The sequence below is a fragment of the Phocoena sinus genome, chromosome 16, assembly GCF_008692025.1.
Source record: "Phocoena sinus isolate mPhoSin1 chromosome 16, mPhoSin1.pri, whole genome shotgun sequence".
In the NCBI taxonomy this organism is placed as follows: Eukaryota; Metazoa; Chordata; class Mammalia; order Artiodactyla; family Phocoenidae; genus Phocoena; species Phocoena sinus.
Window position 1 is genome coordinate 57101201 of NC_045778.1, and position 144179 is coordinate 57245379.

Genomic DNA, 144179 nt, shown 5'->3' on the forward strand with positions numbered 1-144179 from the left:
CCGCCACTGCCAGGGTCCCGTGATCCAGGGACAACTTCCGCGGAAGAACACACGGCGCCTCAGGCTGGTGCAACGTCACGCTGGCCTCTGCCGCTGCAGGCCCGCCCCGCACTCCGTGCCCCTCCCTCCCCCGGCCTGAGTGAGCCAGAGCCCCCGAATCAGCGGCTCCTTTAACCCTGTCCTGTCTGAGCGAAGAACAGACGCCCTCAGGTGACCTACACGCAGAGGCAGGGCCAAATCCAAAGCTTTCTTGTGAACCCCAGGAGCTGTGCAAACAAAGACGAGAAAGGGAAATTTCTCCCAGCAGCCTCAGGGGCAGCGGATTAAAGCTCCACAATCAACTTGATGTACCCTGCATCTCTGGAATACCTGAATAGACAGCGAATCATCCCAAAATTGAGATGGTGGACTCTGGGAGCAACTGTAGACTTGGGGTTTGCTTCCTGCATCTAATTTGTTCCTGGCTTTAGGTTTATCTTCGTTTAGTATTTAGAGTTTATTATCATTGGTAGATTGGTTTATTGATTTAGTTGCTCTCTTCCTCCTTTCTTTATATATATATATTTTTTTTTTTCCTTTTTCTCTTTTTGTGAGTGTGTATGTTTATGCTTCTTTGTGTGATTTTGTCTGTATAGCTTTGCTTTTACCATTTGTCCTAGGGTTCTGTCTGTTGGTTTTTTTTTTTAGTATAGTTTTTAGCACTTGTTATCAGTGGTGGATTTGTTTTTTGGTTTTGTTGCTTTCTTCTTTCTTCTTTTGTCTTTTTTTATTACTTTTAAATTTTTCTATTTTTAATAATTATTTTTTATTTTAGTAACTTTATTTTTTCTTTCTTTCTTTCTTCTTCCCTCCCTCCCTCCCTCTCTCTCTCTTTCTCTCTTTCTCCCTTTCTTTCTTTCTTTCTTTCTTCTTCCCTCCCTCCCTCCCTCCCTCCCTCTCTCTCTCTCTCTCGGTCTCTTTCTCTTTCTCCCTTTCTTTCTTTCTCCCTTTTCTTCTGAGCCATGTGGCTGACAGGGTCTTGGTGCTCCAGCCAGGTGTCAGGCCTGTGCCTCTGAGGTAGGAGAGCCGAGTTCAGGACATTGGTCCACCAGAGACCTCCCGGCTCCACATAATATCAAACGGCAAAAGCTCTCCCAGAGATCTCCATCTCAACACTAAGACCCAGCTCCACTCAAAGACCAGCAAGCTACAGTGCTGGACACCCCATGCCAAACAACTAGCAAGACAAGAACACAACCCCACCCATTAGCAGAGAGGCTGCCTAAAATCATAATAAGGTCACAGACACCCCAAAACACACCACTAGACGTGGTCCTGCCCACCAGAAAGACAAGATCCAGCCTCATCCACCAGAACACAGGCACCAGTCCCCTCCACCAGGAAGCCTACACACCCACTGAAACAACCTTAGCCACTGGGGGCAGACACCATAAACAATGGGAACTACAAACCTGCAGCCTGCAAAAAGGAGACCCCAAACACAGTAAGTGAAGCAAAATGAGAAGACAGAGAAACACATAGCAGATGAAGGAGCAAGGTAAAAACCCACCAGACCAAACAAATGAAGAGGAAATAGGCAGTCTACCTGAAAAAGAATTTAGAATAATGATAGTAAAGATGATCCAAAATCTTGGAAATAGAATGGAGAAAATACAAGAAACATTTAACAAGGACCTAGAAGAACTAAAGAGCAAACAAACAATGATGAACAACACAATAAATGAAATTTAAAATTCTCTATAAGGAATCAATAGCAGAATAACTGAGGCAGAAGAACGGATAAGTGACCAGGAAGAAAAAATAGTGGAAATAACTACTGCAGAGCAGAATAAAGAAAAAAGAATGAAAAGAATTGAGGAGAGTCTTACAGACCTATGGGACAACGTTAAATGCACCAACATTCAAATTATAGGGGTCCAAGAAGAAGAAGAGAAAAAGAAAGGGGGGCTTCCCTGGTTGCGCAGTAGTTGAGAGTCCACCTGCCAATGCAGGGGATGTGGGTTTGTGCCCCGGTCCGGGAGGATACCACGTGCCGTGGAGCGGCTGGGCCCGTAAGCCATGACCACTGAGCCTGCGCATCCGGAGCCTGTGCTCCACAATGGGAGAGGCCACAACAGTGAGAGGCCCGCGTACTGCAGAAAAAAAAATAGGACTGAGAAAATATTTGAAGAGATTATAGTTGAAAACTTCCCTAATATGGGAAAAGAAGTCGTCAATCAAGTCCAGGTAGCTCAGAGAGTCCCATACAGGATAAATTCAAGAAGAAACATGCCAAGACACATATTAATCAAACTATCAAAAATTAAATACAAAGAAAAAATATTAAAAGCAGCAAGGGAAAAATAACATACAAGGGAATCCCGATAAGTAACAGCTGATCTTTCAGCAGAAGCTCTGCAAACCCGAAGGGAGTGGCAGGACATATTTAAAATGATGAAAGGGAAAAACCTACAACCAAGATTACTCTACCCAGAAAGGATCTCATTCAGACTCGACGGAGAAGTTAAAACCTTTGCAGACAAGCAAAAGCTAAGAGAATTCAGCACCACCAATCCAGCTTTACAACAAATGCTAAAGGATCTTCACTACACAGGAAACACAAGAGAAGGAAAAGACCTACAATAACAAACCCAAAACAATCAAGAAAATTGTAACAGGAACATACATATCAATAACTACCTTAAATGTAAATGGATTAAATGCTCCAACCAAAAGACATAGACTGGTTGAATGGATACAAAAACAAGACCTGTACATATGCTGTCTACAAGAGACCCACTTCAGACCTAGGGACACATACAGACTGAAAGTGAGGGGATGGAAAAAGATATTCCATGCAAATGGAATCAAAAGAAAGCTGGAGTAGCAATTCTCATATCAGACAAAATAGACTTTAAAATAACAACGACTATTGCAAGAGACAAAGAAGGACACTCACTACATAATGATCAAGGGATCAATCCAAGAAGACATAGCAATTGTAAATATTTATGCACCCAACATAGGAACACCTCAATACATAAGGCAAATGCAAACAGCCATAAAAGGAGAAATCGACAGTAACACAATCATAGTAGGGGACTTTAACACCCCACTTTCACCAATGGACAGATCATCCAAAATGAAAATAAATAAGGAAACACAAGCTTTAAATGATACATTAAACAAGATGGACTTAATTGATATTTATAGGACATTCCATCCTATAAGACAAACCCACAGCCAACATCATTCTCAATGGTGAAAAACTGAAACCATTTCCTCTAAGATCAGGAACAACACAAGGTTTTCCACTCTCACCACTAATATTCAACATAGTTTTGGAAGTTTTAGCCACAGCAATCAGAGAAGAAAAAGAAATAAAAGGAATCCAAATCAGAAAAGAAGAAGTAAAGCTGTCACTGTTTATAGATGACATGATACTATACATAGAGAACCCTAAAGATGCTACCAGAAAACTACTAGAGCTAATCAACAAATTTGGTAAAGTAGCACGATACAAAATTAATGCACAGAAATCTCTTGCATTCCTATACACTAATGATGAAAAATCTGAAAGAGAAATTAAGGAAACACTCCTATTTACCATTGTAACAAGAAGAATAAAATACCTAGGAATAAACTTACCCAAGGAGACAAAAGACCTGTATGCAGAAAACTGTAAGACACTGATGAAAGAAATTAAAGATGATACAAACAGACAGAGAGATATACCATGTCTTGGATTGGAAGAATCAACATTGTGAAAATGACTATACTACCCAAAGCAATCTACAGATTCAATGCAATCCCTATCAAATTACCAATGGCATTTTTCACAGAACTAGAACAAAATATTTCACAATTTGTATGGAAACACAAAAGACCCCGAATAGCCAAAGCAGTCTTGAGAAAGAAATACAGAGCTGGAGGAATCAGACTCCCTGACTTCAGACTATACTACAAAGCTACAGTAATCAAGGCAGTATGGTACTGGCACAAAAACAGAAATATAAATCAATGGAACAGTATAGAAAGCCCAGAGATAAACCCATGCATATATGGTCACTTTATTTTTGATAAAGGAGGCAAGAATATACAATGGAGAAAAGACAGCCTCTTCAATAAATGGTGCTGGGAAAACTGGACAGCTACATGTAAAAGAATGAAATTAGAACACTCCCTAACAGCATACACAAAAATAAACTGAAAATGGATTAAAGACCTAAATGTAAGGCCAGACACTATAAAACTCTGAAAGGAAAACAGGCAGAACACTCTATGACATAAATCACAGCAAGATCCTTTTTGACCCACCTCCTAGAGAAATGGAAATAAAAACAAAAATAAACAAATGGGACCTAATGAAACTTAAAAGCTTTTGCACAGCAAAGCAAACCATAAACAAGACGAAAAGACAACCCTCAGAATGGGAGAAAATATTTGCAAATGAAGCAACTGACAAAGGATTAATTTCCAAAATTTACAAGTAGCTCATGCAGTTCAATATCAAAAAAAACAACCCAATTCAAAAGTGGGCAGACGATCTAAGTGGACATTTCTCCAAAGAAAATATACAGATTGCCAACAAACACATAAAAGAATGCTCAACATCACTAATCATTAGAGAAATGCAAATCAAAACTACAATGAGGTATCACCTCACACCAGTCAGAATGGCCATCATCAAAAAATCTACAAACAATAAATGCTGGAGAGGGTGTGGAGAAAAGGGAACCCTCTTGCACTGTTGGTGGGAATGTAAATTGATACAGCCACTATGGAGAACAGTATGGAGGTTCCTTAAAAAACTACAAATAGGGGGCTTCCCTGGTGGCGCAGTGGTTGAGAGTCCGCCTGCCGATGCCGGGGACGCGGGTTCGTGCCCCGGTCTGGGAAGATCCCACATGCCGCCGAGTGGCTGGGCCTGTGAGCCATGGCCGCTGAGCCTGCGCGTCCGGAGCCTGTGCCCCGCAACGGGAGAGGCCACAACAGTGACAGGCCCGCGTACCGCAAAAAAAAAAAAAAAAAAAAAAAAAAAACTACAAATAGAACTACCATATGACCCAGCAATCCCACTACTGGGCATATACCCTGAGAAAACCAAAATTCGAAAAGAGTCATGTACCAAAATGTTCATTGCAGCTCTATTTACAATAGCCCAGAGATGGAAACAACCTAAGTGCCCATCATCAGATGAATGGATAAAGAAGATGTGGCACATATATACAATGGAATATTACTCAGCCATAAAAAGAAACAAAATTGAGCTATTTGTAATGAGGTGGATAGACCTAGAGTCTGTCATACAGAGTGAAGTCAGAAAGAAAAAGACAAATACCATATGCTAACACATATATATGGAATTTAAGGAAAAAAAATGTCATGAAGAACCTAGGGGTAAGACAGGAATAAAGACACAGACCTACTGGAGAACGGACTTGAGGATATGGGGAGGGGGAAGGGTGAGCTGTGACAGGGCAAGAGAGAGTCATGGACATATACACACTAACAAACGTAAGGTAGATAGCTAGTGGGAAGCAGCCGCATGGCACAGGGATATTGGCTCAGTGCTTTGTGACAGCCTGGAGGGGTGGGATAGGGAGGGTGGGAGGGTGGGAGACGCAAGAGGGAAGACATATGGGAACATATGTATATGTATAACTGATTCACTTTGTTATAAAGCAGAAACTAACACACCATTGTAAAGCAATTATACCCCAATAAAGATGTTAAAAAAAAAAAAAAGGGGCTTCCCTGGTGGCGCAGTGGTTGAGAGTCCGCCTGCCGATGCAAGGGACACGGGTTCGTGCCACGGTCTGGGAAGATCCCACATGCCGCGGAGCGGCTGGGCCCGTGAGCCACGGCCGCTGAGCCTGCGCGTCCGGAGCCTGTGCTCCGCAATGGGAGAGGCCGCAACAGTGAGAGGCCCGTGTACCGCAAAAAAAAAAAAAAAAAAAGAAGCAATGAAGACCCAACGCAGCCAAAAATAAATAATTAATTTTTAAAAATCTTATTTTATGGTGAAGCATTCAAAGTATTCCCTCCAATTTTATGAACAAGACTAAGGTTGCCACTATCATCACTTCTATTCGATATGGAACTAGAGGTCTTAGCTGACACAGAAAAACAAGAAACAGAAGGAAGAAACAGTCACTATTTTCAGATCATATGATGTGTTAACATAGAAAAGGCAAAAGAATATACCACAAAATATTAGAATTAAGGTGAATAATATTATGTTTCTGGATACAAAGCCAATGTAGAAAGATCAGTTGAATTTTTACACGTCAGCAACAATGTTAAAAAATGCAATTTAAAAATGATCTCACAGGGCTTCCCTGGTGGTGCAGTGGTTGAGAGTCCGCCTGCCGATGCAGGGGACACGGGTTCGTGCCCTGGCCCGGGAGGATCCCACGTGCCGCGGAGCGGCTGTGCCCGTGGGCCATGGCCGCTGGGCCTGCGCGTCCGGAGCCTGTTGCTCCGCAACGGGAGAGGCCACAGCGGTGAGAGGCCCGCGTACCGCAAAAACAAAAACAAAAACAAAAACAAAAAAAAAAAAAAAAAAAAAAAAAAAAAATGATCTCACAGTAGCATGAAAAATATGAAGTATTTAGGAATAAATTTAGCAAAATACACCTAAGACCTTGGAGGAGAATATTATTAAACTTCACTGAGTAACATTATAGAATAACTGAATAAATGGAGGGCTGTATCACAGTCATGGACTCAGTGCTGTGAAGATGCCAGTTCTCCCCAAATTAATCTGTAGATCTGATAAATTCCAATCAAAATCCTAAAAGTGTTGTGGGAAGAGGGGAAAATTGACAAGGTGGTTCTGAAGAACTAGATGGGAGGACTTGCCATACAAAATATAAATAATTATTATAAATCCCTAATAATTAAAATGTATCTTACTAACGTAGAGATAAAAAATGTAGCCAATGAAATAAAATAGCCCAGAAACAGACCCATGAATAAATGAAAACTTGACCTACAATAGAGCTGGTAAAAAGGAGCAGTGAAGAAAGGATAGATAGCTTTTTCTGATAAATGGTATTTTGTTATCCATATGAAAAGTAACTAAATTGAACCCCTACTTTACAAAAATCAATTCTTAGTGAATTCAGAATCTAAATGGCAAACTATAATATTTTTAGAACACAATATCAGAGATTATCTTTTTTTAATGATTAAAAATTTTTTATTTTATTGTTTTTTGGCTGTGTTGGGTCTTCGTTGCGGTGCGCAGGCTTTCTCTAGTTGTGGCGAACAGGGGCTAACCTTTGTTGTGGTGCGCGGGCTTCTCACTGTGGTGGCTTCTCTTGTTGCGGAGCATGGGCTCTAGAGCATGTGGGCTTCAGTAGATGCGGCACGTGGGCTCAGTAGTTGTGGCTCATAGGCTTAGTTGCTCCGCGGCATGTGGGATCTTCCCGGATCAGGGACTGAACCCGTGTCCCCTGCATCGGCAGGCGGATTCTTAACCACTGCACCACCAGGGAAGTCCCAGAGATTATCTTTATAACCTATGGGTAGGAAAGAATTCCTTAAACAAGACATAAAAGGTACAAGTTATTAATAATAACAACAACAACAACACTAAATTTCAGAGAATCTCAGATGCCAACAATTCTATGATGCACCACTACCTTAAGACAGGAAAAACATGCCAATTAAACTATAGGACAATGTTTTCTTACTAATTAGCGTTTTTAATCTTATACTATTATAAACTTACTTAAACACAGATTTCATGTTCATGCATAAGGAAGAAAATTTGAGAGAAATAACCTGATTAAAATATTCCTAAAATGTTTTCATATTCAGAGCCTGAATCTTACAAAGAGTTTTTGGCTTCATCCTTGACCTCCAACCCTATTGTCCGCACACTGCCATCAGGAACAAAGGTGATCAAAGCATTTCTTAAAGAGTATTCCATGTTATCAGTATATCTCCCAAGCCACTGGCATCCATTTTGCAAATTTTGATGTTAACATTTCCTTGAGTTATAAGAAAGGGTCAACAGAATATTTCAGACAATACCCAGGATTTATAGTCATTTTCCATATAGTTCTTAAATAGTCTATTGTTGGAAATGTCAAAGGATTGCAGCTGTCCAGTAATGAGATCAGGAATAACAACCAAGACCCTGTATTCAAAGGTAATAACTATATAATGACTTGTGGCCTGGCTGGCAGGGATTATAAAGTCTGTCAATTATAAGGCTGTATTAATTTCCTATGGCTGCTGTAACAAATTACCACAAACATGGTGCTTAAAACAACATGCATTTATCCTCTTATATTTCTGGAGGCTAGAAGTCTGAAATCAGTTTCAACGGGCCAAAACCAAAGCGTGGTCAGGGCCATGTTCCCTCCAGAGGTTCTAGGGGAGAACACATTTCCTTGCCTTTTCCATCTTCTAGAGCTGTATTCCCTAGCTCGTGGCCTTTTCCTTCATCTTCAAAGCCAACAGCATAGCATTTTCAAATTTCTCTCTACTTCTATTGTCACATTGCCTTCTCCCTTCTGTCACTGCAGTCAAACCTCCCTCTGCCTCTCTCTTATAAAGACACTTGCTAATTTAGGGCCCACCCAGATAACCCAGGGTAATCTCACCATCTTAAAATCCTTAATTTAATCACATTTGCAAAGTAACCTTAGTTCCAGGTTAGGACCTGTATATCTTTGCTGGGGAGTGGGGGGAGCACTATTCAGCCTACCACAGATGCAAAAATGTGAAAAATGTGCATCTAAGAATTGACAAAATAAGATAAAATTGATAATATTAATATAGCTAATTTATGGAACACTTTAATATGACAGGTACTGTTCTATGAGCTTCATATATATTTACTTATTTGTTAAATTCAACACATATAAAAGACTATCTTTACCACCTAGGGTTAGGGAAGAAGTTCTTAAATAAGATATAAAAGGCACAAGCCATTAGTGATGATGATAATAGTAATATGAATAAATTACTATCAGTAATAATACTAAGTTATATTTTATTAATTATATTATAATTAAGAATTTCTATTAATCAAAAGCTACTATAAAGAAAGAGAAATAAACATACCACAAACTTGGAGAAGGTATTGCTATGCATATAATTGAAAAAAGTTTAAAGTCCAATATATATAAAGAATTTATATATTTCATTAAAAGAGGAAAGACAAATAATCCAATAGAAAAAATAGGTGAAGGCTTGAAAGTACACATCATAAAGAGCCCAGTAGAGTATAAAATGCTAGTTGGAGTGTAAATTTTTATAATTGTTTTGGAAAACAATTTAACATCATCTTGGAAAGTGAAAGATGCACTAACCCTATGATCATGGAATTCCACTTTAGGTATATATTCTAAAGAAACCGCTGTGCACGTGTACCAAAAGACATGTATAAGAACATTCACAGCACCATTGTTATGGACTAGCAAAAGATCTGACACAATCCAAATACTATCAACAGTAACATGGATAAATTATAAACTATTTATACAATTAAATACTCTATCACAGTGAAAATAAATTCATTACAGCTATGCATAGCTGCATGGATAATCTCAGGAATGTAATATTGAGTGAAAAGAAAGCAAACTGAAGAAGAATATATACAGTTGATTTCACTAGTGTAAGTCCCAAAACACAAAACCAACATTGTTTAGGAATAAAACATGTGAATGGCAAAGGCATGCTAAAGAAAAAGATTCAAGGTATTATTTATTTCTGAAGGGGGAGTAAAGGAGATGAGATTGGGATGAGGTATAAAGTGTATTTCAAACATAATAGAATTATTCTATTACTTGTACTAAGCTACATAGGTGTGCAGTGTATCTTGTTTCTTTATTTTCAATGTATATTTATAAAATTTATTTTCAAATTAATTAATATCTAAAAGCAATTTTTAAAAGCTAGATATAATAGTTCATGTAAGACTTATACCTACTTTTCAAACACAAATGAAATAGTTATATATATTGAAAGAAAATCCCAAGGAGTTTCAAAAAGTAATGATTTATCCTAATCACAATGCAATAAAGTTAAAGACTAACAATTTTTTAAAAATAAATTTATTTATTTATTTTTGGCTGCGTTGTGTGGCACAGTGGTTAAGAATCCGCCTGCCAATGCAGGGCACATGGGTTCGAGCCCTGGTCCAGGAAGATCCTACATGCTGTGGAGCAGCTAAGCCCGTGCACCACAACTACTGAGCCTGCGCTCTAGAGCCCGCGAGCCACAACTACTGAGCCCGTGTGCCACAACTACTGAAGCCCGTGCACCTAGAGCCCGTGCTCCGCAACAAGAGAAGCCACTGCAATGAGAAGTCCCCGTGCACCGCACTAAAGAGCAGCCCCCACTCGCCGCAACTGAAGAAAGCCCATGCGCAGCAACAAAGACCCAACACAGCCAAAAATAATTAATTAATTAATTAAAAAACAAATAAATAAATTTATTAAATAAATCCAATTAAAGTAGATGAAATTAGTAAAGATAAAAGCCAAAATGAAATAGAAAATAAATGATGGGAAGAAGCAACTCATAGAATAACAATCTGAATAACTGGTGATCAATAAAATGCAAATTAAAATGTGATACCATTTCACATTCACTAGATTGAAAAAATTAAAAATGTGAAAATAACCTTCATAGACTCTAAAGAATCTTCTATTCAATAAAAAAAGAAAAAAAATGTGAAAATACCAAATGTGGATAAAGATGTGAAGAAACAAGAAACCTCATATTGCTTAAGGGAATATAAATTTGTATAAATACTGTGGAAGAATTTTTGGCAGAATCTGGCAAAGCTGAAGAGCACTTTTTTCGGGTACCAACAATTACATTTATAGTTACATATTTTATAGAAACTCTGATACAGGAGTTCCAGGAGACATGAATATCTGTGCCAGGAGTTCCAGGAGACATGAATATCTGTGTAAAAAATTCCTAAATGTTCACCAGGAAAGAATGGATAAAAAAAATTTGGTACATTCATGAAAGAAATGTTACACGGTGGTTTAAATGAAGAAACTAGGTTAAAACTAAAGATGAGGAAAACAAGGAAGATACAGAACAATACATGGCATATAATTGTATTTGTATAAATTTTGAAAACATTCAAAACAATGCTATATGTTATTTAAGAATACATATGTATGTAAAGTATAAAACATGCATGGGAATTGTAAGCACCAAATTCAGAATAATGATATGTGTGGGGAGAGAATGAAAGGAATAGAATTGGGAAGAAGAATGTTAGGGATTTCAAGTACATCTCTAATCCTTTATTTCTTTTTAAAAAATTAAGCAAGTAAAAAAAGGTTTGGATTTGATGGAGGTAGGATGGATACATATATTTGTTATGTTTTAGTTCTGAATGATATATTTTATAATATTTTTAATACTTTTAAATGACTCAAGAATATGTAGAAAACCTGAAGAGACTGATATTTACAAAAGAAATGGAAAAGTTCTACTCCTCAAAACAACAGCATCTGATTCAGATAATTTTGTCTGAGTCCTAACAAATCTCAAAGAAATGATCATTTTTATGCTATATAATTTGTATCAGCATTTAGAAAAGGACGAAACTCCTCCAGTTTGTTCCAAAAATCTAGCATAATCCTGCTACCAACACCAAACTAGGATGGCATTTGGTATCTAAAAAAAGGGGGGGAGGGTAGGCCAAATTTATGTATGCTCACAGATGAAATATCTGAAATGACATGTTAGCAAATTAATCCAGCAATACATCTTGAGCAGGAAACGTTCATCCCAGGAATCCATGAATGATTCTGAATTAGGAACTATGTTAATATAATTCACTACATTAACATATTAAAGGAGGAAGCTCCATCAGCTCAACAGATACCACCAAGATAACTGAATAAGGTCAAAACCCATCACAGATTTTTAAAAACTCAGCAGAAATATTAAGAAAATTTCTCAGTCTCACAAAGGATACTAATCTACAACAAAAATCATATTTAATGATGAAATATTAGCAGCGTTTCCACCTAAATAGGATAAGATAAGGATGACCACTAACAACATTTTATTCAAGTTTCAATGCAAGAACTAAGAAAAAGAATTGAGAAATATAAAAGGAAAACTAACTTGGTAGTATCTATCAAAAAACTAAGTATGTATATACACATTTTTAGATGGCTATGAACACACAGTTTTCCCCATCCCCTATTGGAACCACCTCCCGTTAAAATGATGACAGAGAAATAACATCCACATAAATAAAACTTAAGATGGTGAAAATAACGAGGGAGCCCATAAGCAAATGAAAGATTTCAACCAATATTTGGAAGTTAGAGAATGGATAAAGAAAGGGTAATGAATGAAGCCAGTAAGAGGAAGCTACTGCCCAGAGAACATGGTGAGTGATACAGCCGAGGGCACTAATCAAGTTCCTCAGAATACCGGAGAAGCTTTTAGCTGGGAAACGCCAGGTACAACAGAGGGAATAAGTGGGATGTGATGCTTATTAATTAAAAGTCTATTTACACAACAGACAAGTCATCAACTCCACTCTCCCTCCATCAGCCAAGCATCTATCTCTCTGGCAAATAAATAAAAGAGTTCTCAAAGTAAAAATAATGGCACAATGAGAAAGGGCTCATTATGAAAAATGCAGGCTCTAGAATCACAGAACTTTCCAACATCTGATGTGTGGGATTTGATCACCTAAGTAAAAGGGTCCAGAGAGTTAAATATGAGATTATACAACATCTGAATAAGAGTTCAAGGTTTGTTGGAGTCATGTGTAATAGGCTCAACTGTGATCCCTAAAAGATATTTTGAAGTCATAACCCCCAGTACCTCAGAATGTGACCCTATTTGGAAATAAGGTCATTGCCGACGTAATTAGTTAAGATGAGGTCATACTGGGGTAGAGTGGGCTCTTAATCTAATGGCTGGTGTCCTTATAAGAGGAAAAGAGACACAGAGACACAGGGAGAGCACCATAGGAGGACAGAGGCAGAGATTGGAGTGATGCGTCTACAAGCTATTACTGTATAGATTCCCTAAGTCATCTACTTTAGAAAGCATTTTGCTATCCCATGCTTCTCCTTTCTGCTCTCAGCATTCTTCCCCTTTTGAAAAAAGAATACACGGACTATTCAGGAGACACTGAGAAATGCAATTTGACAGAGGTACTATTTCCTCTCTGTCATTCTCTCTGTCGTCTAAATTCCCAGGGAAGGAAACCTGACTGGCTCAGCTGGGGTGAGTACCAACTTAGTTATGATCACTGTGGTGGAGGTGGAGGAAGGCTGCCACGTGGTACAAAAATCACTGCTGGAGGCCCCTCCGTTGGAAGTAAGACAATCCATAAAATCAGTCACTATGACCTAGGTAGACAGTCCAAAAGTTTTCTACTAAAACTATTATTTATAATAATTCAATAAATATCCTTGTAGATATATCCTGATAAACATTATCTGATTACTTCCTTATGATAAATTCCTAAAGGGGGAATTATTGGGTCAAGTGTATTAATATGATTAAAGTTTTAAATTCATGTTATCAAATTGCTTTCCAAAGCATTGCATTAATTCACACTCCTACCAGCAGTATATAAATGACCATTTGATAAAACAATCCCTTTGTCAATACTAGGTCTCATTTCTTTTAACCTTTGACAATGTGATAAATGAAGGTGATGTCTCATTTTTATCTGTCTTTTCTCTTATAATCAAGAAAGCTCAATATTTTAATCTGCTTTTTGGATATTTTTACTTCTGTGTTTTTGAAGAGTCTAATCATATGAATTAGCCAATTTTAAATAGGGCTTTTTTTTTTTCATCCTAATGGCTCATTATAGCTCTTTACATATATATGAAACTTACTTTTTAAGATCTATGTTGAAAATATTTCTATTTCTATTAGTATTTTTATTTTGCTTATAGAGTGGTTTTTTTTTTTTTTGGATGCCTGGTTAAGTCTAAGAAGATGCTTTTACCTAAATATGAATTGTCTGCATATCAACTTTAATAGTAGATTTTTAAAAAATACTATGGAGGAGAATAGATTAAATATTAACAAATGAATCTTGAATACTTAATGAGTATGAAGTACCAAACAATTATGCAATCATAGCAGCCTCTGTTATATTAATAGCGATATAATTCCATCCTCTTTTATTCACTACAATAGTTCAGCCCTTGTCTCTTCTCACCTGGATTTCTGTAACTGGCCCTAAACTGTCTCTGCCTCTAGTCTCATCAAAGCCATCTTTCATCACTGCCCCCAAATAATCCCTCTGATATACACATTTTATATCACACATCCGCTTAACCCCCTTTGATTGGTTCCAATTGCCTTCATGATAAAATCCAAACTCTTAGCACAAGGTCCTTCTTCACCTGCATCCTACCGAATTTCTCTGGCCTTCCTTCTATCTTCATGTCACATTCAATCCAGCCACAATGGACTAATTACAGTTCTCCAAATGTACCCTCTTGCTTCACAGATCTGTAATACCTTCTGTTATTCCATCTACATGGAACCCTCAGTCACTATTGATTAACTCTTATTCACTGTTTTAAGACTCAACCAAGTCTTTGTACGCTCTAGGAAGCCTTTCAGCCTCTCTCCCCTGTTCCTTTAGGTAGACGGCCTCTATGCTTCCACAGCATTCCATGCCTATCTCTCCCTTAAGCACTTTTGAGTGTTTGCTAGTCTGTTTCTCCCGGAAGACTATAAATGTAGTAACAGCCTCCTCTCTCACCATAATGCAGGGTCTTACCCAAAGCAAATATGCCACTGTCAAAAGTCTTAAACAGGGATTAAACAATATAGCAGAATGTCAGGACATTAATAGCAATCATTTTTAAAGGTGGTATCATTTAGAATATTCAGTACATTGCTTTTCTGCCCTATGCCTTAATTTCTACATCTTTAGGTCTAAAAGAATACTATCAAGCAAACATCTTCAGAAGATAAACTAGGATAGAAGAAGATTAAGAAATCTGGTTATAAAATGCTTTGATATATTAGATGCTGGTATAAAATTCCAGGAAACCTAAGAGCATCTTATTTTCAAATATCTATAAATTGAAAGTTATTCAATAATGTAATACAGTTCATTTTTAGAGGAATAATGTAAATGTAGTTCATTTTTACATGGGACCCTTGATTTGAGGAAACTAAGAGGAAACTCCCGACCTAGGATTTGGAGAAGATGGGAGGATATTAAGAAGGTTATATAAACTTCAAAGTTGCTAAGAGACCAAGATCTGTTCTCACAATAAAAAAGAAATAATAATTATGTGACATGATAAAAGTGTTAACTAACACTACAATGGCAACCATATTACAATGTATCAAATCAACACATTGTATACCTAAAACTAGCACAATGTTGTATGGCAATAATATTTCAATTGCAAAAAGATTATCAATAATTTAAGAACAAACACAAAAGTCCTGTGGAAATCATAACTTTATGTATAATCCTTTGTACCTCAGACATTGAGATAAATCTATTCTCCAGTATCAAAGTGATTAAAACAGCAATACTTAACTCCAAATTGAAATAAATTTAAAAGTTTCCAATTCCTTTGCTAGACTGAAAACAACCCAAATATTCAGCAAAGTGCTGACAGTTTATACACCTGATAATTTATACTATCACACTCTTAAAAGAAGAGAGAGATCTTTAGGCCCTAACATAGAAAGCAGTACAACATATTATTAAATGAGAAAAGCAACTTGCAAAATATAATCTATATAATCTCATTTTTGTGAAAAATGTTAATATACATATTTATATTCATATATGTATAGTTAAAAACCCAAAAGACCATCCAAAACTTAGTTGTTCTCCTGGAGTGGGGAGAAGGAGGTGGGTCATCAAGGGGACGTGAGCTCTCTACTTCATATATTTCTGTCATGTTTAAGTTTTCACAATGAGAAGGCATTAACCTTATACAAAACAATGAGGGTATTAAATCTTTCCTTTGTGGGAAAAAATTCTGAGGGCATGGGAAAGTGCATCAAGAAACTTGTTTTAAATTAGCTCTCCCTTTTCACAGAAAAATCACCCAAGTCTGTTCTATCTCCTACAAGTTTTCCATCCCGTCAGAATTCCCTAGTCAAGTAAATGGAGAGAACCCTGTCCTCATCTCAGGGAAGAAGTCAAGATTGAAATTCATGAGTCATCATGCCTTGGTTTCCTAGGACTTGACTCTGGGTCTTCAATAGACTCTGCAGCTCCCTTTCTGAATGACAAAAGAGAGAAGGACCTGCAAAGGGTACAAAGTTTCAGTTATAAGATGAACAAATTCTAATGTTGACTGTAATTAACAATACTGTATTGGACACTTGAAATTTGCTAAGAGAGTAGATCTTAAGTGTTCTCACCACACACACACACACACACACACACACACACCCCTTACCATGTGAGGTGATGAATGTATGAATTAACTTAATTGTGGTAATCATTTCACAATAGAGACATATATCAAACCGTCACATTGGACACCTTAAATATATACAATTTTCATTTGTTAATTACACCTCAAAGCTGAGGAGAAACAAAGAGTAAAGGACCTAAAGTTGTTTGTATGGGGGTCAAAACTGACTGAGCTCATCTCACACTTAGGAATCTCAAATAAAGATCTGGAAGATTCAAAATGGACAATAAGGTTAACGGTCAAAATATTCAAGTCAAGAGCCCTAAATCTTCTGGCCTGAATAATCCAGTAATGAATTAATCTAATAATTCTTTGTTTTCCAGTTCCCTTTACCAGTGTAGATCTGGCCAGAGAGGGTTCTGAAGCAAGAGAAATAAAGATAAAAGGAAGGAAATGAAGACAGACCATTGTCTCTGGGGAGCCCTGAGGAAAGGTGATGCAGATGCTAAAGCAGATGTGACCATGTGGAAGTATATTGGGGGCCCTTTGGGTTCCTGCATTGTGACTCAGGTGACCCTTCCTTCTTAGTAGAACAGAAGGGACAGCAGCTCCAAGATGTGAGAGCAAGAAACTTGGGCACCCTCCTGGCTTCACCGTAGGGAGGTGGCTGCCTATTGAAATTTCATCCCTTCTTCGAAGCTGAAATTCTACCTTCTTCAGAAAACCTTCCCCAAATAAGCCTATATGATTTATAGTCAGTTTGTAGCAATTCAATATCTTACTAAATTACATTCTTGTATTATCACCTTACTAGGTTGTAAATGTCTCTAGGGCAGAAATCCTGTTTTGGTTTTAAAAAATGTCCACAATGTCTAGTGTAGGGTTGAGAATGTAATAGGTGTTCAACAAGTAAGCGTTCAATGGAAAAGTTGAAAGGAAGAAACCATCAGGCTCCCTAAAGTTTCCTAAGCTTCTTTCTAACTTAAAGAATACTGGAGATGGTTGGGTCATATCCCTGCATTCTCAGGTTAGAGGGCTGAGGTTCACCCAGTACACGGTATATTTTTCTCTGAAGAAAGCTACCCTGAATGCAAATTAAGCCTCAAAGCCCTACAAAGGACAACCGGGAAAGCACAGTCCCTTCTAAATCCCCTTGGGGACCAGGCTTCCCTCTCGGTGTGTCTGTGTCTGTGGTGAGTGTGCATGGGTGAGGGAGCCTGGGGGTGGGGGTGAGGGCAGAGGCGGGAGGGAGGAGAGAGACTCCATGCAGTGATTATGTGGTGGGGATTTGCTATGTCTCTTTCTTCCTCCCCCCACCTTCTTTCTTTGTCCTCTTTCTCCGTGTTCCTCTCTTTGTCCCCTTTTCCTCGTCCCCTTCTTCTGCATTTGTCTGGGAGGATCCTGGAGTGTTCTTTTGATCGACTCAATCTTTCTCTGGCACTTGAGTTCTGATTGGCTGAAGGACTTAGAGCGGGGGGAAAAAAACTTTAATTAAGTAGATAATCTCTTCTTTGGAAGTTTGGCAGCTCCATTTCACCTCCCCTTAACTCTGTTTGGGATCGCTTACACACCAAGGAAGTTGGGGCTTGAGGAGAATTCCACCCCACTACCACTGAGGAGAATACTTCCCCATCTTACCTCTCTGTCTCCCAAGTTTTTAGAATTTTCTATCCTTGTCACTCCAGAGGATTATGTTGCTTACGAAGCCTTCTGTGTGCATCTTTCTTTTCACCTGTGTCCTCCAACTCAGCCACACCTGGTAAGTAACCTGGACTCTTACCTGGAACTGGGAATAGGTAAATGTATGTAATCTATTGGAGAGAGCTTATTTTCATTTCCAGAACTGTTGGAAGCCTTGGGATCTCTCCTAGAAAAAAAATTGTTCCGTGGAGTAGGGCTCTTCCTAAATTTATGGCCGGTTTTAGTAAATCTTTAGGACCCCAGGTAATAAAGGAATGGATGATCAGATGGGGGGAGGGGTTCCTACTTTTATAAGTTGCTGGACCACAAATATTCGAAGTCTTTTTGGGGGAAATGGACAGTACCCCTTTTTACCAAATCCTGATGTCCGCATCGTGGAGAAGAAGAAGGTGGTTCAAAGCAAGTTCTACCGTCTGCTGAATCTGATCTTTGAGGTGAAGGCTGGAGACAAAATTCAATTGGATCTTATTTTGCACTTTCTGACTTTAATTTTTTTCAGAATATTCTAAGTAACTGCTCATATTGACACTTCCTAGAGACTAAAAATTTGCTCGAGCTACCGAGTTGCTAGTGGGTTAATAAACGTGTTTGAAATAAACTGTTTTAGAAATCTAAACTTCTCTACAAATGTATTTAATTTATTCCATTTACACAAATTTCTAAATTGCTGAGAAAATGTGTGTGAAAGTGCTTTGTAAGCTATAAACCATTGTACAAATGATAGATGATATTATCATCATTTTCATTTAGCTCTTGGAAACCGTATAAGGATCTATATATGGAAATGTTAATAAGCAAGTATGCAATAACATACAGAAGTAAGACCTGGGAGATGCATGTTGCTAAGGTGTTTGGAATTTCTCTCCAATTAAGATATAAACTCAGTTTCTCTATCAGTTCTAATTTTGCCCGTCTGTGTAACCAAGATATAAATCCAATTGCTACATTAACTATTGAGAAAACAAGAATAGGAATTTCTTTGCTGAAATCAGCTTCTTATGCTAGTTAAGAATGTATTCTTGTCTCTAGTGAGTATAGCCATCTTTATTAGAGAGTCGAACAGAAGTATGCCAAATTAATACAGTTTGCAAGTTAACGCAATAATTTGCAACATCGCCGATTATAAACTGAACCACCGAATAACTGGTCGATTTTTAATTGGCATTTTAATTAAATATTTCGTGTTAAAAAAAATCTGTCTTCTCTCTCCTTCATGAGAACAAAAAGACAAAAGGGAGAGCAGACTATTTCAGAGCATTTCTACTGACGTTCATGGTATTCTTCAGCTGATTCAGTATCAGCAAAAGAGAAACACGAGATTCCTTTCCCCAGTCACCAGGGCAGTGTGAAGAATTGTTCCATAAAAAATACCTTTACTGTGTGTTCCTTCCCTGCTGGAGGGGGTCATGTTCATTTCATTCCGATACTGACACAGACACACTGAAAGGTGGCTGGGCTGCTTGTCTGTCCAAATTCAAGTGTCTTGATTCAAAAGGAGACAAGAAAAAAAGAGATGTGAAAGAAAGTTCTAATTTAAAAACAGGGTTTAAGAACCCCTTCTCTCCTTGCCTGACTTTGAGGAGAAAATGTACAAATCTCCTGTATAATGCAATTAGATTTTAATTGCTTTTTCCCTATAAGCCCCAATTTGAATGAAACATTTATACTTTGCCAAGAGTCTGGTTTGGGTAGCGTTTGCAAGTGATTTTTAAACTTCACATTAAGTCTTGGTTATTCTTATAATGGAACTATCAGGGTTTTGCATAAGGTCATCCTCCCCTTTGTGCCATGCAGAGAAATTTGACCAACCGCAGCCTTTCAGAGTTTCTCTTAATACTTCATTATCAACCTTTTATGTGAGGACCTCAAAAGCATTTAACAAATATAGAACCACAATTTCTGCTTGGCTGTTCAATTGTAGGCTTTCCTGAAATTACTGTCTAAAAGAGTCCATCAACAGAAATTCCTGGGCTTGAAAAGGAGAGAATAAAGATGACATTCACCTACAACATGCAGTTTTACTAGGTATCTCAGTACAAGATAATTGGGTGGGAGTTGGTAGGGGGGAAGAATTCTCCACAGTTTCTTCTTGTTGGGATACTTCTGAGGATAATTTCCTTTAGTAACTTGAGAAAAATCTTTCCTTTGAATTTGTTTTTCTTAATCCTAATGGCTCCAACAAACAAACAAAACAAACAACAACAACAAAAAAAACGAGAGAGAGAATGGGAACGCATGAATGCATGATACAGTCAAGCAGATGGAGACAGTTGTAATGGTGGCCAGAGATAAACCAATTTGACTTTTCACTTCCAATATACTTTCTTATCTGGCACGAACAGGCCTAGAACATGTTTTTCCTTAACTCTTACCTTTATTTTACTCCCAGTGATATCTCACAATGATACTGGGTCTTGCTCAGTTCTATCCATTTCTCTCTCTCTCTGCTCCACTCAATCACCAAATCAGAAAGATGCACTGGGACATAGAGGTTAACGCTGGCTCTGTCCTCATTCTTTAACAGAGATCACTGCCTCTCCTTATTTCCAAAGGAGTTAAATAGGGTCATTCTCTCTTCTGCAGTAGAGCAAGAATTTATCTGAAATCTCTGGGTTTTAAGGCAGCTTTTGATATACATAATTCCTTCGTTCTCTCCAGGTACATTTTTAGGGTAACCTTTCTATGGCTCTTGAAATTTCATCTGATAATGACATGCAGAACCCCTGATTAGCAAGCACTTCAATTACCATGTGTGTGTGGTGGCGGGGGTGGGGGGGGAATGAGTCCACGTTCTCACCAAGCATCATCTATAGTTTATTATTGTCTGCATATATGTGAAACTATTTTTCACACATATTATGAACAATAAAATACACACTCATTTAAAAATTATTGAATTCATGGTAATTTGTTGTTATATTAAGTTTTTGTTGAGTTCTTCCCACTGACAGATTAAAAAAAGAACAGGTGAGAATCCACTAAACATTGTCAGATTAAAAAGTGATTCTCATCCTCACAGAGGTTGGGAATCTGCAAAGTTGGGGAAATAAAAAGTAAGGTGTGTGAAATTGCTTTGAAATTAGGAAAATAATATGCCAATATAAAAGATTCACATACCTAATCGCTTCCCTTCTCAATAAAAAAAAGTTTATAGTCCGTAAAAAAAGGCTTGGTATTCGTGGAGTAACTCGGAGGTGGAGCAGGTTGGCAGCTGCACCGTAGGAAGTCCCTCTAAGGGCTTGAGACATGATCACTGAAATTTCTTTCCCATTTTGTCATTGATTTCTCAATAATGGAGCCCTGCATTTTTCCTTTCAGTGTCTCTATATCTCTTGCCATAGATAATAATATTAATACAATAATTATTATTATCATTTACAAAGGCTGTGAGGTCTGGGAGGAGACACTTCATTACAGTTTTTCTTACAAAACCAGTTTGTATAAACGATGAGGAGGACGCTCCGTGGTGCATCTTCATTTCTGTGTGCGTAGATGATAATATGACACAAAGAAAGATCTCCTTTTTGTGATATTATATAGAGAAAAATGGGGGTATTTTTTAAAAGGCTAGAAGAAAAGGAGTTTCATTCCAAATCCTCTCTCTTCCGTGGAAAGAATTTACTTCTTTTTTTTTTCTTTTTCTCAGCTGGGACAATTGGTTTAATGCTGCTCTATATTGGGTAATGCTAATTCTCTCTGGGACTATTAATAAAATCCCTTTTTCCTGAGCTCCATTTATTCTTTTCTTTTTTTATCCAATTGATATGATCAAATTCTCTTAATCTGCTGGCTGATTTTATTATTATTATTATTATAAATCAGGACATTTGCAAAGGATTTTATTTGCTCACATTTGGGTGAAATGGTTTTTTGGCTAAAAGAGTCCAAAGATTCCACCAGAACTTTGCCATCTGCTCATCCTTAAAGACTTAGTTCAGGTAGTCTCTCCTCCAGGAAGTCTTCCCAGGTTAAATTAGCTACCTCTGTTCTCTGCTCCCCTTTTTCACATTTTGTAGCTTAAAAGTAGAAAGTTGCCTGGTTTACTGAAGTCCTTACTGTTATATAGCTATAGACTCCTGAGAAAGGGTAAGTTATGATTAGCTTTGGCTCTGCCCCATATCCTGGGACACAATCTATACTCAGGAATAATAATATTGTGAACCAACATTTAGTGAGCGTTCACTATGTAACTTGGCCAAAGACACACAGCTTGTCAGTAGTGAGACAGGAATTTGACTCTACACCACTTGCTACTCTGAGCCACTAAACTATCCTGTGTCAGACAAGACTCTGGTTTGTTTCCTCTGCCCATGAGTTGTAGCTCAGTAGCCAGAATACTGGACCATGCTCCTTCATCCTGTGGCCGGACTTCTTTCTCTGTCTGGCACTCCAATTCTTCTGGGAGTTTTTAATGATATTAACAGTTTAATCTGACAAAGATGCAGAAGTCTGGCATTGAGAAACAAAAGCTTGTACCTGGCTAGTATTTTTATTTTTTAATGTATTTCTTCTGTTAGCTTATTTAAATAGTCTCTTATATTTATTTACCCATAGAATTTATTTTTATTTCACTCCTTTCATCCCACCAAAAACTATCTGCAGTCTCTTTGGTTTGGATTAGATGCGTGAAGTACTGGCTTTTGCCCTAAACCTCAAATTACTTGTTCTTTTCAACATAGTGGGTTTGTGTTTGTTTGGAGATCAGTTCAAAAACTTCTGTACTATCTGTACTGCCTCTGATGTCAAAAGTTTATGTATAGCATAAGGAAGCTAGCTCTGACTATATTTTCCTAAGAATAAAGACCTATATTTGCAGCATCTGTTAGGATTTCCAGGAGTTCAAGAATTATTGTGGGTGTCCCTCATTTCATCATTTTTAATTTCATTTCATTTCATAACAGCTTTTAAATAAACACTTGAAATCTTCAGAGCTCTTTCGCCTTTTGATTAGCAAAGTAACTAGCCAATGGTAAAAACAAATTTCCCAATATCCCTAATTCAAGCACATGATGGGGAGATGTGTAGAATAAATGTATAATGTTGATCATCATAAAAAAAAACGCAAACAGAAAAAAAACCTCTTTCCTGTTTCCATCAGAAAGGCAGAGGAGAATTCATAGGGCTTAGAGAGAGAGGTCAGTACAATTTTTCTTAGGATAAACCCTCATTTTTCAGAAAGCAGATTTTTCTTCCTAGGTAAAAGATCATGCTGGGTTAACAGTTGGGGGAACTCTGAGCTTGGTTCACATAAATAACGTTTCCCACTGCCTCCCATTTGAAATATACCCACACTCGGAGGGCCTCTTGAAAGAAACTACCATCCACTTTGGACAGACTCTCTAGCCTCATTATAAGCCAAACTTTTATGGTTTGTTTTTCTCAATCTTTATTGTCGGCTCTTGTTATTGATCATATCACTTCACTGCATGCTTCTAAGGTCAGAGTTTTCTCCAGGCCAAGAGAAATCAGACCATAGGGGTATCATTTAAACTTACCTTTATCTGACCAGTTCAAACTCACTCTTCTTAATAGGATGTTTTTCCAACTTCAGCATCCTGCAGTACCAGCACAGTACGAGGCTATGTGCCAGTAGTTTCAATAAGACCCTGTAAGTGAGCCAATAGTTCAATCTTTCTATGCAACTCCATAGATGAAATTCTTATGTTTACTAGGTCAAGCTTAAACCATCCTGCATGAGGAAAAATTCCCCTTCATTCAAGACTATAATTCTCTCTTGCTACCATAAATCACAGTCCTTTTGCTTTACTCAGGCTCTCCATATCAGACTTTGAAGGTTCCTTTCCATACTACCCAAGATAATAAATAGTGATAGTGAACCATTTTATCGTGTCTGGCATTTCTTCATGTGAATCCAAGGCATCTGGTAGAGCCTAGACTGCATAGATGATTGGCTTTGTTTGGATTATTCACTCTGTTGTTTAATTTTATATTATGAACATTTTCATTTTCTTACAAAGCTAGTGAGAACAGCATACATAATGAACCCCCATAGCTCAGCTTCAACAGTTATCAACTGCAAGCTCCTCTTGCTTCATCTATACTTTCTTGTAACATTGTCAACTGCATATATTTCTCTTTGTTTAAATCTTCCAAATACTACCATGGTTCAAAATAGGAAAAAGAATGATAGGAAAAGAAATCTTGTGTCTGAGAGATATTGAGCCAGTAATTAGAGTGAATCTTGGGGAACATCATACAGATATGACTGCCCTTGGGGGAAAAATCAAGAATACAAATGAGTAAAAAGAGAAAATTTATTCAAAAAATGTTTGAATTTATTTCTATTTGAGCTGTGGCTGGTTAGCAAAGGCAACAGAAATTGATAAATGGGTCAGATTGAGGAAAGAAAATTTTACCATCCATTTGGATTTTGTTCCATTAAGTAATGAAAATGGTACCAAAGTGCCAACGCCTGTCAATTTTCCTGCCTTGAACTGGTCACCTAGTTGTGTTGTAGGATAATTTTTATAGTTACCATGCGTACCTCCCTTCTTGATCCTGATATAAACTGATTGACTGATCCATCAATGCAACTGAGAACATGAATATTTTCTAAAGGCTGCACCACGGGGACCAACGTTACAAGATCATAAAACAAAACAAAATTCTTTGCCTTCATAACAATCCTGGAAGAGGTTCCTGAAATCCCAGGCTTTCTGGGAACAGTGGTTTGAGCTGTACCTTAGCAGCTTTCGCTTAGAGACCACAGAATGGAGAATGAGTACAGCTTATTCCCAGCTACAGTCCTCATTTACATGCTGAATGCTGAAGTGCTTTTTTGTATCTCAGTGTTTCTCAGCAGAGTTTGCTACAATACATAAAGAAGGAAGGAAATGAGGACAAGGAAAGAGAGCCTATCACTCTATAAAATATCCTGAAATACAAATGACTTTTCAGTTTCAAGGGAAAAGATTATCCCTTGAAAATCTGTGATTTGCTTGGGAAGAAACCTGAGATTGTTTTGCAGAGACCCATGATACACAGTTGTCTTTGGGCTATTATATTATCTTTGCCACTACTTAGTTGGCAAGGGCTAGATCTGAGATACTGTGGGATTTTAATATAAATATTAAGGACAACTGCTAAAACTGAGGCATCTGTTTAACTTTTCTTTCTTCCTTACTTTTTCTTTCTTTCTTTCTTCCTTCCTTCCTTCCTTCCTTTCCTCCTTGCCAAGTGGTTTACAAGACTTTTTTTTTCCCCTAATATTTTAGGGCACTGCATTATAATATAGAAAATTCACATTTATATAAAACAGTTTGAGAATTATTTACAGGGCTGAATTCCCCTTGAAAAAAGAGAGGGAGTTTAAATCCGTGAAATAGATATGGGGATATGGCCAAAACTACACATTTGTTAATTTTTCCTTTTATACATATCTTGAGAAAAACCTTCACTTGGCCCCAATCTTCACTGCAACATTTCTTTCTCTCTTTCCTTTCATTTCCGTACTCCTTCAATGAATCTATACTAGCTACTTTCATTTCATAACTGTTTACTCACTGTAATCTGGCCTCTGTTCTATTCAATCTACTGAAATACAAATTTTTAAGTAGGAGGAAACTTGCCTTTGAAATTCTGAATCCTTCTCTTCCCTTCAAGACTTCAGCTATCTTATGCCTTCTACTTCCTAATCCCTCCCCATAACTAAATAGGAAAGAGCCTGATTTCAATTATTTCTACTTTACAGTGGATAAGAATTAGTCATGCTGGTCACTCTTAGAAAAAGCTGCATTTTAAACTTAACTCTAATCGTACAGTGAATTATTTCTAGCTTAAATATCCTCAGGCATTGTCAGCAAAGGTAGTGAAAGTGTTTGGACCAATGAGATATTATGTCACAGTCACTAGTAAGGCTCACTTTCTATATACGTAATTGTGTATGTACGTACGTTTCTGTGTATGGGCTGGTGCGTGTGTGCTCTGTGGGACTGATGTTGTAGAGGCTAGAGTCACAATGAAGTTTGCTCAGAAACTGCTGTCTCTGGGCTTTCCACGGCCCAGTGCATCTCATGAGCTCTATGAGGTGAAAAACCTGGCCTTCAGACATTCATTCTAAGAGAAAGTTGTTTCACTGGGGCATCTTCTAGCAGCTTCCCTACTCTGGACCCTCCCCTTAACCTTTCCCCTGTACTCTCTCTGCCAAATCACCAGATGGAGATCTGTATCTACGTTCATTTACAACCACTTCTTCTTTTCCCTGGGCCATCACCCAAAGTTATTATAAACCGATGGTCTCTCCTGAAGTAGGCCAACTAGAGCTTCATGACCCAAAGACTTTCTATGAACCTCAAAGGGCAGGGAGAAACCAAACCTGTTATTCAAAGACTTGTGGGGAAAGTAAAAGGAGGCAGAAGAAAGGAGGGGATGAGAGATGAAAGTCCTTGGCATTGAGAGGAAAACACCAAATTCTGGAGAATTATAATTATATTTAGAACCTTTGCTTTTTAAAAACATGTGTGCAGAAGGGAAAAAGGGAATCCTAACTTCAATCAAAGCCATATCAACCACTGGGATTCAAATGTATCTGAGCACACTTGGGAAACTAGTGAGGCTGGCCTGCAAGGCTTCCTGCGTGAGACTGAGTTCTTTCCTGGGAGGGAACTCTCACACTGAGGGGAGAGGGAATCACGCGCACAGCCTTAGCCCAGTAACAACGTCCTGGACATGCAAAGGGAGAAGCGAGTCTGCAGATAGCGTAGTGCTGGGTGCTCCCGGTCCTGTGCCATGGAACTATACAGAACCAGGCATGTGTCCTCACCAGGGCGGCTGCACCACTCACGGTACAAGGTGATGTGCTACAGACTGCCTCATGGGCTACCCTAGTTTGGAGAAAGCCCGCAATAGGGAGAAATGGGTACAACTAATTGGATAATGGCTGCAACCGCCTGTTCACAATGAGACATAGCTAACAGAGAATGGGAACTTGTAATTTTCTAGAACTTCCTAAGGGGGTAAAATAAAGTAAATTCCTTCAAATGGTATCAGGTGAAGAGAGCTTTAAAAATTTGAGTGTATGGATCTATGGGTAACAAATGTTAGGTAAGAAAAGACAAACAAACAAAAGAAACTTGGAGACTTTCCAAGAGCTAAAAGAGAAGCTGTGGCATTTGTATTTGGGTTGATCTAAAGTCCCTCCCCTCCTGTCCCAGATCCCTGGGAAAATTTTTTGCTGGTGATCAGGTTGAGTATGGAATAGGCAATTCAGGAGGCCATATAGGCCACAAGAAAAGATATGTAATGTTGAAAGGTGTGGGTGTTTGTGCCCTAGATCAAAGAATTTTGAATTGTGGTTAGATTATGGCCAGATTGCAGCCACTGAGGTGCTGCAAGTTTAGAAGGTCCCTAGAGCAGAGAAGCAATGGGGAAATGACAGAAAGTCCACAGGGCTCTGCTTTAGCGGTTACCCACCACCTCAAAACTACTAATGCATCTGTATGTGTGGATGGCTGCTTAACAAGTGTTGAAAAGATACTTAGTAATGAAGAGAATAGCAAGGACTTAAAAGGAAGGGGAAGGAACTTGTTAATGTTGATATTAGAGAAGTCGTGGCAAAAGTAGTAAAGACAAGCAAAAGGACACAATTTGGCCAACCAGCCCAGATGGGAGCCAGTATCAGCAGAGGTTACTTTGAGTGAAACATTACTGTGGGAGCTCAGGATGACTGATGGAAAAAGAGAAAGAGAGAGAGAGATCTGATTGCTCTCTCAAATTCTTACTGTTGGTAAATTAACTTGGGAGAAGAATGAAATAGCATTAGAAGCTTGTAGGAAAAAGCATAGGCCAAAAAATGAGTAAAGACTCACTTCAAGGTTGAAGACAAGAGTGTGGAGGTCGTCTAAGAATATAAAATCATAGTCATGGCATTAAAGACTTCCATGAGTGAAACTAGTTAGCTTGTTTCTTAGAGGACAGAGGGCCCCTAGATAAAGATTCAGAATCCTTGTGAGCATATTCCATTCCCCCCAGATATTTTAGCCTTGGAATGTGGAAGGTGGGCATAAACAGGGCAGCTGTAATCACCAGGAAAACACCAATACCAAGAAAAAACGGCAGGGAAGGAATGAGATCCACGGTTTTAACACTCAGTGCAATCAGAGACTCAGCACCTCAAGGCAGTGACCAGTGAGAGCTTTGGGAACTACCGAAACCAGAAGGTGCTCCATCCAGACACAACAGAAGAGAATGTCCACCTATTTGTTACTGTTGCAGTTGGAGCAGCCATTTTCCAGAAGATTGAGGCAATAATTTGAGTCTCCCAGGCCCTCAAATTATACCCAGGTATCAGATGCTTGTAGGCACCTCCCTGTTCTCCCACTGACCAGTGCTTCTCAAAGTGGACTCTCAGGATCATCTGCAATACAACCGTCTCGGGAATGTGTACATGCAGATTCTGACCCACTCCCCCATCACCACCACCCAACAAGAGTCTCTGGAGCTGGGGGCCTTCATGTTTAAGAAACCCCAGAAGATTCTCATGCGCTCTACAAATAATACATCTGGATTGTTTTTCAAATGCCTGTAATGAAGTCCATTCTCCAGCACTCCAGATTATGTATACATGTATGGATGTTACATTCGTATTTTTACATAATTATAGATTTGCAGAAGTTTGCAAAGAAATGTGCAGGGAAGTCCTATGCACCCTTTCCCCAGCCTCCCCCAGTGTTAACATCTTACAACTGTAGTACAATATCCATAAAGCTCATTCAGACTTCACCAGTTTTACATACTCCAAGTCTGCACTTCACTGTCCTAGACTAATGGAACACCTCTAACAGAATGCCAAAGCAAGACAGATGGTAGGAGACAGGAGGTAGGGAAAGAATCCAGTCCTGTCCAGGCCAGGCACTATGGCCACCTGACAATTAAAGGGGATTGGTGGAGTGTGGTTGTTGTTGCTTACACCCTCCTCCACTGGGGAGATGCTGACACCAAAGTAACCCTCTTCAGGCATCTGGGGACAGGGGCAGGGCTAGAGCTTCAGTCAGAGTCTTACTGAGAAATTATCCTGCTTATCTGGTCAGACCCTAGTCTCCATGTGTTTGCTTTTGAGCCACTGGAACTGTAGCTTCCAAGGTAATAAAGAGTCTTTCCTAAAATCAGAAAGTTCACTGATGCTTATTCTTGAGAGTCATTATAGGAGTGGAAGAGGTCCAGGGTAGGTGAATCAATAATAGCCAGGGTGTCAAGACTAAGCACACTGCTCTTGGGTGGGCAAAGGTACTTTTTGCATGAGGTCCCTGAAAGCCGATCCCAAGAAAGGTATGAAGAGAACACTACAGAGTCTCTAGTTAATACTTTTTAAAATTGCTCATTTCCTTGCAAGGATGGCACCCTTTGAAAGGGCCACCTTTTGAAGGGGATCCAGCCTGGGTCCACCACTTGGATCCAGCATATATAGGCAGATCAGGAAAATTGGTAAGGCTCAGGCCCCAGAGGTTTATCTAAATGAGTGACTATGGAGTCTTCCCAGGAGAGGATTCTCTCTAAAGGAAGGGAATTGAGAAGATCCAGCTATAAAGCTTGTCACTGGAATTTGTTAGCAAGCCCCTCAGTTTCAGTTCAATGAAGGAGGTTGGAGGGTGACTAGGAGTCTCTTTCCCAGGGGTTGTTATAAGCAAAAACAAAAGAACTATTTTGCTAAAACCCTGTAAGAACTTATACACAAATGGCAGTTTTGATACTCAAGTGGAAAAGTAAAACTCTAAAAGGGGTTAAAAGACATTTGCCCCTACATTAAAAAAAATAGACTTTTTAAAGGAGAAGTTTTAGGTTTATAGAAAACTAGAGCAGAAAGTACAGAGTTCCCATATATCCCCTCCCCTTCTCCCCTGCACAGATTCCCCCCATTATTGACATCTCGCATTAGTGTGGTACATTTGTTTATCCCTACTTTTTTATGCGTTGAACCCAATGTGAGCAGCAACAGTACCCCCAAAATGTGCCCAGGGGATGTGGTGGTAGATAAAGCCGAGCCTGGCAGATATGGGTGCCTGGTAGGCATGAAGCAGAAGGAAGAGCTGGAGCAATGGAATAATAGAAAAGCAGCAGAGACAATGGGATAGTTAACTGAGCTTTTTCTGACTGTGTGCAAAACATCCCTGAGACCTCCAGGAAATACTTATCAAGAACTTTTTGGGATCAGGAGTCCTGGATTAGTATGTGGGAATAAGAGCAAGAGAAATATGGATTACAGAAAAGCACAGCAGTAAGGGAGTACATGCTCCAGAACCAGACTGACTAGGTTCCAACCCTGTCTTTACCATTTAACTAGCTGTGTGACGCTGGCTAACCACTCTATGTTTCAGTTTCTGTGTCTGTAAAATGGAAGACATACTAATTTCTACCTCATATAATTGTTGTAATAATTATGTGAGTTTAAAACATGTAAAGCAGTAAAAATAGTATTTTGTGTTCACAGAATAAACACTCAATAGGTAGCCCAGTACCTACCTCATGGGGTTGTTATAAAAACTGAAAACGATGTTACAGGTAAAGCACTCAGAGAGTTCCTTACATACTCGATAAACGTTAACTATTATTTGTGTGATAGAAATTAAATTTTATATGTTACCAGTGTATACACTGGAAAACTAACCAAAGGAGAGGAAACAATTATAAAATTTTTATTTGGCAGTGTAAAAGCAAAACTAACTACAGTGATTTATGTAAATTGCTTACTACTTATGCCTAATTACTGTGAAGCACAATAACAATTATATATCGCATTAAGAGTGTCAGATTGACTTTGCTACAAGTTTTGACTATAACACCAACCTCTGTATACATCTGCTCAGTGTTCATTGTTTGTTGCTCTTGCGGAATAATCTTCTGTGAATGTAGCAGGCTCATCTGCTCACAGTGCTAGAAAATTAGTGGGAACACAGGCTTGCCACAAACTTCGTTCTCATAGTCCCCCAAATCCTTTCTCAGTCCCTTTAATCCTGGAATTTTCTGTTGATTCTGACGACCCTCCGATTATTTTTTCAAAACCCTTTAATTTGCTTTTATAGAGTACTTGCTATGTTCAAGGAACTATGTTAGGAGCTGGAAGGGATACAATGATAATTAAGGCAGGCTCCATTTATAGTTGATTATAAGGGAATAAAGGAAAACCTTTATGTGAGGCAGAAAAATGATGCTGTGAGTCTTGAAAAATTCTGACTGTGGCTTTTGAGCTAGATACTAATTTAAGAATAAGTAAGGTGTTTAACGTATTTATAGAGATATAATTCATATATTATAAAATTTACCCTCTTAAAGTGTACAAATCAATGGGTTTTAGTATATTCACAAATTTGTGCAACCCTCACCACAATCAATTTTAGAACATTTTCATCACCCTAAAAAGAAACCCCTTATCCATTAGCAGTCACGTCCCATTCTTCCATCCCTCAGTCCCTGGCAACTGCTAATCTTCTTGCAGTTTCTATGGAATTGCTTGTTCTGGACACTTTGTATAAATGGAATCATATAATTTATGGCCTTTTGTGTCTGGCTTCTTTCACTTAGAATGATATTTTCAAGGTTCATCCATGTTGTAGCATTTGTCAGTACTTCATTACTTTTTAGAGCTGAATAATATTCCATTGTATGAGTAGACCACAATTTATTCATCTATTCATCATTTGATAGACATTTGGGTTGTTTTTACTTTTTGGCTATCATGAATAATGCTGCTATGAACACTCATGTACAAGTTTTTGTTGGACACATGTTTTTAATTCTCTTGAGTAAATACCTAGGAGTGGAATTGCTGGGTCATATGGTAACTCCTTGTTTAACCTTGTGAAGAATTGCCAGACTATTCTCCAAGTAGCTGCACCATTTTTTAATCCCACCAGCAATGTGTGAAGGTTCTGATTTCTCCACATCCTTGACAACACTTGTTATAGTCTTTTTAATTTTAGTTAAGTGGGTGAGAATTCTTGTTGTGTTTTTTATTTGTATTTCCATGATGACTAACAATGTTGAGCATCTTATCATGTACTTAGTGGCCATTTGTATATCTTCTTTGGAGAAATGTCTATCCAGATCCTTTGTCTGTTTTCAAATTGGGTTATTTGCCTTTTTACTCTTTAGTTGTAAGTGCTCTTTATATGTTCTGGATACAGGTGTCTAACCAGATATATGACTTGTAAACATTTTCTCCCGTTCTGTGGGTTGTCGTTTTACTTTCCTGACTGTGTCTTTTGAAGCATAAAAGATTTTAATTTTGATTCAGTCCAATTTATCTGTTTTCTTTGGTTATGTGTACTTTTGGTATATCTAAAAAAAATATTGCCTGACTCCAGGTCATGAAAAATTACACCTGTATTTTCTTCTAAGAGTTTTATAGTTTTAGCTCTTACATTTAGGTCTATGATCCATTTTTAGTTAATTTTTATATGGTGTGAGGTAGAGATCCAACCTCATTCTTTTGTATGTGGATATCCAGTTGTCTCAGCACTATTGGTTGAAAATACTAAGAATAGGTAAGATTTAACAGAACAGCATGAGCAAAGGTATAGAGGCATGAATGCATGGACTTCCACGAATAGCAACTGGTTCAGCTTGACTAGAGCACTGGAGAAGTAGGGTTATTTAATGGGAAATGAGGTTGGAAAGGTATGTAGGGTCAGATTATGGAGGGCCTTGAGTGTCCAGAGTTGGAGAACTACAAAAGATTCTTGAGTAGGATGACATCGGAATCAGGCTTTCAGAAGATTGATCTAGCTACAGACTCTACATTGAATTAAATGGGATAAAAAATGTTATGTAGAGAAGTCTTATTAGTGGAGCTTCTACAGTGGTCTAGGTCGGAGGCCACAACTAAGGCTGTGACAATGAGAGTCACCGAGGTAGCGAGAAAGAAAAGAGGGAACTGGTATGTGAAAAATATTACAAAGGTAAAATAGGGCTTCCCTGGTGGTGCAGTGGTTGAGAGTCCGCCTGCCAATGCAGGGAACATGGGTTTGTGCCCTGGTCCGGGAAGATCCCACATGCCGTGGAGCGGCTGGGTCCGTGAGCCATGGTCGCTGAGTCTGCACGTCCGCAGCCTGTGCTCTGCAACGGGAGAGGCCACAGCAGTGAGAGGCCCACGTACCGCAAAAAAAAAAAAAAAAAAAAAAAAGGTAAAATACACACAGGTTGTAATAACTGATTGGATGTTGAGAATGGATTGAGAGAGACTGGGGAAAAAAAACTAGTAAAGTCAGGAGAAGTGGCTAGTTTGGCAGGGAAGATGAGTTAACTTTTAAACATACTCTCTTCCATTGTTTACTGGCCATTTTTATTTCTTTTGGGATTTGTGTTGTTTGTGTCCTTTATTTTTTTTTAAAGTTCTGTGTTTGTTTTGTTCTTATTAATATGTAAGAGCTCTTCAAGTGTCATATATTGTAAGCATTTCCCCCAGTTTGTCATTTGTCCTATACAAGTATTATCTCATCTGACCCTCTCAACAACCCTCTGAGGTTACCACACCATCCCCACATTAGTTATGGTTGAGGTGACTGAGCACAGACTAGTCTCTTCCCAAGGTCACATAGCTAGTAGTGGCAGAGCTAGGGCACCGACCCTCTGGCTCTAGAACTTCCTCTCTCAGGTTTTCTGCCTCATAATAAGGCAAATTTAGTAATAGTTTCCTAGAAAATCATCTGTAGTTTTAAAAATTTTTAAAGAAAATAGAAGGATATATTGAAATCTATTTTCTTCTTAATATATTTATTTATTTATTTTTGGCTGCATTGGGTCTTCATTGCTGCGTGCGGGCTTTCTCTAGTTGTGGCGAGCGGGAGCTACTCTTGGTTGCAGTGCACGGGCTTCTCATTGCGGGGGCTTCTCTTGTTGTGGAGCATGGGCTCTAGGCACACAGGCTTCAGTAGTTGTGGCATGCAGGCTCAGTAGTTGTGGCTTGCGGCCTCTAGAGCGCAGGCTCAGTAGTTGTGGTGCACAGGCTTAGTTGCTCCGTGGCATGTGGGATCTTCCCAGACCAGGGCTCAAACCTGTGTCCCCTGCACTGGCAGGCAGATTCTTAACCTCTGCACCACCAGGGAAGTCCCTTGAAACCTTTTATAGTATTTTCTTTGCATAAATCAACTTAATTGTATGTATTTGTGTTTCTCTTTTTCTTGGTGACTCTAGCTAGAGATTTGCTGTTTTATTATCTTTCAAAGACAGCTCTATAAAACTACTGTTTTTCTGTCTTCTAATTCTTTAACTTTTGCTTTTACCTTTTTGATTACGTTACCTATTTTTCTTAGGTTCACTGTGCTGATTTCAAAAGAACACACAGTAAATTTTTTTTAATTCTTAAAAAAAAAGGAGAGTTTTTCTCTCAATATAACAGTGATTTTCAACCAGCATGAGAGTGGGGAGGGAGGCTAATTATAATCTCCAGGAAGACTTTTTCACAGATAATCTACTATTTTCTTGTCTCTTGCACCAATTGCCCACCCCACCCCAACCTTTGAGGATTATACTGTTATTGAGAGTGCTTTCTAATAGCTGTGTGTTTCCCCTGTAAGAAAAAAACTCAAGTTTTAACCATATCCCATAAGTGTTCATATCATATTATCATTGTTAATATTTTGGAATAGGCATTGGAGTTATTTGAAAAGTGTGTGTTTTAATATTAAATAGTTAAAATTAAAAAAAACAAACATACTGTCCTCACAATTTGATACATTCCCAGGAGAGAAGTCTAGCATTCATTTGGAAATGCAGCTCTGGATCTCAAGATGGAAGTCAGGGTTGGAGGTAAAGATTTGGGAGATATTGCATAATCATGGTGGTAAGACCTTGGGCACGAATGAAGGATTCTCTCCTTTCCCCCATCTCTCTAGATTGCTGTTTCTTCTGAGTTTCCTCAGATGATACTTCTTCCTGCTCCTACCCCTAAATGTGAGTTCCTTTGTTCTTTCATTCAACAAATACTTATTAAATGCTTACTATCCTCAGGCACTGTTCAAGGCACTGATAATACTTGGTGAACAAAACAGACCAAAAAAAAAAAAAAACCTGCCTAATGAAGCTTTACAGTCTAGGGGAAGGAGAATATACAAATAAAGTTGTAAAACCTAGTGTTCAGATGATGAAAAGTGCTGTGGAGAAAAATGGAGCAGAGAAAGGGGTGGGGGAATTTTTAAATAGATGATCCAGGAAAACCTCAGAGAGAATGACACATTTGATTAAAAGGCCAGTGCAGCTGAAGTAACAAGCTGTGTGGCTATCTGAGTAAAAAGCATTCCAGGCAGAAAAGACAGCAAGTGCAATGGCCCAGAGGCTGGAGAGTGCCTGGTGTGTTGGAGGAACAACAAGGGGACCAGTGTGGCTGGAGCAGAGTAAGTGAGGGGAGAGTAGTAGGAGATTAGGCCAGAGGCCTAACTGGGTGTCAGATTGTATAGGATCTTATAAACCACAATAAGAATTTGGCTATCACTCTATGTGAGATAAAAAACCACTGGAGGATTTTGAGCAGAGAGTGGCAAAATTTGATTTATAGTTTAAGTGGATCACTTTTTAAAGGGACCAATCATTTTTGAGCATAGATTATGGGAGAATAAGGGTGGAAGCAAGGGGATCAGTTTGCAGGCCTTAATGATAATCTAGGCATGAGATAATGACAGCTTGGACCAGGGTGACAGCAGTGAAGGTATTGGGAACCTGTTAGAGTCTGGATATAATTTGATCTGGAGCTGGCAGGAGTTGATGACAGACTGACTACAGGATGTGAGAGAAAGAAAGGTCAAAGATGACTCCAAGATTTTTGTCCGGCCAATGGAAGAAAGAACTGTCCATTCCTTAGATAGGGAAGACAATGGGAGGAGCAGGTTTGAAATGGTGGCAGCGAAGATCAAGAGTTCAGTTTTGGACGTGTTAAGTTTGAGCTGCCTATTAAAGATTGAAGTGGAGATGTCAAGAATACAGTTGGGGGAATTCCCTGGTGGTCCAGTGGTTAGGACTCTGTGCTTCCACTGCAGGGGACCCTGGTTCAGTTCCTGCTCAGGGAACTGAGATCCTGCAAGCCGTGCGGTGCAGCATGGCCAAAAAAAAAAAAAATTAGGACTCAAACCCTAGTTCTTTAAAAAAAAGGAATATAGTTGGATATGCAAGTCTGGAGTTTAACAAAAGGTCTGAGAAGAGTTGGGAGGGTCCAGAAAGACATAAACCCTTTGACTGACACCCAACCTGTGTAGTGTCATCAGCAATTGTACGTATAGGGAATGGGAAGCTTGCACCTTCGTCTAGTAGTATGCTGCTTGGACCATGTTCTGTAAAGCTGTCTCTATCTTCCACTGTTTGTTAGCATCTCTCCTTTAATCATATTACTGTCTCTAGGTGGCACCCATACAAACGCTTAAATTCTTTCCTCTTTTGCTCTCCTCACATTACACACTCACTATGCTTTCTGTAATCCATATTCTATTTTACTCCTCAAAAGGACACCTTGCCATCATCTCATTAATCAAGAACAAGACCCTCCTCCTTTGGTGCGGAGCACAAGGACATACTGGAGTATTTTCTTCATACTGGATACAAGTAACCCCTGCCATGTGGTTCAAATATATCTGCAAATACCTCGGGGGTTAACAACCCAAGTCAACTTACGGGAATATTGTCCAAATAAGGCCTACAGTTGTGTCATATGGCAAGTGCTCAATTACATCTGATTGATTAATCAACTAGGCCATACCAGCATATCATACAAATCTCTACATACTGTAGGATCTTCGAGGAAAGAAGAATCTTCTAGCATCTCTGCTCATCACTCTCTGTGACTTCAACTCAGTGTCCTCTCAAAGGAAGGGTCTCTTGACCCAGGCTCACCGTTAAGCTTTCTCCTTTGGCTGCCACCCAGTCTTCATTTTGTTGCTTTGTTTTCTTTCCTGATACTGTCTGTCTGTCTTGTGGAATGGGAACTAGCCTCTGTCTGGCCTGGTAACGTATAAAAGTCTTCAAAAGTTATCCCTCACATAAAGATTGCCGCTCTGAGACACAGAAAGCTCAGGCTTCTTTATCTGAGGCACAGGAACTGGCTGACTTGTCTGACACTAGTCTTTAAGGATCAGAAATTTATCTCCAAACCCATACTGGCTTTGACAATTATGAGTTCATTCACGTCATTTTGAATGTATTTTTATGCTTTGCTGGTACTACTGTCCCCAAGAGAGTACTGCTTCTTTTAATTTACTGCTTCTTTAATTTTGCTTGCCAAGCATTAAAAAGTAGGCGTTGGTTTTGCTAGACTCTGTAGTCTTTTATGATTTTCTAAAAGTCTGTTATATTTCTTTCTGAACCTTTTCCATCTTCTCTCATATGGCAGCATCTCAGTTTATTGATACTGTTTGTCAAAAACTACCCGTATTTTAGGTGTTGTGTGTGTTCTGTATGATGCCAGTCAAGCTATTTTGGCCTCTGATGAGAAACTGAACTTTCTTAGCCTTTTTCATTTCCAACCCACTTTCTGTGATGGCCAGCATCTTACTGGCCTTTGGAAATGCAGGTTACACCAACTTTCATGGAATAATACATAATGATTCCCATGTTACTTTCTCCCATTATAATGGAAAAAGAAAGATAATAGGTAATATATTTGGATTAATTTTCAAATGCCTATACTGAAGTCCATTTGCCAAATCTCTGGTACTCTAGATTATGTATGTATGTATGTGTGTGTGTGTGTGTGTGTGTATATATATATATATATATATATATATATATATTTACATATATATAAATATATAATTTTTTTTTTCGGTACGCGGGCCTCTCACTTTTGTAGCCTCTCCCGTTGCGGAGCACAGGCTCCGGACGCGCAGGCTCAGCGGCCACGGCTCATGGGTCTAGCCGCTCCGCAGCATGTGGGATCTTCCCGGACCGGGGCACGAACCCGTGTCCCCTGCATCGGCAGGCGGACTCTCAACCGCTGCGCCACCAGGGAAGCCCCTGTATGTATATTTTTAATTTTTGTATAATTATAGATTTGCAGAAGGTTGCAAAGAAACATGCAGGGAAGTCCCACACACCCTTTCCCCAGCCTCCCCCAGTGTTAACATCTTACAGCTATAGTACAATATCCATGAAGCTTATTCAGACTTCAACCAGTTTCACATACACTTATTTGTGTGTGTATGTATATATGTATGTATGTGTATAGCTCGATGCAATTTTGCCACATGTATAGCTTTGCAAAACCATACCACAATCAAGACACTTTACCATAAGTGCAAGACTCTCTGGTGTTATCACTTTATAGTGGTATCCATCCCCTATCCCTAACCCCTGGTAACCATTAATCTAGTCTTCAGCTCCATAATTACATATTTAACCATTGCTACATAAATGAAATCATGCAGTATGTATCCTTTTGAGATTGGCTTTGAACACTCAGTTTAATTTCCTTGAGGAAAGTTTAATTTCCTTGAGGTTCATCCAAGTTTTTGTGTGTATCAACAGTTCATACCTTTTTGTTGCTGAGTAGCACTCCATGGTATGGATATACCACAGTTTTTTTAACCAGTCACCCTTTGAAGGACATCTGGGTAGTTTCCAATTTTTGGTTTTTCTGAATAAAGTTGCTATGAGCATCTGAATACAAGTTCCTGAGTAAAAATAAGTCTTCATTTCTCTGGGATAAATGCCCAACAGTGGAACTGCTAAGTAGTGTGGCAAGTCCATTTTTAGTTTTGAAAGGAACAGCCAAACTATTTTCCAGAGTCAGATTATTTATTTTTCGAATTTAATTATGACTCAATCCCTAGAAAGTTATTCCACTGTTTACCTCTTTCTGATTAGAGAACTATCCTTCTCAGAGTCCTGTGGAGTCAGATGGACCTGGATTCAGATCTTGCTTCAATCACTAATTAACTGGGTGAGCTTGAACAATATATTTAACTTTTTTGAGTCTCAGATTCCCTATGTGAAAACTAGGGATAACAATGCCCAAGATCGTAAGGATTTAACAACATCAACACGTAAAATACTGAGAGTAGAGTGTCTGGTAGACAGTAGCAGGTTAATGCTAGCTCTCTTCCCACTCCATGGCAAAATAACGATCAAACATTACTCCCAACATTTTTGGTATTTGAAGTTTTAAAAATCCAAGCAAAGCATAATACTAGCTCCTTTTGTACATGTTCTTTTTTTTTTTAAACTAAATTAAGTAGATTCCTTATGCAAAATTTTTCCTTGGAAAAACCATTTTCCCTTTCTTCCTCTCAATTACAGACTTGCTTTATTGTGCTTCACAGATCTTGTATTTTTTACAAATTGAAGGTTTATGACAACCCTGGATTGAGCAAATCTATTGGTGCCATTTTTCCAACGGCAGTTGCTCACTTAGTGTTTCTGTGTCACATTTTGGTAATTCTTGCAATATTTCAAACTTTTTCATTACTTTTATATTTGTCATGGTGATCTTTGATGTGGGAATTCCCTAGCGGTCCAGTGACTAGGACTCATCGCTTTCAATGCCATGGGCCTGGGTTCAATCCCTGGTCGGGGACCTAAGATCCTGCAAGCTGTGCAGCGCGGCCAAAAAAAATTATTGATGTTACTACTGTAATTATTTGGGGGCACCACAATGCCCATATAAGATGGCAAACTTAATAAATGTGTGGGTTCTGACTGCTCTACCCACCAGCCATTCCCATCTCTCTCCCTCTCCTTGGGCCTCCCTATTCTCTGAGACACAACAATATTGGAATTAGGCCAATTAATAACCCCATCATGATCTCTAAGTGTTCAAATGAAAACAAGGGTCACTTACTTTGAATCAAAAGCAAGAAATTATTAAGCTTAGTGAGGAAAGCATGTCAAAAGCCAAGACAGGCCGGAAGCTAGCCCTCTTCCCCAAACAGTTAGCTGCATTGTGAATGCAAAGGAAAAGTTCTTGAAGGAAATTTAAAGTGCTACTCCAAGCGGACACAAGAATGATAAGTGAAACAGCCTTATTGCTGATACGGAGAAAGTTTTAGTGGTCTGGATAGAAAATCAAACCAACCACAACGTTCCCTTAAGCCAAAGCCTAACCCAGAGCAAGGCCCTAACTCTCTTCAATTCTATGAAGCCTGAGAGAGGTGAGAAAGCTGCAGAAGAAAAGTCTGAAGCTAGCAGAGGTTGGTTCATGAGGCTTAAGGAAAGAAGCCATCTCCATAACATAAAAATGCAAGGGGAAACAGCAAATGCTGATATAAAAGCTGCAGCAAGTTATCCAGATTCCAGATCTAGCCAAGATAATTAATGAAGGAGGTGAAACTAAACAACAGATTTTCAATGTAGATGAAACAGCCTTCTACTGGAAGAAGATGCCATCTAGGACTTTCATACCTAGAGAGGAGAAGTCAATGCCTGGCTTCAAAGCTTCAAAGGACAGGCTGACTCTCTTTTAGGGACTAAGTCAGCTAGTGACTTTAGATTGGAGCAAATGTTCATTTACCATTTTGAAAATCCTAGGGCCCTTAAGAATTATGCTAAGTCTCCTCTGCCTGTGCTCTATAAATGGAATAACAAAGCCCGTATGACAGCACATTTGTTTACAACGTGGTTTACTGAATATTTTAAGCCCACTATTGAGACCTACTGCTCAGGGAAAAAAAAAGATTCCTTTCAAAATATGACTGCTCATTGACAGTGCACCTGGTTACCTGAGAGCTCTGATGGAGATGTTCAGTGAGATTAATGTTGTTTTCATGTCTGCTAACACAACATCCATTCTGCAGCCCATAAATCAAGGAGTAATTTTCACTTTCAAGTCTTATTATTTAAGAAATACATCTTATAAGGCTATAGTTGCCATAGATAGATTCCTCTGATGGATCTGTGCAAAGTTAATTGAGAACCTTCCGAAAAGGACTCACCATTCTAGATTATTAAGAACATTCATGATTCATGGGAAGAGGTCAAAAGATCAACATTAACAGTGGTTTGGAAGAACTTGATTCCAATCTTCATGGATGATTTTGTAGAGTTCAAGACTTCAGTGGAGGAAGTAACTGCAGATGTGGTGGAAAGAGCAAGAGAACTAGCATTAGAAGTGGAGCCTGAAGATGTGACTGAATTGCTGCAATCTCATGATAAAACTTGAATGGATGAGAAGTTGCTTCTTATGGATGAGCAAAAGTGGGTTCTTGAGATGAAATCTACCCATAGTAAAAAGGCTGTAAGTGTTGTTGATATGACAACAAAGGACTTAGACTATTACATAAATTAGTTGATAAAGCAGTGGCACTGTTTGAGAGGATCGGCTCCAGTTTTGAAGGAAGTTCTACTGTGGGCAAAATGCTATCAAACAGCATTGCCTACTACAGAGGAATCATTCATGAAAGGAAGAGCCAATCAATTCGGCAAAATTTACTCTTAGTTTAAGAAATCGCCACAGCCACCCCAACCTTCAGCAACCACCTCCCTGGTCAGTCAGCAGCATAACATCGATGCAAAACCCTCTGTCAGCAAAGAGATTACGACTCGCTGAAGGCTCAGGTGACGATTAACACTTTTAATAATAAAGTACTTTTTAATTAAGGCATTTACATTGTATTTTTTTAGACATGATGCTATTGCATACTTAACAGACTACAGTATAGTGTAAACATAACTTTTATATGCACTGGGAAACCAAAACATTCACGTGACTGGCTTTATTGTGATATTCACTTTACTGCAGTGGTCTGAAACCAAACCAGTAATATCTCTGAGGTGTGCCTGCATGTTTGCTGAAGTAATTCTCACAACTCTTGGCAGCAGAAATGAATTGGTGTATCTCTGTTATGTTCTTTGGTTTTTCTCTCTTCCAGGTCAGTGAACAATTTCCTGATGACTGGTCCAAAGGTAAGAAAAAAAATTCCTTCGATTTATTTGGATTTCACTCAGCTTCTTGACTGAAGACTACACATATCAATATCTTTTATTATATCTTTTATTATGCTGTATATATTATAGGCAGAAAAACTGTGGCACAGAAATGGTCACAGACACACCCCAAACCACACAGCAAACTAGTGTCAGAGCCAGGACAAGAACTCAGGAATACTGACTCTGAATTTATGACCAGAATTTCCAGAGCCAGAAAAGTTTTCTTTCTCAGTGTCAGGCTACAGTCACCCGTCCTTCTCAGCGCAGGGTGGGAGGCTGTCTTCCACCTTTCAAGTGCTGGCATTGTACTACATGATCTCTAAGGACATTTCCGGCTTACAAAATGTTCTCTTCTAAGCTAGTAGTAGGATGAAAATGGCTGAAAATTCATGAATTATGTAATTGAGGCTCATTTTGGAGTGACAGAATAGTATAATGAATAGAGGCAGTGAGGTCTAGAGTCTAATGAAACTGATTTTCATTCCTACTTCAGACATTTGCTAGTGGTGGGACCTTGGGCAAACTGTTTTACATCACCTCTCTGAGGCTTAGGTTTCTACTTAGTTTATTTGTGATGTTATTTGTGATGTTAAAAGCATATTTAAAGTGCTTACTCTGTCATTATTTTGGAGGGATAGGAGTGCACAGGAAAAGAGGTGCTTGGCCACTTTAGGGCAAATGCCTCCCAAGTTCAGTTGCTGTGAATCTGAAGTTTGACCCCTGTGTCCCTGCAGGCTTACTTGATCTACTCCAGCAGCGTGGCAGCTGGTGCCCAGAGTGGTATTGAAGAATGCAAATACCAGTTTGCCTGGGACCGCTGGAACTGCCCTGAGAGAGCCCTGCAACTGTCCAGCCATGGCGGCCTTCGCAGTGGTAAGGAAAGCCTCGGCCACAGCTCCCTGGACCCCCTGGCCACAGGTTAGAGCCCCGCTCTCCAGGGATGGCCCCCTGCCTCCTGTACACCCTTGTTCCTCAGCTGGTCTCTGCTCTCAGGTCATCTCCCTCTCCAGCATCTTCTCTGTTCCTTCTCCAGCTCCTCTTTCCTACCTATAGAGCTTTTTTCTTTCCTCCCCAACACCCTCACTGCTCAACAAATGGACCTTGCCTCACCCCCAATCCTATACCACCCTCAGTCTCCCGGCTGGCTAAAGGCTTCCTCAAAATATAAATAAGGTAGGTAGGGGTCATAAATCTTCATGCCTCTTAGCCCCTTCCTTCAGCAGGCTTAGCAGAGAGGTACAGGGCAAGTGGGAACTGACTTGGAGCCCAGATTCCCATGGAGAAGATAAAAAGCAGCCATGCAAGGAAGTGAAAGAGCTGCCAATCAGTGGTTCTTTTCAGGACTAGCTAGCACCTGCCTCTCAGACTTCAATGTTCCAGGAGGAAGTGGGGATGGGTTCTTTACAACCTGACATTCAGATTCTCCCCCATTTCTTTCTTGGGCTCGTTCCCACCTAAATCTCACCCATATCAAATAATCTAGCCACTCAGTCATAAAATGTGTGACCTGAAAAGATGGGAAGGAAGAAGAGCAGGGTTGAGACCAGGGCTAGAGCAGACCCTGGAAGAGAGTACATTATAAAGGTGGGGAAATAGAATGGAGCAGGGAGAGGCGGGTATAATGATGGTATTAAAGGTATGTCTTTGGCCTGTAACTACTCCCTCTAACTCACTCAATTTTTGGTTCCTGTCAGCTAATCGGGAGACAGCATTTGTACATGCTATCAGTTCTGCTGGGGTTATGTACACTCTGACTAGAAACTGCAGCCTTGGGGATTTTGACAACTGTGGCTGTGATGACTCCCGCAATGGGCAACTGGGTGAGTAGTGATCTTGAGGGTGGGTAGGGCAGCCCAATGAAGTTCACTTTAGTGAAAAGCTTGGTGGGTACTTGGTGGGGTGAACAAGAGTTGTATTCTTCTAAATCTGAGGAAAATCAGGGCGAACCAGTTTGAGCCCAAACCCTACAGCGACAAACCAGGCTAAATGTAGCTGGGGACCCTTCTCTGACTGGGGTGGTTTCCTTAATTTAAACACAATAATGATAAAGGAAGAACCCTGCCTTCAGAATCATTCCTATTACTGTCTCAAACATAGGGGGAATGCCCTTCCATGCTGCTTATCCCTGTCTCCTTTCCACTGTTTACCTCCACTATCCTTTCCAACCCTCTGCCCTGCAGCTCAACTGCCAACTGCTGTTCTGTATTATCTCAATTGCCCTTCTCCCTCCCCCTCAATGCTGTGCTTTCCTCACCTTTTTTGCACCATCATGTCCCTTCCAGACGTCAGTTGCTGGCGGAGGTCTGCATACTCTGCCCAAAGGCCAGAAACATAGTAACGGGGTGAGCAGGCACCTGCCTCACTTGGCAGCTACTTATGTCCTGGGACACGGGATTGGCTGAAGCTGGAAGTAGGAGCACAAAGGTGGCAAAAACAAATCTAGGGTGAAACTAATTTGGAGACAGGGCACTCGCCCCACCTGAACCCTTCCCCACCTCAGATCCCCCAAACCCACTTAGAACCAGCAGCCCAGGAGGCTCCAGGCTGTCCTTTCTTCCCACTGCCTTTTTTCCAGGGGGCCAAGGCTGGCTGTGGGGAGGCTGCAGCGACAACGTGGGCTTCGGAGAGGCAATATCCAAGCAGTTCGTCGATGCCCTGGAGACAGGACAGGATGCTCGGGCAGCCATGAACCTGCACAACAACGAGGCTGGCCGCAAGGTGAGTCCTGCAGCTCCGGGGGTCAGGCAGCTGGCTCCATCCACTACCAGCCCTAGGTGCGGACGGCTCTTCAATTCATTCATCCGGTTGGGAAAATGCGGCATCGAGGCAGCTGGCACGTAGACTAGCTAGAATCCTCGCAATCCGCCAGAGGGTGACACTCCCCAGGCGCTTAATCCCTGGCCCGCTCACTCCTAGCTCTCTTCCCAGGCGGTGAAGGGCACCATGAAACGCACGTGTAAGTGCCACGGCGTGTCTGGCAGCTGCACCACGCAGACCTGCTGGCTGCAGCTGCCTGAGTTCCGAGAGGTGGGCGCGCACCTGAAAGAGAAGTACCACGCAGCTCTCAAGGTGGACCTGCTGCAGGGTGCTGGCAACAGCGCGGCGGGCCGCGGCGCCATCGCAGACACCTTTCGCTCCATCTCCACGAGGGAGCTGGTGCACCTGGAGGACTCCCCAGACTATTGCCTGGAGAACAAAACGCTAGGACTGCTGGGCACCGAAGGCAGAGAGTGCCTGCGGCGCGGCCGGGCCCTGGGCCGCTGGGAGCGCCGAAGCTGCCGTCGGCTCTGCGGGGACTGTGGGCTAGCGGTGGAGGAGCGCCGCGCCGAGACCGTGTCCAGCTGCAACTGCAAGTTCCACTGGTGCTGCGCGGTCCGCTGCGAGCAGTGCCGCCGCCGGGTCACCAAGTACTTCTGCAGTCGCGCGGACCGGCCACGGGGGGGCGCGGCGCACAAACCCGGGAGAAAACCCTAAGGGTCCCCTTCCCCACTCTCCTTTCCCAATTTGTCCTTGGCTTCTTTTAGAGACCCCGGCAGTAGAGGAATCTACGGAATAGGGACCCCACACTACCAAGGCCAGGGATCCCGAGAGGGAGAGAGACGCTGCAATCTCTCCTGTGCTTGCCACTTCCCAACCTGTTTCCACAATTCCTCTGCTCTCTCCTCGCGCTGTCTGCATCGTCTGCTCACCACTTAGGTCTGAGAAACCTCTGTTCTGAGATTCTGAGCTATTGATCTTCCTTGGAGTAGGAAGAGAATAGGCGTTCCTCCTCCCGGTCCCAGCTGCCCTAATGCCTGGCCTAGCCTGTGGAGAGCTTAGGAACTGGAAGAGCCCTTCCGAGATAGGCAGGGCCCAGGGAAAACACGGCTTTTTTCTTTTACCCGTCTTCCCCCCTCCCCCTATCCCCACCCCCTCCCCCTCAATTTTCTGCTGCCAGCTCTCTGCCATAGCCGCATCTTCCTTCTGCAGAGGCCCTCCTGTGCTTCTGATTCCCTAACTGCTGGCATAGACTCCCCAGGAATCTCTTTCTCTCCCTTTTCCTTCCTTCCTTCCCTGAAGGGATACTGAGGAAACTGACCCAGGAAAAAGCATGTCTTTGGAGGTTGGTTCCTAGAGGCAGGGGTTGAAGATGGAGGAAATGGGAACCCTAGAATGCTGACTTGCTGAAAACCAAGGGTGCCACTCATCCTTGTGATACCATGTCTCTAATGGACTTTGCCAGTGGGGCAATGACCTTCCTAGACAATCACCCAAGGTGCTCCAGACACATACCCACGACATCTAGGAATGATGTAAGGGCAGACTGCCAGTCATTTCCTACCCTTTAAAGTAACCTCCTCCCTGCTCCTAACCTATAGCCTCCTAGCAACCAACTTTACATCTTCTCTTTCCCCAAAGGATCTTATTCCCCTGAGCCAAGACTGAGATAAATAAAGCTAATTTCCCATTCAGACCCTGGTTTGCACCTCTGAAAACAGGTCATGAGGAAGGAGAAGCTGGGACCCTTCCTTTTCACTAACCTGGTTCTCAAACAGGCAGGATTCAGGCATTGGATACTTTCCTTCAATACATAAACTTCCTGTAATGAAACTGTTAATAGGAAGTTCAGCACCTTGAACCTTAATTTATTGCAGTCACTGTGACATGTGCCTTTTTTTCAGGTATTGAACTTATTCTTGGGGATATGGGGAAGAGCGTGTATAAGATATAACCTCTAGGTCCTCTCCTCCCTCCCACCTTGCCAGGATACTATCCCCCTGTGAGCCTCACTTCCCTGATGGCCTAAGTAGTTATCCTGACCTGACAGAGGTTAATCTGCGAAGGATTAGTGAATCAGCCCCATAAATCTTCCACTAATACATTCACTCAGTAGCTAAGACCTTGCTGCTGGTTGTGCTTGAGTCTTCTGGTTCTCTTCTCAGAAAGCAGTAGTACAAGAGGGACTTGGTGAAATAGGGCTCTGGGAAGGGAAGAACTAATACCTGACAGACCCTCTGCAGCCCAAGGAGCTTGCCAGTCATCCCCCTTCCCCTAGGCTGGTCCTGGGTCATAGGCACCAGGTAGCCCCGCAGCCCTTCCGGAGCAGAACTGGTCAAATGCTAGACAACTTCATCTCACCTCTTGTAGAACAGGAGAAAGCACAGAGGAGGAGTGGCTCCAAGTGGATAAAATGGGTGGAGGCTCGAAAGGCTGACCAGTGACAGTGGAAAGGCTCCCATATTCCAAATTGACACAATGGCCAGGTCAGACCTCAAATCCCTGGCCTCATCCCTACACATCTTCTGGTCCCACTAACACTTACTGAGAAGAGAGGTTCCCCTTCCCTCCTTACAGGGGACATGCTTCCCTTCAGGGTCTCCTAGTGCTTCATTTCCAGTTCCATCAGCCAAAGGCCTTTTGCTCCTTCCCTCAGCTTTGATCTGGGCCTCTTGAATCTCCCAACTCACCCTTCGTCCCTAATGAAGCAGCAGCATGTACTAACTTGGCTGTCTCACTTGGCAGAATTACTTGATAGCGTACAGTAAGAAAATCTGGCAAGGCAGCTAGAAAATATAAAAGTACAATGTTCTAAAGGAAAGCGACATTCTCCAGGAGGTCGCTCAGCATACTAGTAGGAGAACTATTGTGTTCCACATTTGATAACTCCAGGTCAGTACTTGAAACATGTCATGCTGCCAGAAAGTTCCTTCATACGTTGTTTTGTATTCCCAAATGGATATGATTGATACCACATTCATTTGCATCTATAAAGAAAACAATACTGAGCTACCTTAGATCTGGATTGCTTTCTTCCCCCCTCTTGCGTTATCTATTCATTCATTTATTCATTCAATGAACACCAGAGTGGAAATACAGTGGTGAACAACACACTGACCTTCTGCATTCATGGAGTGTAGGTTCTCTCTTATAATCAATCACCAGTGCTGGTGTTCCCCTTTATAAATGTGGACAACCAGACCGGTTGCTTGGGAAGACACCTTCGAGGTCAGCTAGTGAAACCTTCTGTTTTACACATTTAAACTGATGCTGAGAAAGATGTGTGGCTTGTTCCACCAACTAGTAAGGTACCGTGGGGTGAGTCCTGGAACCCAGGCCCCTTCCCTCCTCTTGTGTGCTCTTTAGGAGTCCATCTGTCTCAGCCAGGGGACAGAAGCAGAGGGAGGTCCTGAGAAGTGACAAGGACGCTGGGTGGAGGGGACAAAACACTGTCTCCTTCCTGTCCCTAGCCTGTGGGCCTACACACAGGCAGGGCTTTCTTTTCTTGAAAAGAATCGCAGCCTCAACTGGCCTTAGCAGCAGGTTAGGGCAAAGACAGAGACAGGGTCGTGCTCAGCGCTGGCATTGCTGGTGGTGGTGGGAGGGAAGGGCAGGCCAGGGCACTCGCCTATTGTGGGTCTGGATTGGATGCTTCCACTCATTCATTTCCTTTTAATTAACCCGCATTCCTGGAGGAGAAATATTTATGTTGGCTCCCATAGAGGCAATCCGCAGACTGGAAAGAAGGGGGAAGAAAGCCTGCCTTAGCAAAACAATATCTCTAAAGAGCTCAAGAAGAGAAAATAAGAGAACAAAATGCCATTAAAATAGCCTTCTACCCCCACGGAGTCAATGAAAACTTCATTTCACATGCTAATCCCCCACTCCGCCCCCTTCTCTTCTCATAACACCTTTCCCGAAAAGTGTTTGGGAAAAGTCTTCGCAGTCAGTACACAGCTCCCCGCAGCTCAGACTTCTCCTTGTGTTAGTTCAGGGCCCCAAGTGAGGCTCTCGCTCCAGCAGCGGCTTTTTTCTCCCCACCTTTAATTTAAACAAAGACTTCAGAGTTCATCAACCTCCCACTGAAATTCACAGCTGCTGAACAAACTAATCCCCTCTCCCGGCCTTTCTTCCCTTCAATGGGCTCTTGGCTTCAAAGACACTTTGGGAAAGGACTTTGCTGGGGCTCACACTGCTTCATCAATAGAAGTTAGTGCAAGTATTATCTGAAGAGCAAGTGGCTTTACAAACAAATACTGCCTAACAATCCTTTCCTCCCAAACACACACATCTAGCCCGCAGACATGATGCGATCTACAACAGGATTAGAGATCGTCTCCCTGGCTTCACACCCAGCCCCTTTTGTGTAGCTGAGCTCAGCCCTGAAGTGGTGTGGGGAAAACCCTGGAGCTGAATGTCAGGCACGGATGGAGACACACACACACACACACACACACACACACACACACAGAGCAGAGTGACCATAAATGCTGCAAGGAGAGCCTAATTCAGTGCCACCTCTTTCTTCAACTCTCCTGACTTCCTATCTGTCCCCAAGCCTCTCCCCTGCCTTATTAGGGTATAGGGAACAAGAACAAAAAGGACTGGGAAGACAGATAAGAGCAAAATGGACCTAGAGGAGATAATAATTGGGAGGAAACCAAACTAAGGCAGCTTTATTGCACATAAAGTCCATCAGTGCTTCAAATGCAGAGTCCAACCATGAAAGCGCAGCCAGAGAAGGCAGCCCTGAGAAGTGTGGGGCTGGGGGAAGAGGGCCTCCAAGCTTTGAAGAACAGTGCTAGAAGACTCTTTCATTAATATGGCTCCTATTCCAGAACCTGGCTTCTAATCACAGAATGAGTGGTCTAGGCCTTGGGCCAGGGATCAGGCAGGCTGAGTCAGGGGCCACTCCACACAGGTAGTGGTCCCTCTGCTCCTATCCCATAGCCTAAGACAGCGCTCAGCAAAAGGTATCCCATCCACCCTCCACCTCACCTAGCCCACCCTTAACAATGCTGGCAGTTGAGAGGTCCCTTCTTAAAAGGGTCTGAGTTCCTTCTCTTCATTGTGCCCAGCACCCATCCCTCATGTGTATGACTTGTTCAAAGGGTGAACAGCAGTCAACTCTACCCCAGCCTCTGTGGCTCAGAGAAGTATGAACCTGGAAATATGAAGTCAGAGGCAAGGAAAAGGTAAAGTCAGGCTCATAACCCACAGAAGGGGAAAGACAAAAGACCCACAAGATGGGTACAGTCGAGGTAGACTTGGAAGTAAAGATCCTGCTCACCCTCTCAGAAGCCACTTAGAATATCCCTAGGGGAGAAGACACACTGCGCCAGGCCCTGTTGGAGTACAGTTTTAGGGAAAGTGAAGAACAGGCTGAGAGAGCCCTGAGCAGATCCCAGAGGCCCACGCATAAAGGGGTGGAGAGCAGGCACTCTGCCTGTTTGGAGCCAAGCCTACAGCATCATATACCTGGCAGCAAGGGAAGAGGGCTAGGAAAAACAAACGGAATCTGTTCCGAAATTCCCCTTTCCTGCAGGAAGGAGTTAAGTAAAGTAGAAGTGGCCTCCTGGCAAGAGGAGCTGCCTGGTCTAGATGTGTAGCTTATAAGCGATGGTGAGGACGGACTTCAGGACAGGCATGAAGCTGGAGACCTCGCTGAAGCTGCTGCAGCTCACCACCTGAGCATGCACAGCGAGGCCCCGCTCAAAGCGTCCTGCGTCCACACATTGGGCAACCTCGTGGAGCCCAGCCAGGACAGGAGGCGAGAGCTGTGGAAGGATTAGCGCACAGTCAGTAAGCCCAGCCCCGCCCCTACCCTGGAGGCATAGAAGGGAGAAGAGAGGACTTAAGTTCTAGAGCCCAGTCCAGGCAGGATGTCTATACTCTGTAAGGAACCCAGGGTCGGTGAGGCCCATAGGAAGGGACACTGGGCACCCTCTGGCCATGGGTGAAGGTGGAAGAGCAGGAGGCAGAGGAGCACCACTGCCTGTACTTACTGTCTCTTCGCAGAGCTTCTCATATAGACATTCTAGACGTTGGGCTGCTTCATCCAGCTTCCGTTTTGTCTTCTGCAGGGAGGGAAATGGATTCTGATTCCAGCTACTATGCCTAACACTACACAGAACCATGAAGAATCACGGTACCTTAGAGCTAGAATGGCTTAATGCTCTTTCATTTCACGGAGGACAAAAAGGAGACCTGAAGAGGCCAAGTGACTCACTCAAGCTGACGCAGCCAGGAATGAATGGCAGGTCTCCTCACTCCTGGTCTCACCCTCCTTGCAGTACTCCCTGCGGCCTTTCTAAGCGCTAAGTCTCAGTGCTGTTTGGTCTTGCTGCCAAGGAGATAACCTCCAGACCAGACAAGTCCTCCCCAACTCCACATGGACATCAAACAAGTATAAGATACAGGCAGCATGTCCAGGGACAGTAAGAAGAGTCACACAAGGAACTGGTCTACAGCTAAGGGGTCCTGGGACCAGCTAGGGTAGGAGGGGAGCACCATGGGGAAGATTCAGACTCACTATGTCAGTGGCAGACAGGGAGCAGCGCTGCAGAAGCGCCTCAAAGCTGATATTCAAGGACTGATGTTCAGGGGGCAGCTCCTTCCTGTCCATCTTCACAGGTGGCAGCTGAAGTTGCTGAGGAGGGAGCAGGGACACAGGAGAGAGAGGTGAGCTGTCCTGCTCATGGCTCCCCTCAGGACTAGCCCTCAGTGACTTGGGGGTCACACTGCTCCCACTAGAGTAGAGCAGAGCAGAGCTGAGGAGGGGCATCCTCCCTTGTCTGCAGTAGAGACACTTGGTATCTGCCCCCCACCCCATCTCCTTCAGCCCAGAGTCTGCCTCCAACTTGAGGAATGAAGCCATCTACCGTGCTCCCTGCTTTTCTATACCCAAGAAAAGAAGGTTTCCAAGAGGAGGGAAATACATCATTCCTGTCACCTACAGGCTAAGTTCTCCTGGGGCTCCAGGGGGAGCATGACTCACACTGGGGACAGCAGGCTGTGAGGAAAGGACCCCTCGTGGCTCAGGGGTGAGGCACATAACTGGAGCAGTAATTGGTGCTGGGGGCATGAATGTCTCTGGCAACTAAAGAGAGAGAAAAGAAAGGCACGTGAGTCTAAGCTGAAAGACTCCTTCGGCCCTACTTTGAGGGAGTGGCAGAAATTATGAATGAACGAGGGCACAGAATAGTGCGTGGGGAACCTGGAAGTGAGAAGATGGTGAATGTGTATAAGAAGGAAAGAGGAGGGAGCTGAGGGGAGAAGAGCGAGTGGGGAAAGCAGAACGGGAAGGACCAGGCTGCTTTCTGTACGGAACTAGAGTGTGGGTCATCAGTGAATGTATAAGGGGTTGAGTTGGGGGGAGATGTGTTGACCTCTTTCCTCTGGAGGTTTCCCCTGGGCACTGGAGCATTTTCCAAGGAATCTTGAGGTCCTGAATAGTATAAATATAGAGGTATTTTAGGGGCATGATCAAAAACACTGTAATTTTTGGTCTGAAGACCAGGAAAATTATTTTAGTTGGAGTCTGCCACACCTCCCTCCACAGACCAGCCACACTCTGAGTTGACATTCTCCAACCCCAGTTCACTGGCTTGAGGAAAGAGACTCCCAAGGTGGTAGTGGGGAGGGGAGGAGAGGGAGGCCATGGGAGAAGACTGACCTGGCTGAGGAGTCAAGATGCCAGTGGTTGGGAAGGTATCGGCGCATGGAGCACCTGGCCCTCCTGGAGGGTGTGCTGCAGAGAAGGTGACAGGAGGGGCTGGCGGCTGGGAGCTCATAGGGTTGAAGCCTGGTGCTCTCACAGGAAGCAGAGGGAGCCTTTGAGGAGTCTCAGGCAGGGAGGCAGAACCAGCCTGCATAATGTCTGGGGGTGCCGTGGGTGGACCAGGAAGAGGCCATGTTCCAGGGAATCCTACGGGGTTAGGAGCTTGCACCCTTTGCCCTCCTGACAGCCGCAGCTGAGATAAAGCTGAAATGGGATAGAAACAGGTCATTTGCCACCAAATTTCAATTTGGGAGAGACTCAGAGCACATCAGAGAGGAATAAAGCAGCAATTTAAAAAACTATAATAATAAAAAATAACTAATACATGTGTATGGAGATCTACCATTTACAAAGTACTTTTAACTATATTCCTTATTTGACCCTCAGAACAATCCTGTGGGGTTGAAATGACCAACATAACAACCACTCTCAATTTTCAAAAGAAACAAAGTGGCTAGGTATATTGCCCACAGGTACAAAGCCAGTAACTGACAGTACTGAGAATTCAGACTTCAAACTCTAAGCTCCTCTCACTAGATAGACATACTGCCTCCCAAATCCATTCTGGCCATGCCAGATGTTTTCCTCTGTGCTCTGCCTAGACAGGTCTCCACTCAGTCACTCACCAGGCCTTACCCCAGGGACCACAGGCAAAGACTGGGCTTCCTGGAACCCAGATGGCCTGTAGTCACTTGTATTCTGCATTCTGGAGCCCTGATAAGGGCTAGGACGGGAAGGTGTCAAGGGAATCACAAGTGATGACGGAGGTGTAAAAATCCTTGGCCTTGGAGATGGAGATGAAACCTGATGGAAGAGAAAAAAGGGTCAGCACTTGGAAAGGAAAAGAAAGGTAAGTAACTGAAAACAGAAAAACAACAAAGAAAATGAAACAAAATACTAATTCTTAAAAAAAAACAACAAGGGCTTCCCTGGTGGCGCAGTGGTTGAGAGTACACCTGCTGATGCAGGGGACACGGGTTCGTGCCCCAGTCTGGGAAGATCCCACATGCCGCGGAGCGGCTAGGCCTGTGAGCCATGGCCGCTGAGCCTGTGCATCCGAAGCCTGTGCTCCGCAACGGGAGAGGCCACAACAGTGAGAGGCCCGCGTACCACCAAAAAAAAAAAAAAAAAAATCAACAAAACTGATAAACCTTTATAAAGACTGACAAAGATAAAGAGAGAAGACACAATTCATCAAGGTCAAGGATGAAGCAGGGAACATTACAACAGACCCTGCAGCCATTAAAGAGATAATAAGGAATACTACAAATAACTTCACATTCATAAACTTGACAACTTAGAAAAAATGGACCAATTCCTCAAGAACCACAAACTACCAGAACTCAGCCAAAATTAAATAGAAAACCTGAATATTTCTATAACTAATAAAGGAATTAAATTTGTAATTAAAAAGCTCCCCCCCCACCAAAAAAAATCTCGAGGCCTAGATAGTTTCACTGGAGAATTGTACCAAACATTCAGAGAATTAACACAAAGTTTACATAATCTCTTCCAGAATACAGAAGAAGGAATATTTCCTAACTCACTTTATGAGGTCAGTACTACCCTGATACCAACACTACAAAATAAAACTACAGACCAATATCTCTCATAAACTTAGACACAAAAATCCTCAGCAAAATTTTAGCAAATCAAATCCAACAATGTATATAAAAATAATATACCACAACCAAATGAGATTTACCCCAGGTCATGCAATGTATATCATGATATATTTAAAAATCAATCAACATAATCCACCATATCAACAGGTTAAAGAAGGAAAATCATTTGATCATATAAAATGATGCAGAAAAAACATCTGACAAAGTTCAACACTGATTCATGATTCAGTACCCCAGGAATAGATGGAAAAACTTCCTTAGCCTCATAAAGAGCATCTACAAAAAACCTAGAGCTACCATCATATTTAGTGGTGAAAGACTGAATGTTTTCCCTCTAAGACTGGAAACAAGGTTAGGGTGTTCACACTCACCATTCTTATTTTAGTACTACAATAACGCAAGAGAAATTAAAGGCATACAATTTGGAAAAAAAGAAATAAAACTGTCTCTATTCACAGATGACATAACTATCTACATAGAAATTCCCAAGGAATCCACAAAACACTCCTAAAGCAAATAAATGAGTTCAGGAATCTCATTTATGAGCATTGAAAAGTCACATGATACAAGATTAACACATAAAAACCAATTACATTTCTATACATTGACAATAAACAAGTGGAAACCAAAATTAAAAATGCAATACAATTTGATTTCAAATTGCTCAAGAGAAAATTAAATACTTATGTTTGAAATGAACAAAACATGTCAGGACCTGTACGATGAAAATTATAAAGTGCTGATGGAGAAAGTATTGGAGAGACATACCATGTTCATGTACGGGAAGACTCAATATAGTAAAGATGTCAACTATCCCTACATTAATCTATAGTTTTAATGCAATTCCTGTCCATTTCTGCAAGTTTCTTTTTAGATATAGGCAAACTTACTCTAAAATTTATTTGAAAAGAACACGGTCCTAGAATATCCAAAGCAATTTTGAAACAGAAAAATAAAGTTGGAGGAATTACTATTCCCCATGTCAAGACTTACTGATACAGAGGTAGTAATCAAGACAGAGTGGTACTGGCAGAAGGACAGACACACAGATAAGTGGAACAGAACAGGGAACTGAGAAATAAGTCCATATGAATATGTCTGACTAATTTTTGACAAAGAAGCAAAATCAATTCAATGGAAGAGGAACAGCCTTTTCAATAAATGATTCTCGACATCCATTGGCAAAAAAAAAAAAAATGAAACCTGACCCACACTTGCACAAAAATTAACTCGAAGTGGAACATGGACTTAAATGTAAAACATAAAACTATGAAACTTCTAGAAAAAACACAGTAGTAAATTTGGGGGACCTTGGACTAGGCTAAGAGCTCTTAGACTTGACATGAAAAGCATGATCCATAGAAGGAAAACTTCATAAACTAGCCCTTATAAAATTAAATTTTTTTGCTCTGTGAAGTACTCTGTTAAAAAGATGAAAAGTAAAATTCTTACGTGGTTACCCACACCACACACACAAATGAATACATGTAAAACCAGTGAAATCTGAATCTGTGGATTATACTAATGTCAATATCTCAGCCTTGATATTGTATTGTGGTTGTGTGGGACACTGGCATGGGATGTGGTGGGCTTGGGATGTATGAGACTTCCCAATACATTTCATTGTATCTTCCTGTGAATCTGTAATTATAGAAAAGAGAGAGTGAGAGGAAAGGGAGAGGGGAGGGAGGGAGAGAGCGCCAGCAAGTAGGGAAGGAGAAGGAGGAGGAGGGAGGGGGAAGGTGAAGGAGGAAAGAAAATTAGGGTGGGAATTAAAGGTGGGACAGGATGAATCATCAGAACTTTTCTACCTGATACCTTTATCTACAATCTCCCTGGATTTTATTCCCCTCTAGTAGGCTCCTGGTCTCATAAATTAACAGCATCCTATCCATCTGGGCACTGCAGTCAGTCCCCCCATTTAGCACACTCCTCTTAACCATCACCAGTTTGTCAATTCTACCTACTAAATATCTCAAATCCAACCTCACTCTCTAGTTTCAGGTCTTTCATTCCCTTATTATCTCTTGCTATAGCTTCCTAACCACCTCTAGCCTTGTCCTTCCTAGACACATAGCTAGTCCTTCCCCTGCATAAGACCATTCAATAGCTCCTGCCTGCCTTCAGGGTCAAGTCTAAACTCTTTTTAAAATTAATTAATTAATTAATGGCTGCGTCAGGTCTTCGTTGCTGCGCTGCCGACTTTCTCTAGTTGCAGAGAGCCCGGGGGCTACTCTTCATTGCAGTGCATGGGCTTCTCACTGCAGTGGCTTCTCCTGTTGTGGAGCACGCGCTCTAGGTGTGTGGGCTTCAGCAGTTGTGGCATGTGGGCTCAGTAGTTGTGGCGCACGGGCTTAGTTGCTCTGTGGCATGTAGGATCTTCCCGGACCAGGGCTCGAACCCGTGTCACCTGCATTGGCAGGAGGATTCTTAACCACTGCACCACCAGGGAAGTCCCTCAAGTCTAAACTCTTGAACACAGAATGCCAGGTCTCTCCTGATCTAACTACCACTTGTTACCCCAGCTTCATCTAACTCAGTCCACTGCCACAAACACCTGTTTTGTAGCCCCATTAAAATGTTAGTCATTCCTCAAATGGGCTCTGCTTACTTTCCCTTCACTGCCTTTGTAGATGCCATTCCCTCTGCCTGAAATAGCCTTCCTTACCTCTTCCTTTGCCTAAATAACTTTTAACCTTCAAGACTCAGATCAAACATCATACTCGTTCTGAAACATTCCCTGAACTTCCCCCATCCCCCAGTAAATTGCTTTCTTCTGCGTGATCTCATGGCTCTTTAATATTTAATCATATCCCAATCATGGTATTTATGAATTTTACTGTAGTTAATTTTTACCTATCTTTCCTAGACTAGACTATGAGCTAATTAAGGGCAAGGATCATGGTTTGTGTACCTTTCTGTTCTAAGTGCCTAGTAGTTGTTCAATAAACAGTTGTTAGAAAAATAACTGAATCTATACTTTATGAAGACAAGAATTTTCATCATTTTTTTCACTAATATATTATAAATATATTATAAAATCATGCCTGGCACTTGGTAGACACTTAACAGGTATTTTTGAATGAATGAACAAGCAAGATCTTACCTGGTGAGAAGACTGGAATCCCAGTCTGGGAGATGATGTCTCTTGAGAGTGGGGAGCAGCTCCCACAATAACCCGGGGAAAGGGGAAAGGGGGAGACTGCTGGCCCAAGACACCAGAACCCTGGGCATGAAAAAGCCAATCTCTCAGCTGCTGAATTGGTGGCTATAAAAGTTATAATCATGAAGAACTGTGTTAAGTAAAGTTAAAACAAGCAAACAACCCCTCTTACAAGCCTGGCCCCACATAGCATTCAAACTTCAGCCGACCCTCTACATTTCAGCCACCTTAGAGGACTCAAAAGGTCTCTAATTCCTGCCAAGCCTTCCTTCTTGCTGTTCTTTCTGCCTAGAATGTCTGACATCTTCTGGTAAGCTATTTCTCTTTGAAGGTCCAGCTCAAATGTTTTAACCACTGGGAAGCCTTCTTTGACTACTCCAGACAAAGCCAGCCCCTTGCCTGTGAAGTCCCACAGGGCTTAGTATAAGCTTCTGTTATAGCAGGATAAATTATTGACATCTGATTTTCCCCCAAGAGACTGTGAACCTCCTAAGGGACTCGATCTTATTTATCCTGGGAGCTTCAGCATTTAGCATAGTGCCTGGAACATGGAAGTGCTCAGCCAGTGTTAGATGACTGAATGAAATGGTATGCTCTCTCCACATGCCCCCACTCACCTGAGCACTGTCACTGGGTAGGTAGCTCATGGCAGTGACCAGGCTGCCCTGGGCTGCCAGGAGGTTGGCATACTGAGCGATTCTGTAGGTTGTGGCAGGGCCTGGGCTCACCCCATCAGCACCCCGCAGTAGCTTCAAGCTCCTGTTAGGGACCACCACCTTCTCCATCAGGTCCTATAGGGACAAGGATAAGGGCAGTCAGCCCTCTTCAAAGCACATCCTGCTCTCCAAGCCCAGGCAGCTCAACCAAGGACTTCCCTGCTATGGGTATGAAGGCACCTGGCCATAGCTACGTGCAGGTAGCAGGTGATGATATATGATACATGAGACATGACAGTCAGAGAAGAGCCACTTGGCTTCACTTCCCAAGCCGTTTGAGTCTTACACTCTTATACATTTCTGCCTCTTCTTTTTGGATTTTTTATCTTTTATGCTAATACATCATCAACTTCAGATTCTGTTATACTCTTATTTCATGTGTAACTTTGTCTCCGCATGAGTCTGTGACCCCCACCTTCTCTGGGTACCCACAGAGTATCTGGTACAATTTAGGTACAGGGCTTTTCACAGAAGCTAATAGAAGGCCCAAGCTCGCAATTACTCAAATATCAGGTAAACTTATACACCCAAACCTGAAGTGGGAAAAAATTACGACGGTTAATATCTAAGCAGCTGCTGCTCAGTCTCCCTTGACTGAGAAAGAAGGAAGATGATAGCTTACCCATGGAAAAGGTCCCAGACTTTAGGGGCCCTAATCTCTTCCCTAATACCCTGATTCCAGCCTGGTTACTCAGAAGACTCACCTCTGATGTCCCTGCAATCTCCACTGCTAGCCCCTCCTAAAGGCCTGATGTGGGGGACCAGGGCCCTGCAGAGAAGGGGTACCTGTAGAGCCATGGGGGATGAAGCCCGGGGGCATTTTGCCCAGCACTCCACCAGCCGCTCCACACTTCCTGAGCACACGTAACAGAGTCTGGCTTCAGAAGTTAGTGCCCTGCCACCCTCCTGCTCCATGTGAGTTCCCAGCATGTCTGTAGAGAGACAGAAACTTCTTAAATGGCACAGCTTCCCTGTGCTCCTCTTCCTCCTGTTTGAAAACAGGTGGGGGACCATGAGCTATGGAACAGGTAGCCTCAGTGGCTTTAAGACAACAGTGAGGTTAATCCTGCTCTGCAGTGAAGGGCAAAGCTCTTGCACTGAGATGTGACAAGAAAAAGTAAAAGAGGACCATAAATGCCCTCTACTAAACGTAGAGGGATGCACTCTAGTCCCTGACAACATGGCTTGACCTCCCAGAGTTCAGGCCACTCCTCTGTCTCCTCCCTCAGTGTGGGAGTAGTCCCCGCTCACTGCAACTAGAGAAAGCCCGTGCGCCGCAACAAAGACCCAACACAGCCACAAATAAATAAATTAAATAAATAAATTTATTTTAAGAAAAAGTCTACAAATAACAAATGCTGGAAAGGGTGTGGAGAAAAGGGAACCCTCCTACACTGTTGGTGGGAATGTAAGCTGGTGCAGCCACTGTGGAAAACAGTATGGAGGCTCCTCAAAAAACTAAAAATAGAGTTGCCATATGATCCAGCAATTCCACTCCTGGGCGTATATCCAGACAAAACTATAATTCAAAAAGATACACGCACCCCTATGTTCACAGCAGCACTACTCACAATAGCCAAGACGTGGAAACAACCTAAATGTCCACCCACAGATGAATGGATAAAGAAGATGTGGTACAGATATACAGTGGAATACTACTCAGCCATAAAAAATGAAATAATGCCATTTGCAGTAACATGGATGGACCTAGAGATTATCATACTAAGTGAAGTAAGTCAGAAAGAGAAAGACAAATACCATATGATATCACTTATATGTGGAATCTAAAATATGACACAAATGAACTTATCTATCAATACAAAACAGAAACAGACTCACAGACATAGAGAACAGACTTGTGGTTGCCAAGGAGGAGGGGGTGGGGGAGGGATGGAGTGGGAGTTTGGGATTAGCTGATGCAAACTAGTACATACAGAATGGATAAACAAGGCCCTACTGTATAGCACAGGGAACTATATTCAGTATCCTGTAATAAACCATACTGGGAAAGAATATAAAAAAGAATGTATATATACATGAATCACTTTGCTATACAGCAGAAATTAACACAACATTGTAAATCAACTATATTTCAATTAAAAAAAAAAAAAGAGTTGGCCCTTAATGGGTAAAGCTAAAAGAATAACCAGGTATGGTTTGGGAAGTGCTCTACTTCATGGTTAAAACACAACTCTACCCCTAGCCTAAAAGCTTAGGTCTCTGTGCCTCACTCTGGTTTTAAATGAATGAGGAGTTTGAAGACTTCCACAGAAGCTGAGCACTTACTGAGAGCAAAGCTTAGGGCTAGGAAGGGGAAGATACCCTAAAGGCAGATCTTCTATGCTACCCTAGGTTAGGCTGGCTGTACTCCTACCGCACCTGGATGCAAAAGGCCTGTTGTCTGTTACTGTTGAGGTCAACTCCCTTGGGCTGAGGGCTCTCACCCAGCCCCAAATCACTCTTCAACTATGTGGCCACCTGGAGGGAGAGACTTATGAGTACCACTCTTCCCAGCACGAGGTCAAATAAGCATTATGCTTTCTTCCCACCTCCATACCCCACCAACTGGACTCGCTAAGATCCTTGAGGTATTTTCCTGGGAAAGAGACTACCTTCAGGAGGTAAAATGCTCATATATGTATTAATGGAAGAGGTATTCTGAGACGGTTTCCACTGGCAGGATTCTCTTTTCTGCATCAAGCACGTTTCTGATGTGAAAGCAGCTTACCTTCTTCTGAAGTTCACCTTTATTGTATCCTAATAGTTTTAGGAATTTCATTCTGGAGTCCTTCTCTAAGGTCACCTAAGGAGCCACAGAACATAGAAGTCTCCATTAAATAAATGTGAAGGACGCTCTCCTGCACCAGCTGGACATCTGTGCCAGTGTACCCTCAAATGTAGTTCTTTGTACTACCAGAAGTGCTCACTGAGGCCAACACCATCTCTCCCTATTTCTCCCCAGACTTGATTCCTGTTGGGGTGTGGGCAGATGTGTTAACAAACCCTTTCCCCCTTCTGCAATGAGAACTGGACCTTCAGTTGACTTCCTAGATCTATTGCCCTGGTAACCTGATAAGAGTAAAATGTCAGCTATGTTTCTAGGCAACACAGCTTGTGACTGGTAAATTGCATCTGGACCAGAACTATGTAAACTATAAATAATTGATGTGGACACCATGCTATGGGCTTCCCTGATAGCAAGGACTCCTGTACTAAACAGATCCCTTGCAGGGACCCTAGAAGCTATGCTTTTGGAGTTTGTACAAGAGATATTAGCTCTTGTGGGCCTGGAGCTTCCAAGCCAGGGCAGCTAGCACACCAGCCTGATGGATATCTCATCTTCTTGCACCTGGAGAGCTGAAGGAGAGAACTCTAAGCTGCCTCATGGACTGTAACAAGGACTCCCACAGAAGAGAACCACCTGATGCTGCCCTGCTGACAAGCTGTGGTTCCTGTCCCCTATCCTTCTGAGGAGACTGATGCCAAGTGAGCCTTCAGTAGTCTTATGAGTCTAAACGGCTACGTGAGAAGACTCCTAAGTGGAAGTTGCATGGATATAGTAAACGAAGTCAGCTTACCCACTCAGTGTTCCAGATACTAAGGGCCAAGGCTTCCTGAAGCCCTACCCTAATGGGTTAGCAGGCCTGGGCCCTTCATTTATCCCACACTGAACCATGAATTCTTACTATGATCGTTCTCATAGTCTCTCAGGGCCCCCTTCTTCTTCTGTCTTCTTCTCCTGGAAATGTTCATCCACACTCAGCTTCAGGACCATCATCATGGAGAGCTCTTGCGTAGCTTTTTTTTTTTTTTTTTTTTTTTTTTTTTTTTTTTTGCGGTACGCAGGCCTCTCACTGCTGTGGCCTCTCCCGTTGCGGAGCACAGGCTCCGGACGCGCGGGCTCAGTGGCCATGGCTCACGGGCCTAGCCGCTCCGCGGCATGTGGGATCTTCCCGGACCGGGGCACGAACCTGTGTCCCCTGCATTGGCAGGCGTACTCTCAACCACTGCGCCACCAAGGAAGCCCTTGCGTAGCTTTTAAATCAGACTCTTCTATCTTCTTCTCCTGGAAATGTTCATCCACACTCAGCATCAGGACCATCATCACGAACAGCTCTTGTGTAGCTTTTAAATCAGACTCCCCTCTGTCCTATGGGCACCAATGCCTCCTTTGTTCAGCAGAGTAAAGGCTGAACTCCCAATTATTCCCTCTACTCTTTCCAACTCCACCATTCCTGGAGCTACCACCTGTATCCTGCTTATAACAATAGCATTATTTCTTACTATTTTCTTCCCACATCTCTTTCTAGCTTCATTCTACGGTTGATGATTTTCCTCAGATCCTTTTCTCCTCAGATTCCTGGTATCGACCTTCATAAAGTTCTAGTATAGGGCTTCCCTGGTGGCGCAGTGGTTGAGAGTCCGCCTGCCGATGCAGGGGACATGGGTTCGTGCCCCGGTCCAGGAAGATTCCACATGCCGTGGAGTGGCTGGGCCCGTGAGCCATGGCCGCTGAGCCTGTGCGTCCGGAACCTGTGCTCCACAACGGGAGAGGCCACAACAGTGAGAGGCCTGCATACCGCAAAAACAAAACAAAGCAAAAAGTTCTAGTATATCTGAAGCACAGACTCCAAGTTATTCTCAGACCCCCCAGGACAGGCCCTGTCCTTCTTTTTGCATTCTACTCTATAATCCCAAAGATATGACTAATCCTCTCACTGCCTGTCCAGTTATTTCTTTCTTTCTTCAGCTCTCTCCTCTCACATGCTCACTTCCTTTGACACATAAAGCACTCATCATGGTGTCATAAGCAACCTGAAATTAAACTGACGCTGCAACTGAAACCATGCCTCCAGAGTAGAGTGGGACTTGAGCCCTGAGTCCCATCACAATGACTTGCCTTGGGTTACCTGAAACAACTCAAAGCCTTCCAGCTGATCCTCTTCCCTTCCTTTCCCTTTCTTTCTTCTCCATTCCCATCACCTTAACTGCCCTGTGGCATGGCACTGTGAAAGCCTTCATCTTGGCTCTGGTGAAGTAGCCAGGACATCAGCAACAGTAGGAAAAAGGCAAATGCCGCTTGTACTCCTCAGTTTCCCTATAGCCATGAATGGTCTCTGAGCCTCGGGTAAAGGGAGAAGACTTTGTGCCCGGGGTGGGTGCCATGTAGGAAAAATCCCAGCGAGGTTAGGGCCTCTGTAATCTGGGCCACGTGGTGGTTGTTGACAGAGGCTGGGGTGCCCGGCTTTGGAGAAACACTTCTGAGCAGCCAGCCTTCAGGCTTCCTACTTTCAGGAACTGCCAGAGCATCTTTTCGCTTTCCAGTGATGCTTGCTGGATCTTGTTCTGACTAATTCAGGAGATTTCCTGATCCCAGGCCCTCCTGCAGCTCAGCTGACCGCATGAGGAATTCAGGTTCTGTGGTGACCTGACTGATGAAGACTAGGCGGAGGCAAGGTTGTGGCACCTGATGGGCACGGGTGCTGGGGAGGCCAAAGGTAACCAGCTTCCCCCCAAACTGGTGAGAAAAAACAAGAAGGGTTAAGGCAAAAATTAACACCAAGTCAGGATCATAGGGAAGGCTATCTATTGGTCGACCCTAGGATAGGAAAGCAATAATAAGAGAACTCCTGGGGGTAGAATAGGACCAGGAATTCAGTAGCGAATGTACCCCCACCCCAAAACCACTCCTGCACTTTCAGCACCACCAACTTAAAACTTCAGTACATGGTACTCACCTTTTCCTCACCTGTCCTGGTACCACCTTTCTCCCAGTCGCCTGGACTAAACTCCTTGGAATTATTACAGTCTTTTTACCCACAATAGCTGAGCAACAACAAAGTCTTCCTTCCCTCTTCTTGTTCAATGTCTCCCACGCCCAGTGCTAGCACTGGTCTTCTCCTCCTCCATTCCAAGCCTTAGACTACAACCCTATCCCTGCTGCCATTCAGGAGCCTGTACTGGTTTCACAAGGCCCCAGAGAGAGCTTAAGCTCCTCTGCCTAGAGTGCACAAAATCTTTCAAAATCAGGGCCAGACCTGCGTCTCCGGCACCTCTCTCTCTGTTCATTCATGTGATCACTCCGCATCTCCAAAGTGCCCAGTTCATTCCTGCCTCTAGGCCTTCAACCACCACAACAACCCCACCTGAGAATCCTCCTCACCAAATGAGGTACTTTATATAAAGCACCTGGAACAAAAGCAGAGCCCAGGGAAGTTCCTTTACTCCAGCAGTTCTTCACCTTGGCTGCACATTAAAAGCACCTGGGGAGCTACCCAAAGTCACCAGGCTGTACCCCAGACAAAAAAATCAGAAGCTCTGGGGGTGGTACTGGGCATCAGTATTTTTTTTAAGTTCTTCAGGTTATTCCAGCTGCAGCCATGCTTGACAACTACTGCTCTAGTCCCCAACCATTCACTACTACCCCCTCCTTAATGAATGTTCCCAGCCAGAATTCTTCTCCACTCTTACAGCACAAAATCTACATTACAGATTGTGCTAAACAGAACCATCCTAACTTTTGATTTGTATAATACTCGACAGTTTTACAAAGTGCTTACATATATTCTTATTTGAGTTTCATGTCAATTCACAAATAGAAGCTCAGCAGGTCCTACTATCCCTGTTTTACAGATAAGAACACTGAAGTCCTGAGTTAAGTGACTTGCCCAAGGTTACCCAGCTGGTAAGAGACAGAGCTATGATAAGAATTCAGGCCCCTTGACCTCAGAGTTCTTCACCACTGATGGGGCTAAAGACGGGCACCATGGAGGAGGGTGGTATTTAAGCAAGCGACCTTGAAAGGCTGCAGTAGGATTCAATGTTCAGGAGAGAAGCTGAAGGGTAAGGTACAGGTGGAGGCAGCAGAGTTGAGTTATTCATAGAACAGAAAGTAGACATATGTAACTGGAGTAGAGCAAACACATGAGAATAAGGTGGGAATAAAAACTGGAGCAGGACTTGGCCATTTTGGGGGAAGTGGAAGTTGGACAACATCGCCTGTTTTAGTGCCTTTTTTTTTTTTTTTTAGCTCAGCAGGGAATTCTCCAGAGCAGGTAACTTTGCGCTGGATCGAGATGAGCTGGTGCAGGCCCAAACGCTCACATAAGACGTGGTGCTCTGCCTCGGCCTCAACAGGTGGGTGCGTTTCAACTGGACAGACGAGGGGCTGAAGTGCGTGTTTTGCCAGATCTACTGACACCTACATCCTAGGGGCATCCTGGTCCTGGAGCCCCAGCCTTGGTCATCCTACAGCAAGAGAAAGACTCTCATGGAAACAATCTACAAGAACTATCATCAAATTCAGCTGAAGCCAGAGCAGTTCACTTCCTACCTGACATCCCCAGAGGTGGGGTCCTCCAGCTAGGAGCCTGTGGCCACACCCCACAACACCTTCAAAGACTTCCAGTGTCCTGTCCTGTAACTGTTCCACAAGGCCCATCCCCCCAGCCACTAAGTGGCCTCCTGAACAGACAGTGTGAAGAAGCTGCCTGCTGCTACAAAGGACCTGGGGGAAGAGGAAAGTATCCCAGGGTCTTTTCTTTCTGGCTCCAAAGATAGTTTCCTCTCTTGGATCTGCAGAGAAAGCCTTTCCTGTGTTGCTGCCCCAGCCTCTTCCCTACACCTCTGGCACCTAAGCAGCAAGCCCGGCTGTGCTGGAGTCACCATCATCTTCCTCTCCCGCACTCCACTGGGCTGGATGGCATGGACGGTTTGCTGACCTCTGTTCTCCTGGGGCATGGGAGGTGGTGGGTATCAAGTTCTCTAGCCTCTTGCTCCTGTTGTCCCAAGGAGAGATTCCCATTTCTCCTCGGCCCTTGTCCTAGCTGTGTCTCAGTGGACCACAGATAGAGGGACTGAGGGTTAAGAGGGGAATGTTGATGGGGAGGTCTGCAGGTACTGTGAAAATCCTTCCCTCTGCTGTCCACCACTGGGAGAGGTGGGGTTTGGGTTTGGAATGTGAGAATGGCACAATAAACTTGATGTTTAAGGCAGTGCTCCCACCCCCCAAAAAAAACCTGGAGGTAAATGGGGCTGTGTACATTTGGCCTTGAGTCTATAAGGCAATGGCTGGGGGGGGGGGGGGTCAAAGGTTTTGAGCAGAGGAGGGAGAGGATGAAATCTACATTTTTTTTTCTTTCCTGCTTTGTATTCATCCTGTTCTTTTTGTATTCTAACTATGCCTGGACTCATACCAGTCCAGGTATGTAGATGTGGAGAAAAATCAGATGGACTCTCAGGCAGTTCTCCATAAATGAGAGTTCTAAAGCAATCAATTCCTTTCAGAAAGGACTGGCACAGCAAGCAGGGTGAAGGGGTAGAGAGGGAAGCTACAGCAACTCTCTGCTTGAGCACTAAAGTGGGACCTGATCTCAGACACAGGCAGTGAGAATAAACCTCTTACAGAACACAGCTCCATGCTGGGCACACAGTAGGCTTCACACACACACACACTACACTTACAGCAAATGAGACACCTGCTGGCCTTCTCATCCATTTGGGGTTTTTTTCCAGGGGAGATATCAGTGATGCTTGGGCCACTTGCTCTGGCACCTGCAATGGTGGGAGATGCTGGACTTTGCTAAAGGAAGAAGAGATCGGAGGGCAAAAGGACACCTGCATCAACAGTGTGGAGTGGTGGTTAGCCAGGAACTCTACCTACAAACTCCATTTTGGGAGGGATCCTTGAGACACCCAATTTGGCCCACAAAGGTAGGACTCTCATATTCCAGGGGACTGGTAGTGAGGATGGGACTCCCATGCAATAAGGCTCTTGGAAAGCCTACTGCATCCAATATCTACAGTGGAGTGTGGCACAAAACGGATCTATAGGAGGCAGGGAGGAAAGACAGTTCATACTTCCAAAATAGTGAAGGGTCCTAGCATGGAGGTCCAATTTCCCCGAAATACCGCTGGGAACATCCAAGAGCAAGAGTCAAGGTAAAGGCCTCCTTTATATTGGGCAGGAACTGACATCCTTCCGGGAAGATGGGCACTGGAGCAAAGGTTCAGCCTTCCCAAACCCAGGGCTCTGGTCTCCCAAGTCTCCAATAGTCCCCACTTCTTCCCAGGCTATGTCCTTCCCTCTCTCGCCAAACAGAGACAGTCCCTTCCCTCCAGCATTCTCCACCAAGCCCTTCAAACCTTGTCAGCCTGTCTCATCTGCTGGACTTCCCAGCTCCTACCCATCACAGAGTATAAACTGATTCAGCCGTCGAAGAAGGCAGCAGAGAACACTGGAGGGTCCCAAGGGCACCACTGCGCATCAAAGCACCAGCTGCTCAGTGTGGGTAGCTTATACACCACCTAATATGAGGGAACACAACCATTAAGGAAACCTTGACTTAGGTAAGGAAACCCAGAACACATAGGTGCAGCCGGGACTCCCCTACCATCCCAGCATGCCCACAGAAGGGCCAGCCTACCTCACTGCTCTCCAGGTTCCAGCACAAGATCTGGTTGTCCTTGGCACTACTCAGCCTGACTCCATGACACTGACAGGATCCCCCTAAAAAGGAAAGGAAAGAGAAACTAATGTTTGCTGAATGCCTACTGTGAGCAGGGTGCCTTATGTATCTTGGATAAATCTCATCCCCCAAAAATGAGCAGTCTGACTTCATTTTACAAATGAGGAAAATGAGGCTTTGGAGGAAATTAAGGAACTTTCAGCAGTCAAGCAGGCAGAACCCAAGTCAAATCCCAGAGCCTGTGCACTATGCACTATACCACTCTGCCTCCTGCAGGTCACTGAAGGATGGCCTGCTTCTCTTCCCTGATTGTAGGGTAGGAATTATGAATCAGGCAAGCACCCATCCCTATGGGTGCTTTTAGCCCAGGAGGGTAGTGAGGACCTAACGCTCAAAAGTCACCAAGGGGCATGGCCCTTGAGTTAGAAAGAACAGACTATGGGGCCATTTTCTCTGCTGTAGGCCCAAGAGCTACAGCTTCAGAGGCAGGCCTGTTCACGGAAAAGACAGGAGCCAAGGTTCCTTTATTAAGAACTCTTGAAGGAGGCAACCTAATCACCTAAAGAAATGAGTACTGTCCTCAGATCAGAGCTTGGGGACTCTCCCAGGGGGACTAAACATTGGCTCCAGTATTTCTCATACCCTATCCCACTCCCATCTCTGAAGTTAGATGGAAACTCAGGCTCTTTTCCATAACCTCTGGGTCTAAAGGAACTCCTCTTGATTGGACCTGGAACTAGAACTGGGTAACTATGTGTTCATTGGGATAGCTTTGAAGCCAGGGAGAATGTCTGGTAGCCAAAGTGAGGCATGCATTGCCTTCTACCCAGGTCATTTATGCCCCCGCCCTCCAACAAGGATGTGGATGGGGTTTGAGATGCTGCCTGCTGTGACTCTCCAGCACCTTCAGGGGTGAGGAGGCAAAGCACAAGTCACAGATGAATTACTGGAAGATGATCATCTTCTGAACATAGCACCAACTGGGTGGCCATGTCTGGGTGCCAGGCCAGGCCTGAGCAGTGCATCTGTGAACAAAGCAGACTCCAATGTAACCTGACTCTTCTGGTTATGAACCTTTTTTGTCCAGCTGAAATGGGACCTCTCTGAGGGTAGGTTTTGTGTCTCTCCTATGTGACTGGGAACACCACAGCCATCGGGGAATGAGTGATGACCATAGCAAGGAGCACCAGAAGCCTCCAGATCAGCTCAGTTTAGCTTCCCTAAGCTTTCACTCTCAAATGGAAATCTGCTGAGGCTGAATCCACAGGTGTAACAGCCGAAAGCAGAACCCTCGCCTGGGGGAGAGCAGCTCCAACACTAGACCTGAGAGAGACAGCAGAGCCCGAGCCTATATTCTGCCTGTATTCAACTCACCCTGTTGCTGTGATCACTGACTTTGATAGGTTCATTCTTCCTGAGATCCCACACGACTGCCTTGCCACTGGGGTGAGCAGAAGACAGAATGTGTTGAACTTGACGGTTCCAAGAGAGTGCCTTGATGTCTTCTGGGGGCTGCTGAGGCAGGATGTGTGGGGGGCAGGTTGAGGACAACCTGTCACCCCTGGACCAAGAGACAGCTGCTCTTCCACTGCTCCCAACCACCCACAGAAAGGCCAAGAGTAGACATGGGGCTATCCAAACCAAGCCAGTCTCGGGAAGCTGGGAGGGGAGTTTTCCAGAGAGGATGCTTTAGGAAACTGGTGTAGAAGCTGAGAGAAGGACAGATGCACTTGGGTTTTACTCCTATCCCAAAGTGCTCCTGAGAGGATAGAGTCAAGATTTTAAAACAGCCCTCTCGTCTCTGACAAGAGAGAGAGGGAGAGGAAAAGGGTGAGGGAGGGAGGGAGGGAAATATAGACACCCAAGACCCCCAGAGAGAATGAAGCAGAGAGAAAAGCCATTGATACTTTTAGGGCACAAGGTGCTATCAAATTCATACTGAACTTACCTCACGATACTGTAAGCATAAGAAAAAAAGTGAGGAAGAAAAAGATGGGCCCAGTTACAGACTGACAAGATAGGTACACTCAGAGACAGAGACACACGAGTCCCCCAACCACATGGGGAAACCAGATACAAAGACAACGCTGATCCTCCCACGAAAAGGACAAGGGTGTATCTGGGTGTCCTACTCTTGCCCCTGCTCAGCTAAGCTCAGGGCCCAAGCTTGCCTAAGCTATACTACGATAAACAGTACGTTCATGCCTTCTCTCAATGTCTTTTACTCCCCTCACCCTTCTTCATTTGCCTTCCAGAAACCCCTGGGTCAGTTAATGACCACAAGCCACCCCCCAACCCGTCCCCACCCGACTCCAACTCTCTATTATCTGGCTGGTAGGCAGCACGTTAGTCTGTGGAGCTTTAGTGCCCTCCAGTGGTGAAGACGAAATTCTCCTGTGTGCTGGCTGCCTCCATAATCCAACGCTCCCTGGGAAAATCAGGTGCACACTCAGCAGCAGCACCAGAAGGCTCCTCACCTGTGACTTGGATCCTGGGGTCATTGGCACACTCAGGTTATTCAAATCCCAAATGAAGATTTCTGAATCATTGGCCCCTGAGGCCAGGAGGTTGCCCTGTATGAAGGAACAGGCCTTTGGAGACACGCCTTCCCAGGAAGAGATGAGAGCAGAAAAGGGGGAAGGAGACCCACATGCGGGGCTTCCAAAGCCACCCCCACAACAACCTGGGAAGGGCTCAGAGTTAGAGACCACAGGTTACAAGCAAACGCTTCCCTTCAGATCTGTCAGCCATGTCTGATTAACTGAAATGTAGTACCTGGAACGGATTAAAGTCAAGGGCTCTGACAGCCCCCGTGTGCTTCTGTATCTGGGTAATCACAGGCTCCTTTCCCGAAGACAGGATGTGGGTCACACTGTATAGAGTAAGCATGCCATCATCCCCGCCGCCTGCAATAACCCCGGAGCCTTCCAGAAGCCCGTTGCCAAAGCTCCCCCAGATCAGCTTGTGAAACCTACAAAGAGGAGGAACTGGCATCAGCACCAACTCAGGTCCACGTCAGTAAGTAGAGAATGGGCATCTTTGCCAGCTTCTGACATTACGCAGGCATCCCCACCCTTAGTCAGGGCCTGCCTGTCTCCCTCATTTCCCAGACACAGAACAGAGGTCTCCTCTGCCTGGTCCTCCTGCCCTTTGGCTGAAAAAATGTTCCGTCTATGTTACACTAGAAGCCAGGAGGCCACTGCCACGGAGCTGGGGGAGGGGTGCTTTTTATGTTTTTGTTAACATTATTGGGTTTAATATAAACCCAGTGATAAACACTTCAAATAAATTACTTCTTAATCCTCCCAACTCAAATAACAACTAACACTTATTTTGATAACTTCCTACGTACTAGGCACTAGTACGTTTTAAGTGCTTTACATGTTTTAGCTGATCAACAACCCCATGAGGTATTAACTCCATTTTCAATTGAGGAAACGAGGCACAGAGAAGTTGTGAAACTTCTGTATATACAATTAGTAATTTTACTCCCATTTGACATCTAGGAAGTGACAGAGTCAAGGTTCAAAGTTAGGCCCATCTTATGCCAAATCCTGAGCTCTTAACCATCATAAAATATTGTCTTCTATTTAGAGCAAGATCCAAACTCTTCTACACCTGAATAGAAGCAGGTTCCTTAGGCCAACAGTTGCTGTCCCCTCTTCCCTCTTAAACTGGAAGTGAGAAAAGATCTAAGGACTTTCCCATCCCATGCCTCTCCCATGTGTCTAGTCCACTGGAACCACCATGTGGATTCAGTGGGCCAGCCCTAGAGACACAGAGGCACAAAGAATAAATGCACCGTTTGGGGAACACTTTTCTGGCTTTCTGAGCACCTTTCACACAAGAAAGAGATGGACCCTGGGCTCCCTGCACACAAGTATGGGTCCCCTGCAAAGCCCCTAGGGAAGGCATGTGAAATCCCCAAAGGCTCACAGGTGGTCTGTCCTCCATTTCACTTGGCTATCCTACTAGACAAGGATATTTCCGCAGCCTTCCGAGAAGCCAGACTTCACATTGAATGATGTCGTAAGATCTCTAACTGAAATTAAATGTTCCCACACCCTGGGAACAATCAGCAAAGAAATTGAATGGGGTAACCAGGCAGGAACCTGTTTGGCCAGTCATTAGAGCAGAGCCAACCTGTCACAAGTGAAGAGCTGAGCACTAGTTCAGACCAGGTCAGCATCTGAACAAAAACAGCAGAGCTGAACAAACGGTGGGTCTAAAGCTACTGTCAGAAAGGCTGTATTTTCTAAGGTTGCGCTGACCTTAACAGGACAGAAGAATGTGTTCCATGCTGGCTCCAGAGGCTGCCAGCCATGTCATCCAGGGCCTAGAGCTCAGCATGGACAGAGGGCAAGTCAATAGGTTAGCCAGAGAAGCCTCTAATAGGTCACATAGGAATCAGAAGTAGCTATGGACATGGAAACTCACATGGGAATGCAGTGACCGCGGTATGGTCAGAGCACATGACATATAAAATCAGAGTAAAAGGTACCTGAGACCACATGGGAGTCACCAAAGGGTCGGAGAAGAGGGCCCAGTTACTTTAGAGTGGCTGAAATGCAGAATATGGGGTGTGACAAAATGATTTTTCTTTGTGTAGGCATGCAGAAAGTACATTCCTATTGTTAACGCTTCACTAGTAAGGGTGAAACTGGAGCCCGAAGAGCTGTGATAGACAACACCTGGGAGAGGGGGAACACCTGGGACGAGTCAGGCAAGGAAGGAGACTTGATCAATCATCTCTGCCCTGCAAATGGAGTCATGTGTGTGTGTGTGTGCGCGCGTGTGTGTGTAAACAAAGAGAAAGCACACAAGCATGTGAGCAAATGTGACAAAACATTAACAACTGATGAGTCTAAATGAAGGTATATGATTGTTCACTGTACTATTGTGCAACTTTTCTGTGTTTGAATATTTTAAAAATAAAAAGTTATAAAACAAAAAAGATGGCCTTTGGCCTGCAGATAGGAACTAAGAGATTTAAGTAGAAGGCATAGGGAGACGAGTTTGTATAGGAAGGTGGGAACTTTGAAAACATGAGAATACATGTGGAATTCTTTGCTAAAGAGCTTCTCAGGATAATGATGGCAATGATGGAGACCATATGGCATCACAGAATGAGGGGTGGCACCTAAAGAAAATACAGGTTCCTGATTCCCACCCAGACCTTGTGAAGCAGAATTTCCAGAGACAGGCCCTCAGAATCTACATTTCTTTTTTTTTTTTTTTTTTAATTTATTTATTTTTGGCTGTGTTGGGTCTCTGTTGCCGTGCGGACTTTCTCTAGTTGCGGTGAGTGGGGGCGACTCTTCGTTGTGGTGCACGGGCTTCTCGTTGCGGTGGCTTCTCTTGTTGCAGAGCATGGGCCCTAGGTGCATGGGCTTCAGTAGTTGTGGCACGCGGGCTCAGTAGTTGTGGCTCATGGGCTTAGTTGCTCTGGGCATGTGGGATCTTCCCAGACCAGGGTTCGAACCTGCGTCCCCTACATTGGCAGGCGGATTCTTAACCACTGTGCCACCAGGGAAGCCCCGAATCTACATTTCTAATAAGAGCCCCCCAGGTGATTCTAATAAGCTGCCAAGGTTAGGAACCTCTGTACTAGATACATCAGACTGCACACCAGCATAGAACAATGGGAAGAAGTTGAATGCATAAAGATAGAACCAGCCCCAACAATCAACTCATGGCTATGCTCCTGGCAAAAAGAGAAAAACAAGGCTGGAGAGAATAAACTGAGACCTGTGAGATCAGAACGTCGAACCAGCTAAGCTCATCTGAGGCCAAGCTTCAGCTACCTTATGATTAGGAATATGTGCTGTATAAATTCTTGCTCCCATGATTTCTGTACTTCTTTGTTTTGGATTTTGATTTTATTTGCTTAGTGAAGTTCCTTATGAAAAATCCCAACCTCATGTTAGTGGATTAAAGTGAAAATGAGTTTGTCCACATCCTGCCAAAATAACTGAGGAAATCCAAGTTTCCTTAAAAGTCAGAGAGATGAGGGCAGTGCTCCAAGCTGGAGAATAAAGACACTGGGGTGGAGCGATGGCTGTCTGAGAGGAGAACTACTTTTCTGAATGCCTAGTATGCACAAGGCTACTATGTGCCAATTATGTTACTCAAATTTACAGTAGAGAAAACAGGGTCAGAGAAGTTAAATAATGTGTCTGATAGGACAGTAGATGGCAAAGCTGGGATTTGAACCAAAGTCTGTCCAACAACAAAGCCCATGCTCTCTCCTCTGTGATCTTAATGTCTCTAGAGAGAAGGCAAGTCTTAGAAACAAGAAAATTAGGAGTAGTACCAAAACGATCTTTTACTGCTTAGTGTTGTCCCTTACAAAGGCACCTAAAGAGGGGTCATAGTGCTCCCCAAGTAGCTAGAACTGAGATAAAGGTATTGGAAGATAGATCACCTACTTTCTCCATGTTACTAGAGGATGGGTCAGACATAGGTTATAGTGGCCACTCAGAGATCTAGAACCTCAGTGTAGACAGAGGTAGAGTGCAGCAAATCACCCACTGACCCCTGAACTCACTCAGCCACAGCAGCTATGTCCTCAACTCAAAAGTCAATACATAAACAATGTATTATTCTCCCAGATAGCTTTCTTCTTGAGTGAGATTCACCTAACAAACCAAACATCACTTGCTTCAGTGCACATGCTAATCCATATTGATTCTGATTGCATCCAGTGGCATTAATTCACACACTCTCTTCACTCTATTTATAGCTTAAGGCTGTCCCTTATCTACACCCATACCAGTGTTTCAGAACATTTCTCTTTCAGTCAGGTATTTCTAAATAGATAATATTTCTCTGATACATCACGGGTTGAGGATAAGGGGATCTTCAGGATTCAAATGTGGTTGAGGCATGGGTCTGGTAAAAAGGGCAGGCAATGGAAGGGGGAAGACTTTGAAGAGTATGTTTAGTTAATAATAAAGAGATACAGAGAGGCATTTGTTTAAAAAAAAAGGAAAAAAGGAAGGAGACTAAACTAGGAAAAGGGAAGGAGAGATTGAAGATAAGACTTAAATTTGGAGTTCAGTAGATTCTTAGAAGTCATCTTGTACAACCTCTTCTTTACATATAAGTGAGGAAACCTAAGATCACTGATGGAATTCAATTTGCCCAAAGTCACACAGTTTTAGCCAAGGTAGCAACCCAACACAACTGTGCTTTCCATTAAACCAAGCAGAAGATGATACAGAAAAGAGGAAAGCATAAAGCAAAGGATGGGTTGCCCTTCGTCTACCCTGATCATCTTGGTCAACTGTCTGTGATGCTGACTTTTGAGTAAGTGACCTAACCCAGGCTGGAACGGAAAGAAGTGGGTGTCTTAAACCCTGGAGGGTCTAAGATGATTTCTTCAGAAAGGCCCCAACCGAACTGTGTCAAAAGTAATCCCTTAGGTCTTTGAGAATAAGACTCAATCTTTAGACACAATTATAGAGGTGGAAAAAGGAAGCTAACTGTACTATATGTGTTTTGGTTATAGTCCCCAAATTCCTGCAGGGTAGAGCAGGGTGTGAGGTGATGCTTCATGATTCCTGAATACAGTACCAACATTTCAAAAAGTGTCCCTTCAACCTAGTTGGCTGCCAAACAGATTGTTACCCCTGAAAAGCTCTTAAGGCACTAAGACTAACTGAAGACTAACTATAACTAACTGAACTGGTGGACGTGAATGCTCCGTTTGGTAATCCAGAAGGTTCTAATATCACTCATTTATTCCACAGATATTTTTTAACCACCTTATGACAGGCACTGTTCTAGATGCTAAAGATACAGCAGTGAATAAAACAGACAAAAATCTCTGCCTACACGGATCTCAGGATTCAGTTTCAAGGTTTCTTAAGCAATTACGTTGCCTCTTTCTTAGGAACTCCTAGCCCTAAGGAGCCACTACTATGCTGAAGCTGCTGCTTGGCTGGTCAAAGAAAAGAGTCCTTGCGCTCACTGCCCCTTTTCTTATCTTCAGGAGTATAAACATTATTAAATTAGCTCACTCCTTTCAGCAGCCCTTTCTGAAATGCTTGCTTCGAGGCTAAGAATATATCATCATTACTGGTAAACCCGCCAAGGCCTGCTCTTCAAAAGGTAAAGGTACTGGAAATACAAAGACATGTTAAAAACTGCAAAATAAGGGATACTGTAACAAAGTGATATAGGAGCTCAAGAAAAGGAGAACGAAAACTAACTTTCATTATTAGGTTAAACCATGAAAAGAAAGAAGAGGGTACTTCTGTCTAAATATCTTAATCTAATCACTCAGATGGACCAAAAAATGCACAAGAAGATGGAGAGTTGCATTCTAGACCAGCAATCTCTAAAGTGGATGGGCAAGATAATCCTCTGGGCTGTAAGAAAAAGATTTATATTTTTAATATTAAATAGTAGTGCAGTAACACATGTATATTATTTATACTATATACTTGAGTACAGTGAATATTCACATTTTTCCTGATTGTAAAAAAATTTAGAGATCATTGATTCAGACTGTAAGCCTCATCTTTACACAACCTGTAAAAGAACAGTTGAATAATAGAAAGAAGGTAGGTTTTGGAGTAAGACAGGCCTAGACTTAAATCCTAGCTTCTCAGAGTTTTGGTTCTCTCCTATGTAAAATGGGAATAATGGTATTTTTTGGTTAGGCTCATTTTGAGGAATGAATAAGATATTATACAGAGCCCCTAGCATAGTGCCTGGAATGTATACATGTGCTTGGTGAATGCTAGTACCCAACCCTGTAAGCCTGCCAGAGCCATGAAATCCATGAGTGCCCAATCGGTGCCTGACAGCAATGAGGAGAGGATCATTCTTTCACCTCCCACTGGCAGACAAGGAAATATTGTGTAAGGCTGTTATCTTCACAAGAGCCAAGGGAGGAAGGAGTCAATTCCTCTGCGTTCAGAGACAGATCAGGTACTTGTGGGTCCAGGCTTCTGTGAGGCGTCTCTATCACATGATTCTGCATGACGCTGCTGCTGCTGACCACAAAGGTTGGAGTGGGTGTTTTCAAAATCCTCTTGCAAAATAAACCCAGAGTTAACTTCTCTCCTACTAAAAGACCATTCTCCCCTCACTTGTCTCCTCATGAGCCCTGAGAAGCACATACTACTCCCGGGATTCCCCACCAGGGTCTACATCAGGATCTGCCCTGCATACCCATCAAAAGTTCAGACATAGTACCTGCTGGAGGGAGAAAGGACTCCCTTGCATTCCAAGTCCAGAGAGGGGTCCCTGAAATCAACCTCAAAGATTTCCAATATGCCATCTGTACTAAAGGAGGCATCTAGCTGCTGGGCAGATGTTCCTAGACACAAGAAAAGTCAGGAAGAGGCAGCATATGAGCAACAATATATGCATGGATTTGGGGTATAAATGGTTAAGCAGTAGAGAAGAGCAGGAACAGGAGAGGGCTGGATATACCCTTTATCAAATGGTAGCTCCAAAGAAAACAAGAAAGCATGAGGTGCTTAGCCTTAAGCCAGAGTCCAAGGTTGCCCCCAGGTACCAGAAACTCCTAATATCCCTTTGCATACGCTGCTAGCCAACCCCAGATTTCCATGACTCTAAAACTTTCTCTGAAGCACAATAAAGAGCCCTGGATACTATGTTTCCCTTCAACCTATGTACTCAGTGGATCCTTATCCACAGTAGTGGCTAGCTGGGCTCCACACTTGGACAGCGGGCCACTCAAGTTCCTTCAGCTTCATGGTCTGTCCTGTAGGTGGCAGAAAAGTGACCCTTTTCCTCAGCCTACTGAAAATAGAAACCAGCAAGCTTAAGGGCCAGATCAAAGGGAACACCTGTGGACATGAGCTTGTTTCTCTCTCACCACCAAAGAATGGGGCATTTTGGGGCAACACAGGGTAACAAATACATGACCGTCTGCAGATCTGTAATGACAGTTCATTTTCCCAGTTACTGAAATCTAATGCTTTAAACCCTAAAAGATATTCAAATACACTAGTTGCCACAGGCCCGAGGGTGATGATAACCATCAAACCAAATAATCTCTCAGTGACCCTATCCAATCCCTTGGTTTTAAACATTATCCATATGTCGATGACTCCCAAATTTATATCGGCAATACAAACCTCTCCTCTGAGCTACAAGTTCTTATATACAACTGCTAATCAAATATTTCTACTTGAATATAGTAAAGATACCTAAAAGTTAGTCTATTTAAAACGGAATTCTCTATTCCCCCATCTCGTCCACCCATCTGTTCTTCCTTCAGTTCTCTTCATTTCAGCAAATGGTACCACCACCCAGACAACTGCTTAACCCCCAAACCTGAAAATCACAGTAGATCCCTCCTTCGCCCTTATTCCCTTCTAATCCATCATTAAGTCTTCCAAATTTTGCCTCCAAAATATACCTTAATCTGTCTATTTTTCTCCATCTTCACCACTGCTCTATTTGAAGATACTATCATCTATCACCTAGATTACTGGTCTTCTCCCTGCTACTCATCCCTGTCACCCAATTCATTCTCTGCATAGCAGCAGGAGTAAACTTTTTAATCAAAAATTGGATTTTGGCATTCCACACTTAAAATTTTTCAGTGGCTTCTATCACACTCAGAATAAAATGCGAACCCCTTTGATCCCTGCTCAAAGGCTCTAGCCTACCACTTCAACTTCATCTCTTCCTACTCTCCCCCTTACTTATTGTGCTACATATGCATTAGCCTTTTTTCATTTCCTGGCGTTTCCCCACTTTAGAGCTTTGTAAATTCTGTTTGCTATACTTTGATGGCTTTTTGTTTCGTTCTCTGCATGACTGGTTCCTTATCACATCTTTCAGGGCTCAGCTTCTTACCTCAATGAGGTCATCCACCCAATCAAAAACAGACTCCTTTTTTTCTTCTTAGCAATCTATAATTATATATTTATTTACATCTACATTGTCCACTAATAAGTAAACTCCATGAGAGCTAGCTCTGTGTCTGCTTTGTTCTCCATGTTATAACTAGCGTCAGAACAATGTCTGGCACATAGTAAGTGCTCGATAATACTTTATGAATGAATGCAGACATCTATTTTAACTCGGTAGTTTCCAAACCAATTCTAACACATACTCAAGGTGCCATCCCAACAGGCTAAAGCGGCAGGGAAGTTAAAAAAAAAAAAAAAGTTAACACTGAACTTGATGGAGTAAACTTGGGACCCACTGTGACCTGCTTGAGCAAGCCACAGCCAGGTTAGTCTTGACCTACCAAAACAAAAGTTTTATTACTTAATAATATCAAATGTACTCTCCAGCTTAAAGAAAGTTTAAGGCTGCCAACTCAGCCGAGATTTCCCGGGGACCTCTGAACACTTGAGGAATATTCGGGCAAGATTGTACATCATACTACACGGTCACCAGTGCCACCTGCTGGTCAATACCATTTTCACGTTTCTGGAGAAAGGTCTCTTAAGCGGGAGCTGCAATTAGCCGTGTGCACTTGACATGCATCTCATTTAATTCTCACAATGGTTCTGGGCGGTCAGTACAGATACTATCCGCATTTTACAGAGAAGAAAACTGGCTAGACCAAGCTGTGCACACCAACAGCCTCCAGAGCCCAGTGCTTTTAACCATTATACCAGTCTAAACTCCAAGAAGTGTTTAAACCCCAGCCTACCAATTGGGAAGATGGGCTTTTAATCCACTTTGTTCAAAGACATCTGTTCACAAAAAAGGTCCCCGCTGCGGTCAGAATGCCGGGGGCCGGGGGCGTTAAAAGTGGGAGAGCTATGACCACTCAACCAAGAGCTGGACACGTTCGTGCAGTGAAAGAGGACGCCAGCTACCCTTGGCTGCCCAGTCCCTCCGGAGGATGGTCGGCCTCCCCCGCGGCGCGCCGGCGTCAGCACTGACAAGCCTTCCCGCCCAGGCCAGACGCAGAGACCCGTTGCCGACACTGGGCCCAGGCCAGGTCAGGGTCCAGGGCTCATGGGGGAGGCGCCAGGGCAGCGCTGGAGAGAGACCGTCTTCGGGCTGAGGCACCCAGGCGCGGCAGGGAGAACGAGCCGAGTGCGGCCGAGAGCAGGGCAGGCGTCGTAGGGTCCCCTGAGAGGCACACCGGCAGGAGCCCCGGGAGCGGGGCGGGCCGCAGTGCCAGCGGAGGGCGAGCGCGCCCCGGCACCCTCCCGAGAGAAGGGAGGCGCTCGGGGTCCCCGGCACGGCCTCCCCTCTCAGCGGCCCCGTACAGGCGGGGAAAACCAACCTGCGCAGAGAGCCCAGGCCAGGGGTCTGGCGCGGCGTAGCAGGAGCCGGAGCCGGAGCCGGAGCCGGTCTTCTCTCAGGGCTTCGGAGCTCAGCGGGGCGCTGTGGATGGCGGCTGCGGAGGGCCAAAAGTAGTCCTGGCCCGCAGGCCCCACCTCCCACACGCGCCGCCAGGCGCAGGGCCCAGCACCCCGCTGACCCACGGAGAACGTTCCCTAATAGGATTATAGCTTTTAATCGGGCTTCCCTCACCTGTCCTGTGATTGCACAGTGGGTCAGATCCCGCGACCAGTAAGTTCTGGTCTATTCAATTTGAGTCAGGCTCCGCGGGGAGCCTCTGAAAAGGGAAAATAACTCATTATTTACTTATTGAAGCGGAGAAGACCCGGACCTAGCTCCAGGTGCTCTCAGTGGAATCCACTTAGTTGAAAAGGTAAAAAGCAATCTAGGCCATAAAGAGCGGTGAGTGACTTTCTGCAGCCCAGCAACAACTGGTGCCCCCAACCGGTGGCTGAACTAATTAAAAGCTATAGATGGGCGGGGGGCAAGGTACCAGGGGCTTCCTGGAAGGTTTCGGGGACGAGACAGGTGTCATACGTTGGGGTTTCAAGAAGATAGGTGGACTCCCAGCGAGGAGGAAGGGGCCCAACCGGCTAATAGCGCCCTGGTGTTTCCCATACCATGAATGAAAGGGACTACAGCTGGGGGAGTGGGCTGGATTCAGATTGTGGAATACCAATTCAACTCTGCAGGTAATTGGGTTACTGAAAATTATGGGCAAATATGCAATAAGATTACATCAGACTAGCAGTATGGATCACCATGCACAGAGAACAGAGCTGGAGGCAGGGAATCAAATTAGACTAAGAGAACAATCCAGGTACCAGGTGATGAAAGCTTGGATTAACATAGTGGCAATGATTGTAAAAGAAAGCTGGACAGGCTCTTGTGACTGATAAAAAGTTGGAGGGGGGGGTGATCATATATATTTTTTATATTGATTGACGGAATTATGGCATTTCCAAATAAAATGTTCTGTAGGCAGCTGAAGATCTTAGACCTAAGTTATTTTATTTAAATTTTTAATTTAATGCATGAATTCTACCACCATATTCCAGCCTGATATACCCCCAAAGATGGTGAGCTGGTTATCTTATGACTTATGATGTGGCCCCAAGTCACTGTGACACAGCTCTAGATTTCCTTTTCACGTGGACATGGGAGTTTTGAACTCAGGACAGAAAAGAATTTAGGGCATTGGTGGTGCCTGCCCACTCTACGTACTAAGTATTTCTTGAACTTCTTAGCACAACAGTGGATGAGAAACAGGGTTGAAAACTGAACTTCAGGCAACACCTCGAAGTAGGGAATGAGGCCAAGGTGTCACTGGAGTGCTCTGAAAGAAATCTGAACCAAAGGCATAAGGTCACAGTTTCAAGTAGAACATGATTAAAACAAACAAACAAAAAAAGTAAAGTAAAAAAGTGCACCCTTCTCTCAACTCAGACACTTTGAAATTCTTTTCACCTCGTTTTACAAATGCCAGTTTTCTCTTCTAGGTAACTTTTTGAAGGCAATTATTTTCTTGTTCAACTTTCTTGTTCAATCCCCAGGACCTATCAGTGTCTGATATATATTAGGCAGACAGACGTTTGTTAAATAATTATCAAATGCTCTCAAGTACAGAGAATGAAAACATATAAAAAGCAGTGGAGGGGCTTCCCTGGTGGCGCAGTGGTTGGGAGTCTGCCTGCCGATGCAGGGGACGCGGGTTCGTGCCCCGGTCCGGGGGTATCCCACGTGCCGCGTAGCGGCTGGGCCCGTGAGCCATGGCCGTTGGGCCTGCGCGTCCGGAGCCTGTGCTCCGCGACGGGAGAGGCCACAGCAGTGAGAGGAACGTATACCACAAAAAAAAAAAAAAAAAAAAATCAGTGGAGACCTTCTAAGAGAGGCATTTCAGTAGAAGTACCCACTCCCTGATATCATAAAGGTCTTTCACTGCCTGAATACCACTAAAGGACCCCTTATCTAGCATGAATGGACTTGCTTCTACAGATCACATTGAATGTATGCTTTTTTATGAGACAGGTTTTCAGGCAATATCATTGTAATTTAAGAAAATGTCCCTAAAGGGAAGAAAAGAACATAAATTGGTTCTCTTTTAAACAGATGCATTGAAATAGACCCTCAGGGCCTCCCTGGTGGCCCAGTGGTTAAGAATCAGCCTGCCAATGCAAGGGACACGGGTTTCAGCCCTGGTCCAGGAAGATCTCACATGCTGCAGAGCAACTAAGCCTGTGTGCCATAACTACTGAGCCTGCGCTCTAGAGCCCGCAAGCCACAACTACTGAGCCCACATGCCACAACTACCGAAGCCTGCGTGCCTAGAGCCCGTGCTCAGCAACAGAAGCCACCACAATGAGAAGCCCACACACCGCAACAAAGAGTAGCCCCCACTCACCAGAACTAGAGAAAGCCCACGCACAGCAACAAAGACCCAACACAGCCAAAAATAAATTAATTGAAAAAAAAACACTTCATTTAAAAAAAAAAGGAAACAGACCCTCAGAAACATGGTTTTTCTCTTTCTAAGGCTGTTATAGGAGCTTGGATGAATCATTAAGGTAGTGAAAGCCATGTATAGGTTCAGTAATAAGTCAATGACTATCCTCTATTTAATAAACATAAGTAATGTCAATTTATCAATTTATAAGAGTCTAGGATTCAGAAGTTGCTTTGGAATAAATACATATTCTTTCTTTTTTTTAATTGAAGTATAGTTGATTTACAATGTTGTTTTTTTAATAAATACATACTTTTTAAAAAATTAATTATTTTTGGCTGCGCTGGGTCTTCATTGCTGCACACGGGCTTTCTCTAGTTGCGGCGAGCGGGGGCTACTCTTCATTGTGGTGTGCAGGCTTCTCATCACGGTGGCTTCTCTTGTTGCAGAGCACGGACTCTAGGTGCATGGGCTTCCGTAGTTGTGACACACGGTCTCAGTAGTTGTGGCTCACGAGCTCTAGAGTGCAGGCTCAGTAGTTGTGGCGCACAGGCTTAGTTGCTCCGTGGTATGTGGGATCTTCCCAGACAAGGGCTCAAACCCGTGTCCTGTGCGTGCATTGGCAGGTGGATTCTTAACCACTGCGCCACCAAGGAAGTCCCAAATACATATTCTTATAAGAGATATAAGATTAGAGGCAATCACAGCCCTAGGCCAGTCCCAAAACACCTATTTATCCTATAATATACTTGAAACATGTTAGAGTATTGTTTTTTAGCTAACCACTTATTATTAAAAAGGTTTTTTATGGGAAATAAATCTTGTTCCAACTTGTGAAGTCAGGAACATATCTTCCTTCTTCCACAACCCTGTAGATGGGGAAAGGAGCTACCCTTACCACCTGCTGTACAACTGGAACCCTACTTTTCCCAGTGAAATTAGCAAATCAACATCTTCTTGTGCTTAAGCAATGGCTATTCCTGGGGAAATGAGGCACAGATACCACAGTACTAAGTTTTATTAGCGATTTCATTAAGGTAAAATCTCTAGGATTGAGGGAGTCAGTTAGGGGGCGCAAAGCCCACGAAGCCTCCTCAGATCTCATAGTGAACCACCGGCTCAGGTTCTTTGTTGGGATCGCCACCTCGTTCCAGGTACAGATTATTGTAAGGATACTGCTTTGGTCCCTAAGAAAAAAACACAGGTCAGCAAGAACAACATATATCTATGTAGCCAATACCTGGCTACACCCCACTCTGAGTGAAGAATCGCACACAGTAAATGGGTACACGGTAGCCTTTGGTCAGACCCAGCTGGGCTAGAACAGCAGGGACAGCACTCCTCTTCCCTGCTCAGCCCAAGGCAGAGAGAAAGCCTAGATTGTAAGAGAAGTGGTGCCTACACTGTTTGTGTGTGTGTGAGTGAGAGTGAGAGAGAGAGGGAGGGAGGGAGGGAGAGGGAGAAAGGAGAAAGAGAAAGGGAGAGTGTGAGGGATAGCTTTCTAAATGAGACGATGCATCCATCCATCCCACTCTCTCTCGGGTCGAGACAGACTCAATCTCCTTTAAGTCACTCAGCCTCTAATGGTTCCACCACTAAAGTGGCCTAGCAAATGAGGCGTGTAGGAGCAACAGTGGGGGAAAGCACAGAGGAGACACGGCTTGGACGTGCTTTAGGGGCTGCTGGCTTTACCAACAAACAGCTGTCAGAGAACACAGCTCAAGCGGAGGAGAAAAGGGTGATGTGCTTACAGAACTGAAAAATGGAAGAGCCACACTGTGTTTCTTGTTCTCCTGAAGTGAAGTTAGCGCTCACACCAGCCCTATGTGCACTCTCCAGCCTGGGGCCCCTGGGGGCTTGGTAGGAAGGCTTGTGTCAGTGCACACAGACACACATGCTACCGTTAGGACATTGATTATCTCAGCACAGGTAGCACTGTGCAGCCAACTGCAAACACGCCAGCCTCCTGCTTTCAGTTCCTTTCCTCACAATCTATCCTGTAGACTACTCCCAAATTAATCTTCCTAAAAACCTAGGCTTCATTTGGCATTCTTCTGTTCAGAAACCCAACATGGCTCCCTGCTGCCTAGAGGCAGACCAAGTCATCCCTGTACCCCCAACCCTTAGCACCTTCTGTACCTGGTGCATGATAGGGGCTTCATAAATATTTACTGAATTAGTGTATTACTATACCATCAAGTCCAGATCCCTTAGCCACGCAACCTAACTGATCAAACTCACTTCACCATATTTTTTTTTAACACAGCTTCGACAACTGATTTCCCAGGACATCAGAATTACCTGGGACCTTGTTAAATATTGATTCTAGAACCCCATTCTGGAATTACTGAATTAGGCTCTCCAAGCAGTAGAGCTCAGGAATCTGAATTTTTAGTAGCTCTCCAGGTAACCAATGCAGCTGGTTATCTAGGAACTATTTATAAGCCTATTCCACTCCAGCTAACTCACTGTCCTCTTCCTTTATTCTATTTTCTCTTGCCCCAAATGTTCTCTTCAACTTCTCCCCACCATCTAAAATATATATATTTTAGCATATAGCATAATCCTTCTCCTTAACAGCACCTGATACCCCCAGCATACACATTCACTACACACATATATACACAAAAACTGTGCCAAATTCCTACATGTATGTTCCAATGTTGCTCATGTCATATATCTAAATTTTCTTCTTATCCAAATTAAATGTCCTTAAAGCTAGACAGTATATTTTCTTTCTTTTTTTAAATTTATTTACGTATAGTTGGTTTACATTGTTTGTTAATTTCTGCTGTACAGCAAAGTGATTCAGTTATACATATATATACATTCTTTTTCATATTCTTTTCAATTATGGTTTATCACAGGATACTGAATATAGTTCCCTGTGCTGTACAGTAGGACCTTGTTGTTTATCCATTCTATTTATACTAGTTTGCATCTGCTAATCCCAAACTCCCAATCCATACCTCCCCTACCCACCTTAGCAACCACAAGTCTGTTTTCTACAGACAGTATATTTTCTATGTCCTTTACATTCTCTAAAATCTAACTGTCCATGCTTGCAGTAAACATTTAATTGCTTCCAGTACCCTACAGGAAGTGCCCTTCACACCAACAAAGGATAAGCTTTCAACTCGAGATTCCTTGACTCTACCTTAAAAGATCACTTGCTGAAATATTATTGTTAAGTACAGTTCCCAAAATGGCAACTCTAAAGACTAGCTGGCTTCTCCATTCTCATTCCTCACCTAGTCCTACAGTTTCTTCTCACTCAGACTGATCCAAGATGCAGGCAGGAGCAATGCTCTGGTACTTGTACCAGGCCAGTGGGTAAGACCCTCTATAGGCCTTACCAGGAAGTCAAGCTTGGTATTGGCTGGATCCCTACTCCAGAGACTTCATTCCCTCAGGAAACAAGGCTAAGTAAGTGTGGCTGAGGGAGCACTTCTCAGATACTCACCACAGGCTGGTAGGTGGGGTAAGTCTCCCCCACCCAAAACATGAACAGCATGAAGGCCACGAAGCCGAAGAGGTGCTTACACATGAGATTCCAAGAAACAGGAGTGGGGGATGTGTCCACACGGTTCCTGATATACATGTCTAGGTCCCAGTGCATCTGAGACAAAAAGGCAGATCACTGTCACATTCTGCTCTTCCTGCAAAAGGCATGCAGTCCAGAGTGATTAGAGCCTCATAGAAGGCTTGAAAGGCATTCTACTGCAAAGGCATTCTACTGTCCTGGGCAATATTCTGAGAGCCACATCTGAGATACTGTGGCCCGCAGGACTGGAGGCTGGCTTATGTCTAGGTTCTGCTGACCAGAGACAGCTCAATCATAGAAGTTCACGACTCTTACAATACAGAGCTTTGACTCTTACAATACATAGCTTTGATTACTCCCAGACATCCCATTCCACACACCACACAGGGAACATCAGATCTCAGACTGCTGGACCTCGCTTCCTTGGGCAGAAAAACTTTAGTGTTGCTTGGGCAGAAAAGTGCCATTTGAGCTACAGAAGACATAGGGAGGGAAAAGGAAGGAAGGTGAAATGGGATATGGTTCTCTCACCGGTTCACCCCAGTTCAATCGCAGCTCTGGGTGGTCCCAGTCATACCATGGATCCCTCTCCTGCTGTGAGCGGTCAGGGAGCTTTGGATAGTCACCATACCTGAGAGACAGCAAGAACTTCTGGACAGGACTCTGAGCAGCCTCACTCAGACAATTCACAGTCTCCTCATCTCAGAGATGAAAAACCAAGTGACAGAGATAACTGCCTCCCCTAAGGACAGGGGAACTGACCTTCAAATCAAGATCTCAATTTTTTTCCCTGAGGTGTACATATTGAGAAATGCTGAGTTAAAGGGCCACTGGTAAATATCCCAAATTTCCCCCCAAAAGACTGTGCCAGTTTATATTCCTACAAACGGTATAAAAGAGATCCATTTTCCTGAATGCCTTCCAATACCAAATTTATCATTAATAAAATAAAATGTTATTTGATAAGTGAAAAAAAATCTCAATTTTTACTCACTAAGCACAGAATAACTGAGGAAGTCCACAAATTTTCATTAAAAATTTATGTCAAACTCTGAAACATTTTAACGTATGTAAGCTTTTCTTATCTTCTTTCAACAGAAAGAAGAAAAGTCATGCAATGTTATAATGTTAGTGCTGGAAGGGAATTTAACAATCAATCACTGTTTCCCCCATTAGACAGAAAAAGAAACTGAAGTTTAGAGTCTGAACCTAAGATCGCCCAGTTAATTGGAATAAAAACAAAAGGGTACAGATTAGAAAAGCACTTTTCATAGCAACTGTGTTTCTCAACCACAGAGTTGACATACAACTCCAAGTCTCAAACACCTCATGGGTCTTCATGATAAGCTGGATTTTTCCCCAACAAAAGCAGGTTCAACTTATACAGACTGCTACCGAGGCTGCTCTTGTCCACAACACAATAAAAGACATAGGAAATGATGACAACTAGACATGTGTCACAGAAAGTGATTGGAAACAAGACGAATAGGAGCTGCTGAAACCACGGCTGAAAGAGTGATGCTAGGACAGAAAATGAGGGTGATGGTAATCAACTCAGACAATTAACCACAGGTATGTTACGGGGGTGCGGGGGCAAAACCATCAACTGGAGTTAAGGGAGTTGGCTATTTAATCTGCTTTAAAGTTACTACGACTTCCACAGTGCTAACAGCAAAATATTTCTTAAAAGAGAGATATACATGATATAGAGTACTCCATCTACAAATACGGTTCTCATGACAGGAATCCAGCTCAAGCCTGGTCACGTGCCTGGATGACAGCACCTGAGCCCAGCAGATGCTCAATCTAAATGAAACCTTGCGCTCTGGATGGAGCCAAAGAAGGTTCCTGCTATTCAGGGGTCCTCAAGGGAGCTATTAAAACCTCAGCTTCTTCATTTGAGGAAACAGCCTGAGCCAAGGAGAAAATTGAAGTCCTCTCGGCTGCAGCTGCTCACCCATCCCCTCCCACCTCCCTCCACGGAGAAAAGCGCCCACACCGTTGACTCTGAGGGGTCACGAAAAGGTTCGGGGAAAAGGGTCAGAGTTGAGCTACCCAACCCAGCCGAACTTCTCCCATCACTACCCAGGTGCGAGCAGACCCTATCTCACCCCATGCCATCATCTGGGTACGGCTCGTAGTCTTCCACCCGCATATTATACTTCTTGGCTGCGGCAGCCCGTTCTTCTGGGGTCCTGGGATAGGGTCCCGGGAGCATGTCCTTGGTAATGTGGGAGGCTGGAGAGCAGATGAGGGCACGTCAGAAGCGACCCCATTCCTCCTTCCACTCTGAAGGCTTCAAGCTGCGGTGGCTGCAGACACCGGAGCCCGAGGCTTCGAGGGACGAACAGACCCTCCACCTGTTTTTCTGAATACACCAACTCCACCTCTGCCCTTGCCCGGACTCGCCCGCCGCGGTATCCACAATACCCACCCTCCATCCGACATACCAAACCTCAGGCACCCCTCTCCCACACTGAGGCCTCGCCCGTTCTCGCGGACCTGTCCGTGCACCCATCGGCACCATGTTTCGGGATGCCCTTTGCAGCCATCGGACTCCCAAGACACCCGCCCTGGCTGCCGCCATCTTCACCTTCTTCTTGTTTCACCCCGCACATGCGCAAAGACCTTGTCACGGCGGCCGAGCCGGGCCAAACGCTACAAGGGAGAAAAGTCTTAAAGGTTCAATAAGGGTAGGGCTTAAACGGTGCTAGGAAGCCAGAGGGAAGATGAGCGGTTGGATAGAGGCAGAGAGGGAAAGCGGGAAGGAGAGAAAAACAAGCAGGTCACTGCTTTGACATTTCAGATCGTTATGTCCCTTTTCTACCTCAGCTGACTTAGACGCATCCGGGGATAACGGGCACTCAGAACCTGAGCATCTCAGGTGGACAGCTGACCCACCTACCCCAGGACCGGTACAAGTAAAAGGAGCCTGTCAGTCTCTTTTCTGACTGCTTGCCTTTTTCCTCTCCTTCACTGGCAGTTCCTCCTTCCATCCCCAAACGTGATCATTCTTCAAATTCAGCCCTTGGTCTTGTTTGTTCTTGTTTTGTTTTCCAAATTAGTTATCTCCTTCAGTTAGATGCACGGTGCAACACACAAATTGGCCCCGAATTGATTCTTTTTTTGTTGTTTTATTTTGGCCGCGCGGCTTGCGGGATCCCAGTTCCTCGACCAGGGATTGAATCCGCGCCCTTGGCGGTGAAAGCTCTGAGTCCCAAGCACTGGACCACCAGGGAATTCCCCCAAACTGGTTCTTCAGTTTCAGTCTCGTGTTTACATCCGAATGTCCCAGTCACCTCAACCCAACAAACGTAAAACCAATCCTATCATCTGAACCCACCTCAGATTTGCTAGAATTCGCTCAGATTTACTAGGACTTGGATAAATACATTTCAAGCCGAACCACAATTAGCGAACACTAGCCTAACAAAAGAATTGGGGGGGGCATTATTGTTCGCATATGAATATGTGTTCATTTTATCTACACAAGGATGATTTGAATAATTTACAGTACAAATATACACATATTTCCAGGAAGTTTTAGGGTGATCACTGTTTTGGAGTAGAATCCATTATTATAGACATTACCAAATATATATCAGAGCAATAAAAACTGATATATACTATTCAGTATATGAATTTGGGGGGAACTACTTTACAGCAACTTGCCCTCTTGTAAACGAAAATCGAATGGATGTTCAGAATGGTTGGACGACATCTGCATTCAATCAATAGCAAACACTGATCTAATTCGGTCAAGATAGACAAAAATGCCTTTAAGTAGGTAAGATGGTGACACAGGCAGAAAAATCAAATGGTGCCAAGCAAAAGAAAACCGTCTTTGATTTCTAAAGAATTCAAGTTGCCATATATCTTTTGCCGAGGCTTTCGGAGCAATCTTTACCCAACGTCTATCTATCGGACAGTTGCTTTTCCTTCTGACTTCCTTAGGTGGGTCAAGTTTGCGTCTCTTCCCATCCATCAGTGTAAAATTTAATGCCCCACTAAACTTACCTCCTTCTTTGCCTGTTGTGTAGGCCTGGGCACACTGAGGCAGCAATAATTTGTGAATTGGTTAACCCGATGATCACCCCTATTCAGTGGGACTAAAGTCTAGTCCCGGGTCTTCGGGGGCGGAGCGTAGGGTGTAGAGCTATAGGTTACCATTAGGAGGCGCTCGCCCAAGGCTCGGCCCCGCGTTCTTAGTGTCTGGAACTCTCTCTCTCGCAGCCTAGCTCTATGGTTTCCGTTGTGTTTTCCCCGGAATAGGCAGAGCTTCCGCTTCCGGTGGGGCCGTCCCTAGCGGCGGAGATGGCGGCGACTGCGGCTGAGGCTGCGGCCTCGGGCTCTGGAGAACCCCGTGAAGAGGCTGAAGCCCCCGGCCCCGCCTGGGATGAGTCCCAACTGCGCAGTTATACCTTCCCGACCCGGCCCATCCCGCGTCTGAGTCAGAGCGACCCCCGGGCGGAGGAGCTCATCGAGAATGAGGTAGGGGGCGGGGCCGCGTCGAAGAGGGGGTGGGGGGTGGGGGATGGGGGAAGGGACCAGATTGGGAGGAGAGGTTAAAGGCGAGTGGTGATGGAAGGGAGGGGTTGTGGATTAGGCCGGGTTGTGGACTAGGGCCTAAGGGGAGATGGAGAGGGAAGCAAGGAAAAATGGGACTTGCGAGGTTCGTGCTGGTTAACAGGAGAAGTAATTTTGAAGTTGGGAAGTACTGGAATCTTGGGACAAGAACCCACTAGCTCCTTGGGACGCCTTCATTTGTTTTTTCTACTTAGGAGCCTGTGGTGCTGACCGACACAAATCTTGTGTATCCTGCCCTAAAATGGGACCTTGAATACCTGCAAGAAAATATTGGCAATGGAGACTTCTCTGTGTACAGTGCCAGCACCCACAAGTTTTTGTACTATGATGAGAAGAAGATGGCTAATTTCCAGAACTTTAAGCCGAGGTCCAATAGGGAAGAAATGAAATTCCATGAGTTTGTTGAGAAACTGCAGGATATTCAGGAACGAGGAGGTGAAGAGAGGTAAATTCCCAGGTCGTGGTTTTCCGTTGGATCTAGGGCATCTATTTTCCTTTCCTTATCTGAGGATGAGTTTTCTAGCTTGAGGAATGATGGAATGACTAGACTTGAACTGTGATTCTCAAGTTTGTTGTCTTCATAAAGTGAGAGTCACACTTGCCTAGCAGAGTCAGGTAGGTGAATGAAGTGAGTGAAGTTGTTTGGGTGAAAGCTATGATGAAGCTGAAGGCATATGCCTTATTCAAAGTGTGAAGTCATTACTTGACTCTTGTTTCCATTTTGGAGTGCAGTCCCAGGGTTGCCAGATAGTCTGATTTTTTTCAAGAGAAACCAGAAATCAGTATTTTTATTTAAAATCTTTTTGAGTTTTAAATGTGGGCAGCTAATTCATATTTTTTAAAATGCTGCAAGAGGCCAATTTAAAATATGTGTTAGTAGATTTCCTGAGATTATGGGTTTGCAGCCTTTGTCCTAAAATATTTGAATGGGGGCAGTGCAGGCTAAAAAGTTGTATAGGTGAGGGTGGGGAGAATATTGATGTGTTGCGTTGAATTGATGATAGCAAACACAAGATACACACACACACACACGGGAGTGACTCTTTCTCTCTACCTTAGGTAGAGAGCCTCTTAGGTAGGTCCCAGACAACATTCAGTCCCACAGAATAACGTTGCCTCTGGGAAATTGCTGTCATTGAGTACTTGATGGTGAATGACTATCTCCGTCTCACATTTGGTGCCCACCCCTGGGCTTTTCTTCACTCTCCAGCCTCAGTTCTCTTCTTGACTCTGTTAGTAGTATGTGGCAGAGTGAAAGGATTTGAAACATACTTTTTATTTATTTATTTTTTTGGCTTTTGACTCTTAGCTATTGTCATAATGATGGAACTTTGACCGGAAGAGTTTCCAGAATCTGAACTATGGTTGATTTGTTCTTTATGTCTTATAGAGACTGGTTCAGTTGAATCATCTCATGCATGATGTCCTCAAATTTACCACAGTGCATGCATGCGTGCGCACACACATACACCCAGTGTTCAGAAGAGAGATTGATTTAAATGATGCTTGTGGAGTGTAAAGCTATTGATTGAACATATGCATGGAATGAGTGTGAGATAAGACACATGAGTCCTCTGGTTCCTCAGTCACTTTAAGTTTCTTGCTTCCTGTAGTGAGAGCATTTTGCCTAAGTCTGAACTATGAGTGTAGTCTGTACTTTATGGGTGATTTAAGGAAAATTTTTTTACTATTTGCAAGATTTGCCCTATCAGCTGACTTTAGCACCAGCCAACTCTATTGTATAATTGTACAGCTTGTTATGATTCTAGGGTGAAGGGTGTTAGGATCCTCTTTGAGCTCTTTTGAGGATTTACTGTTAAGGTTTCACAGGAATTGCTTAGATTCCTGTTTGGGGAGTGTTCCTGACTCTTTCAGAGTTACTTGAGAAATATTTGTATGAACATATGTACATCATAATCTCTGGGGAACGTTCCAAGGTTGCATTGGAGTCTTGAGGTTTCCATGTCCCCAGACAGGTAGCTGTTTCCAACTTATCAAGATTTTTAATTAATGTTGCCTTAAACATTGTGATTCCAGGCACTGGGATACCTTTGAGCTTTTGAAGTAATGCTCTCAGGACCATTACTTCTTCTTCTTCACGTTTGCCCCCTAAATAATGTTTCTTTCGGGGCTTGATCAAGTGTGTTTGGCTTTTCATATCTATTAAGTAACTTCTTACCTTCCTCAGGCATGTTAGGGGCCCTGGGTCTGTGGAAAGCTTAGTGAGGTATTTTTCTTCAGCTATAGATGGCTGCTACAGATAGGTGGCTGAATCAGTTAAGATAAACTAGGCTTCAGTCCAGGGCTCAGCGACTTGAAGCAACGAAGGTTTATTTTTCACTCATGCTACATGTCCATCTCAGGTCACCTGGATACTCTACTTAACATCATCTTTTGCACTTTGGGACACAGATTGCTCCATCAGTTGCCATTGGAAACTTTGCAGTTGCTGTGGCAGAGGGAAAGTGATGTGGTAGTGTGTACTGGTTCTTAAAATTACAGTTTGGAAGTAGCACCAGTCACTTCTGTGGACATCTCATTGGCCAAAGCAAGTTATATAAGCAAGCCTTGCTTCAAGGAGGTGAGGAAGAATCTCTCTCACAGGGAGGGAACTAGTTCTTGGTGAACAATAATATGAGCTGCCGAAATGGCCATCAAGGGCCAAAGGGGATGTCTCGCGCCCCGAGAGTTTCTGGAACAAGGCTGAGTCATCATTCTAGGGTCTGTGGGTAGGCTTCGAGGAAATCTATGAAATTATATTAAAGTTCAATGTGTGCATTTTTATGGGGAACCTTGCTTGGATTCTTTTTTTTTCTTGGATTCTTAAAGGAGTCATACTGTGACCCAGAAAAAGTTAAGAATCACTTCTCTAAAGTATAAAATTTGGTGTTGAACAGAGCTCAGAGAAGGATAGGTAAGGATTCAGTTCTGTGAGAGTCCCATGGCTGCAGCTGTTCTTTGTGGGAGATGTTGGTATGGGCTTGGGTTTGGATTTCCAGGTATGAGAGGCCATGCCAGGGACAGTGTGTACATGCACTAATGGGATTTTCTTCTTGGGGAACATAGGTTGTATCTGCAGCAAACACTCAATGACACTGTGGGCAGGAAGATTGTCATGGACTTCTTGGGTTTTAACTGGAACTGGATTAATAAGCAACAGGGAAAGCGTGGCTGGGGGCAGCTGACCTCTAACCTGCTGCTTATTGGCATGGAAGGTAAGAAATCTTTCAGAAAGCAGCATGGCTTGGGGTCGTATGAAGTGATTTCTAAACCTTTCCCCACCACTTGTTCGCTCCATGACTTTCAACAAGTCACGTAACGTTCTTAAGTCTCAGTCTCCTAATTTGTAAAATGAACACAGTAATATCTTATAATTAACTATGAAGATTAAATGAGATAACGTATGTTATGTCAGGTACTCTAGAAAGAAAGTTCCCTATTCCCTTCCTCAGTTGCTGTGTGAGTATATATATTTAGATATTAGGGATCTCTAAAATTCTGCTGTTTTCTATTGGATCTGTCTATATTCAGAAGATTTTTATCCCAGTAGAAGAGGGAAACGTTTTTCCAATGTAAATTGAACCTTATCTTTTGAACAGATAATACATTAATGGGGTTAAATTCAAAAGGTGTAAATAGGTATGTAGTGATAAATCTCTCTTCCATTTCTATTTCTCAGCCTCTCAGTATCCTTCCCTCCCTAGAGGCACCATATGTTATTAGTTGCTTGTGTATCCTGCTAGTGGATTTTACATGTACATAAGCAAATACATTAATACTTTTTTTTTTTTAAATAAAAAGAAGAACCTTTAAACTCCAATCAGGAGAAAGAGAGCTACTTACCAGCCAGGGTCATTGTCTTATTCGTTTTTTTTTTGTTTGTTTTTTTTAATTTTTTTTTCTTTATTTTTATTTCTGTCACTTGCTCAGTGCCAGGCCCATAGTAGATACTTAGTAAATGATGAGTAAATAGGGTTGAACAAGGAAGCAGAGTAATTACTCATTGTCATTCACCACTAGGCTGTGAAGTCTCTTCTTCCCCTTTGATTGTCCTTTCTTCAGATTTGGGTCTTTTGCTGCCAGTGTTAATAAAAGTTTCCAGCAGTGCAACTTATGAATTGACCCTTAACCTGACCCTTTGAAACCAACTCTTGGTTGACCTGCCAGGAGCAAGTTCTTGTTTACTTGACTGAATTTTTATGTTGCCTTCCTATCCTGTGGTGTAGAGAGCAGGGAAACAGATCCCTCAGAGATGAAAGAGCAAGTCTCCTCTGAGGATGCATATGGATCTCTGCACTTAGGAAAGCAGCTGTCTTGGCTCACCCAGGCAGACCTGGGGAATGTTTTCTAAACTCCATTCCCTACAGAGGTCCCTTGATCTCTCAAGGATTGTGCAAAGGATAAACATCAGATGCAGCCCCATTACAAAGAGTAGATGGAGCATACATACGCTAGGGCAGAACTAATTCAGGATGGCATTTTAAATAATTTGCCTTATTCAGAGTATACAACTCTCTTCAGGAATCTGATATGCTTCCCTCAATGAGAATCAGCAGCTCCAGTGTTGATCTAAAGAAGTTTTGCAATCCCACAGGTGTGATGAAGTGGGAGCAGAGGTTGAGAATCTTTGAGCTCCAAAAGAGCTACCCAAAGCAAGTACATATTCGTACAACTTAAAATGACTGATTAACTCCATCAAAGAAGATCATGCATGCGTTGCTGATACCAGTCATTTCAGTTGTTCTAACTCTCGTTTTTTTGCTGCCCTTGAATTCGTGCCATAGTCAAGAAGAGTACAAGTACAGGTTCCCCTCAGCTGTCTAAAAGCAGAGCATTCCTGTGAAACCTTGTATAAGCCGAGATGATGTAAAACAAAGAAGCAGTTACTTTAGGACACATCTTGCTAATGGATGCACAAAGTAAATCGAGATAAAGCACAGATGCTCACAGACACAGTTCAGAGCTATGGTGGCTTGATACTGAGATGCTGGCTTGATGCTGAGTGTAGTTTCCAGGGGAGGAGGTTGGCAGTGCCACTCTCAATTCCTGTGCTTGCTGCCTCTGTGATGACTCGCTGCAAAACAAACACTGAATGATATTTTTGCTTTTTTTTTCATAAAAATGAAAATCCTCTTTGGATTTCTTTCGGTTAGCAAAAACAGGTACAAATGTAGGTCTTTTATAAAAGCAAAATGACGTAAAGCTAACTTTTGATAAGTGGGGTGTACCTGTGCAGAGTATTATTTTGCCGTACTTGTATCACTTTGATGTGCAGTTGCTTCCAATAAGGGCAGCAGTCATCATTTAAGAAAGTCTACTTTGCTAATTGATGGTGAACTTTTAGCCAGTGATGTTTGCTACTAGACTTATCACCCATTAAAAGTGTAGTACCTAATTGAGAGTTGTAATTACAGTCTCCCTGATCTTGCCTGAAATTTTGATTTGGAACCCTTTGCTGAGAGGGCAGGCTGGGTTTCTCTCCAGCACTGGGGCCTGTGTTCCACCCTGTGCAATAGAGTTACTGCTCTGAATAAGAAAATGTCTGTCTTCCTACAGGAAATGTGACACCTGCTCACTATGATGAGCAACAGAACTTCTTTGCTCAGATAAAAGGCTACAAGCGATGCATTTTGTTCCCTCCGGATCAGTTTGAGTGCCTCTACCCATATCCTGTTCATCATCCATGTGACAGACAGAGCCAGGTGAGCTCGTGTGGTCTGAGGAGGGTGTAGAACTCCTTTGAGATCCAAGGCTGGCATGTCTTTCCCCTTCTCTGTGGAGGTATGCCAGGTTTGGACAAACTCAGGACAATTTCACAATGTAGTTTATATATTCCAGGTCCCTGTGGTGGTCCCCATATATTTAGGGCAGACCCCATCACTGATGCTGGTGGACTCTGGTTATTCTGTTTGAATTATAAGTTCATGGAACAAAATGTGTATGTCTCCATTGGATTTAATAATTGTTTACTTTTGTCACGGTTGCTACTTCTTTTTGATAAAAAAAAGGGTGAATAGAATTGAGATATGTCACTTAATGTCTTTTCTGGATCTCAGTGAGGTGTGTGGTTGACTTTGTGGCCAACCAGAGAGCGCCTCTCCTTTCTTGAGAAAACCGCTTAACTACCTCGTGTAGAAATCTTTGCTGGTTAGAATATGTATTTGGGGAAAAATTTCTGAAGGTTTGGGTGAAGGATGAGTCCTAATTCCTCAGATCTGCAGGCCATGAGTAGGTTTTCTGACCTTTAAACTGTGATGATTGGCTTCTGACCTCAGGAGCACTGAGGCCTAGTATTCTTTATCATTTAACATTCAGCAATGCCCATCTTCTTAGGTCATTCTCTGAGAGTTTATGTATGTTTAATGTGTGTTGTGTCTTCTGGATATAAATTCTAAAGACTTTTTTAAGGCATCTTTCTTGACTACCAAAGTTACTGATAAAAATTTGGTGATTGACTGATTTTTTTTTTTCTCTTGAACCTCTCAGGTGGACTTTGACAATCCTGACTACGAGAGGTTCCCCAATTTCCAGAACGTGGTTGGTTACGAAACAGTGGTTGGCCCTGGTGATGTTCTTTACATCCCAATGTACTGGTGAGGATGGGGCTAGGACTGGGGGCTTTTAGGGAGCGTTCTTTGCCATTCCCTGGAAAGCCTTATCCATGTCTCTTCTTTTGAGTTGTGGCAGGATTGGACTTACGTGATATACAGGAAGGTTGGCATATCCAGATGATGAGCATACTGAACATGGGGGAAATGGCAATACTGTTTCTAGACAAGATGACAGTTCCTCAAGTCCAAAGAGATCCCAGAGGCTTGAGGCTAGAGAAACTGTTCTTGACTCTTTGGTATTTGAAGGGTGAACACCACTGCCTCTAGCCCCAGGGTGTGTTTGATAGGATGAGTGTGAAGATACTGTCTTCATTATATCCCTTAGCAGGACTCTACCTAGTTTCAGAGGATCCCTCCTTCTGAGAAGTACTGGTGGCAAACAGGAGCCTGTTTATTTTCTTGCAGGTGGCATCACATAGAGTCATTACTAAATGGGGGGATTACCATCACTGTGAACTTCTGGTATAAGGTGAATATGGTTTTTTTTCCTAGATGGGAGTGGGGTGAGGTAGGTGTAATAAATTATTTAGGGGCAGGGTGGGGAGGTTGGCTGTCTCTGGAAGTGATTCCTAGATCTTTGGGGGAGCTGGAGAGGGTGGGGTTGAACTGGGTTTCTTAAGGGAGGATGGTGCGAGGAACAGTGGGTGACACTGAAGCCTGCTAAAGACATTTCCTGAGCTGCTGCTTCCTTTGCAGGGGGCCCCCACCCCTAAGAGAATTGAATATCCTCTCAAAGCCCATCAGAAAGTGGCCATAATGAGAAACATTGAGAAGATGCTTGGAGAGGCCTTGGGGAACCCACAAGAGGTATGTGGCTGCCCCAAGGTGGCTCTCCTGTGACTCAGTGGGCAGAGTGACCAGGGAAAGTCAGGATTGGTGTCACAGTCTCTGTAGCTCTTCTGTTTCAGTATCTGTTGTCCTGTTTCTTCATAGAGGTTATGGGTATGTTCAGAAAATCCTTGTTTTCTGATGAGAGCTGGGCTTGACTGGCGGATCAATTATAATCTGTTCCATGCTAGTAGTAATGTTCCGCATGGGGCTTGTGTGCCAGCTGGGGACCCCCGAGGGGATTCTTTTGGAATGGGAAGCGAGCGGTAAAGCATCTACTCACACGCTCCCAGCCGTGCCAAGACTGCTCTAGGTAATGTTGAGACCTGCTTCCCATGCAGGTGTGCCAGTGGCCCGTTGGGTAAATGGGGGAGGTCTGTATTTGTAATGCTCCTACCTCTGTCCTGTGGATAGCCTCAGCATTCAGAGCACCTGTGGGCTTGGGAGATCGCACCAGCCCCGATTACAAATGATCTTTTCAGGATATAGAATCACTTAAGATTCTTAAGTCACATTTACAAAACATGCACGTAAACACTCGGGGTGTCTGGGATTATTAGCTCCTCTGACCTTCTGTTTATCAGTTTGGTTCTGCTTACAAATGTAGGGTATTGTGAGAGGGAAGGTAATACAAGATGGACCCAGAGGAGAGGGCCATGCTCCAGGATACTGGGTTGACCGCTAGGAAGAGAGTTGGTTAGAGGGTTTACAAGATTGAATGGAAGCCTTGTCCTTGCCCTTGGCTGGACATCGATGTCTCCAGACACACCTCATCTGGCTCCGGGGCTAGGGGACAGGCAGTTCTGACTGGCTCCTCATGTCTTTTCACAGGTGGGGCCCTTGTTGAACACAATGATCAAGGGCCGATACAACTAGCCTGCCAGGAGTCGAGGCCTCCTGCCAGGTGACTGCTAGCCCGTCCACACCGCTTCATTGATGAGGACAGGAGACTCCAAACGCTAGTATTGCACGCTGCACTTAATGGACTGGACTCTTGCCATGGCCCTGGAGGCAGGTGTTTGGGGCAAGGCAGGGTGGTTGGCACTCCACTCCCATTCGGAGGGACTTCTTACCCTTGCCTCTGTGCCCCAGCACCTTCCCTCTCTGCCCCCTAAAGTCCTGCATTCAGTGTGTGGAGTCCCCAGCTTCTGGTTGTCATCATGTCGTGTGTTAGTCTGTCAACCTTGGGATGTGTGTGCGTGTGTATGCCTGCACACGCGTGTATGTACTTGTTCCTTGCTCCCTCCTTCTGGGTCAGGATGCCACCTCTGGCTCTCAGCTCTGTCTCCTGCAATCTCAGTGCCTCAGCCTGAGAGAGAGGAGATGTTCTTGGACGCCCATTGCATCTGGGCAACAGGGCCACACTATCCTAACCGTGAGGTCAGTCTGCCCCCTCCCAGTTTTCACAGAGAGGCTCTAGGCTGTTGGGAATGGCTACTGAGACTCTAATGGGGAGAGGGAGAGTGGGGAGGGTTGCCTTTGAGAACCTAAATAGCTTCCTAGGAGAGTAAATTAGACAGGGTTCCAACTTGAACCTTCAAGCTCAAGCCATACACAGAAAAGAGCCTTGGGACACAGGAACCAAGGATTGTGCATAACTTACAAATTACAGACACATACAGCTTCTTTCTTTCAGCACCAGCTCTTGTTCTCTGTCCTGGGTGCCAGGGGAGTCATCCTAGCAATGGCTTCTCTAGGTTCTAGGGGTGCAAGCCTCTGTGTGGTTGTGTGTGGATGTTTGTGCCTGTGTGTGTGCACGTGTGTCCACACTGGCCTGCCTCTCTGCTTACCAAGTTTCTACTGCTTAACCTTGTCCAGTGGGACATACAGCAGGAGCCCCAAGGCAGTGCTGCCTGACCTGGTCTAAAGCTTTTAAACTCATTTTTAGCCATTGGATGTTGGTCAGGCCTCGCTGCAACCTGCCTGAGGCCGACTGGCTAGAGCCTCCACGTCCTGTGACCGACCCTCCCTGCCCAGGCCCCGTCCTCTGTGTCTGCGGAGCTTCTTGGCTCAGGAGACAAAATGGAGTCAAGCCTAGGCAGCTAACGCACCACATGTCATCCACCTCATGGCAAGGGCAAAAATGTAGCCTTGCCTCTTAAAGCCAGCGCCTCTGCCAGACCCCCACTGTAATGTTCCACAAACACCCTCAGAAGTCAGGGCAACTGGTGGAGCATGGAGAGGAATTTCCTTTTCTGTTCATAGCTTTTCTTGGGAACCCCTCTCAGGACTGCAGCTTACAGCTGGGCAGCTGTGCACTGCACAACTCGAAGGGCCATCATTCACGCCTGTATAATGGAAGTGGGGCCCCTGGGATTGGGCAGTGTGATGGCCCTGCGTCTGCTCACCTCCACTCCCATCTCCACGCCCCTTCTCTCTGGAAGGAAAAAGGAGTTGGAAGTCTCTGGGTTCATTTTTTCCTTTTTTTTTTTTTTTTTTTTGCCAAAGGTTTACTTCCAGTGCCCGAGCTATGGCTCTCGCCCCCAGAGCTCAGTTTACAGTTACAGTGCACTGGTGGACTGAGAGGATGCATGTGTGTGTGTGCATGAGCGCACTTGTGTGTATTTTGGGGAGGGGTGTTTATTTTTAGTACCCCATTCTGGGGTTCTCTGATGCAGTGTGGGTGTTCAAACATGGTACCTTCTCAAGTGTAGTTCTTTCAAATATAGCCAATGCTGGAAAATGTGATTGCAGTGATCTCCATCCCTCCATCTCTTTTGGGAAAGAGGAACGCAGCAAAGAAAACAAGGCAGACAGAAGATAAATTGACCACAAAGACACTTTGAAATACAGCACATTATTTTCCTTCTCAGCAGCTCTGCTGCATCCCTGGCTCATTCCTTAAAGGTGTGGGTGATGTGCAGCAGGGAGGCATGGTCTCTCAGCTGCTCCTCTCTGGGTGCTGTGCCGACCCAGGTCTGCACGAGGGGGAGGGACCTTCACAGGTCGGGTCCTGATCCTTGGGTAATGTCTCTGGGTTCATGTCCAATAGTGATCCCTGATTATTAGACACATAATGTGTGCCTGGTGCTTTTAGTGCAAGGTAGGTATTCTCATTTTACAGTTCAAGAATAAGCAGTTAGTGGCAATCAGGATTCAAACCTAGTACTGTTTGGCTGCAAACCCCCTGCTGTTCTTTTCCACCAAACTACATTGATTCTCCTACTGTACCTCCTTTGGACTACAGGCAGCAGGCAGTGTCTAGTTCAGACAGGCTTAGCCCAAAAGGATACAGAAGATACAGCTCAGGGTGAAAGCTCTTCTGGGCTCCAGCTAAAGACTTCTTGGGAAAACTGCCAGGAAGCCATATTATGAGTTAAGAGTTCTGGAAGAAGTTACAGGGAAACTGAGTTCTAGATCCCCTTGGTTACTTGTGTGTCCTTGAATAGGTCCCATAACTTTTCCCAGCATGCTTCTGCATCTGTAGAATTGAAGATCTAGATATTCACTAAGAACTTTGATTCATGTTCTGCTGCCTCCGTTTCCCCCAGTGAAGAGATTGAGGCTCTTCGCTTCACATACCTAGGTTAGGGCTGTTCAGGCTCAAATTCTACTCGTAGCAGAGTACAACGTTTCTGCTCTGTTGCTTACTCCTATCCTAGCTGGCAGTGTGAAGGCAGACACATGAGGGGAAGATGGGGCTTTGGGCCTGTATGAGGGTCAGCCATGTTGCAAGATCCTATTTTTACACCAGCAGGTACAGAGGAAACTACTCTTTTGTAAAGTCAAATATTTGTTGGGGGGGTTGAAGTTTGGGGGGGTGGAGGAGGGGCTGTTCTGGGCATCAGTTGAGCAGATGCCCAGGATGCCTGGGGGAGACCAACTTCCCCTACAAATCAGAGCTCTAAATTACAAGGTTTTTACCAATGCGAACAGTTGGGGGAAGTCGTCTGCTCTCATTTGCGTAATGGTTTCTGTCACTGGTGATTAGACACAGGATGAAGGAAAAGAAATTTGACAATTAGGAATGAGCGATCATTAATCTGAATCTGTTAGGAGACGGGAAGGATCCTTAGTGGGCCAACCCAAAATGAGGAGACCCTCCCTCTGCCCCCCAGAGGCTCTTGGGCCACATACCCTTTCATTATTCCCACCATAAGCTGAGCTGTTATTTTCTTAGCAAAGTCTAGGTGGGCCCAGTCCCCAGGCTGAGGTGGATACAGGAACAGACATCTAGAGGCATGAGCCAACAAAGGGTGTCAAATGCAAGTGATAGGGCAAAGAATAGCAAATAGAATGGTTTTGACATGTGTATGCTGTTTGTGGAAAATGTTTTTGTAATCGACACTCTAGATACCCCACCTGTGACATGCATTTGTTACATTACTGCACTGCAGGGTGTGGAGAACACCTGCTCTTATCCTCCAGGAGCCTCTGCTTAGTTGGAGAGGAAACTGCATGAAACACCCAGAGGTTATGAAGCCATGTGTGGTGCACCCTATGAGGACAAGGTTAGAGACTGTTGAGAGAGGAGGAAGATCAGTAGAGAGCAAACCTCAACCTCCAGGCTCCTCCCAGCCCCTGGGCTCCCCAGGGAGGACTCTTCATCCTAGGCTCCCAGCAAGGTTGATTCTGTCCTTCCCCCCTCGCACGTCATTGCAGCTGTAGTTATGTGGAAGGCACTGAGATCCCTGCCCAGCTGTGTGAGCAGGTGATGAGATGAACTAACAGGCTGAGTGTTAAGGTGTGGAGAGTCCCAACTTGGATCTTCTCAGGTCTCTGTGTCACCTCATCTCTCTCTTGTCTTTTTAAACACCACGGACAGGATTTGCACCAGTTATTTGTTTCTCAGTTTTGTGGCTTATATGTTGGTGGGTTCCTTAGATCAGTGGCTTCATCAAGGATTGGAGGCAGGGGTGATGGTGGTGGTTGGTTGTCTTGTCAGAATGTGAACTTCCCATGGGTAGGGCTGTGTCTCTCTCCTTGGTAACTTTCCTACCTCTGGTTTGTCTACCCTTCAAACTCCAATGCAGGGTTTAGTAGGGCTGCAGAGAGTGGCCCTCAGGGACCAGTTTTACCCAAACAGGGTGGATACTGGGATGCTCCTAAGAACTCATGGGCTTCCAGAGGCCCTGGCCTTTCTGCCCATGTCATCTTCTCTTTTTCCGGAACCTCCAGTTCTTGCCCCCCCCAGTCCCTGCCTACTTCTCTGGTATCCTCTCAAATTGCCTGCTCTAAAGAGCTGTTCCAGCTTCCTTTTCCATAGTCCCCCAGTTTCTCCTACTTATACTCTCCCTGCCTAGGCTCTTCAGCAGCCCCTCACCAAGGTCCTTTTTCCTAAACAGTTGCTTTCTCAGAAGCTCCCTGGCTGCAGGTGTTTGGATTGACTTTCTCTAGGATCTTCCATTTCTGATCTGCAATAATTCTTTTCACACATGGTTAGTCCATTTGTTCTGTGTCTGCTCTGTTCTCTTGCCATTCCTTTGTCACTTCTGTACGTCCTGGTTTAGCTTTTCTCACTCTGGGAGCCCTTTCTACTAGTCTTCAGCCAGTTCTGTTTAATCTTCATAGAACTTAGAATCTTCAGCGGAGCCCTGCTGAGCACTTTTGGTGCATTTCTGGCGGACAAAGCCTCGGACACTGGCAACCTTGAGGACCAGGGGTCTGTGGTTAGTGAGGCCTCCGGAGATGGGTGAGAGGAGGGAACCTAGAGAATCATGGACAGTGGAGAACCAGTGAGGGGGGATTGAGCAGGAGACTCCCCAGGAGTGGAGCTGGGCCTGGCAAGCCTGGAGGGAAGAACTGAAGTTAGTGTTTCCACATACATGCATCTCTGTGCCTTAGGGTCCAGCAGTTCAGGGATGGTGGGTGTTTTGGGAATGTCTGCTAATTTCTCTCAGGTGTCTTTGGTGATGCTCTGAGTCACCAAATTTGGCTGACTTCTTAGTTTCAGTGTTTGCTGGAAGGGAAACAGCATATTGAGTAGTCATGTGTCAGGAGTGGAGGTCTTCGATGAGAAACGCCCTGGAAGCTGGGGTAGCAGGAGACGGGGACCCAGTGGTCAGCTTATATACCCCAACTGTCACTTCATTCCTCCAGGTGTTTAGTACAATAGCTGATTAAAGAAGTTTAAAAAAAAACTGGGCCTTGCCTTCTTCCCCACCTGAAATCTAGTCTTCAGGTGATATTTTGGGAAGGAGCATGTGTCTTTTAACTTCAATGAGAAACAACCTAACAATCTAGTATAGTGTATAAAAACATGGGTTTGGGAGTTAGATGTATTTTGTTCAGATTTCTAGCTTTGCTGCTTAATCAGCTGGGCTTGACCTTGTTGATTGACTTGACCTCTCTGAGCCTCAAGTTTCCTCAACTATAATGGTATGTGTGTAGGGGAAGGTGGGTGTTGAAAATATCTACCTCAGGGCTGATGGACTGATCGAAACAATGTCTGTAAAGCTTTACCACAGTGCCTGGCAAGCACTTAATAAATGGCTGTGGTAGTGGTGGTTATATTTATTTTGTGACTTATTCAGAAACTTGATTTCAGTGATTCCTTCCCTCTCAAGAGCATAAGGAAGAATAAGGAAATTATGCTGGAGAAACTCATATTGAGATGGGAACAGACAGAAGAGCCTTGGTATCTAAATCCACCCTAGAGGGAGCGAAACAGGGAAGAGTCTGATGCCTTCTACTTGGTCAGCCAGATTTTACCGCTCTCATCGGCCCAGGGCCGGCATGAGAAGCTGTCAGGTGTGCGGTCTCCTTACGCTGTGTGAGGGGTGAGGGCAGCTGGGTGAGTTCCCATTACACCTAGAGAAGCTGTTGCCAACCTCATACCATGAAACACCACAGCAGTCAAATCAGGCCCGCTTGTTTCAATTTTATTGCATGCTCTTCCATGTATTTAAGTTACATATGTGTTAAGGTTATTTTAGCACAGAGGGGCATTCCGAAGAGAATTCAGAAAAATATAAGACTGGAGTCTTAATAGCTACCATTTGTGGAGCCCCTGGAGCATTTGTTTCAGGCCCAGTTCTAGTCTCTACACATGTGCTCTCAGTTCATCGGGGGCGTCAAGCAGGCAGTTACAGGTCTGCAGAGGAGAAGCACCTGACAAGCTCCTTTGTTCACAGTAGGCTTCTTGCAAGAAGTCACATAGTCTAAGGTGATACCTTAAAGATAACCAGGGATTGGGGAGGAGTAAAAGGCATGCTTCTTCTCTGGCTTCTCCCAGTCCCAAAGCAAACACTCTGTTCCTCCGTGTTTAAGGGTTTTAAGAATCACTTGTAGGAAAGAGCCAGACATTGGACCCCCAAAAGAAGAAAACCCTTTGGTTAGCTACAGAAACATTTGAAAATGATTTTGATTGTCAGCCCAGGTTTGTCCTGGAGTGCAGATGGATTGGACTTGCTCAGTTGTAGCCCTTTCCCTGACTGCTTTGCAAAAGACTTCATTCTGGCCTCTGGAGTTTCACCCTGCTGCCCTACTTGGAAGCAATGCTGGTCCAGTTACTTAGACATCAGCCCAAGATGTACTCTGGCTGCCTGGAATTCTCAGCCTCTTCCACACTGATATCCGGCTGATCTCTTAGGTTCTTCCCCCACTCTCAGCCACTCCCCTCCTCCCCACTATGAGCCACGCCTCTCTGCAGTGCCCCTCTAGCCACTCATATCCTCTTGGGTCTGACCCTGGTCTCCAGCCCCATGGATGTAGAAGACCTCTAGCTGGTGCCAAGCCGTCTCTGGGCTTCAGGCCATTCTGTAGTCACTTTACAGTCACCTCTCCACTTCTAGGTTTCTTTTGCTCTGGGCCTTGGAAGCCTTCCCTCTGGCCCCAGAAAATGTTGCTGTGTTTTATTCAGTTTGCTTAAGACTTACTTGGTCATTGAGGTCAATCCTGCCCTTCAGGGAAGCTCTGCTGCTTATCTCCATATCCAAGCTCTTGAATGTATAGTGTATGGTGCAATATAGGGTAGTGGTTGAAAATGAGGACTTTGCATATTTGGCTTTGAATCCTAGATCTGTCATCCTGTGTGGCCTTGGGCAGATGACAAACTACCTGACATTCAACTTCATATGTATGAGGATAACATTACTACCTTGTCAGGGTTATGTGGAATAAGGCATGTAAAGAAAGGCACAGCAGGGTGACTGCTCCATAGCAGAAGCTTGATGGTCACTGGCTTCTAATGGCCCCAGCCGTGTCTCTTTTAAAGCCTTTACTTCTCGTCCATGTAGCTTTCTGACAAAGGTCCTGTGTCTGCTCCCAGAGCAAGTCTAGTTGTCAGGTCATGAGCAGAGATAGGAGCATAAATTTCTTGCTCACGTTACCATTCCTTACCCCTACCCCTTCTCGGTGACCTCCAACTCACAAGGACTCTAATCTACTATGCTGCCATCGCTGAGGAATGATCTAAAATTTCCTTTTTATAATATTAAAAATACCTGAAACACTGTCAGTGAAAATAGAAGACATCAGACCTGCTGTCGCCACGGGAATAAGAAGCACTGGAAGTGTGTGTGAGCTGGTGGCACAACAGGTGTGAAGGAGGCACAGCAGGCAGGGACACAGGAGGCAAGGAGATGGGCACAGAGGCCACACAATAGTCTAGAGGCAGCAGGGCCCCAGGCTTGTGAAGTTTCCCTCCAAGTTTTTGAATAGTGAGCTTTTAACTGTGAGCAAAATCCCACCCATTTTACAGTCAGTATAGTCATTGTTCTTACAAGGGTTTATGTGATGTTTTGACAAGAATGGAGACATCGGATGTGACTCCTTGGTTTGAATCCCTATTGGCCACTTCCTAACTATAACCTCTTAAGCTAAGTCTGTGCCTCTGCAACTTCAGCTGTGAGGGGTGGAGAATAGCGCATGGCTTGCAATATTGTTATGAGCGTTTGTGATGATGTTTTAAAAACACTCAGTTCAGTATGGGCACTCAGGAAACAGTTTATTATGAAGACCCAGTGTCTAGTTAGTGCTTGAAGAGCTGGGCTTTTTTGATCCTACTCTGACTCAAGATAATGACACTTGAAGTGGAATCACAGAAGAGATGACTTGGGGTGGGGAAGCAAAATGGAAGAGATCACCAGGTTGTGGAAGAGACTGAAAGTCTGTGAAAGGCAGATATGGGGACAAAGGTGGTCTTGCTAGGATGGTGTCTTAAGGAGCAGAAGCAGAGACCTAGGCTCTGGTTTACCATCAGATCCCCAGAATGAAGGAAATAGGGCAGGAGGGTGTCTGTGGGGGACATGGTGTGTCTTAAGTGGAAAGGACACAAGGTTCAGGGGCCATGAACCCCTATGTGAATCTTAGATGTCCTTTTTTCAGGCTGGGTGACTTTGGGCACATTTGTCTCCATGCTTCAGTCCCCTCATCTTTAAAAGTGGTCAGTACTATCACCACCTCCCTTACAGGGGTGATGGGACAACATACGTGAAAATGCTGTCTAAATTGAGCGCTATGTAATATTTGTTGGGTGGTGGTTTAGGAGAGCTTTCCTGGAGTGGGTGGGTCATAGAATTGCAGGAGTTCACAGATAAGAGCCTCCCACATTTCCAGCAGGAAACAGTAAAGCAGCATTTCTCACCAAACACTGTCTTTCACTGTGCCAATATTTGGTCAGGTTTTTGTTTTGGTTTAAGAAGGAAAAGCAGTGTGCTGAGAAAGGGCATAAGTTTTGGAGTCCCATGGATTAGGTTTGAATCTTGTATTCACCATTGCCAACGTTGAGATGGTCAGATTACTTATCGTCTGTGAACTTTGCTTTCTTAACAGGCCCCTTCGAGTGGCTATTGGGAATGAATGAGACAGCTCAAGTGAAACATCTCAGTGCCTAGTGCCTCCCTAGTAAGTGCCCAATAAATATTAGTCCCCTTTCTTTCATTTCTTTTCCCTTTAGGAAGCAGCTAGTTTACTCAGTTTAAAAGGGACTCAGTTGTCCACGCCTTAGTGTGAACAAGTAATATCAGAATTCCCTTCTTGTCTAGGGTGAGATTGGTTGTCCTAAGGTGTGTGAGTGTGAGTGAGGAAGAATCATGGGAGAAGGTGGCAGGACTCTACTATGTTGGAGCTGGAGTAGGGGTCCTTTGGTCATCTAGTTGGTGTGGGGGTGAGTGAAGAACACGTGATGTTGAGAGGTGAGTTTGAAGAAAGAAGGTGGGTGCTGAGTGCTAGAGGGAAAGGCCAGTCTAGGGGTTGTGTGGAGTGGAGGACAGGACAATGAGCTATGGATGAGATCAGAGTCCCACCAGGGGAACATTAGGAATTGTGACTACAAATCAAAGTTGTGAGAGAAGTCCTGCATTCAGCCAGCTGTCATCTTAACACCTCTGAGAGTTGTGGTCATCCCAGAAAGGAAGAATATAAAAAGAAAGCAGAAATCTTCAAGATGGAAAGACTTTTTAAGTGTTTTCAGAGCCAAGGAAATGCACAACCTAATCAAGGTATCTGACAGCCTAGGTGGGGTTCAAGGTGTCTGAGAAAATGCAGTTGGGTATTGAAGCGCATCAAACTCAGGGATATGAGCTGGGTGACCACCTTCTTAGGTCTTAGGTAATGGAGGCCCCATAATAGGGCTTTCAGAGACAACAAATAGGAATTTATGGGTCCCTTCTTAGAATCCAGTCAGTAGCCCAATCAATGTTTCTGGTTGTTTTACCATCTCAACCGTCTGAGAAGGCAACCTCCAAAATATATGTGCAGCATCAATTGTTTCCTTGATAGGTAAGCATCTTTTAACTCTGGAGAACTTAGAATGAAGGATAGGCATGTTTAAGAACATGGAACCTGCAGCACTACTATATTTGCTCTAAGGAATCTATGCAGTTTGTTTTTAAATCCTTAACATACGGAGGAGAATTTGCCTTTTAGTTTGATAGGTTTACCTTGTAATACCAACTAAAGAGTGTTGAATAATTTATTTAGACTTGAATTTTAAGTCAAAATCTCGCCAAGTCTCTATATTGTTTTGGAACATTTAAAATGATTTGAGATTTGCTGTATTTATGAACGTAATCTATTGGCGATATAATAATCAAGTACTTGGGAAAGTTTGTTTTAGTCAGGTAAATGAAGTACTTAAATAAAATATATTAACCTCACATTACTCTTTTGTTTTATAAACAAAATAATAAGGTTTGTAAGCTGAACTTAACAGCTTAGACAAGAACTAGGATTTTGAATATGTAACTTCGAAAACTGAATATAATCTTAAAGCCAAAGTAATTTCTGGATAGTTATTTCTACACACAAAAGTATCCCTCATGGATATCAAACACCTCCTGGGGAAACTCTGCATATAGTATTATCACAGACCCAGTCACTCATCCTCTCTAGGTAGCAGTCGCTCTCCAGGCACTGGCAGCAGTTAAGATGGCCACCATGGGTCAAATCATAGGTACAGGCATGGTTTTTTTTTTGCGGTATGCGGGCCTCTCACTGTTGTGGTCTCTCCTGCTGCAGAGCGCAGGCTCCGCACGCGCAGGCTCAGTGGCCATGGCTGACGGGCCCAGCCACTCCACGGCATGTGGGATCCTCCCGGACCGGGCACGAACCCGCGCCCCCTGCATCAGCAGGCGGACTCCCAACCACCGCGCCACCAGGGAAGCCCCAGGCATGGTTTTTGAAACTTTTTAAAATTGGTTGGCAACATATATGATAAACTTTAAAAACAAAAGCTTGGGTCTTCCCTTGTGGTGCAGTGGTTAAGAATCGGCCTGCCAGTGCAGGGGACACAGGTTCAAGCCCTGGCCCGGGAAGATCCCACATGTTGCAGAGCAACTAAGCCCATGCGCCACAACTACTGAGCCTGTGCTCTAGAGCCCGCGAGCCACAACTCCTGAGCCCGCGTGCCACAGCTCCTGAGCCCGCGTGCCTAGAGCCCGTGCTCCGTAACGAGAAGTCACCGCAATGAGAAGCCCGCGCACTGAAACGAAGAGTAGCCCCCGCTCGCCGCAACTAGAGAAAGCCTGCACGCAGCAACGAAGACCCAACGCGGCCAAAAAAATAAAAACTAAATAAAAACAAAAGCTTTTGGCTTCTCTGGAAAATTAGAAGATCTGGCAACAGTAAGATCCCATTTCCCATAGGACAGCCGTTGGCCAGAGCTGAATAGCTGCCACCCCTTTGGGCATGTCCTTCCCATTTGCCAGTCACCACTCTTCGTTTTGGTACCTAATACCTGGTTTATCTCACCTCTGTGACCTGTCTGGCCCACATTTTTGCACGTGACCCCTGAACTAGAGGTTTTCTGAGGTTCCTAACAGCAGATTGATAGCTGGGGGAAGGGCTCAGGAAAAGTGCAGTCCCTGCCCTCCTCTCTATTCTCATCATCTCCTCTGTCCAGGCTGTCTTTTCCCAGCCACCTGGCCCCAGGGCTGGTTTCAGCCACTAGAGGAAATATGCAAGACATTCCCAGGCTCAGACTTCTCTGTGTTTGCTGCTCTTGTCTATAACCACACTGGTTCCAGAGATTCTGTTGCCCAGACAGTTTGCCTGGGCTCTGACCTCATGTCTCAGTTCCTGTGAACTTCCTGCTTTCCTTCGTAATTTGACCACAGCCTCACTCTGGTGCGTGAGGGCTCCCAAGCTCTGCTTTATGAAGCTCCTGTACCTGATTATACCTGGTCTGTCAGGCTTGGTTTTGAATCTTCTAACTCAGACTCCCAAATCCCAACCCCATCTCCACCATCACTGCTCACTGGGCAGTGTGGTTACTCAGCTGAGGGATGGAAGATTGTTGAAGATTCAGGAGACATGGGAGGTGAGGTTGGAAGTGTTTGCATTTTCAAGAGAAGTATGGAGGCAGAAGCCAATCACAGTTTAAGGAGGCAACCAGTAGAAGGCTTTTTAGGTGAGGGAGGCAACTGAGCATAGTTGTAGGCAGAGGAGAAGGCAGCCGGAGAGAGAATTCAAGTGTGAGAATAAGGCCTCAGAGGAGGCATAGGGTGATAGGATAGGAAATAGCAATAGTTGGTGACTCCCAGGGAGATTCTGAAGCTCAGAAACATCTTAACACCTCACGAGATGTAGGAGTGGGCACTGTTGGAAGTCTGTAATCCCCTAGAGTGAGGGTTAAGTAAATGATACTGGAAGTTTGGAGAGTAGAAAGGGGCATGGCCATGGTGTTGGGGCCACAACCTGGGGCAGGAGGAATTTCCAGCAGTGCAGCCAACAGCCTCTCACAGTATCTGTAGACACAGTAGAAACATCTGAACCAAATGGTCATGAAGCTTGGTGAAAACCAGACCCAGTGAGAGTTGATTAATGGATCCATGTCAGCCTATACTAGAGGAAAGTCTCCAGTAGTATGTTTTAGGGCTCAGTCTGGGCCTGTGTCTTGTCTGACATTTTTATTGACAACTGACTGAGGCAGCAGGCTCATCAAGTTTGCAGGTGATCGAGGTGGGAGGGGCAGCTAATACTTTGCATGAAAGAGTCAGGATTCAGAACGATTTCAACAGGCTGGAACACTGGGCTGGAACCAACAAGATTAAATTTAACAGGGATAAATGTAGAGTCCTGCACTTAGGTTAAAACAAAATCAATGACATAAATACCCTGTGGCGGGGTGGGCCAAGCTTGACAGCGGTTCATGAAGAAAAGACCTGGGGGTTTAGTTGACTGCAAGCTCAATATGAGTCAACTGTGTGATGCGACTGCTAAAACCTCTAATACAATCACAAACTGCATTAACCGAAAAGGAGCAGCCAGATCAACGGAGGTACTTACCCCACTGCTTTCTGAGATGGTCAGGCCACCTCTGGAATACTGGGTCCATTCTGAGGTCCGTTTTTTTTAAGGAGGTCAGTGACAAATGAGGAAATATTTTGGACAAGCAGCCAGCATGGCATTAGGCCGGAATACTGCCAGAAACTTTCCAGAAATTCTATGGTGCTGAGGTTCTGGGATGAAGGGCAGGAGTGACCCCAGGCAAAGACAGTTGTATCTGGAGCACTCTTCTGGTACTTGGGAGAAAATAGGGGGACCTACTTCTCACTTCCTGTGGGTACCCAGAGGCATTGACCTGTGAATTTCATCCCAGGATTTCCTGAAGTCCAGCGATTAAGGGTTACTGAGAAGGGGTCTAGGATGGGGATCAGCGTGGGAGTGGGTAGAAAAATGGGGCAGTGTGGTAGGAAGGAATCTGCAAATTTGGACCACCTCCCCAGCGCCCTCCCCCAGGACACGTAGTCCCCACTTTGGTCAGAGCGTGGCGCCCTCACTCCATGTGGGGATCCTGAGTCAACAGCAGGAGCCCAGTGGACGGCCAGGCTGCGGCTGCACTTCTCACACTCCCCACTGCAGGGAGCCCACGGGGCCACTCGTCTTAGGTGCGGCTGGCCTGGGACTTCTGGGTGGCAAGAAGACTCACAGCACAAACACACATGGAATTCAGGTGTGTCTCCTATTACAGCCAAGCATTCCTGCCTGAGTTACTGTGCACGTGGCCTCTTTTCTGCGCTGGCACGGAGCCCAGGGTGCAGGGGGCTGCTCCTATGGCAGGAGGGTTCCCTGCACCGAGAGCTCCATTTCTGTGGGGTCATGGACCAACCCGAATCCCCTGCCCCTGGCTGGCTGAATGACTGTCACCAGTTTACCTAAACTAAGTTCTGTTTGTCTTGGGTTCCTTAACTGTTTGAAGTAGAATAACACTGCCAAGTTCATAGAGTTGTTAGGATTGAAAGAGTCATCTAGGGTAATGATTCTGAACTGATACAGGAATCACCAGAGGAGCTTGTAGAAAGTGCAGATTTGTGGCTCCACCACCAGTCATTTAGTAGTTCTGGATGGAGCTCAGGAATCTTTCTTAACCATCTCCCCAGGTGATTCTGATGTCCATGGCCCTCTGACCACATTTTGAGAAACTGACCTAGGACATACAAGACTACCTAGTATGCATCAGTTCTGTTTCTCAGAGCACACATGAAGGACAGTGTGGCGATCAAGAGTACACAGGCTTGTTCTCCAGATAACTGTAGCCAAGGTGTTCGGAGGAGGACGATGGGTCTGGAGATGGGGACACAATATTTAAGCCCAAGATGGATGTTTTGAGACTTGGGGAGGTTGGATGTACTGAGGCCCATAAAGGAATTGGGATGCTGGCACCAGGGATGGGGATACTGGTGGGGTGATGGGGGTATGTTGGTGCATTGGAGTGCTGAGTGTGATGTGTTGTTGAAGGAAATAGGGGCAGAGTGTACTGAGAGGGGAAGGAGCTGAGAGGATGGGTTGGAGTACACTGGCGTCTTCTTGAGGGGCTGGAGATGAAGGTTTGTTATATCATGATGGGGCCATGAAGATGAAGTGGTGGAGACTGCGATGCTCAGTGAAGCCCCACGGGGGCAGCCATGCTTTGTGTTTTGTGGTGAGACATTGAACCCATGCTTCTGACTATTCTCTTTTTTGGTGTAAGAGGGGAGGGGGATGCTCCTTAAGTTTCTGGGGGAACTTTCCTGGTCGCAGAGGGTATAGGTGAAGAGTGTGTGTGTGTGTGTGTGTGTGTGTGTGTGTGAGAGAGAGAGAGAGAGAAAGAGAGGGAGAGAGAGAGAGAGAGATAGGAGAGAGAGTGTGTGTGTGTGAATGGGGAGGGGAAGGCAAGCTTATGCACTGAGATTTTAAAAAGTCCTTTTCTGGATATCCTCACTGACTTGAGGAGAGGGAGTCAGTTTCCAGGATTCCTCTCCCCTACCTTCACATACAAAATAACGTTTGACCTGCCTGGTTTCTCTTGGGGCTCAACTCTCCAAAAGCTGGCACTCTTGTCAGCTCATGAGCATGAGCATGTGGATGTCTGCTAACTGAAAACACCTTCCAGAAACTCTGACGATCTTCCCGGAGGAACATTCTAGAAAGAATCCTCAAATTTCAAATCCTTGAAAACTGGAATTGGACGAGAATTTAGGTGCCATCTGATGCAGTCTCCCTCAGTTTGGTTCTGGGAAGGACCTTGTGAGGACACCCTGCTTTCTAAGCCTTTGGGGATCCCAGAGCCTGGTGTGGATGACAAGACTCATACATTACCTAGGGAAAAGGGAGACTCGAGTCAGGTAGGGGTTTGTGGGTTCTGCCAGTAAACACCGAGGGGGTCAGAGCTAGGTGAGCACTTACGGAAGGCTCCCTAGAGCAGGGCAGCTGAAGCTGCACCTTAAAATGGGTAGAATTATTTTTAGTTACTTTTGTTCTGACTATGATTTTATGAAAATGAAGGAAAGAAAAAACACTGGAATGAGAGGGTGAGGCGTCTTCGTCTGTCTGCAGGGGAGCAAAGCTATAGAGGCCTGAATCCATCTGAGGTTTGGAGGACAGTAGAGAGACCAGCTTCGTTAGAGGGCTGGGACCACTGTCAGAGCAGAGTAAGTGAGAAGGAGAGAGGGGTGTGGCTGTGGCGGGAGGGGTGAGGTGGAAGACAGAGGAAAGAAGCTCAGGGTTGGGCTCACAGTAGGGACGGTGAGGGTTGAGGCTTGAGCAAATGAGAGCACCCAGGAGACAGGAGAGAAGAGGGTTCCAGGGACAAGTGTGAACATACATCCAGAGAAGCACTTCCCAAGTAAGCAGGCATGGAACCCAGAGAGTGGAGGTCATTGAGATGGAGAGAACACAGGAGGGGCAGTCACAACAGCTCAAACTCTGAAGAGTTGTTTGGTATAGGAGGCGGGGGTGAGGACCCAGTGAAGGTCATTAGAGTTGGTGATTAAGAGGTCAGCAGAATGGTAGGGGTTAAAGAGTGAGTTGGTGGAGAAGAAATGAGGCAGCAAGTGTAGACCATTGTAGGTTATCCTTTGAGAAATACACAGAGGACTGGAGATGGGTTATAGTTTGAAAAAGAAGCCACAGCAAAGCTTTGTTAGCCTGGAGGAGAGGAGCAAATCTGTGGACAGAGGACAGGGGAGAAGGAGCTGTTGGAGAGGAAGAGATTGAGCAGACACTGGGAAGAGCCAAGTTATAGACAGGAAAGTAAGGGAAGGGAGCCAGGGCCTAGAAGAGGTCAAAGCCGCAGATGAGAAGAAAGGGGTGAAGTCGTAGAGCTCTGGTTGGACCCAGACTTTGACCTCCTAAAGTAGGCTCCTTCAAGTAAGGGTGGCCAGGGTGGGGCTGGGCTGGAGGGATACAGAGGAAGGGGTGGAATCAAAGGAGTGGTCTGGACATCTGACATATTGCCCAGCAGACCTGGGAAGCAGAAGATCCGGGCTTGGTTTTCTCTTGGGTCAGGTCTGACGCTCTGCTTCTGGGAGCAGGATGGGGCAAGCGAGCCGTGGTGCGACCAGATTACAACAGTCTCAGGAGCCTAGAGGCCAGAACACTACGAAGGCAGGGAGGGGCCTTGCTGGGGAAGAGAGGAACAGCTGCCAGAGCAGGCCTGGGAAGGCTTGATTGAACAGTGCAGGGCCATGCAGTGTAGGGGGGCCAAGAGCCTGAGTTTAACTGTGAAGGATTATCATTGTTACTCTTTTTAAGTATCTGAGGTAGGATTTGAGTGGAGAAAAGAACATAAGGAGATGCAGAAAGGGAGCATTGCTTTGTGCCAAACACTGTTCTAGATTAACTGATCCTCACAGGACCGTCTGTGAATTAGGTAGCTGCTATAATTATTATTTTACATATGAGATCAAGGTTCAGAGAGGGGAAGTAACTTAGCTGAGGTCACACAGCCTGTTGGTGTCAGAGTTAAGTATTTGAATGTTTTTTCTGTTTCCAAAGCGTATGCTTTCTGCTATGCCTTTTTATCACTACTTACTAGGTAAGTGACCTTGAAAAAATTACTTAATTTCTTCCTCACTTTCCTCATCTGAAAAGTGGGGATAATAGTAATGCTAGCTCATAGATTTTTGTGAGGATTAAGTAAATATATGTAAAGGACCTAAAACAGTGTCTAGTACATAGAAAGTTTTACTTAGGGGATGCTGTCCTTATTATTATTTCTCATTGATCCTCATAGCCTCTAGCCAGAAGCTAAGGACTTTGAGGAAGTTGAAAGAAGGTCTTGGAACATACTGGTAATTTAGAGACGATCAAGTAGTTGGGAGGAAGGTGAGAGAACAGTATACAACCAGTGGTTCTCAACCAGGGATATTTTTGTTGATGTGGCCGGCAGGAACTACTGGTTTTTGGTGGGCAGGAGCCAGGAGTGGTAACAGTGGTCAGTCATGTCCCAGTTGATAATGTGCAGGAGAAACTCAGCTAGAAAGGATGCTTGGGATTTAACTCCTCAGAAGAGTAGCAATCCCAGAGATTGGAGCAGCTTGAGCAAATGTCAGGAGGAGCTTGAAGACCTGTCTGGCTGGGAAGAATTAGACTCTGTTGGAGGCAAGTGTTCCTGGAGGGAAGAGCAGGCTTAAGCCTGCAGAGGAGGCTGGGAGCACATCCCAGAAGGTCAAACTGAGAGCTCTGGACACTGAGCAGAGAAATGGAGACCTGTGGGGTTCTGGATGAGGGCATGGCATATTTAGGAAGACCACTCATGCAGTCAGGGAAGACACTGGGTGAGGGGGACAATCTGGACCAAACCCTGGAGGAAAGGCACATGAGTTGGACTGGGTTTGGGGTTAAAATGTGCAGATAAGCGGCAATACTAAGGGACATTTGAAGGGAAACTCCCAGTGTGAAGATTCATGAATTGAGAGTGGGCTGGGCCTGATCTAGCAGGCACATGACCTGAGAGGAAATTCTGGGAGATGTGGGCTGGTTTGGGACTCAAGGTGATCACGGTGAATTTAATGTAGTGATGGGGAATCTGGGAGGAGATATCTGGTGAGGAATTGGGGATGCCAGTTGGAAGTTGGACTGAAGTACCGATTTGGGAGTCATTAATCCAAATCTATTGAGTACACTCAATACACATATAAAAGAGGGCCCCTTTGAGGGTCTTTCCTATGGGGTTGCTAGTTGAATTTGAAGTCCTGCTTGTAGATAAGTTGGTCATGGGAGAGAGTGTGGAGGGGAAAGCACTGAAAACCTTCAGACTGAGCCTGGGCCCCTTCTGCAGATAAGAAGAGTTGCCGGGAGAGAATCAGAGAGGTTGGAGAACTAGGAGAGGGCAGAGAGCTTCCAGAAGAGCATCACCAGCGCCACGTACCCCAGAGAATAGGCCTAGGGGTTGGCTGCTTCCAGAACAAGTGACTTCAGGACAGCAGCAGGGTGGAGGCCAGAGGCAGGCAAGGGAGCCACTGCAGGAAGGAGGCAGTGGGTGAAGATGGCTTGTGGGTTGGAGAAACTTGGGAGTTCAAGGAAAGAGGGAGACAGTTGAGGTTCCCAAGGCAGGTTGAAAAGGGTGTATATGAGAGAGAGGAAACATTGAGGCTGATGGAGGGGATGGAGTAGGAGAGGTTGTTCTTCACTTAGGTAAGGGGTTCCCAAGGAACCATCCCCACCTTAGGTACAAAGTAGTAGATTTCTCCAGGCTTCATTCTCTGGCCTTTCTCTGCCCCACCTGCCTTCTTAACCCCCAGTTTAGGCTGTTGTTTCCTCTGCCCCCCTCAAGGAACACAGAGAAAAACAGATAGCCCGTGTCCTGTAACTATCCTGATTTATCTGGCTTTCCTACCCTGCCCTCCATACTCAGTGATTCTCAACTCCTGCGCCCTCAGCCTTCCCTTTCCCAGGATAAAGTTCAGTTCCTGTAAGGTGACTTGACTGTAGAGTTTTTTCCTGTTTGCCATCCTCAGTGCATGTGGGCTTTTCAGAAAGCTTGTGGAGCACCCTGTGCCCTTCTCCCCCACTACCCCACCCACCCATTGTCTTCTCCTACTCATATTCAGGCAGGACTTACCTTTTTTAGTCTGTTGCTTTGGTCACAGTCCCTTCTGGGAAGTGGTTCCCTGATCCCTCCCCCACCAGCTCCCTGGTCTCTTTGAATCTGTCACCAGAGTTAGGAATCAGCAGAGGATGTTGAAAACTCCTCTCCTCGAGGAATCCTCCTCCAATTGGGCTCATTCAATTCTTATTGCTCCTTTCCTCTGTCGATTTTGAGGACCCACTTAGATAACTTTGCAGATAAAAAGTAGCAGTGCTCTGGCATCTTACTGTTGTGGAACTATTCTGCTTCTGTTGCATTGTAATATTCCAGAAGACAACTAGAGATCACCTAGTTCAGGGATTTCAAATAATACTTTAAACTTTAGAACCTTCAATTCTGAACACACACACACACAGATAAAAGCAGAAGTGCTGTGGCTGAAGCTTGCTCTCCTTTGCTCCCATCCTTGCCCACAGCAGCTTGGATGCTCCTGAGCCCCTAGAGCTCCACAGAATACATTCTGATGCCTTCATTTACAGGTGAGGAAAATGAGGCCCAGAGAGATGAAGAGACTTGCCCAGAGTCACACAGCAAGGGCAAAAACTCAGGGTTTCCCGATATCCCTCCCAGTTTTGGCATTCTAGGACTTGTTAACTTCTAGCCAAGCTGTCCCTCTAGTGTTCTTTTGTGTACCTCGTCATTGTCATTCATTCATTTAGATGTTTATTGAGCACCTACTGTGCGATGTGTACAGAGTAGGCCCTCAGGACTGTTAGGTAGCAGTCCTGTGAGTTGGTGGAAGCAAAAGCAGACACTGTCTGCCCTCATACGGCCTTCAGTCTAGTGGTGGGGACAGAAAAACTGCATCTGTGAAAAGTGCCATAAAAGAGAGATCAACGGTTTGATAACGTGGGCTTATAAGTGGGATGTCAGTCCTTTTGGGCTGTTAGAACAAAATACATAGACTGAGTAGCTTATAAACAACAGAAATTTATTTCTCATAGTTTCAGAGGCTGGTGAGTCCAAGATCAAGGCACCAGCAGATTTAGTATCTGGTGAGGGCCTGCTTCCTTGTTCATAGATCACCATCTTCTCACTGGGTCCTCACACGGCAGAAGAGACAAGGGAGCTCACTGGAGTCCCTCTCATAAGGGCACTAATCGCCTCCCAAAGGCCCCACCTCCAAATACTATCACATTGGGGATTAGGTTTCAACACATGAATGGGGGCAGGCACAAACATTCGGTCTATAGCATGAGGGATTTAACCTAGTTAGGAAGTGACCTGGAGCCAAGAGCTAAAGGTAAACTGGGAGAACAGAGGAGAGAAAAGTGTTGCAGGTGGAGGGAGCAGCATATGCAAAGCCCTGCGGCAGGAGGGAGCAGAGTGGGATGAGGAATGAGAGGAGGCCAGTATGGCTGGAGCATAGGGAGTAGGACCATGGCTGGGCAGGCACGCAGCAGGTGTGTACAAGACGGGGCTGTGCAGACTGTTGAGGAGTGCTGGGGCTTTATTCTGGAACTAGATTTGTGTTTCAGAAAGATGTCTCCAGTTCCAAAAGGTAACTGAATGCCTTGTCCCCAACCCTGTCCCAGCTGGGTTGCTTTCATTCCATCACCTTCTGTCTGCTTTTCTGACATCAGTCACGTGCTGCTTGGGGTGTTCTTAGCAGGGCTTGTTGCCACTCTTTATGGCATATGCATTTTGGCTCTAAGGTATATGTGTGCAGTGTAGTGTGTGAATGTACTGCGACTGTATCATTTATTCATTCAATAAATGTTAAGTTATCGAGTGCCACTAAGAGCCAGGTACCATTTGATTATCATTATGGGCAACAACAAGCTGGGTGATAGCATGTCCTAGTGTGTGATGTTGTGTCATGTGTGGGTGCTTGTGTGTGATGGTGTTGACTGTGTGCTCTAAATGATGGTTACTACGGGTGGCTGTGTTATCATATGGCTGTTGTTGTATGTCTCCCCTTGGGGTCCTTGTGTGTGACTGTCATTGTGGGTGTTATGTGTAACTCAGTGTAACAACAGTGGGTGTGCCTGAGGTTGTGGGTGTGTTGTTGTGCAGTGAATATAGGACTGTCAGTGTGTGGCACGCATGTCCTGTGCAGGTGAGGCTCGCTGTGTGATGTGTCTGTGTGTCAGTGGGGGGCACGGGAGACCCCCATCTCCTGCTGTAAATCTGGAGGAGAATGAGCTTCCCCAGACTGTTGGAGGCACTCTTCGTGGCCCCTGGGATGATCGATGTAGGGAATGGAGCCTCCACCTGGCACGGCCCTGGGATGTTGGGGAGCTGGAACCGCCCTTGCTGGCGTTGGAGGGGAAAGGGGTGATGGGGGCGACTAGGCGGGTCTGGGCTGGCCAGACGGGCCAGATTAATAAAGAGGGACCCGGGGGAGGGAAGGCCAGGGTGGCGGCGGCTGCAGCAGGAGGCAGCTGAGATGAAAGTGGCCCGACTGGCGAGCAGGCAGGTGGCCTCTCCCCTGCCCTGTCAGCACTTTTTAATGTCCCCTTGGTTAGAGTGTGTGGGAGGAGTAGGGCGAGGGAAGCTGGAGCTCACCTTTCCCAGGCCCTGGGGGAGGGGGCTGGGGCAGCCACGAGGTGGGGTTGCTTTTGGTGGGGTGGGAGGAATGCGGTCATAGGTGTAGCTGAGAGGAAGAGCCTGGCTCATGCCCCATCCCTGTCCCCTGTAAACTTACCTTAGCTCAGGCTATCCAGGGGTGGCAGGATTAGGAAGCAGCTGGAGAAACAGAAAACGAGAAAGGGAGGTAGAAGGGGGTGACTGTGTGTGAGAATGTGGGCACAGCACATGCAGGTTACTGTCAGGCCAGGCAAGGGTGGGGTGTGTGTGTGAAATTGAACCTGCCTATGTAAATGAGCGTGAGGCTGTGTTCATGAGAACGTGTGAAAGACCAAGACCCTATGTGTTTGTGTTTGTTCAGCTCTCTGCAGTTGGCAATTTAAATTTTTAAACAGGGGGCTCTCGTCCTGGCTTGGCCTGTTGCTGGTGTGTGGTGTTGGGCGGGTCATTTAACCTCCCTGAGCTCTGTTGCTTCATCTCTAAAGCAAGGATAAGGGTATCTGTTTCACAGGATGATTGTGGGGCTTAAGTAGACCAAAATACATTTTCAACTGTAAATCTCCCTATAAACGTTTGGTATCATTAATAACTACACATGGGGTGTGTTGGGTGACTGTGTGTGAAGGTGTGGGTGTGTCCGGAGGCCTGAGCGTCTTTGTGTATCAGCCATAGTGGGTGCATGGGTGAGAGAACAAGCATCATAGTAAGTGTGAACTTTATTTGCAGTAAGTTTGTTGTGTGAGTGAGTATACAGGTGTTGGAAGTGAATTTGGTAGTTGTCGTAAAATATACGAAAATATCTGTATGGATCCAAGTGTAGGGAGTGTGAGTGTCTGTGTGTGACTGTGAATGTGTGTTTTTGTCTTTGGGTGTCTGCATCATTGCGTGTATCTGTTTGCAGTAGATGATTTTGTGTCTCAGGGTGTATCTGAGTTAGTTGCCCTGGCACCTGAGATGGACGCATGCATCTTGGAGCGTATACTGGCCGTGTGGGGGATGTGTGGAGATGGGTTTGTGTGTCTGTGTTTCTCTGGGTGTGTGTCCCAATGCCAGTGTGGTTGAATGTGCCTTTGTCTCGGTCGTGTGAGTGTGATGGCGGTATGTGGTGCCTTGGTGTGGCTGTGTATGACAGTGTGTGTGCATGCGTGCGTGCGCGTGAGTGTGTGTTTGGTGAGCGGCTCTGCTGCCTTAAGCACCTTTCGAATACATTGGCCACAGCTCATTGAATCCTTTAACAATCTGACTCTGCTCTTCCTTCCCCGTTTTTTCTAATTCAGTTCCTCTTATTACAAAAATAAAAAATAAAGCGCTGCCCCTTTCCAGCGGCTGGCCCCGCGGAGCCCCTGCCTCGGGACCAGCCGTGTTTCACTCCATTTCGGAGAAAACGGGAAGTCGGTGATTTTAAAAAATATTTTCTACTTTATTTGGGATTTAATGTTCTTACAGAATCCTGCTGCCTCCCTCTGTTCCCCCTCCCCATCCACCCCCAGCCCCACATACAAGAGGCGTAATGGCCCATTCAACATATTAGGGGAGCCGAGCATGTGCTCGCGTGTACGCCCCTGTGTGTGTGTATGCACACACACTCTTGGATAAAAACACACAGAGCCCCACGGCAGACACATAGGAATACACAGCAGCTCAAACATATACTCAGACATGAATTCAAACACTCTGTCCTAATACTCAAACACCACACAAAGACAGAGACCCAGACACAATCACTTTGATGGGAAACACAAAAGCTGGAGCACTGTTGGGGGAGACCCTGTGGAGACATGGAGAGAAACAGACAGGCAGAGAGGGGAGGAAAGAAAGAGACATGTTCCCAGTGACAGGTCAGAAGCAACTTTTATGCTATAAAGGAACATGAGTAGAGTAGTTCAAGGAAATGAGAGGGGGGTTGATCATCCCTGGGCCAGGCATTGCCCCTTTTGTACAAGGGGATACTGTATGGTCAAGAAGTAATTACTCAAGGTCATGACGGGAGTCAAGCCTAGATGTGGGGACAGAAATAAGAATCCTGTGCCACTTCCCTGCGCCCTACTATCAGGGTCCCAGGGCAGTAAAATATATAACTCTGTGTGTGTGTGTGTAAGATGTGCTTTTGTACAGGACTAACTTAAGTGCCACATACATATTAGGCTCAACAGATGTTTGCAGAGGCTGGCAGGGCCCGGATGTGGCTGTGTGGGTCTTTAAATGTATATTTGAGAACCTGTGTGTGCACACACATGGGAGCATCCATTGTGGTGTATAAGCCTGTGTAAGTGTGGCTATGTGTGGCTGTGTCTATGCATAGACTGTAAATCCCATAGGGGCAGGAACCATGTATCCTCTCTGTATCTCCATCACCTAAGAAAGGGCCTGGCACATAGTAGGTACTCAGTAAATATTCATTCAAGAATGAATGAATGAACAAAGTCACTCTGGGAGCTCAGATAGCTTAGGGAGGGCCTGATCGTCACAGGTAGAGACCATGAGCAACCCAGCCTCTGGGCAGGACCTGGGAAGAGGGGAGATGGTGCACAATGAGATGGTGGGGTGGGAACTCTGGCAGTCTCTCCCTGCTGCTGTCTCTCTTGTTAGGAGATGTGGGCCCTCTGGTCAGTGCTTTGTCCAGAGTGATGAGTTTCAAGAGTTATTTCAGACTATTCTGTGGTTAAAAAAAAAAAAAAAAGAAATGAGCTATCCATTAAAAAAATATGGGATAGGTGAGGAAGAGACGGGCAGAAGTGGACAGAAGTTCAAGATGGATGATGGACAGACAGACATATTGAGTAAACACACAAACTCATTAATAGATTTATTTATAGACCAAAAGACAAATAGAGACACAGATAAATTGGTATACAGATAGACACACAGACTGACATGGATAGTCATGTAGGCAGTCTCCAGGAGTGACTGACAGACCAACAGACAGGCAGACCAATCGATAGACAGCTAGATGGACAGCTGATTGCGCAGAGAAGATGGATGTATAGCTCAGCATATAGAATAGGCCTACCCAATAGCCATGCCCCACATTCTGTCCTCCCTTCTTGCTAGCGGAACCCATTCTTTTGTTTGGTGTTTGGAGACCAAGTGCTTTGGGGAAGGTTGAACCTCTCCCTTGCCCCAGAGGTGAATCTTAGTTGGTCCAGGAAAATCATGGTAATTCCATTCCCCTCGCTGGAGACTGATTTACAAATGGATATGTGGTACAATTCTGACCACTGAAATGTGGGAGGAAGTCTCTTAAGGAGACTTTGGGGAAATTTTACCTCAAACTTATAAAAGGACCGATGGAAGAGATGTGCCCTCTTCTCTCCTTCTGGATTTTGGACTTTCCTACGTGAAGATGTAATGTGCTGAGTTGCTGCAGCCTTTTTGAAACCCTGAGGTTCCTCTGAGTTAAAAGCTGACATGCCAGGGATGGTAGAGGATAGCTGTGAAAATCTGGGTGCCAAATGATGCCCCTGGGCCACATTGACCAATTTAGGAATCTCTCTGTCCCCAAACTTCTTTTTATGTGAGATAATATTTTTCTTACCACCTAAGCCATTTTTTTTCCAGTTTAAATACTTCAATGTGTATTTCCTAAAAAAATAAGGATGCTGTCTTACATAGTCATATGCAATCATGTAGATCAGAAAATTAACATAGATATAATTCTACCACGTAATCCACCGATCCATTCAAACTTTGCCCATTGGTACTATAATATCCTTGATACCTTTTTTCCCCTTCTGGTTCAGAATCCCCTCCAGAGTCACAATTGCATTTAATTGTCATGTTTCTGTAGTTGCCTTCCATCTGGAACAGGTCTTCAGTCTTTCTTTGTCTTTCATGTCCTGGATAATCTTCAAGAATACAGAATAGGTTTTTTTTAGGAGTATTTCTCAATTGGGGTTTATCTGATGTTTCCTCATGTTATGCATTTTTTGGCAGGAATGATGCTGTGTTCTTCTCAGTGCATTATATCAAGAGGCACATGACCTTGATTTGTCCCAATATTCCTTTTTTTTTAACATCTTTATTGGAGTATAATTGCTTTACAATGGTGTGTTAGTTTTTGCTATATAACAAAGTGAATCAGCTATACATATAAATATATCCCCATATCTCCTCCCTCTTGCGTCTCCCTCCCACCTTTCCTATCCCACCCCTCTAGGTAGACACAAAGCACCGAGCTGATCTCCCTGTTATGCGGCTGCCTCCCACTAGCTATCTGTTTTACATTTGGTAGTGTATATATGTCCATGCCACTCTCTCAGTTCGTCCCAGCTTACCCTTCCCCCTCCCTGTGTCCTCAAGTCCATTCTTTACATCTGCGTCATTATTCCTGTCCTGCCCCTCGGTTCTTCAGAACCTTTTTTTTTTCTTAGATTCCATATATATGTGTTAGCATACGGTATTTGTTTTTCTCTTTCTGACTTCACTCTGTATGACAGTCTCTAGGTCCATCCACCTTACTACAAATAACTCAATTTCGTTTCATTTTATGGCTGAGTAATATTCCATTGTGTATATGTGCCACATCTTTATCCATTCATCTGTTGATGGACACTTAGATTTCTTCCATGTCCTGGCTATTGTAAATAGAGCTGCAGTGAACATTGTACATGACTCTTTTTGAATTATGGTTTTCTCAGGGTATATGCCCAGTAGTGGGATTCCTGGGTCATATGGTAGTTCTATTTTTAGTTTTTTAAGGAACCTCCATACTGTTCTCCATAGTGGCTATATCAATTTACATTCCCACCAATAGTGCAAGAGGGTTCCCTTTTCTCCACACCCTCTCCAGCATTTATTGTCTGTAGATTTTTTGATGATGGCCATTCTGACCGGTGTAGGTGATACCTCACTGTAGTTTTGATTTGCATTTCGCTAATGATTAGTGATGTTGAGCATCCTTTCATGCGTTTGTTGGCAATCTGTATATCTTCTTTGGAGAAATGTCTATTTAGGTCTTCTGCCCATTTTTGGATTGGGTTGTTTATTTTTTTGATATTGAGCTGCATGAGCTGCTTGTAAATTTTGGAGATTAAACCTTTGTCAGTTGCTTCATCTGCAAATATTTTCTCCCATTCTGAAGGTTGTCTTTTCATCTTGTTTATGGTTTCCTTTGCTGTGCGAAAGCTTTTAAGTTTCATTAGGTCCCATTTGTTTATTTTTGTTTTTATTTCCATTTCTCTAGGAGGTGAATCCAAAAGGATCCTGCTGTGATTTATGTCATAGAGTATTCTGCCTATGTTTTCCTCTAACAGTTTGATAGTTTCTGGCCTTACATTTAGGTCTTTAATCCATTTTGAGCTTATTTTTGTGTATGGTGTTAAGGAGTGTTCTAATCTCATACTTTTACATGTACCTGTCCAGTTTCCCCAGCACCACTTATTGAAGAGGCTGTCTTTTCTCCACTGTATATTCTTGCCTCCTTTATCAAAGATAAGGTGACCATATGTGTGTGGGTTTATCTCTGGGCTTTCTATCCTGTTCCATTGATCTATATTTCTGTTTTTGTGCCAGTACCGTACTGTCTTGATTACTGTAGCTTTGTAGTATAGTCTGAAGTCAGGGAGCTTGATTCCTCCAGCTCCATTTTTCGTTCTCAAGGTTGCTTTGGCTATTCGGGGTCTTTTGTGTTTCCATACAAATTGTGAAATTTTTTGTTCCAGTTCTGTACCTAAGCCAGGTAGGTAGGATCATCTGTCACTTGCAGCCAAAAACATCCTAATGCTACCCAAATCAACTGACAAATTGGCAGACAGACAGATCAAAAACAGGTAGAAAAACAAACAGGCAGATGGGCAAAGACAGACAGGTAGTCAAACCTAGGACATGTAGATATCTGGCTAGTTAGACAAATTTAAAAGCAAAAAGAAATGGGTAACTGAATGGATGGATAGATAGAGATGGACAGAGAGATAAACAGACAAACTGGGCAGCAGACAGTTGGGAAGACAATCAGACTCTGACCCCAGTGTTTATGTTTATCACCTGTTAGATGACTACTTACTTCTATTAACTATGTAATGTTCATTTTGGGGAAAAATTCTCTCTGTCTCTCCGTCCCCTCCCTCCCTCCCTCTCCCCTGACCTTCTCTCCCATCTCTTCCCTCTCCCCTCTGTCTCTCTTTCTCTCCCTCTCTCCCTCTTTTCCTGTCTTCTCCTTCCCTTTTTCCCATGTCCTCCCCCTCTGCTTTCTTCCTGTGCCTTACTTGCTTCTGTCTTTAAGTGTCCCCATACTCACAGCTGACTCTCTGCCTCTCATGAGAAGACATGTTACCTGTGTGACAGAGGCTGCCTCTGAGCAAGGCTTGGATTGGGGACAGTGAAGGAGCATGGGAACCATGGAAGGCAGAGAACCTCCTTTTACTCCCATCCTACCCTCGGCAGCCCCAGGCAGCAGCTAAGTCCTGGCCTAGGGTTCTTTTCCTGACCGCCACTCCCCTCTTCCTCCCTGCTCCCTGCCAGAGATTCCAAGAACCTGGGGTTAGGCCTTTGAAGTCTTCCTCTGAGATCTGTTCACTTTGAAGGCTTGAGGGAAGGGAGCAGACTCAGGACTTGCTTTTTTGTTAAGGGGCAAGGAAACGGTGGCAAATATAGACGCAACAAGGGAAGGGAGGTCCACCAAGCTCCTCAATCCAAACCTCAGTTCTCTCCACCTTTTGTGTCCATCTCAGTCACTGGCCACTTAATGAATATCCTTTGAGTCTCTTATTTCAACAAATAATTCTTGAGCTCCTGTGGCATACAAGGTGCTACCTGGTGCTGTGGGAGACAAATGGGAAAGAAGGTAAGTCCCTCTATTGGAGGCATCTTCTGTTTTTCTTCTTCCCTTTATGTGTATCTCTCTTTGGGTGTCTCTGTCTTTCTCTTAGTCAGTAGATCAAGAAATTATCATAAAGAAGCCACTATCTGCCATGCATTCCATCTCTCTCTCCTCTAGCTCTGCCCTCTTTCCACACCACACCCAGCTGCACTCTCGGGGTCCAGTGCCCACTTTGGCTACAGCAAGTGGAGCAGGCACTTTCCAAGAACAGAAGACACAGGGGATTGATGACTCTGTGGCGGCCCGCTTCTCCTTTCTCCCAGGATAACCAGTCTGTCAGAGGACCAGGGGAGGGGGGAGATGACTTCACAGGGATGCAGGGGGTGGGTGGTCCCCAGGGTATTCCTTTTCCTCATCTTTGCCCTTCATCTCCTGCTGCCTAATTATTTTTTCTGAAGCATTACTCTGAGCAAGTACTCCACTGACCAAGACGATTCAGCATGGCATTCAGAGCTCTTCACAATGGGCCCCAACCTACCCCTTCCAACACCCTCACTCCCACCCCCCATAAGCCCTTCAGGACTGGCCACCTTCCTTGACAGGCCCACAGTTTCCTGCTTCTCCTCCAACCACATTCCACATCTTTTAAAGCCACACTCAGATGTCACCTATTTGAGGAAACCTTCCCTGATCGCCCCCTGCAAGAGGCTCCAGCTCAGACCACAGGCACCAAATACACCCTTGTATACACGCACACTGACCTCCAACTACAAATGTTGACAACATCATCTAGACGTTTCACCACCATGTCTTGTGCTTTCTACCCTGCTCTGGTCAAAGTCCAGGCTCCTCCAGGCTCATGGATGGCCCATCCCCAAGACCTTTCATATTCTTGGTCCCACTCTTGCCAGACAGGCCCTGATATGATTTTTGGGTTATGGCCCTTGACCTGTTCCCTCAGCCTTCCTCATCTGCCCAGACAGTGACCTTTCCTTCCTCCTCCCCTCCACTGCCCTTCCTCCTCCTCTTCCTTCTCAACGTCAACAAGCTTCCTTGAGAGCCTACTATGTGAGCTCATTCCACACCCCCAGGGTGTAGATCTGGAGCCAGACTGCCTGGGTTGTAATTCTGCCTCCACCTCTTCCTAGCTGTGTGACCTCAGGCAAATTACTTAACTTCTCTGTGCCACATTTCCTCATCTGCAAGATGAGATTAATAATGGTACCTGCTTCACAGGATTGTTGAGAGGATTGATTTGGTATGAGTAGGGTGCTTAGAACAGTCCCTGACACATGGTACTATAACAGTGAGAGTTCTGCTTCTCATTTTATTCTGCTTCTGACTCTAGGGATTCAGAATTCTCAAGTATAGAGGAGGAGAACTGTAAACTACTGAGCAGCCCCTGTGTGCTGAGTGTCTTACATGCGGTGTCTCAAAACAAACAAAAAAACCTTGTGAGATGGGATTGTCACCACATCTGTTTAATGAACAAGGAAATGAGGGTTTAGGTAGCTGAAGTGACTTGCAAAAGGGCTCACACCAAGACAGGGAAGATTCAGGAGTTGAACTCAGATTTAGTTGATTCCAAAGCTGTGCCTTTTCCAAGACACTGAGCTGTTTCTTTAATTTGAGGATCAAGAGTTTAGGATTTGGAATTAGCAATTCAAGGATATGAGGTCTCAGGGTGCTGGTATTTTGGGGGTCCACATTACCTTGACTGAGAGCAGTTGGAGTATGAGTAACTTGTTTTCAGAGTGGTTATAGTGTGTGACAGGGGAGTGCAACCTCACTGCCATACATCCCCACCCTCTGCCTTCTGAAATCCATGCTCTGGCCTCACACTGTGGTTTGGGGGTTTCCGGGGGGTGAAGGTCAGGTGAGTACTGGAGGACAGTAAGAGTCACCAAATTAATGACTTGCCTGGGGTCAGGAAGTCCAGGGCTACCTGGAGATGAATTATCTGGTTAAGAAGCCATGACCAGGTGGATCAATGGAGAGAGAGGGTTTTGTCACTTATTGCCCTGCGTTTAAAGAGCTGCACCCCTCGGGCTGGGGCTTATGAAGACTGTTGCTTTTCTCCAGTAGTTCCCTAGCCCTGGATCACTGAGTCCTCAGGGAGCCTAGCTGGGGAGACATAAGTACTGAGGGCTTCCCCAGGAAGCAGATTCTGAGATAGAGATTAATGCTCAGAGTGTTATCAGGAAGCTCTTGGGATCAAAACCTGTGGAAGGAGAGGAAAGAATCAGGATTGGGCAGAGCCCAGCCCTTTGGGTCACTCTGAGGCTAGAATGGCCCTTCAGTTTTTCCCCAAGTTGGGGCCAGAGGTTTCATACCCCTGTGTTGGTGGGTTATGGAATGCAAGTAGCCCCAGAAATGGGTGTGACCTTAGGCTGGGCAGCTCTCTTCAACTGAGGCCATTCCCCCACAGGAGCTGAAAGCTGAAGACTGTCTGCTAGCACTCCCAGCAACTGGGGTAAGTCCTTCATTGAAGGGAATCGGACAGCACATTATAGTGTCCACCAAGGCACCTACCTGAGCTGGGGAGGGTGGGGCATTCACACTGAAGTAAGGCTCCTGTGTATGAGACAATGCCTGAGCTTTGAGAAGAATGAGTAGGGGTTACAAGGCAAAAAAAAAAAAAAAGGAAGGGGAACATGTAGGGAAAGGGGAGTTTCTGGTTGAAAGAACAGCATGGGGACTTCCCTGGAAGTCCAGTGGTTAAGACTTCACCTTTCAATGCAGGAGGTGTGGGTTTGATACCTGGTCGGGGAGCTAGGATCCCACATGCCTTGCGGCCAAAAAAGTAAAACATAAAACAGAAGCAATATTGTAACAAATTCAGTAAAGACTTTAGAAGTGGTCCACATCAAAAAAATTTAAAAATAAATAAAATTAAAAAAAAGGAACAGCATGTACCAAAACCCAGAGGCAAAGTTGACACAGGAGAGGTAGGCAGGGCTCAGATCTGAAGGTCTGAACTACTGTGCTAAAAAATTTGAGTTTTTGTATTAAGGGGATGGGGAGCCTTTAAGGATTTTAGGACAGTGTGTGGCATAATTAAAATTTGCATTTTAGAATAATCTTGGCATGCCACTTACTAGCTGTGTTACTAAAAAGTGACCTAACCTCTCTGTGCCTCAATTCCCTCATCTGTAGAATGGGGTTAATGACAGTGCCTGCCTCTTGGAGTTGTTTTAAGAATGCACTGAGATAATATGGGTAGAACTGGCATGTAGCAATCCTTGGTGAAGATTAACTGTTGTTATAGCTATTATAGGCTGGATTGGGATGGGCAGAGACCAGTAGAAAGAGCAGTGAGATGGCTACTGCAGGTATTCAAGAAAGATGTGGTAAGGGCACAACTAGGACAACGGCAGTAGAGATGGAAAAGGAGAAGCCAGTTTAAAAGCTTCTGAAAGGTAAAATTCACAGGACTTAGTGATTGCTTGGATGAAAAGAGGTGATAAAAAAGGTGGCATTCACAATGACTCCCAGGTTTCCGGTTGGGTGACTGATTCTGGGAACACAAATGGATTCACGGGGAGGGTGGTAAGTTCGTTGTAGATGAGTTGAAATTGAGATTCTTAAGGAATCCAGCTGGAGATGCTGGTCAGTTGTTCAGAGCTAAGCTCTGAGAAAGGCTGGATGGAAAAAAAACGGTATGGGGATTGTCTGTGTGAATTTGGTCAGGGGAGCCATGGGCCTGGATGAGGTCATTGGGGTGAGTATGTGGAAAGGGAAGAGTTGTAGGCTGTGGATGGAACTATGGCAAATACCATCGTTAACAGGAGCTTGGGAGTGAGAAAGAAGAGATCCCAGAGAGGCAGGAGAAAGAAGGAGATGCTGCTGTCAGGGAAGCCAAGGGAGGAAGGAGACCCACAGAGTACCAGCCAACACAGCTCAGTGTCACAGAGAGAGCATCAAAGATAAAAATGGCAGAGTCTGTAAAAAAGGGCAAGGGGTTCCTGGTGGTTTACCTGGAGGAAAGCATTTCATCAAAGTGGTGGGTGGAAGGCAAGTTGTGGTGGTTTGAAGAATAAAGATGAAGCTGAGGGTTGTACTTCTCTGAATGAACAGACATATGGATGGAGAAATTTCACCAAGGTGCACTATGAGGCAGTCCAAATGCAGTCTTTCCAGATGACCTTTGCTTGTGCCCCTTCTCTCATGTTTCCCATCATAGACTGTATCTATCATAGTTATCTCTGCTCCTGCCTACTCCTTTACCTGACCATAAGCTCCTTCAAGCTGGGATCCTTATCCATGTTTGGGTCCTTCCCTGTACCAGATATATGGTGTGGACTGGACCTGCAGGTAATGAGCAGTTGCTTGTGGAGTGAATGAGTGATCTGAGGTAAGACCATGAAGCAAGTTTCCTGGTTTTCAGACTGGTTAGTCAGCAGAGAAATAGTAAAACTATGTCCTGGAAGAAGGTGTGTGATGGGAAGACAGATGGCTAAGAATACGGGGAGGCATGAATCAAGGCACTTCGGGAAAAATAAGTACAACTGACCTTTGAGCAGAAGTTCTTAACCTTTTTAGATCCTGGATCCCTTGGAGATGCCAATGTAAATAATGAACACTTGCTCCAGGAAAAACACGCATCACACACTCATATCCAGTCTGCATATGATTTTAAGAGTTCCATACCCACTGAGGCCCATCTGTGGACCTGTCCAGTGGTCCCATGGGTTTCAAGTCAAGAATGTGGAGTCCTATGACCTGGAGTACATCACTCACCCACTCAGGACTTCAATTTCTTTATCTGTAAGATGAGGAACTGTGAGGTGTAGGTGGAGACCATAAAGAAACGAACAACTTTGGAAGTCATTTGGTGCAGGTATTTTACAGAGCACAAATATTCTACCCTGTTAGTGGGTAGAATTATCTTCATTTTGAAAACAGGGCATTGGAGACTCAATGCAAGAAACTTGTCACATGAGTGAAGGAGCTAGATTCTACCAAGGTCTGTCCAATTCCAATACAAGGTATACTTGACATGCAATAAACTGCACATATCTAAAGTGAACAATTGGATAAATTTTGACATATGAATACACTCATGAAACCAGCACCTCAATCGAGATAATGAACATATCCGTATCCCCAAAAAGCTTCTAGTTTCTCGTTATAATCCCTCTTTTTTCTCTCCTCAACCTCCACTCCCATTCCCAGGTAACCATTAACCTATTTGTGTCACTATAGATGAGTTTGCATTTTCTAGAGTTTTGTGTAAATAGAATCATAAAATATGTACCTCTTTCTTGTTTCTGGCTTATTTCATTCAGCATAATTATTTTGCTGCATGTATCAAGAGCTCATTCCTTTTTATTTCTGAGTAGTAGTCCATTGTACGAGTATATAGCAGTTTGTTTCTCCATTCACTAGTTTATGGACATTTGGTTTTCCAGTTTGGGGCAATTACAAATAAAGCTGCTGAGAACATTTGTGTAAAAACTTTGTACTTTTATTTCTCTTAGAAGTGAAATGGCTGGGTCATGATGGTAAGAGTATGTTTAACTTTTTAAGGAACTGCCAGACTGTTTTTCAAGTTGGTTGCACCATATTACACAGACATCAGCAGAGTATGAGAATTCCTCTTGCTCCACATCTTTACTATTGTCTGGTCTGATTAGTCTTTTTAATCGTAATCATTTCAGTAGGTATGTAGTGGTATCTCATTGTGGTTTTAATGTTTATTTCCTTAATAACTAATGATGTTGAGCAGCTTTTCAGGTGCTTATTTTCTATCCATTTATCTTCTTGGGTTAAATGTCTGTTCAAATCTTTTGCTTATTTAAAAAATTGAGTTGTTGTCTTCTTACTATTGAGCCATAAGTGTTCTTTATATATTCTAGAACACACGGGCTTTGTTAGATATGTATTTTGCAAATAATTTCTCTCAGTATATGTCTTACATTTTAATTCTTTAAACAATATCTTTTGAAGAGCAAACATTTTTAATTTGATGAAGTCTGATTTATTGATTTTTTAAATTATTTGCCCTTTTTTGGACATATTTAAGAAATCTTTGCCAAACCGAGAGTCACTAAGGTTTTCTTCTACATTTTCTTATAGAAGTTTATGGTTTTAGCTCTTTTATTAGGTCTATGATCCTTTACAGGTTAATTTTTGTGTGTGGTGTGAGGTAAGGGTCAAGGTTAATTTTTTTTTTTTTTTTTTTTGGCGTATGGCTATCCAATTATTCCAGCATCATTTGTTGAAAAGATTCTCCTTTCCCCATTGATTTGCCTTGGTACTTTTGTCAAAAATCAATTAGGCATTTATGCGTGGGTTTATTCTGGACTCTTCAGCTCCATTGATCTGTTTGTCTGTCTTTATACTAGTACCACTGTGTATTGCTGTATCTTTATAAGTCTTGAAAGCAGGTAATGTAAGCCTTCCAACTTTGTTCTTTTTCATAGTTTTGGCTATTCTAGGACTGTTGTATTTCCATACACATTTCAGAATCCATTTGTCAATATCTGCAAATAAAAAACCTGCTGGGATTTTGAGATTGCATTGTGTCTATAGATCAGTTTAGTGAGTATTGACATCTTAACAATATTGAGTCTTCCAATTCATGGACATAATATTTCTCCATTTATTTGGGTTTTCTTTAATAGCTCTCAGCAATGTTTTGTAGTTTTCAGAGTATAGGTCTTGCATATCTTTGGTCAGCTTAATCCCTAAGTAGTACTTTTTTTTTTTTTTTTTCAAATTAAGGGTACTTTAATTAATTAATTAATTAATTTTTATTTTTGGCTGTGTTGGGTCTTCCTTTCTGTGCAAGGGCTTTCTCTAGTTGCGGCAAGTGGGGGCCACTCTTCATCGCGGTGCACGGGCCTCTCACTTTTGTGGCCTCTCTTGTTGCGGAGCACAGGCTCCAGACGCGCAGGCTCAGTAGTTGTGGCTCACGGGCCTAGTTGCCCCGTGGCATGTGGGATCTTCCCAGACCAGGGCTCAAACCCATGTCCCCTGCATTAGCAGGCAGACTCTCGACCACTGCGCCACCAGGGAAGCCCCCCTAAGTAGTACTTTTGATGCTATTGTAAATGGTATGTTTTAAAATTTTCTATTCCTATTGTTTTATTGCTAGTTTATAGAAATACAGTGTGTGTCTGTTAAAACAGATTGTTAGGCCTCAACCCCACAGTTTCTGATTCACTAGATCTGAATTTGCATTTCTAACAAGTTCCCAGATGATGCTGATGCTGTTTGTCTGGGGACCACACTTTGAGAACCATTGACATAAGTTCTGCCTGAACCTCTTTCTTGTTCCAAACCAAGCTCATCACCTGGCCCCAATTAAGTTCTTCTTCTGATTTCCCTCTTTCCAGAAATGGCCCCACATCCAATTCCATATCTATTGGTCAATTGTCTGAGTTTCCCATTGCAAAATCAGTCTGTGGCTTATTTTAACCCTCACATCCAATCAACTGCCACCCTAATGATATACTCCTGAAATATGTCTCCCCTCTGTCCCCTTCACTTTCCATTTCATATCTTCATCACTTCCCTCCTTGACTGGTGAAATCACCTCCTAAATGATCTCTCTGCCTCTAGTCTCTTTCTACTACAGTCTTTTCTCCACACTCCCAGACTAATCTTTGTAGTCAGCAACTTGAACTGTGCCAGTCTCTGGCTAAATAATCCCCCACAGGACTCCCACTGCAAGATGAATTAAGTCTAGCCCCCCCTTACTCTGATGTTGCAGAGACTTCCAGTTGCCTACTTGGTATTCATTCTCATTTTACCTTTAGCAATAGAAATCATGTCTTATCCAGGAGAACAATATGCCCAGAGTTTTAAAAATTATATTTCTTCATATCCTTGCAAATAAATGGTCATGTGACTAAGTTCTGACCAATAAGATGTGAATGCAAATTGTTGGGTGCCACTTCCTGGAAGGTTCCATAAAGAGAGCAGATAGCTGGACAGATTCCCTGTCTTCCCTTACTTTTTCCTCCATTTCTGGAATGCTGGAGCTCCAGCAGCCGTCTTGGACCATGAGGCAACTTTAAAGATGGAAGCACTTGCGTAGGATATAAGGAGCCTGGGTCCCTGGTGGCAGTAGAGCTGCCATATCAATCTCAGATCACCAAACTCTGAGGTTATATTTAACTTAGAGAAAAATAAACCCTTCTGTGTTTAAACTACTGTAATTTGGCTGCTTGCAGTCAACCCTCACCCTGACTGATACACCTGATATTCAAATCTCTCCAAATATTAGCCCAAACATACTATCCAGTCACCTCTCATTCTACCCCCCTACAAATACACCATGTTCTAGTCAAACCATACTATTTTCTTTTTCCTAAGGATAATTTATACCTTACTTTCTCTGTTTCCTTGCTCATCTCATGCTCTTCCTCCATGTCTACCTGTTGAAGTCTAGCTCAGATGTGCCCTTCTCCATGAATCCCTCCCTGATTCTTCTATCCAAATGTGATTTCTCTCTCTTCTGAACTCTCAAGAGTATTCTAACTGTATTCTTCTTGGCACTTAGAGTTTACCCCATATTATCATTACTGAGATGCCTATCCTGCTAGATTATAAGCTCCCTGCATGGTGCCAAGCACAGGGTTATTGTTCAACAAAGATTTGCTGAAGGAATTCATGAATAAGTAAAGGAATGAGTGGGACTTCCCTGGTGGTCCAGTGGTTAAGACTCCACACTCCCAATGCAGGGGGCCCTGGTTCAATCCATGGTCAGGGAACTAGATCCCACATGCCACAACTAAGAGCCCACATGCCGCAGCTAAGAGCCCGCATGCCGCAACTAAGACCCGGTGCAGCCAAATAAATAAATATTTAAGAAACTGAGGCTGAGTCAAAATTTTAAAAAAAGAAACAAAGGAATGAGTGAGTGAAAACAGATACTAAACATTATGTTCCCTCCTCATCCTATGCAACATCCATCTCAATCCCTTCACAAGGTTGAAAAGGTTCCCACAGTTGATCAAGGAGGAGAGAGAGGCAGTGGACACAAAGTAAGCCAAAAGACCTCCTCTGTCTGGAGAGGACAGACTGAGGGAGAATAATTACACTTGGCCCAGCCTGCCTTGTAACAATGAAAACAACACCAACTAATATTTACTAAGTACTTGCTATGTGCTGACACCATGCAACGTGATTTACATGCACTATTTCATTTACTTTAAGCCACCAACAGCTTATGAGATTGGTCCTAATCTATCCCATATTTTACAAGTGAGGAGACTGAGGTTCAGAGAGGTTAACTCACCTATCCAGGGTCACAGAACTTGCAAGTGGCAGAGCTGGAATTGAGACCCAGTCCTATCTGAGTTCAAACCATGCTCCTAACTATGTGCCAGACTAAACAAGACATGGCTGTCTATTCCACTAAGTGGTGAGGTCCTGGTATATAGGAGCCATAATTTATATATCTTTACCACGCTGCAGTGACTACACCGTGCCTGATATGTCAGAGGCTCAGCCAACTGATGGGTATCAAAATGATCAAAAAGAGGTTCCTATCCTAGAAAGGTAGAGTAGACATACTTTTCCCAATTTCTTCCATTAATTACAACTAAAACTCCTGGACATAATACATAAAGCAAACATCAGAAAACTCTGAAAAGTGGAGAGAAGAAGGCAGCTAGGGAACTTGAAACCCAAGGAACAACATAGTGGTGAGTTGCCTGTTTTCTTTTTGTCTCACCTCATGTATCTCAGACCTAGAGCTAAAGAGGCTAGCAACCCAGAAACACCAATAAGTACAGATCAAAAAAAAAGTTCCAGTGAAAGCCTGCTCTCTAGTCAAAGAACTGGGAAAGGGGCAGCCTAGCAAGACAGCTTTTAGACAACTGCTCAACTCTAGCCAAATGCCACAGAAAAACCTATGACTCCACTCCCACCCATGCCAGCAAGGGCAAGTGCTAAGCCTAGATTTCTACTCTCACCAGTCCATAAGGAGGCATCCCAGCCCTCTGTAGGATGGTGTCAGAGAAGGCTAAGAAGGAAGCCTGGATGTTCATACCTGCCAGTGGTAACACACCCCCATTGCACAGTGTCAGTGAAGACCGCATGAGGAGCCTGGACTTTTATCCACACCCAGCAGCAATGAAGCAACCCTTCCCCTCCAGACTGGGGTGGTATCAGAGGAGGCTTAGTAGAGTTAGGACTTTCATGCCTCCATGGTGTCAATGAAAGCCATGTGGGTAACAGTAACAAAGTACTCCTACCCCCTTGCAGCCAGGAAGGTATCAGAGGAGGCCTAGTGGAGAGCTGGAACTTTCACCTCCATCCAGTAGTAACAAGAAGAGAAGCCAAGTGGGAAACCTGAACTTCTATTCCACCTTGCAGTTACAAAGCAGTTCTCTCCCCCTTCTTCAGCTAGAGGACCATCAGAGGAAGCCAGCAAAAACAGAAGATTTAACTAAAATCAAGTCTTATAATACCCAAAATGTTGAAGTTTCAATTTTTAAAAATCACTCATAATACCAAGAACAAGGAAGATCCCAAACTGAATGAAAAAAAGACATTAGATGCCAATACTGAGATGACAAAAATGTCTGAATTATTTGACAAAAATTTTAAAGGAACCATCACAAAAATGCCTCAGTGGACAATTATGAACACACTTGAAACAAATGAAAAAATAGAAAGTTTTGGCAAAAGTATAGAAAGTCTTAACAAAGAAATAGAAGATATAAAGAACTAAATGGAAATTTTAGAACTCAAAAATACAGTAACAGAACCAAAGACCTCAGTGGATGGGCTCAAAAGCAGAATGGAGAGAACAGAGGAAAGAATCAGTGAACTGGAAGATAGAACAGTAGAAATTACCCAATCTGAACAACACAGAGAAAAAACACTGAAAACAGACTGCAGGACTATAACAAAAGTTCTAACATATTTGTCATTGGAGTCTCGGAGAAAAGAAAGAGAACAGGGCTGGAAAAGTACTCAGAAATGGCAGAAACTCCCTGAAATTTGGCAAAAGATATAAACCCACAGTTTCAAGAAGGTGAGTGAATTCCAAACAGGATAAACCTAAGGAAACCCACACCAAGACACATCATAGTCAAACTTTTAAACACTGAAGACAAAACTCTTGAAAGGAGAGAGAAATGACACTTTATCTATAGATGAAAACCAATTCAAATGCAGTGGATTTCTCATCAGAAACCAAACAGGTAAGAAAGAAGTGGCACAACATTTTTTTCAAGTGCTGGAAAAAAATAACTGTCAACCTAGAACATCCAAAGAAAATATCCTTTAGAAATGAAGGGGAAATCAAGATATTCTCAGATGAAGGAAAACAAAGAGAACGTGTCACTAGCAGACTTATCCTAAAAAAATGGCTAAAGAAAATTCTCAAAATAGAAAGGAATTGATAAAAGAAGGAACTTTGGAACATCAGGAAGGAAGAAAGAACATGCTAAGCAAAAATATGGGTAGATATAATAGACTTTCCTTCTCCACTTGAGTTATCTAAATTATGTTTGTTGAAGCAAAATTACAACACTGGGCTTCCCTGGTGGCGCAGTGGTTGAGAGTCCGCCTGCCGATGCAGGGGACACGGGTTCGTGCCCCGGTCCGGGAAGATCCCACATGCCGTGGAGTGGCTGGGCCCGTGAGCCATGGCCGCTGAGCCTGCGCGTCCAGAGCCTGTGCTCTGCAACGGGAGAGGCCACAACCGTGAGAGGCCCGCGTACCAAAAAAAAAAAAAAAAAAAAAAAAAAAATTACAACACTGTTTGATGTACATAAAGGAAATATTTAAGCCAATGATATTATAAGTGAGAGGATAAAGGGATGTAAAATGAGGTAAAGTTTCTACAGTTCATTTGAACTGGTAAATGATGACACCAGTAGACTGTGATAAGTTATGCATTTATAACATAATACCTAAAGAAACAATTTTTTTTTAAAAGCTATGGAAAGAGGTACCCTCAAAAACGTCATGGAAAAATAAGAGCAGAATTCTAAAAAATGTTCAAGTGAACCGCAGAAAGACAGGGAAATGAAAACAGAGAAGAAAAACAGAATGAACAAAAAAAACAGAAAATAAAAAGGCAGACTTGGGCTTTAATATATCAATAATTGCATTAGATGTAAATGTATAAATATACAAATTAAAAGGCAGATAGGCAGAATGGTTAAAAATATGACCTAATTATATGCTGCCTACAAGGACCACTCTTCAAATGTATCTCCTACGTATAGAGGCAGATTGAAAGCAGAAGGATGGAAAAGATATATCATAAAAACATTAATCAAAAAAACATGAGTTCATATGTATATCAGTCTATATGCCATATTAATATCAGATAAAGTAGATTACAGAGCAAATAAGATTAACAGAGACAGGGATGTAATATAGTGATAAAAGGGTCAATCCATCAAGAAGATGTACAATCCTAAGTGTGTATGCACCAAGCAATAGAGCTGCAAGATGTGTTAAGGCAAAAACTGATAGAACTGAAAGGAGAAACAGACAAATACAAAATTATGGTTGAAAACATAAACATCCCCTCTCAATAACTGATAGAACAACTAGGAAGAAAATCAGCACTCAACACAGGCATCAACCAACAGAATCTGATTGACATTTACAGAGCACTCTATCCAACAACAGCAGAATACACATTATTTTCAAATGTATGTGGGACTTAACACGACGATAAACCATATCCTGGGCCATAAAACAAACCTCAACAGACTTAAAAGAATTGAAATCATTTATGATGTGTTCACTGACCACAAGTGAAATTTTAAAGAATGGAATGATAACATAAAGATAAAAAGAAGCTCTTCAAACACTTAGAAACAAAGCAACACACTTGTATATAATCCATTGGTCAAAGAGGAAGTCTCAAAGGAAACTTTAAAAATACACTGAACTGAATGAACATGAAAATACAATATAAAAAAATTTATGGGGCTTCCCTGGTGGCACAGTGGTTGAGAGTCCGCCTGCCGATGCAGGGGACGCAGGTTCGTGCCCCGGTCCGGGAAGATCCCACATGCCGCGGAGCGGCTGGGCCCGTGAGCCACGGCCGCTGAGCCTGCACGTCCGTAGCCTGTGCTCCGCAACGGGAGAGGCCACAGCAGTGAGAGGCCCGCGTACCACAAAAAAAAAAAAAAAAAAAATTTATGGGCCACAGCTAAAGCAGTGCTGAAAGGAAAATTTATACACTAAAGTCATGCATTAGAAAAGAGTAAAAATCTCAAATCAATATTACAAGCTCCCACTTCAAGAATCTAGAGAAAGAAAAGCAAAATAAACATAAGACAAGCAAGAGAAGGAAATAATAAAGACAAGAGCAGAAATCAATGAAATTGAAAACAGTAAAATTGAGGAAATCAGTGAAACAAAGATCTGGTTCTTGGAAAAGATCAATAAAATTGACAAGCCTTTAGCAAGACCAACAAACAAAACGAGAGAAGACACAAATTACCAGTATCAGGAATGAACAGGAGATATCACTACAGACCCTGCAGACATCAAATGGATAAGGGAATAGTATGAACAATTCTACACACATTGAAAAACACAAACTACCACAACTCATCCAATATGAAATAGATCATTTTAATAGCATTCTAACTATTAAGGAAATTGAATTAATAATTTTAAAATTTGTATAAAGGACATCTCCAGGCCCAGACAGTTTTACTGTAGAATTCTACCAAATGTTTAAAGAAGAAAAGTAGTGCCACACAATCTCTTCTAGAAAATAGAAGAGGAAGGAAGACTTCCCAATTAATTTTATGAAGCTAATATTACCTGGATCTCACCAGACAAAGACAGTATCCAAAAAAGAGAAAACTACAAACCAGTATCCCTCATGAATATATGCAAAAATCCTCAACAAAATACTAGCAAAGCAAATCCAGCAATATATAAAAAGAATTATATGCCATAACCAATTGGAGTTTATTCCAGGCATGAAAGGCTGGTTCAGTATTTAAAAATCAGTCAATGTATTCTACCCTATTTACAGGCTAAAGAAGAACAACCACATGGACATATTAGTTGATGCAGAAAAATCATTTGACAAAATTCAATACCTGTTTATGATAAAAACTCTCTGAAAAATAGGAATAGAGGGGAACTTCCTCAATTTGATAAAGAGCATCCATAAAAGTCCTAGAGCTAACATTATACTTAATGGTGAAAGACTGAATATTTTCCACCTAAGACCAGGAACAAAGTAAGGATGTCCAGTCTCCCCACTCCAATTCAACATAATGCTTAAAGTTCTAGCCAGGATGGTAAGGTAAGAGAAGAAAAGAAAAGCTATATAGATGACAAAGGAAGACATTATGTCTACTTAAGAAATCCCTAAGTAGGAATATAAAAAAATTTTTTAATCTCCTAGAATTAATGAGTGAATTTAGGAAGGTTGCAGGACACAAGATAAATATACAAAACTCAATTGTATTTTTATATACTAGCAATGAACATATGGACACAAATTTAAAATATCATTCATAGTTGCTCAGAAATAAAGTGAAATACTCAAGTGTAAATCTAACAAAACATGGGCAGAACTTGTATGCTGACAACTACAAAATGCTAATGAAAGAAATCAAAGAAGATCTTTTTGAAAAATGGAGAGGCATGTCATATTCACAAGTTGGAAGACTAAGACTTAATATACTAAAGGTGTCAGTTCTCCTCAAATTGATATAAAGTTTAACACAATTATTATGAAAATCCCAGGACTTCCCTGGTGGTGCAATGATCAAGAATCCTCCTGTCAGGGGCTTCCCTGGTGGCAAGAATCCGCCTGCCAATGCACGGGACATGGGTTCGAGCCCTGGTCCAGGAAGATCCCACATACTGCAGAGCAACTAAGCCTGTGCGCAACAAGTACTGAGCCTGTGCTCTAGAGCCCACAAGCCACAACTACTGAGCCCATACAGTGCAACTACCGAAACCCACGTGCTCTAGGGCCCACGTTCTGCAACTACTGAGCCCACATGCTGCAACTACTGAAGCCCACGTGCCTAGAGCCCATGCTCTGCAACAAGAGAAGCCATCTCAATGAGAAACCCGTGCACTGCAACGAAGAGTAGCCCCCACTCACCACAGCTAGAGAAAGCCTGCACGTGGCAACAAAGACCCAATGCAGCCAATAAATAAATGGAAATCCCAGCAAGATGTTTTTGGTAAACATAACCAAAATTATTCTAAAATTTGTATGTAAAGGCAGAGGATCTAGAATAGTTAAAACATTTTGATAAAGAAGAATAAAGTGGGAGGAATCTGTCTAAACAATTTCAAGTCTTATTATACAGCTACAGTAACAAAGATTGTGAGGTATTTTAGAGGTATAGACACAGATCAATGAAACTGAGTAAAGAATCCAGAAATAAACCCCACAAATATGTCCAACTGATTTTTGACAAAGGTGCAAAAGCAATCCAGTGGAGGAAAGATAGTCTTTTTAACAAGTGGTGCTAGAGCAAGTGGATATCCATAGGTTAAAAAAAGAAGAAGAACCTTGACCTAAGTCTCACACCTTATACAAAGGTGAACTCAAAGTGAATCACATATTCAAATGTAAAATATAAAGCAATTATACTCCAATAAAGATGTTAAAAAAATATTTAGAAAAAAACATAAGAGAAACCTGTCAGGATCTAGAACTAGGCAAAGAGTTTTTAGACTGGACACCAAAAGTATGATCCATATAAGGAAAAATTGATAAACTGGACTCTATGAAAATTTAGAACTTTAGCTCAGTTAAGAGAATAAAAGGACAAACTACGGCTGGGGATAAAATATTTGCAAATCATATATCCAACAAATGATTAGTATATAGACTATATAAGAAACTCTTAAAATCTCAACAGTAAAAAAAGTCAAGCAATCTAATAGAAATGGGCTTAAGACATGAGGAGAGACATTTCACCAAAGAGGATATATATGTGGCAAATAATTACATGAAAAAATATTCAGGGTAATGCAAAAACAAAAGCAAAACAAAACCATAGTGAGAGATTATACACCATTCAAAATGACTTAAAATTCAAAAACAAAAACATGACACTACCAAATGCTGGCAAGGATGCCCAGAAATGGTCACTCATACATTGCTGGTGGGAATGTATGGTATAGTCACTCTGGAAAACAGTTTGGCAGTTCCTTAAAATTATCTATCTATCTATCTATCCTATCTATCATATGACCCAGCAATTGTAATCCTAGGCATTTATCCTAGAGAAACGATAATTTATGTCTACATAAAACCTGTACACAATTGTCCATAGCAGCTTTATTCATAGTAATCAGAAACAACCCAAATGTCCTTCAATAGGTGAATGTTCTTCTGTGGGGAAATAAATTGTGGCACAGTCACACTATAGAATACTACTCAGCAATATAAAAAGGAATGAACTACTGATACATAACACAATCTGGATGACTCTCCAGAGAATTTTGCTGAGTTAAAAAAATAAAAGCCAATCTCCAAAGGTTATATAGTGTGTGATTTCATTTATATAATATTCTTTTTTTAATAAATTTATTTATTTTATTTATTTATTTTTGGCTGTGTTGGGTCTTCGTTGCTGCGCGCAGGCTTTCTCTAGTTGCGGCGAGCAGGGGCTACTCTTCGTTGCAGTGCGCGGGCTTCTCACTGCGGTGGCTTCTCTTGTTGTGGAGCACGGGCTCTAGGCGTGCGGGCTTCAGTAGTTGCAGCACGCAGGCTCAGTAGTTGTGGCGCATGGGCTTAGTTGCTTCACGGCATGTGGGATCTTCCCAGACCAGGGGAACCCTTGTCCCCTGCATAACCAGGCGGATTCTCAACCACTGCGCCACCAGGGTAGCCCTATATAATATTCTTGAAATAACAAAATTACCAAATAGGAGAACAGAGTAGTGGTTGCAAGGGGTTAAGAAGGGAATGAGGGCTGGAGGAAAGTGGGTGTGGCTAAAAAGAGCAACATGAGAGATCTTTGTGGTGATGAAAGTGTTCTGTACCTTGCCTTTATCAATGTCAATATCCTGATTGTGGGATATTGTGCTATAGTTTTGTAAGATATTACCTCTGAGTGAAACTGGGTAAAGAGTATTGTATTGTTTCTTATAACTGCGTGTGAATTATCTCAAAATAAAAAGTTTAATTTAAAAAAATGATCAAAGAAAATCAGCAACTGCTTTACACAAGCCCTTCATAAACCTTACCCTGGGATATGGGACACAGCTGAAAACATACAGAATCAAAGAAAGTCTAAATAAGTGCATGTATGATAGGTCCCTAAGTCATTCTACGATCCTTGGGGCTCTTCCTTAATACCAGGGAGGGCAGCCATGTCCCCTGTAACACTCAGTGAGATTTTGTCAATAATGAGACCTGAAATTAAAGGAACCATAGGGCAAAGCTGGAGGGCAAGTCTCTGGTTTTTATGTTGGAGGAAGATATGAAAGGAGTTGAGGGACAGATGTGAAGGCGGAC

At 43.7% G+C, this 144179-nt stretch overlaps 4 protein-coding genes and 1 long non-coding RNA gene across 5 annotated transcripts; 2 read left to right on the forward strand and 3 right to left on the reverse strand.

The window, feature by feature from the left end:
* Positions 1-18008: 18008 nt before the first annotated feature.
* Positions 18009-20249, reverse strand: LOC116741622. The gene is made up of 4 exons (XR_004346218.1): positions 20057-20249; positions 19425-19535; positions 18408-18494; positions 18009-18138 (listed from the first exon to the last, which is right to left on the reverse strand). It is a non-coding gene; the product is annotated as an uncharacterized LOC116741622 (long non-coding RNA).
* An 18746-nt stretch (positions 20250-38995) lies between these two features.
* On the forward strand, positions 38996-45780 carry WNT8B (Wnt family member 8B). Its single transcript, XM_032607593.1, has 6 exons — positions 38996-39007; positions 41852-41885; positions 42621-42782; positions 43604-43729; positions 44485-44627; positions 44838-45780. Exons 1-6 carry the CDS (start codon positions 38996-38998, stop codon positions 45381-45383), a joined length of 1023 nt encoding a protein of 340 aa, XP_032463484.1. The 3' UTR covers positions 45384-45780.
* A 3544-nt stretch (positions 45781-49324) lies between these two features.
* Positions 49325-80246, reverse strand: SEC31B (SEC31 homolog B, COPII coat complex component). The gene is given in 26 exon segments (XM_032607594.1): positions 49325-50443; positions 50672-50743; positions 51199-51315; positions 51664-51765; positions 52055-52113; positions 52342-52650; positions 53073-53250; positions 57178-57339; positions 57852-58025; positions 58737-58967; positions 60330-60428; positions 60679-60753; positions 63240-63303; positions 63305-63468; positions 66414-66566; positions 67095-67256; positions 67376-67424; positions 67426-67458; positions 68302-68352; positions 68354-68442; positions 68792-68932; positions 69895-69990; positions 70193-70388; positions 76622-76745; positions 79653-79845; positions 80205-80246. Coding segments are annotated over 26 exon segments (3315 nt in total). The 3' UTR covers positions 49325-50263.
* A 2910-nt stretch (positions 80247-83156) lies between these two features.
* NDUFB8 (NADH:ubiquinone oxidoreductase subunit B8) lies at positions 83157-88354 on the reverse strand. Its single transcript, XM_032609034.1, has 5 exons — positions 88201-88354; positions 87810-87936; positions 86230-86329; positions 85618-85773; positions 83157-83341 (listed from the first exon to the last, which is right to left on the reverse strand). Exons 1-5 carry the CDS (start codon positions 88283-88285, stop codon positions 83249-83251), a joined length of 561 nt encoding a protein of 186 aa, XP_032464925.1. The 5' UTR covers positions 88286-88354; the 3' UTR covers positions 83157-83248.
* Positions 88355-89987: 1633 nt separating this feature from the next.
* On the forward strand, positions 89988-108763 carry HIF1AN (hypoxia inducible factor 1 subunit alpha inhibitor). Its single transcript, XM_032609033.1, has 8 exons — positions 89988-90189; positions 90480-90730; positions 93352-93500; positions 95842-95987; positions 96772-96878; positions 97302-97365; positions 97593-97703; positions 98556-108763. The coding sequence occupies exons 1-8, from the start codon at positions 90013-90015 to the stop codon at positions 98598-98600; spliced, it is 1050 nt and encodes a 349-aa protein (XP_032464924.1). The 5' UTR covers positions 89988-90012; the 3' UTR covers positions 98601-108763.
* The last annotated feature ends 35416 nt before the right edge of the window (positions 108764-144179 follow it).

Coding starts and splice junctions, on each gene's coding strand:
- WNT8B (XM_032607593.1), top strand. Junction 42,783..43,603: donor CCATGGCGGCCTTCGCAGTG/GTAAGGAAAGCC, acceptor GGTTCCTGTCAG/CTAATCGGGAGACAGCATTT. Junction 43,730..44,484: donor CTCCCGCAATGGGCAACTGG/GTGAGTAGTGAT, acceptor CCTTTTTTCCAG/GGGGCCAAGGCTGGCTGTGG.
- NDUFB8 (XM_032609034.1), bottom strand. CDS start 88,285: ATGGCGGCAGCCAGGGCGGGTGTCTTGGGAGTCCGATGGCTGCAAAGG. Junction 86,330..87,809: donor TACCCAGATGATGGCATGGG/GTGAGATAGGGT, acceptor GCTGTCTCTCAG/GTATGGTGACTATCCAAAGC. Junction 85,774..86,229: donor GATTGAACTGGGGTGAACCG/GTGAGAGAACCA, acceptor TTTTTGTCTCAG/ATGCACTGGGACCTAGACAT.
- HIF1AN (XM_032609033.1), top strand. CDS start 90,013: ATGGCGGCGACTGCGGCTGAGGCTGCGGCCTCGGGCTCTGGAGAACCC. Junction 90,190..90,479: donor AGGAGCTCATCGAGAATGAG/GTAGGGGGCGGG, acceptor TTTTCTACTTAG/GAGCCTGTGGTGCTGACCGA. Junction 90,731..93,351: donor GAACGAGGAGGTGAAGAGAG/GTAAATTCCCAG, acceptor TGGGGAACATAG/GTTGTATCTGCAGCAAACAC.